This window comes from Glycine soja, chromosome 2 (genome assembly GCF_004193775.1).
Source record: "Glycine soja cultivar W05 chromosome 2, ASM419377v2, whole genome shotgun sequence".
NCBI lineage: Eukaryota > Viridiplantae > Streptophyta > Magnoliopsida > Fabales > Fabaceae > Glycine > Glycine soja.
The window spans coordinates 48,719,983-48,821,080 of NC_041003.1; the positions used below are offsets into that span (position 1 = coordinate 48,719,983).

General features: G+C 33.6%; 13 protein-coding genes, 1 long non-coding RNA gene, 1 other non-coding gene and 3 pseudogenes across 21 annotated transcripts; 11 read left to right on the top strand and 7 right to left on the bottom strand.

Annotated features, from left to right (window-relative positions):
* Window positions 1–4,921: 4,921 nt before the first annotated feature.
* LOC114401663 lies at window positions 4,922–7,092 on the top strand. 2 transcript variants are annotated; one of them, XR_003664321.1, is made up of 3 exons: window positions 4,922–5,068; window positions 5,769–5,840; window positions 6,612–7,092. It is a non-coding gene; the product is annotated as an uncharacterized LOC114401663 (long non-coding RNA). The 2 variants fall into 2 exon arrangements; XR_003664320.1 differs by having other exon boundaries at window positions 6,586–7,091.
* Window positions 7,093–8,631: 1,539 nt separating this feature from the next.
* Window positions 8,632–11,978, top strand: LOC114401673 (transcription factor JUNGBRUNNEN 1-like). Of its 2 annotated transcripts, none has more exons than XM_028364258.1 (3): window positions 8,632–8,902; window positions 9,492–9,787; window positions 11,337–11,978. In XM_028364258.1, exons 1-3 carry the CDS (start codon window positions 8,701–8,703, stop codon window positions 11,796–11,798), a joined length of 960 nt encoding a protein of 319 aa, XP_028220059.1. In that variant the 5' UTR covers window positions 8,632–8,700; the 3' UTR covers window positions 11,799–11,978. The 2 variants fall into 2 exon arrangements, with proteins under 2 accessions (XP_028220059.1, XP_028220052.1); XM_028364251.1 differs by having other exon boundaries at window positions 8,633–8,902; window positions 9,489–9,787.
* Window positions 11,979–13,809: 1,831 nt separating this feature from the next.
* Window positions 13,810–18,333, bottom strand: LOC114401690 (switch-associated protein 70-like). Its single transcript, XM_028364268.1, has 10 exons — window positions 18,200–18,333; window positions 17,996–18,103; window positions 17,672–17,733; window positions 17,490–17,573; window positions 17,337–17,368; window positions 17,145–17,226; window positions 16,323–16,551; window positions 15,198–15,425; window positions 14,735–15,027; window positions 13,810–14,476 (listed from the first exon to the last, which is right to left on the bottom strand). The coding sequence occupies exons 1-10, from the start codon at window positions 18,209–18,211 to the stop codon at window positions 14,134–14,136; spliced, it is 1,473 nt and encodes a 490-aa protein (XP_028220069.1). The 5' UTR covers window positions 18,212–18,333; the 3' UTR covers window positions 13,810–14,133.
* A 1,911-nt stretch (window positions 18,334–20,244) lies between these two features.
* LOC114377000 (anaphase-promoting complex subunit 5-like) lies at window positions 20,245–24,316 on the top strand. Its single transcript, XM_028335361.1, has 9 exons — window positions 20,245–20,399; window positions 20,983–21,042; window positions 21,177–21,244; window positions 21,573–21,678; window positions 21,772–21,913; window positions 22,274–22,372; window positions 22,669–22,933; window positions 23,188–23,255; window positions 23,920–24,316. Exons 1-9 carry the CDS (start codon window positions 20,245–20,247, stop codon window positions 24,079–24,081), a joined length of 1,125 nt encoding a protein of 374 aa, XP_028191162.1. The 3' UTR covers window positions 24,082–24,316.
* Window positions 24,317–26,108: 1,792 nt separating this feature from the next.
* LOC114401698 lies at window positions 26,109–27,610 on the top strand (annotated as a pseudogene).
* Window positions 27,362–27,433, bottom strand: TRNAE-UUC. Its single transcript has one exon. It is a non-coding gene; the product is annotated as a tRNA-Glu (tRNA).
* A 5,686-nt stretch (window positions 27,611–33,296) lies between the features above and the next one.
* Window positions 33,297–35,870, bottom strand: LOC114377007 (annotated as a pseudogene).
* Window positions 35,871–41,052: 5,182 nt separating this feature from the next.
* On the top strand, window positions 41,053–47,963 carry LOC114377014 (aspartyl protease family protein 2-like). Its single transcript, XM_028335382.1, has 6 exons — window positions 41,053–43,171; window positions 44,715–44,748; window positions 46,252–46,285; window positions 46,376–46,491; window positions 46,646–46,709; window positions 47,406–47,963. The coding sequence occupies exons 1-6, from the start codon at window positions 41,488–41,490 to the stop codon at window positions 47,745–47,747; spliced, it is 2,274 nt and encodes a 757-aa protein (XP_028191183.1). The 5' UTR covers window positions 41,053–41,487; the 3' UTR covers window positions 47,748–47,963.
* Window positions 47,964–51,711: 3,748 nt separating this feature from the next.
* LOC114401709 (cytochrome b561 domain-containing protein At4g18260-like) lies at window positions 51,712–53,751 on the top strand. Its single transcript, XM_028364287.1, has 4 exons — window positions 51,712–52,230; window positions 52,365–52,526; window positions 53,009–53,157; window positions 53,388–53,751. The coding sequence occupies exons 1-4, from the start codon at window positions 52,093–52,095 to the stop codon at window positions 53,623–53,625; spliced, it is 687 nt and encodes a 228-aa protein (XP_028220088.1). The 5' UTR covers window positions 51,712–52,092; the 3' UTR covers window positions 53,626–53,751.
* Window positions 53,752–53,917: 166 nt separating this feature from the next.
* On the bottom strand, window positions 53,918–56,211 carry LOC114401718. The gene is made up of 3 exons (XM_028364299.1): window positions 55,976–56,211; window positions 55,465–55,536; window positions 53,918–54,432 (listed from the first exon to the last, which is right to left on the bottom strand). Exons 1-3 carry the CDS (start codon window positions 56,181–56,183, stop codon window positions 54,137–54,139), a joined length of 576 nt encoding a protein of 191 aa, XP_028220100.1. The 5' UTR covers window positions 56,184–56,211; the 3' UTR covers window positions 53,918–54,136.
* A 1,267-nt stretch (window positions 56,212–57,478) lies between these two features.
* LOC114401726 (GDSL esterase/lipase At4g10955-like) lies at window positions 57,479–60,057 on the top strand. The gene is made up of 2 exons (XM_028364310.1): window positions 57,479–57,767; window positions 58,910–60,057. Exons 1-2 carry the CDS (start codon window positions 57,661–57,663, stop codon window positions 59,916–59,918), a joined length of 1,116 nt encoding a protein of 371 aa, XP_028220111.1. The 5' UTR covers window positions 57,479–57,660; the 3' UTR covers window positions 59,919–60,057.
* Window positions 60,058–66,974: 6,917 nt separating this feature from the next.
* Window positions 66,975–70,783, bottom strand: LOC114401735 (PLASMODESMATA CALLOSE-BINDING PROTEIN 5-like). The gene is made up of 4 exons (XM_028364320.1): window positions 70,254–70,783; window positions 68,724–69,230; window positions 67,525–67,555; window positions 66,975–67,390 (listed from the first exon to the last, which is right to left on the bottom strand). Exons 1-4 carry the CDS (start codon window positions 70,312–70,314, stop codon window positions 67,213–67,215), a joined length of 777 nt encoding a protein of 258 aa, XP_028220121.1. The 5' UTR covers window positions 70,315–70,783; the 3' UTR covers window positions 66,975–67,212.
* A 1,046-nt stretch (window positions 70,784–71,829) lies between these two features.
* Window positions 71,830–73,611, top strand: LOC114401746 (annotated as a pseudogene).
* A 363-nt stretch (window positions 73,612–73,974) lies between these two features.
* Window positions 73,975–76,162, bottom strand: LOC114401754 (AT-hook motif nuclear-localized protein 16-like). The gene has a single exon (XM_028364332.1). The coding sequence runs from the start codon at window positions 74,892–74,894 to the stop codon at window positions 74,136–74,138; it is 759 nt and encodes a 252-aa protein (XP_028220133.1). The 5' UTR covers window positions 74,895–76,162; the 3' UTR covers window positions 73,975–74,135.
* A 2,424-nt stretch (window positions 76,163–78,586) lies between these two features.
* Window positions 78,587–83,766, top strand: LOC114401760. Of its 4 annotated transcripts, none has more exons than XM_028364344.1 (8): window positions 78,587–78,692; window positions 79,017–79,646; window positions 79,843–80,031; window positions 80,296–80,387; window positions 81,913–81,972; window positions 82,128–82,197; window positions 82,454–82,657; window positions 83,215–83,766. In XM_028364344.1, the coding sequence occupies exons 2-8, from the start codon at window positions 79,035–79,037 to the stop codon at window positions 83,611–83,613; spliced, it is 1,626 nt and encodes a 541-aa protein (XP_028220145.1). In that variant the 5' UTR covers window positions 78,587–78,692; window positions 79,017–79,034; the 3' UTR covers window positions 83,614–83,766. The 4 variants fall into 4 exon arrangements, with proteins under 4 accessions (XP_028220145.1, XP_028220167.1, XP_028220159.1 ...); XM_028364366.1 differs by having other exon boundaries at window positions 83,378–83,530; XM_028364358.1 differs by lacking the exon at window positions 81,913–81,972.
* Window positions 83,767–84,267: 501 nt separating this feature from the next.
* Window positions 84,268–90,188, bottom strand: LOC114401790. Of its 2 annotated transcripts, XM_028364385.1 has the most exons (5): window positions 89,955–90,188; window positions 89,491–89,690; window positions 87,795–88,267; window positions 87,541–87,614; window positions 84,268–85,662 (listed from the first exon to the last, which is right to left on the bottom strand). In XM_028364385.1, exons 1-4 carry the CDS (start codon window positions 90,124–90,126, stop codon window positions 87,578–87,580), a joined length of 882 nt encoding a protein of 293 aa, XP_028220186.1. In that variant the 5' UTR covers window positions 90,127–90,188; the 3' UTR covers window positions 84,268–85,662; window positions 87,541–87,577. The 2 variants fall into 2 exon arrangements, with proteins under 2 accessions (XP_028220186.1, XP_028220180.1); XM_028364379.1 differs by lacking the exon at window positions 84,268–85,662 and having other exon boundaries at window positions 87,062–87,614.
* LOC114401784 (two-pore potassium channel 3-like) lies at window positions 84,573–86,793 on the top strand. The gene is made up of 2 exons (XM_028364377.1): window positions 84,573–85,609; window positions 86,166–86,793. Exons 1-2 carry the CDS (start codon window positions 84,609–84,611, stop codon window positions 86,308–86,310), a joined length of 1,146 nt encoding a protein of 381 aa, XP_028220178.1. The 5' UTR covers window positions 84,573–84,608; the 3' UTR covers window positions 86,311–86,793.
* Window positions 90,189–97,332: 7,144 nt separating the features above from the next.
* Window positions 97,333–100,111, top strand: LOC114401805 (WRKY transcription factor 71-like). The gene is made up of 3 exons (XM_028364391.1): window positions 97,333–98,123; window positions 98,618–98,758; window positions 99,231–100,111. The coding sequence occupies exons 1-3, from the start codon at window positions 97,639–97,641 to the stop codon at window positions 99,616–99,618; spliced, it is 1,014 nt and encodes a 337-aa protein (XP_028220192.1). The 5' UTR covers window positions 97,333–97,638; the 3' UTR covers window positions 99,619–100,111.
* Window positions 100,112–101,098: the final 987 nt, after the last annotated feature.

Sequence of the window (101,098 nt, forward strand, 5' to 3'; positions counted from 1 at the left end):
CCTTTTACTCAGATCATCTTCTTCCTCCGTGTCTTCCTTCCCAAGCTCTGTGTCCTCTGTACTCGTATCATCCCTCGGCCCTTGCAGGATCACCTTGTCCTCAAGGTGATAATCCTGGCAAAGCTGATGCCAATCTTCCCATGACGTTTCCTCCGGTGGAAGACCCTGCCACTGGACCAAGACTTGCCACGGACTCTGGGGATCAGAGGTTTCCCGACGAAAATCCAGGATAGAGAGGGGAGAGACGAGTGGTTGATTTTCATGGAAAGTGGCTGGTAAAGGCAGAGGGGATGAGGAGTCTGGATCCCCGCGAAAGGGCTTAAGCTTCGAGCAATGAAACACGGGGTGGAGCCGGACCCCCTCTGGTAGCGCTAGACGATATGCCACGGGTCCGAGCTTAGCAACAACTTGAAAGGGACCATAGTAGCGACGGGCTAGTTTCTCATTCGTGTGGTGCGTATCTTTTGCAGAAAATTGTCGGTAAGGACGAAGGCGGACCAAGACCCAATCACCAACGGCGAACTGTACATCCCGACGATGTTGATCCGCATAAAGTTTCATCTTGCTCTGAGCTTTCAGCAACTTTTTGCGAACCAACTGGAAGGTATTGTCTCTATCAGTTAAGATGTCCTCCACTGCCTCAATTTTAGAAGAACCCGCAAGATAATCGGGAAAATTGAAGGGCCTCCGGCCGAAAGTAATCTCATAAGGGGTGGTGCCTGTGCTGGCCATCCAGGAGGTATTGTGCGACCACTCAACCCATGGTAATAATTTTCCCCAGCTTGACGGTTTCCTGTGGACAAACGCACGCAGATACTGCTCTACTACTCTATTTAAGACCTCCGTCTGCCCATCGCTTTGTGGATGATATGCCGAACTCATCCGAAGCTGGGTACCACTGGATTTAAATAATTCTTGCCATAGCTGACTAATGAAGAGAGGGTCACGGTCCGAAACGAGGCTCCGGGGAAAGCCGTGTATCTTCACCACTAAGTCCAAAAAGAGCCGAGCGACAGCAAGAGCGGTGTGGCTTTGAGGAAGCATGCCCAAGTGGATGCCTTTCGAGAAGCGATCCACGACAACGAGGATCGTCGTGTTGCCCCGATACGGTGGTAACCCACATATGAAATCCAAGGATAGGTCCGACCAAGGTTGAGTAGGGACAGGGAGAGGGCAGAGAAGTCCAGCTGTTTTCTTAGTCTCATATTTGGTGACCTGGCAGTCAACGCAGGTTGCAATGAAGCGCATGACGTCATCTCGTAGACCAGTCCAATAGAAATTGGTGGTGAGACGAGCTACCGTTTTCGCGACGCCGGCATGGCCCCCCGTAGGGGTGGCGTGGTACTCTGTGAGCAAGGTCTTAATGATTGGTATGTCCGACGGCAACCAGATGCGACCCTTATATAGCAAAAGCTTGTTGGCAATGGAGAAATCGGGGTGTTTGTCGGGGGTATCCCGTACCTCTTAGAAGAGATGTTGGAAAGAAGAATTCGCAGCAAGCTGGGTATGAAGCTCCTCCAGAAAGGTGAGACATGGAACAGAGAGGATGAGGAGGGCCTGAGAGGGGTTTTCCGGCAAACGGGATAGTGCGTCTGCGGCCTGATTGTGACTGCCGGAGCGGTATTGGATCTGGTAGTCGTAGCCCATTAACCTTGCAAGGTAAGTATGCTGTTCAGGTGTTTGAACAACCTGACTCATCAATTCTTTTAAGCTCCGATGGTCTGTTAAAATAATGAAGCTATGGCCAAGGAGGTATTGCCGCCACTTCTTCACGGCGGCCGTGATGGCAAACAGTTCCCTAACATAAGTTGAGGCTCGAAGCAACTTTGGACTAAAAGGCTTGCTAAAGTAAGCTATGGGATGGCCCCGTTGGGACAATACAGCCCCCATTCCGATTGCAGACGCATCAGTTTCAATTGTAAAAGGCAATTGAAAATCAGGGAGAGAAAGGACCGGAGCGGAGGTCAGAGCTTGTTTCAAAGTGTCAAAAGCTGCCTGAGTGGATGAGTTCCACTGGAGAGGTTCAACCGTGGTGGCCTTTACAAGCGGGGCGACAAGGGTGGCATAACCCCGAATGAACCTGCGGTAGAATCCGGCGAGGCCAAGAAAGCTCCGTAGAGCACGGACTAAACGTGGTATTGGCCACTGAGCAATGGCATCAAGCTTCGAAGTGACAGGTTGAACACCCCTGTGTGAAACCAGATGACCCAAATATTCGACTTCTGACTGTGCAAAGAGGCATTTGGAGAGCTTAAGCACAAAATGATTCTCATAGAGTATCTGAAATGTGGCCTGAAGATGACGTAAGTGATCGCTGAGGGAACCACTATAGATGAGAATGTCATCAAAGAACACGATGATGAATCGCCGGAGATACGGCCGGAAAAGAGTGTTCATGGTTGCCTGGAATGAAGAAGGCGCATTACATAAACCGAAGGGCATCACTTTGAATTCAAAGTGGCCGTGATGCGTCCTGAAGGCAGTTTTCAGAATGTCTTCCGGTTGCATGCGTATCTGGTGATACCCCTGCAACAAATCCAATTTGGAAAAGCAAGACGCACCGCCGAGTTCATCCAGAAGCTCATCGATCGTCGGAATCGGAAAACGATCTTTGACGGTCAGGGCATTCAATGCGCGATAGTCCACGCAGAAGCGCCATGTGTTATCAGACTTCTTTACCAATAATACCGGCGACGAGAAAGGGCTCTTGCTGGGTTGAATTAAGCCCCGTTGAAGCATAGTTTCCACCTGAGCTTCGATTTCGCGTTTCTGGTAATATGGGTACTTGTATGGTCGGACATTCACTGGGGTCGCATGTGGAAGAAGGTGAATTTGATGGTCCGTGTCTCTTGCCGGCGGAAGAGTGGTGGGGTCTTGAAAGAGAATGGCGAATTGATGAAGAAGATGTTGAACCTGAGGGTCAACGGGCTTGGTCAATGTTTGGGCGGAATCCTCCGGAAGCACTGTGATGTGGAAGTAGAGGCTCTGCGGTTGATGGCGGCAGACACGCCGGAATTGTGGGGACGATAAGAGTTCCCTGTGGGCGTCGGGGTCGCCGCGGAGCTCCACGAACCTGTCATCATGAAAGAATTGCATGGTGAGCTTTGTATAATCAGTTAAAACTGGGCCCAAGGACTGTAACCACTGGACACCCAATATAATGTTAGCGCCGGCAATGGGTAGGACATATAAGTCCATGGTGAACGAATGATGTTGAAGGACGAGGGTGGTGGAACTGCAAATCGTATGGCATTGCAGATGTTGCCCATTTCCTACCATGACCTTTAATGGGCTGGTTGATTGACAAGGAAGGCCCAATTGGTGAACGAGTGGCTCCTGGATGAAGTTGTGGGTGCTCCCACCGTCAATGAGCACCAGGACGGGAACGTCGGAGATGGTTCCGAGGAGTCTCAAGGTCTCGGGTGCAAGATGACCCGCCAAGGAGTTGATGCTGAGGTGGGCCGGTGAGTCGGGTCTATCCAATGGGCCGGGTAGCGGGTCGGGAGGGTCTGGGGGATTTAAATTAGAACCCGCGGGGTCAAGGGGGTCTTCATCATCGGCTATCAGGAGATGAACCCTAGGGGCGCATCTATGGCCCTTGTGAAATTTCTCATCACATGAGAAACACAGGCCGCGCTCACGGCGCGACGCCAGTTCCTCCGAGGTCAGGCGACGAAACATCGGTGGCGGTGGCGGGTTAGGACGTGACGGCAGAGGAAGCAAAGGGGGAAGGGTGGATGCGCGCGGAGGTGTGTAGGTTGGGAGCGGCGAAGTCGGCGGTGGGGTTACAGGGGGTAGCTGAAGAGGGCGAGGTCTGTTGGGCTGGCGGAAATCGAAGCGGAGGTCGCGCAACTTCTCCTCGTGGAGACGCGCAAGACCCGCCGCTTGGGCCACCGTAAGCGGTTGGTTGATCATCACCTCGCGACGAATCTCCGGCGCAAGGCCAGAAACGAAGCAGCTTAAAAGGAACGGAGCAGGGAGGCCGACGACCCTGTTCGCGAGCTCCTCGAACTCAGATAAGTATTCTGCAACTGTGGTCTTCTGAATGAGCTTGAATAGGGATCCTGAAGGATCCTCGTAATTGGACGGAGCAAACCTGGTCTGTAAGGCCTGTAGAAATACGGGCCAAGAGGTGAATTGGCCGTTGCTTGACATCCATTGGAACCAAGCAAGGGCCCTTCCCTCCATATAAAACGCAGCAATGGTAATACGATCAGAATCGGGTGTGCCGTGATACTCAAAGAATTGTGTAATTTTAAAAATCCAGCCCATAGGATCAGTTCCATCGAATCTCGGAACGTCTAATTTCATTCGATGTGTGTGTGCAGGAATCAGACTGCGAGGAGGAAAAGGGGGAGAAGCGGATGGAGTCACATGCTGCAAGAGGTCCTCAATGCGGGAAGTGAGGCGGTCTAAGGCGGCCTCAACTCGATCAGTACCGGAATCAGCCATGAAAGCGGAAGGTCAATGAAAGCACCAGTGATAGCTCTGGATTTCGAGGTCCAGACCCTCCACAGAAGAGATGAGAAAGAAGAAGGTAATTAAGGGAAAATATCTTCTCATTCCTTATGCTTTATTTACATGATATTATATAGATGGTCTAGTAACAGAATTATGCTGAGCTGTCTTTCTGGAATAATTCTAGAATATGCATATAACAGAATTGCTTGTCATTATCCTTTGAATGAGTATATATATTCGTAATTTTCCTATTTGTTAGGCATAAGGCTGAGTATGATGAAGTATATTGTTCTGTTTCCCTCTTAAACATAATCTTTTAGATAATTGGGCTTGGTAACCTTCCTTTTGGGCTTTCCTTCTCTTTGCACCCCTCTATCCTCTTCTACCCTCTTACTCAGATCATCTTCTTCCTCCGTGTCTTCCTTCCCAAGCTCTGTGTCCTCTGTACTCGTATCAGTCGTGGAGAGTCCTGTTGATTCTGCATTGAACCCTGATGGGTCACCATTAACGGCATATCAGTATTTTGAAAATATGAGGAATTTCCTGGTGCGCCTGTCCAAGAATTTGGACTTCCTTCCTTCCTTTGAGGCATCTGATCCGGAGCAAAGTAAATATAAATAAAGCATTAGATACTTGTTACTGTTTTTATTTAAGTTACCAATTTGTATCATGGTGAATTCAATTGTTAATAACACCCGGTAGTCAGCACTTAATTGTAAACTCTAAAGTTTAATAATATGTTGTTTGGTTTTCTACTAAATTATTGGTTATATTTTAGGGAGGAATATAGGATTGTCAATTGCATCTTGGCATTGAAATACTATAGTAAATGGAAAATGACCGGTGCAAATGGTGCGTAGAAATTTGGCAGAAATCTCAAATCCACTGTCTCTGCAATGAGTAAAAACTCAGAACCATTCTAGGACAAATTTTCAACGTGCTTGGAGAGTCCATTGATAATTTAGGTCCCGTAGATACTGGCCCAACATCTCCCATTCATAGATATGTGCCTGCCTTTATACAATTAGATACAAAATTAGCCATTTTTGAAACAGGAATAAAAGTAGTAGATGTTTTAGCTCCTTATAGTCGTGGAGGAAAAATAGGACATTTTACTAATTCCTTGTGATGGAATTCATCGATCAATGATAAATGTCTCACTTTTGCTCTTAATTCTGACGTTGAGTCTAATAAAATGGTAGGAAAACTTGGTTTATTTTGACTTTGATACTTGCTTTGGACTTGTCTAGTTGAACAGAAAGAATAAGTGATGATTTTTTTTTTATTTTATATTTCTATAATTTCAGTCTGGTTCCCATTCTTTGAGTACGCTTGTTTGTGCAATTCTATCAGATAAGAAGCCAGAAGAAGTTTCAACGGTATGGGAATATGTACCTCTATGTGTTTCACAGCTGAATTTCATCAAAACTTTAGTAATCAAGTTACACCTTATAGATTATAAGTCTGTTACATTACTTAAGAGTTGAGACTCTCTGCCTCTATTATGATAAAAAGCTTTTCAAAATTGTAGCGTTATCATGAAAGTTGGTATGGGCTCTTTTCAACGCTGCTTAAATTAATGGGTGTAAGGTTTGCTTATTGATGTCATGTGCCCCTTGCTTATGATTTGATTTGCATCACAAAATGTCAAAGATCAGTTCTATCACTCTTTCAAATCTTGGCTCTAGTTTTTCTTTCTTTATTTATGATGTCAAGTCATTGTCTAATTATGAAAAACGAGACAACAGATAATAGCTTATAGGATGTTGATTACTAACTAAATTAAGATATGTTAATATCCTATAGTTTAGCAGATTTAAAAGTGATAAAGCTTAACAGAGAGATCGGATTCGACCACAGAGAGAGGTCATCATCCAGACTTAGTTAGATGATTCTTTATTCCTGTTCAAAGCAGGCCAATTTATCCAAAAGTTGGAAACTCAGGACTAGGAGGACCAAACTTTCGGCAGTTGGACCACTTAAGAATTTTATCAATTTGCTTTAAATATTAGGATGCAATTATAATTTAGATATTCTAGTTCAGTTTAGCTCTATTGGTAGAGCACAGCAATAAAAAAACTTTAGTGATATTTGTGTAACATTTTTCTTTGTTCTCATATTAAGCTTTTTGCTCTTGGAAAAAACAATAGCTCCAAGCATTCATCATGATGAAGCAAGAAAGACTGGAATTTAAAACCAAGAGTAAACTCTTCTGGAAGTTTAAGGATGAACACAAAGCTATGTGCAACAAATTTGTACAAGAAGAAAATGAAAATGTTGCTCGGATAAAGATAGTGACACAACCAGCTCTTGGAAAAATTAATGTGATGAAATTGATTAAGAAATTCAACATTCAATCTGATGAGTTTATTTCAAAGAAAGCATCACGACCTTGATTGTACTAATGACTTAAACTCTGTTTCAAGTAGCACAAAGATATCTGCCTGCATATGATATGATACATTATTAAATTCTATACATACAATAGACAACAATTCTTGCCAGGATAAATTTCTTGATTACTAGGTAACACCCCAATCTTCGTTACTACATAACATAAAAAGGAAGAGCCTAAGCCACTAAATTGGACCCTAGTGATAAAGGAGTTTAGCGAATAGGTTATTATATTGTTATTAAACCAAAGAAGATAAAAAGGAGAACAAAAAGATTTAATATGTGTACTGAATTCGCTTTAATTAATTCAAATGTTGAAGAATTAGATAAGAGTGGTTTTAAGTCTCGTCTCAATGAATTGCAGAAACTAGAAGATAGATTGTTAATCTGAAGGCGCGTGATTCTATGATAAAGTCATGAGTTAGAGTTAAGCCAAAATTCCAAAAAAATTAAAGTGAATATTTGATTTGCAGTTAAAATTGTTGCGGTATACATTTTTATATAAATCCAATGGATAAAAATAAAAACAAGAATTCTGATCCACTTTTGTCTCGAAAATAATTTTTCACCTAATTTTCAATAAAACATTTTCAAAATTGGCCACTCCTTCTAGGGGTAATAGCAGAGAATATAAAAAAAAAATTACAAACCAACCATGCATATGCACAGGTTACTTTTTAGTTTCCGACTTTAATTATTATTACTATTCCTGTCTTGTGCTTATAGTTTGTTCCAGAACTTGAACAATCGTTTGTATTGACCTGGAAGATATTTTTTTCTTCATTACCAGTCTTCTACGCTGAACTAGAAAGATGGATATATATTATTGTAGGTTTTCGACTTTTCAGAAACAACTGTCTTCGGTTCTTCAGATCAATTACATATGTATAAAGACCTAATTAAAATTAAAAGTGACATCACCCAGGAGTCACTCCAGATAAAAGTTTTGAGGGACCTCATGTATTGTCACCTACGAATTATTGAGGATCAAAGCAAACATTTAAAACGAGAAGGGACGAAGAAAATTCATGCTTGCATATTTCTAATTTCTTGTTATCGTATGTATAAAAAGAATAATACTTCAAATTAGAATTAATTGGTTCAGGAAAAATATGAAAGTAATGCCATCATCCTTTGCAAATTGCTGGGCCGTGGATTGAATTTTATGACATTTATGAGAAATTGTCTTTTAGAAAGGCATAAATCATGCATATTTAGAGAGGGTCATTACTTTTTGAAGATATTGAGTACTAGACAGTGATTTTGGTGGATCTTAATTCCAGGCGCGAATCATCTTTTTTGTTAAAATTAGCTTTCGAAAATTCTCTTAAAAAATTATGTCTTTGAAATCTCTTTTGACCTTTTCCCTTCTTATATAATTGCAAATATCTGTCCCATTCCAATCCATATATGTATATAATAGTCAAAGTTGTGCCCACTCTGGTAGACTTTTACTCCGTTAATTGTTGCCCAAAAAGCTAACATCGATTCAAAATTCTTGTCATTGGCATTTCACCTTCCTCGATTAATTAATCTTTGTCCTTTGGAGGCCCCTAAATAAATTGATATGTATCATCAGGTCAAAAACTTGTAAGCTTTAATTTTATTTTTAATTAAGACATATTACATATATATATATATATATATATATATATATATATATATACACACACTTCATAATGGAAATATTAATTTGACTTGACTCTGGCAGCGAATGTTCAATTTACACAATGAGCTAGGTCACAGAAATTAATATAAATATATACATGGAAAGGAGGAAAATAATAATTTACACGCTATAAGAAGGTACCCAAAAGTTTTCGAAGTGTTTTACACAGACTAATAATGGATGTGGCCAAGTTACATAACTCTGATGATGATGATGACAAGAAAGAAGATGAAGATGTGCTTCCTGGGTTTAGATTCCATCCAACAGATGAAGAGCTTGTGGGGTTTTATCTGAGACGAAAGGTGGAGAATAAGCCTCTGAGAATTGAACTCATCAAACAGATTGACATCTACAAATATGATCCATGGGATCTTCCAAGTAAGATCACCTTCCTCTTGTAATCTATATATAATTACTGAAAGTGAAAACTACTTTTTAATTTGTTTTTGCTGCAGCAGATAAATTTCATGAATTTTGTTATGATTCTTTTCTTCATATATATTTCAATAATTAAGGACTAGAGTGTTTGATATATATAAATTGAACCAAACAGCAAGCTAGGATAATTAAGCTTAGTTAAAGAAAGCATATATTGTGTTGGAGAATATATAAACTTAATTAATTAGCAATTTTAATTATTAAATGGATAACAAAAGAGTAATTAAATGGTTTAATTGATACTTAACATTTTGCAAAGTTTTCATGTGAAGATGTGGAAACTCAAGCTTCAATAATGTGTAATTGGATAAAATATAAATTGAAAAGAAGATAGGGATTTGGTGTATATACTCATGATATGTAATGTGATTTTCAATTCTAGCTAGGCTAGCTAGCTAGGTGTGCAAGTAGCCACACGCCCACACCATTTTGATTTTATGATTTTATAGATTTATTGTATGGATTAACTCATGATCAATTTCTAATCTCAAGTCCTTTTTTGTATGCTGGTAATTAATGTATGAAGAAGTGAGTTCAGTGGGGGAGAAGGAATGGTACTTCTTTTGCATAAGAGGGAGAAAATACAGGAACAGCATAAGGCCTAATAGAGTGACAGGTTCTGGATTTTGGAAAGCCACAGGGATTGATAAACCTATATACTGTGTTAAAGAACCCCACGAATGCATTGGTCTAAAGAAATCATTGGTCTACTATCGTGGAAGTGCTGGTAAAGGCACCAAAACTGATTGGATGATGCACGAGTTTCGCCTCCCACCCAATGGAAAAACTAGCAATAATCCACAAGCTAATGATGCTCAAGAAGCTGTAAGTCAATTATATATGTTACTTCTTGTTTTGTTAATATCTATGCTTGTTAGTATAAAAATTTTATTCAGTTAATCAATTAAAAATATGGTGGATGACTTTTACAATATTATAAAAATAATTTATAACTCAACCGTTTACAAGACAGTGTCTTAATTATTATTTTTTTGGAAAGATAATTATATACTGATAGTATAAAAATAATGTTATATAATTATTTAATTATAATTTATTATTTATGATTAATTTGTTAACTTTTATAATAATTATATTAAAAATCGTATAAATAATTATTTATAATGAAATAATAATATAAAACTGTTTTACTGTATATAAGCCATCTAGAACCGTACCACATGGAAAGACAAATCTGAGATATCATAGTCAAACGACCACACCAGTTTCTAAGATTCGGGGTTAAAATCTTGTTCATACTCAAGAGAAGACCGCAAGCAAACAACTGTACTTATAAATTATTCTAAAGTCAGAAGCACTTTTATTAGACCCCAAAAAGGAGAATTACATAGTATAGATTAAGACACACGAACCAATTTATTTACTAAATAATCACATTAACTCATCTAGGCTGAAATAATTTAGCTAAGAATGACAGACACTTTCAAATAAATAATTGTGTTGTATTGTAACTGTATATGTAATGCAACCATGTCGAATATTGTATAAATATTTTTAATTGTAATATTATAATTTTTATAAAAAAAAATTAAAATTAAACTTGTGTACTTACAACAACAATTAGATGATTTTTTGTATTGAAATATTTTTTTTAATAATATATTATAAAGGAGTTTTAATAAAGCTAAAATTGCTAAACTTTCATTTATAGAATTTTTTTTGTTTGATAAATGTTAGTTATTAATTGTTAATTTTTTTTGGAAGAAATCAAATGCATGAACTTTTATTTATAGAATTAAATAAATACAATTAACATATATGTTGGTTGGTTTTAATATGTTCAGTCTAGTCTAATTTGTGTTTGATGACACCTTTCTAAGGACATTGGCTCGTGAGGATCTTTGGAATTGAACGAATGGGATTTAATAGTAATTAAAGAAAGGAGAAAACAGTGAAGTTAGTGTTACACTACCATTTAACCATATAACTTAAATTAATAAAAAAAATGTAATTATCAGAACAACTTTTTGTAGAAAAATTAATAATCGTGTGTAAAAACCTTTATTATGAACTAGTGAACTACATATCAAATTAGTAATTTACATTATTGGTTTCCCACTCAACTATACCAAACATTGTATTAATGGAATTTGCTTCCTTGCCTTGCTTACCAACAGTACTTAAGTTAATTAACGATGGTTTACGAAACAAGAAATCTCGCAACTAATTAATTGTATACACCTCGAGAATTTTGTGGCTCTCATATCAGCGTTACATAAATTGCATTTATTTCAATTTGTGGCACTCACTTAATGCGACCGACCAAGTCAACTCTAGCATTATGTCCCTTTATTTGCAAGTTTTGAGGTGTCTTAATTTTTTTTTTCTGTCTTTTTATTTATGGGATTCGCAGGAAGTGTGGACGCTATGCCGAATATTGAAACGATTCCCCTCTTACAAGAAGTACACACCAAATTTGAAAGACTCAGCAGCAGCACCAATAATGACGAAGCCAAATTACCCCACAAACTCTTCAAGTACTTCCAAAACATGCAGCTTAGAATCTGACAACGGCAAGCCATACTTGACTTTCACAAACTCATTATCACCATTACTCATTCAACAAAATGAAAGGAAACCGGCTATTAATGGACATGTTGACGTTGAACGTAACCACTTATTTCTAGGTCAATTAGGCATTAATGTAGCTCAGGCTCCAACATCCTTGTCTTACTCAAGTTTTTGGAATCGTCATCATCAGAATAATGTGGAATTTGCTAATGAGAATTGGGATGATCTCACGTCTGTGGTTCAGTTTGCTAATATTGATCCATCCAGGGTTTCTGATCATTGTAAAGAATTTAATAGATTTTAAGAGCATTTTGATGCTTAAACTATACTAATAACAGTAACATAGTTTCAATATCTCTCACCCTACTCTTTTCTTGGGTGCATGCGAGACAGTTTGACCAAATATATTATTTTTTCTTTGCTCCATTTGACAAAATATATTGTTGTATGAATAAGTTATAGTTTTGATAATATTTGTCATACACATGGTATACTCTATTTTTTTTTTCATCAATCTCATTAGCGGACCATTCTTGCTCCTTTTTATTTGTGTGTCCAAATATAATTAATAAAGTACTGATTATTTGATTTAATTAACTTTACCCGTTGTGCATAATAACAACTGACAGTAGATATTAATAAAGTGATGTTTTAAATATTTCGATTATCCGTAAAAAAAAATTGATTAAGGGAATAAATCAAAAGATTTTATAATTAATACTAGTTAAAAAAAAACTTGAACTTTTTAAGATAATATACAACATAAAATTGGGTTGAAATAACACAAACTTGTCACAGAATTCATTGGGTATAATTTAACTTTTTTAGATATATAATGACAGAATAAAACAAAATTTCATTTTATTTTATTTCTCTCAAATTAATTAAAAAAAATGTAATTTTTCATTTTCTGTTTCCATTTTCTGAAAACTGTTTTCATTTTCAAAAAATTTGAATTCTGAAAACATGTTTGGTTTGATTTCTTATTTTCTGTTTTCATGAAATAAAAATACTGAAAATTTATGATATATTGATTTATTGTCTTTTTGTATTTTTAGATTTGCTTAAAACTACATTCATTGTCACCACAATTTCATTTTAACCAAAATGAGGTTTCTGTACTCAACTGAAAACACTGAAAACGAAAATTTATTGTTTTCATTTTCTAGTTATTTCCTGTTTTCATTTTCACTGAAAATGTTTTCAGAAATCAAACCAAACACATTTTCATCACCGTTTTCTGTTTTCAGTGAAAATGAAAATAGAAAACAGCCAAACCAAACACCCCCTTAGCTGTCCCATCAATGCATGTTAATACTTCCTTAACACAGAATAGCTGTCGATACAATAGTTATCCCATTAAAGGGCACAACTTGAGGAGGAGGTGAAAAGAGGGAGAGTCCGGTACTTAGATTGCCATGATCCTGAAGAAAGTCACGCACTGAAGTCCTACTTCAAAGTTATTCGCAAAACAGTACTTTTTACAACTAGTCAATTCTCAATATTTATGATACTTCATGAGGATTTGAATTCTGCATTCTCATATGTAATCTTGTATCCTTCAATTTTTGTTTGAAAATATCAAATTATCCTTCTCCAATCTTAATATACTTTTTTTTCTCACGACTTCACTTTCTTTGAGTCATGAGTCACGACATCCTAAAATATCCTTTTATTCCACTCGTCTTTGAAAGTAAGAATGTGGTATAGAACATGTCTTCTCGAACGACAATTTCGGATTATTTTTTTATTTTCAACCATTATTCTGGAAATCCGATTTCAAAAACTATATAATAGCCTTATAGGATGATTATTCTGAAATATAGATAAAGTTTCAAAATAGACTTTCTGAAATACATAAAATGTTTTTTTTTTATTTTCAATCTTTATTATTTACTATTATGAAAAAGACATTTCAGAAGCTATTTTTAATGTTATGGAACACCTAATTCAAAAATTATTTTTTACTGTTATAAAATATTTATTCCAAAAGTTATTTTTTACTATTATGAAATATCTAATTCTAAAGTTATTTTTTACTATTATGAAATACTTATTCTAAAAGGCGAAAGAAATGAAGTCATTGCATTGTGAGGAAGGTGTTGAGAAAAGGAGGTGGAACGGGACAAGGAGAAGCCACCGTGGGAAAGCAGAAGCTGTCACAGGTGGGAGGTGCATCATGAGTTGAATTATTTTTGAAGGAGAGAGGTGTTAGAGTTGAGAAAAAGAGATGCTATCATGCTAACTCATTAAGGGTAGTTTAACATTTTTGAAACTAAAATGGAGATACAAGATACGCAAATGAGAATACAGGATTCAAATCCCTACTACATCCCATGGGGCTCGAGAAGCTCGGTTGAGTTTAATTGTTGTTAAAGGTCCTCAATTCATTGTGGATAAAAAAAAAAGGGCTCTATTGGTTGATCAAATGCTACATATCACATATGATTTACCGGTCAGCTCGTGTTGTATTACATTACATTTACATCAGAAAAAGGTATTCACTATCAGGGCAGGTCATAACACAGCGTGTTAAGGCAATGATAAAATGAAAACAATAAGGTTTACACGCGCATCCAACAAAATGGATGATTACATTGCCTAAAGTTGAAATTTGCTATATGTCGTGTACTTGTGAATCAGGGTTGATGGAAAGAGTTAGCTCCTTGTTCATGGTGATGATTGGTTCCCGGCTGGTTAACCACTGGAATATCCAAGCTGCTTCCATCAGTTTCAGGTGCTACTTCCCTTACATCAGCTATCCGTGCCTCCGTAGCCTGAATATCACTCCATTCGTTGTCTCCAACTGGCTGAATGTTCACCTGATCCGTTGCCATGTGGACTACATTCTCTGCAGGGACGGGGATGGCTCTAGAAACACTCAAGCATGCTTTATCAACATTTTCTTCAGTGGGGTCAACATGCTTTGTATCTGAGCATGACTCTGTCTTCTCAAAAACTTGAGTTGTATCAATGTGTTGCCTGTTGAAAAGAAAAATATCTGCTATGTCAACTTTGGTTTTATGAAGCTCCACATTTCGTAGCTGATATACATATTCAAACTCAATAAACTGGTAAAAAGACAAATAAACCATCAAAAGTCTCCTTCCATTTCCCTGTTTCACTAGGTATTGATATATATTTTTTCCATCTTTATGTTTAGGTGGGAAAACAGAAGTAGCCAACAAATCTAATTTAACAAAATAAAAAGCAAGGGAAAAAGAAAATAAGACGCTAGACCTTTGAAGTTGGGCTTTTAGTACATTCACATATGCAAGAAGCTCTTCCTTCTCTTTTAATGCTGCGGATTCTCTCTGAACAGCCTCCCTTATCCTAGTTTCAGCATTTGCTTCTGCAACCCTAACCTTTTCTTCTGCTCTTACTACAGCTGCTTCTAAGATCACATCATGCTCTCTAGCTTTTGCCAGTTCAGAACGCCACATATTTGCTTCCTGAATAGCAGCATCTCTCTGCCTGATTAATTGCTCTCTTTCTTTGCTTAAGCCCCCAATCTTTTCTTCAGACTCCTTCAGCTACAAAAAAAACAATTTAAGACAATATGAACATTCAAGATAATTTCATTGCAAGTAACACCAATACATAGTAATGGCTAAGGGTCAATTGTCGAAAGAAGTTTAATGACAATCACATGAATTTCCATCAGCCAAAAAATATTTACAAATGAACCAGAACAATGGCATACCTTCTGTGTAAACAGCTCTTGCTGCTTCTCAGAATCTTTATTCAAACGCTCAATTTCTGCACAAGCAATTCTCCGATGCTCATCCATAGTATAAGCAGCAGATGCTGCAGCCTCAGCAGCTTCAGCAGTCTCAGAGAGTTTATCTGCTATATCTTTTATAGTTGAATCACGTGCCCGAAGGTCTCGAGACAAATTCTGTAGCTCCTCATCCTTCACTCTTAGTGTTTCCTGTAGAGTGGAGTAGCATCTTCAGAACCGAAAATCCAAAGCTATAAAGAACCATAAAGGCCCAAGAAAACAATAAATACCTACATAAAAACATTCCTTGTCTAATTAAAAAACAAATCCTTTCTCTATTTATATCCACCATCCTCATTTCCTCTTCAAAATCTTGGCCACTACACCCCTACCCCCTTTAATAGATACTATAAGAGAAAAGTGATATCCCCCAATTTACTTTTTCTTTTTTTTTTTTTGCTTTCGTTCCTTTTCCTTCTTTTTCTAAGCAAGTGAACATAAATCATAAGTCTGCAAATGTCAGTTAGCGAAGTAAACAGTGATGAAATGGGTAGACCTCCCCTAACCCCAAAATTGAAAGATGTATTTCTTTGTTTAATACATGACAATTGCGTACAGAGAAGCCTTATCATAATTCAATTTAAGCCATATTGCGTATCTTGCCACAACCAGTATTGAATGCATTATATACAAAAGTATGACAATTAATTCATAGCATCACACAATCAAAATTCATAAAAAAAAAAATGAAAATGTTCTAGCTAGTAACTATCTAGTTAAGGGTACATTAGGTTAAGCTTTGACCAAAAAAAAAACACTTTTATGATATCACTTTTCTTTTTACCTTCTAAGGATAGTACTAAAAAAAATTTCCTCGGAGTTTTAGCTTATTTTAAAAAAAATTAATTAAACTTTTTATCACTGTACATGACACACATGTTTAATCTAGTCCTTGCACAAAAAGAAAAGATTTCCAAATCAGTCCTTGTATATTAAGGCTACCAAAACAAATTAGTAGCTACAACTCTGCAGTTCTCTGCTGCACCATCACAAATGCTGAACTACAAATTTGAGCACAAGACAGAATGAACCAGAACTAGATTGTACCTTCATTATTGTTAAATCATCCATAGGACCATCAGTAGTCCTATTATTCATCATTCCCAGAGCATTTCGCAAAGAAATCTGCATTGCTGCTTCAATTTCTTTTGAACATTCCAAGGCTGTTGAATTGGCTGCAGCAACAACTGTTGCAACAGTTCCTAATTTTGTAGAGCCATTCCCACTTAAGGAATTCACAGCTTCTTTATGGGCTTTTAGAACCAACTGAGTTGCACTAATGTCAGATGATAAAATAAATCAGACAACAAAATAATTACAGCTATTAGATAGGAAATTAGAAATAGAAATGATCCGGCAATCATTCAAATTGATCCAGCGTAGCAGAAAGCAAGAACACCAGATAAATAATAATATAATAAATAATAAGATAAGGAACATAAATATAAAGGCTGAACTATGACATGGCATTAGTATTCTGCGGGTCTCCCTTTCCAAGCAAAAATGTCTATACCAATGATTATAAAAACACACTGCTCAAAAGAGTTAGAAAATTGTGAAGGACTGCAGTCATGACTCATGACTTATGAATCCTTAATAATTTGAAACATGACAAAGTAAACAAAGTTTTGTAAGGAACTAAAAAATAAATGATAAAACTCAAAGCAAATGCATTAGTACATTTGGGCTCAAGCATGCAGTATCTAATTTGCAAGCTACACCTCTATACATTTTGGAAATACAAAGGGATTATAACATTCATACTAATACATTCAACAACATAAAATAAAAAAAAAGGATAACATTATATTTCATGGAACTTGGATCATAGGGGAAAGGGAGAAAGAGGTGTGGGATTATAAAACTTACTGTAACGTTGACACCCACGCTCTAGCTGCACCAGGAGTCTCGGCACAGAGGAAGTAATCCTTTTTCTGTGGTGTCCCAATATCTAAAGAAGGCGATTAAGGTAACAAGCAGAGTGATTTTCATCAATTTGCTACCAACTGATGACTGATGATTCATAAGTACTAAATGTGATAAAAATGACAAAAAGGATACAGAAGCAGCACCCATCATACTTTGGAAGCCCGCTGTAATACACAGAAGTAAATAAACATCCATGTCATGCATAAAAAATTCATCCAACAAAACTTCATAAAACATATATGGAAACTAGGCAAAATAGGCTTGTGTTAAAAACACCATTCTTACTGGAAATTCACAGGAGATATGGTGATCGTGCTATTGGCGTCAAATATAATCGTTCCTTTAACAGAAGGTTCGTTTCTTCTTATCCTAAAGAAAGGAAAGCATTCAAAACAACACAGAAGATCAGTAATCAAAGTGATTTTCCGTTTCCCCACACAAACAGAAACCAATATGCATACACATACTTGTATTCCATTCTCCCCGTTGTCGGGTCCAAGATCACCCAACGCTCGTTCCATTTTCTCAGCTGTGAACACAAAAGCGACTCTTACATGAACTAGTTTTTTTTTTTTTTTCTAAAAGCATCAATCAATAATTGGCTATTCAAACGATTATAAAACACACAACAAAACAGAACGCATTTGAATTATAAGACGATCAGAACATCGAATATGAAATTAACAATTGGAAATTCGGAAAAAGTAAAGAGAGTAAAGGCGAAAATAAAGTGAAATTGAAGTGAGAAATAGGAAATAGGTATTTGAGATAAAGGGGAGTGCGTGAATTACGGTTTCAGATCTCTTGAGAAGCGGTCCCTGCAACAGGTTTCTACCGGAAGCGGAAGCGAGCTGGCGCTTGATCTTCTCCAAGCTATTCTCTGTGTTTTCTGCAGCTCGCTGTGTCATTGCAAATTCAGCTCAGTGTTACTAACAACGTCTCAAAAAACACATAACGAGAGAAAGAGAGAGAGAAGGTGGCGATTGATGAGTTACCGGAGAAGCCATGAGCGTAGATCAAGACTTGTCGGAAGCTCAAACACAAGAAGGGTTTTTGGTGATATTCCCCCAGATTTGCGTTTTCGAGTGTTTTTTACTTTTTTGAAGAATATTGAAAAGAAGAAAAAAAAAATGTTTAGAAAATTAAATTATTTAATGGGAAAGACCGGTAGGTTATTTGGCATACTGACTTGCAGTTGTGCAGTTAGCTTGACTTTTCTTTTGTGTTGGTTAGGATTAATTTTAATAAAGATTAAAAATAATTTTTAAGAGGATTAAAATTAATTTTGAATTATGAAATACATTTAAGAATTTAATTACAGTGCTACCACAGTGTAAAGATTTCTTATACTTATATCCCATCATATTTTGTTGTATATTAGTTAAATTGGTTGATTTTTATAATAATTAATTTAAATTTTTACTTAAAATGATTTATAATAAGTTTATAATGGAAAACTAAAAAAGGAATAAAGAAGTTTATAATGTAAGAAGCCTTTAACTAACCGTGTATCAAAATTAAACAAAAATTTTATATTAAAACATAACTTTAAGTTTTTAAACATTTTCAATTACCCTGTTAATTAAAGTAAGAGTTTATAGTGACAATATCCATATTTTTACATCACTTGACACTTATTGTTCTCATTTTTGCATTCTACTTTATTTATAAAAAAAAATATAAAGATTTTTATATTATCAATAAACTAGTATTTTAACATGCGTGGAAAAAATGCCATTTCATACAACTAGTTTATAATAAATAATAGCTTTTAAATGTATAAATTATGTTATGTTATATGTTATAATTAAAATTCATAATTAATAAATAGTTTTAAACATATAAAGTATATTTTAAATTTATAATAAATGATTTACTTTTATGATATAGAGATATTTTTAATTATTAATAATCTGAAAAATTATTGAAATTAATTTTAAGACAAAGACCAAAATAATATATTAAAACAAATAAGACGTTAAATATAATTCTTAAAAACACTTTTATTGAAGAAAAACTCCTAGAAACACTTTCAGAGAATTTGAAGAATGGAGCTTCCACCCATCATCCCCTTCACTTCCCACCAACCAAAGCATATTTTGGTTTTGGTAAAATTAAATTTTAGGAGAAGGAAAATGATGCTCCAATACAAGACACGAAATAGTTTTGTGCAGAAATAGAGAAAGAGAAGGAAAAAAATAGGGCATACACCTTTTAATGAATAAACAATCAATTTAGTTAAAAAAACATTATTAACAATTTAACATTAAGGAACTAATTTGAAGAAATTTTCAATACACAAAGGACTATATAGGAACGAGCTCATCTGGAAAAACAAGTGTCCAAAAGCTTCCCAGCAAATTTTCAATGCTAAACAGTATTTGTGTGATTGGACTCAAGCAAAAGGTCACCATAATTCTGCAAATACTAATCAAGAGATTTAAACTCCCCAGGTCTATAGTATGACCCAAGATGTTTCTGATCCTGGTGCCAGTATTCTAGAGTGTAGATACATACTCCTGTAATTAAAACTATTTGATCCATAACATTGTGGTCGCTCATTCCCTTGCAAGGGTGGCAACTGATTAGCCTAGTCTCTCAAGTTTTGAAAGTATAGATCAATTACCTGTTATATTCAACAGTTGATCATTAATGAAAGTTCTTAACTTTGCTTTCGTAAGACTAATTGTATAATTTCATTAGTTTAAACACTATATAAGAGAGAGAGGATGATGTTTCAAAACACAAGTTAATAATTCATTGTGTTTTTATTTTCTTAATTTATCATGTGTACTTTTGAATTTTAAAATACAGAGTAGCATTTTTCAGTTGGCGCTTTTTCATTGTGCAAAACAAAATCCAAACCCTAGGCAAACACCCACTTCCAGTTTCAAATTCATTGACAGCAATACTGATCCAAGTCCTGCATTTTCATCCTTCGCTTCGCTAATCAGGCATCGAATCGAAGTGAACATCAGCGTACTCAAGTTACACAGTCAGCTAAGCATTTTGTCAAACAGAAAGCAGGCGAAGATAACTGATGGGTGGGATATTGAAGCAGCCAGGCGCGTTTGCAATCACGCCGCACAAAGTATCACTCTGCATACTTCTTAAGATCTACGCTCCGCCGGCTCAGATATCGGTCCCCTTCCCTTTCTCTTCCGTTGCACAGCACAATCGCCTTGGCTTGTTCTTGTTAGCCCTCACCAAGGTCTTTCTTTCATTCTGGATAAATGAAATTGCATTTCAATCAATTCTACCATTTTGAATTTGAATTTGAACTTTTCACTCTCTGGAAGGAGAAATTTTTGGCTTAGTTTGTATCGCAAGCAGGTTGTGCTAAACAGTGCTCGTTTTTTTATGCTTAGCTTCCCGCCTTGTCTGTTGTCTCTTACTGGGTTCTCAGTAAATACTTGTTGGAGAAGAAATTAAGAAAGTAAAATGAATTAAACTTTTCCCATGAGTTTAAATTATTATGCATGGGCTAAAGTTATAAAAGCTCTCCCATTTAGCTTCTCCAAAGTCCAAAAGCTAATAATTTTAACTCACGGATAAGCTAATTTTTATGGGAGAAGCTCTATTCATCTTACCTTCTTATTTTCTGGTTATCGAAGAATCTAATTTTAATAGGGCCAAAACTTGGAATAAATATATAATAAAGTATGGATAAGTACAAGTGTTTCATATGCATATAATGCTAATTTTAGTGTTTTTTTAATATCTTGAAAGCTTGCTGTATGTATTTCACAATTTTGATTTTTTTTCCAATTGTTATTAGCTCACCGCTGTCTCGCATAAATGCACTGGTGCATGCAACTTGCTTTGCTGATGCATCAAGGTAGAGCTTCTGAGCTGAACATATTAAAGAGATCACATTCCAAGTTGATATTATCACCTTTGTTTGTTATGAAAAATTACTGTATCACCACCATTTTGTTAAATTTTTGTTGAATTATCTTTTGGTTTCCCCAGCTCATCAGATGCAGCATTAGCATATGTAAAGCTCATTCAACATTTAGCAGTATTTAAAGGATACAAAGGTCAGATTGGTTGCATAAAATTGAATAGAATTCCACCATTTTTGTAAATATTGTATGTTATTGTTTTCACATTTGCATTTGTTTTATCTTGTTTTTGTACTTTTGCTAACAGTTTGTAAGTTAACCTTTTATGAAAAATAATATGATAAATTCAACTTAATGGCAATTATTTGCTGTGCAAATTGCCTTTTGTTAATACAGAGTTGTCTTTTTCTTCATCATGATTGTAGATAGTGGATAGAAATGTCCACTATCACCCATTCAAGTTCCTTCTCTTACCTTTTATCCTTCTTATTGTTCTGACATCTTCCTTTTTCTCTGTTTCTAGAGGCCTTTTTTGCCCTTAAAATAGCAGAAGAGAAGTTTCTATCTGTCTCAAAATCGCAAATCTTACTGCTAAAGTTGCAGCTGCTTCATGAGCATGCTTTACATCGGTAAGTGGCCTAGTTCATTTGTTGTATTAAGAATCTTGAATTGTGTTAGCATTTGAGATGTCAGCTCACTTAACTTAATTGAGCATCATGTAGTGGACAATTAAAGCTAGCCCAGAAACTGTGTGATGAACTCGGTGTTTTGGCATCAAGAGTAACTGGTGTAGATATGGAACTAAAGACAGAAGCAAGCCTTCGCCATGCTCGTACATTGCTTGCTGCAAATCAATTCCGAGAGGTTTTTTTATTCTTCTATGTACTAAATATTAAACTATATACAGAAAATCAACCACGTTATTCACAGTTTGATTCTTGAATTTATAGTTCATATGTTACTATTGTTCTTTTGTTGGAAACATGGGATCGTACTCTTTAAATATATTCTGTTTTACAAGTGTCCTTGTACTGTATCATTTGACAACAGCATAGGATTTGTATTATGTATTAAAGTACAGTATGTGGGGATCTTAGCTTCCTTGCCCCATAAGGAGACAAAAAGGTGAAAAAATTAATGTTAACTAACAGTTGAGCAATTAAAAATTGACTGTTTTAAATCTGTATAGATTGTTTTTAATTTTCATATAAATGATTCTTTTAGGCAGCTGCTGTGGCACACTCCCTCTTCTGTATGTGCTACAAATACAATCTTCAAGTTGAGAATGCTTCGGTTCTTCTTTTACTTGCTGAGATTCACAAGGTAAATTATCATATTGTCTGACACACTTGTTAGTTTCATGTGGTGTGGATCAGCTATCAAACACTTTTTTGTTCTGATAATAAAAAATATGGATGAAGCCATCTTGACTCATTCTTTTTTATTTCATTCTGATTTATCTGCATAATCATTTTTTTTTCTTTTCTTTTTAATGCTTGATCTATGTCTCATCCTAAATAACTGGCAATCTACTACATTGTCCCTACCCTAGCTTTCACATTGTTGTGTTCTCTACTGTTTGTTTACTTTTAAAGCCTTCATTCATTTGCTTTTACCAGAAATCAGGCAATGCCCATCTTGGTCTTCCATATGCTTTAGCAAGCCTCTCATTTTGCCTCTCATTTAACTTGGACCTTCTAAAAGCTTCAGCTACACTTACTCTAGCTGAGTTGTGGCTCTCTCTTGGATCAAGCCATGCAACAAGGGCTCTAAACCTTATCCATGGAGTTTTCCCAATGATTCTTGGTCATGGTGGTTTGGAACTCCGCTCACGTGCCTATATTGTTGAAGCAAAATGCTATCTGTGTGATTCAAACTTCAATGGTATGTCACTGTAAATAGTTGATGTTAGACTTTGCTCTTCAAATTTGTTGTCTATCTAGAAATATTTAAACATATGCTGTTTTTGCAAGTATTTCAATACCAATAGCCGAATTTCTGATTCTGTAAAAGATAATAATCAAATAGGGGGAAACTAGATTTTCCTCAATGGTTTTCTGAGGGTGTTGATCCTTTTTCTCTCCCTGTGTTGGGGCTTTAACTGAATCTTACTTTACTGATTTGAATTTCTTTTTCAGTCTTTGAAAATTATGAGATCGTGGTAGATTCATTGAGTCAAGCATCTGAAGAACTCCAACTTTTGGAGGTAAGCAAACTTTCTGCGTTTTAATCTTTTGTGTAATCCCTTGTGAGAGGGAGAAAAATGAGAGGTCATGTGAATGAATCCGTGTGTCTTGACTACACAGTGGAGACTCTTATTTATAATTAGAACCGCAAATACAGTAGATAATGGTCATATAATTATACAACTCATAATATCCCTAATTTACAATACTTCTTTTACACAATATACTACAGAATTACAAGCTTCCAAGCGGTTTCATTGGTCCTTTTTCATTTGTAAGCCTTTTTGCTGCATCTCTGCTTCCCGTCAAAGTTCACTTGGACACATGATTGCATGCATGTGATAGATACTAGAATATTGTTTATGCGTAAAGCGTAAAATGAAGTAGGGATGACTGTTACAATGAGAAACCAGTACAAGCCAAAAGCAGAGGCATACATTATATTCGTGCATATAGATACTAGACAAATGTTTATCAAATTAATTTTATGGGGTCTTAATACATGCAAGATTCATATTTTGTGATGGTGAAAGCTCACTAGTCAACTAGTAAAAACATTTCATAGTAAAATTGACTTGTTTAACCCATTATTTTCCTGTTCCATCCTATTTTAAACAACTCTTCAACATCCAAATCTCTTTCTATTGCTTTTTATTTAAGATTTGATTTTCTTGTGCCCTGCAGTTTCATGAACTGGCATCTGAAGCTTTCTATCTGATGGCCATGGTATATGACAAACTAGGGCAATTAGAAGAAAGGGAAGAAGCCGCAGCTTCATTTCAGAAACATATTTTGGCTCTCCGCAATCCTCAAGATGAGGATGATCCTCTTGTTAGTGTATTTTGATTGTTTGTTATACCCAATTTTATCTACATAAGCTTATTAAATTAAATTTATGTACAATAGTGACCCCTGATCTTCTGTAGTTATCATTCAATAGTTGTTTATAGCTGTAGTCATCAAGATGTACAGTGGCATAAACCTTGGAGATACTTTGTTCTCTCTTCCCTTTATAGAGGACAACCGTTCATGTAATGGACACACTAATGACAATTAAATTATTTTTCATTTTAAAAGATTAGACATTTTTTCTTAAATGTATTCCCTTGTTTTGAAATCCCCGCTACATGGAATGAAAATATTAATAGTGAAATCATAATATAGTTAATTAAATTTATATTTCTTTGAAATTAAGAGTATCTAATGATTTATTTTAAAGGGAGAAACGATCCTGATCAATAATGTTAAGTTGCAAACACTTCTCAATAATTTTCAGTTGTTTTACTGTACGCTAGAGACATTTCACTGTTAAATTCAGTATTTAAATTGTTTTACTTGTATTTTTAAATTTTAAGTGCCTTGTTATTTTTTTTACTGCAAGTGCCTTGCTGTAACGAATAGTTAGGGACTTGATATGAAATCTCAAAAGTGTTTGCGTTTTATACGAAAGCCAGATTAAAGTAAGCTACAGATCTGCATACTTTACGAGAATTTTATACATTTTAAAGTTTTAAACTATGGTCTTGATAGTTTCAGAAAGTCTTTCGTTTCGTTCCCAGAATTCAGGTTACCATCACGATCAATTGATCATACAGAGATTTACTTAGTAATTTATAAATAAAAAATTACAAGGTTCTATTTATTTGTCATAGAAATCATTTAAATTTTTTCAAACGGAACTTGGAGTTATGGATTGATTAAACAAAAAATATTATTTCGTAAAGCTCTCCAACGAACGTTACCCACAATATACGACCAATTGTCACTTACTTTTAAGGATCTCATCTTGACTGTATTGTCCATTTGTCCTTCAAAGAAAAGTTTAGTAGGCATCTCTAATGGGAGTTTTATATTGATTTGAACAGTATTAGCATTTCAGTTTACAAATTTGTACCTTTAGAGAAAAACTGAGAGTCATTTGTTTATTAGATTATTTATGCCAACTCTTTTAAATGTGGACTATGTTTCATGTAATAATAATAATATAAAATTACTTTGTTTTTTGTTTTTAATCACTGTTTCCTTTTTATTACGTTAGATTGCAATATATGTAAAAAAAAATATATCCCTTAGATTGCAATATCTTTATACACTTCATTATGCATTATCAACTGTAGATTGCATCACTTAAAAAAATAAATTAGATTGCAGTATTGCTTTGGGAATATGGAATTATAATGTTAAAATATATTTAACGATTTTTTTTCTGAATGCAATAATTTTAACTATGTGTAGCTTCAAGTTCAAGACAAAATTTTAACGTTATACGGTGCATTAATGTTTAAAATTTTAGTATAACGTATTTTGATAATATTTTTTACACAACAATCCTTTTAATTTTTCTAATCTTATTTCATTTAATTGTTCTCTTAAATTTTCTAATCTGTATTTCCTTTCTTTTAACACACAAATGAATCCCAATAAACATTGTTGAGATTTATTTTAGTTCTTAATTTTAGAAATAAAGTGACAGCAATATTATGTAAATTTAAAGAATCAATTGACTACTAAATTTGGTACTTACTAATAATAGTAATAAAACTAAACAATACAATTTTAACTAGTAGGAGTGAATCTTTATTTGCTGAAAAGAACATCAACACATTATTATTATTTTTTTCCTTAAAATGGCTCTCTTTCTATAAAGAGAATATATACTAATTCATTACATCTGTATATATTAATATACTTCAAAAAAATATAAATATAATTCATATTTCTTAATTTGTTAATATTAAAAAAATTACAATTTTGCAATGCTAAAGTGTTCTTTTTTTATGCATAATACTAAAGAGTTTAATAGATATGATGATATAGCAATGAAGCATTTGTCCTTATATGATTAAAACAAATGTGAACTCATAGGATTATAAAGTTAAATTTGTTGATACGTGGTAGTAATTTTGGAAAAAGATAATGCAGGAAGAGGAGCGTGAGAGAAGAGAGTCCAGCAATGTCCAAACCGGGTTTAAGCTCGTTGGTTTCACAAACTTCGTCCGAACCAACCCTAAATCGGACCGCTTTCAAGTTAACCGCTTCCACCACATCGACTTCTGGTGCACCGATGCTACCAACTCTTCCCGCCGATTCTCTTGGGGACTTGGAATGCCTATTGTGGCAAAATCCGATCTCTCCACCGGAAACCAAATCCACGCCTCCTACCTCCTCCGCTCCGGTGACCTCTCCTTCCTCTTCTCCGCTGCCACCGGAGGCGCCTCCACCGCCTCCCTTCCAACCTTCGACGCCGCCACCTGCCTCGCCTTCGCCGCCAAGCACGGCTTCGGCGTCCGTGCCATCGCTTTGGAGGTAGCCGACGCGGAAGCCGCCTTCAACGCCAGCGTCGCCAACGGCGCCGAGCCGGCGTCTCCACCGGCTCTCCTCGACGGCCGCACCGGCTTCGCGGAGGTACGCCTCTACGGCGACGTCGTGCTCCGCTACGTAAGCCACAAGGACGCCGCGCCGCGGGCGGATCCGTCGCGGTGGTTCCTGCCGGGATTCGAGGCCGCGTCGTGGTCGTTTCCGGAGCTGGACTACGGGATTCGGCGGCTGGACCACGCCGTCGGGAACGTGCCCGAACTGGCGCCGGCGGTCAGGTACCTGAAAGGCTTCAGCGGATTCCACGAGTTCGCGGAGTTCACCGCGGAGGACGTGGGAACGAGCGAGAGCGGGTTGAACTCGGTGTTTCTGGCGAACAACTCGGAGACGGTGTTGCTGGCGCTGAACGAGCCTGTTTACGGAACGAAACGGAAGAGCCAGATTGAGACTTATTTGGAACACAACGAAGGTGCTGGTGTGCAGCATCTTGCGCTTGTTACTCACGACATTTTCACCACTCTGAGAGAGATGAGGAAGCGAAGTTTCCTTGGTGGATTTGAGTTCACGCCTTCGCCTACTCCCACCTATTACGCCAACCTTCACAAGCGTGCCGGTGATGTGTTGACCACAGAGATGATCAGGGCACTCTGCTTCAGAGGATTGGGTGCATGGTGGAGGATGAGGAAGGGAAGGCGTACCAGAAGGGTGCATGTGGGGGTTTTGGGAAAGGCAATATTTCCCAACTTGAAGAATATGAGAAGACTTTGGAAGCTAAAAGAACTCAGTGATCTCAGCTCTCTGCTTAAAAAAGTTCCGTTGCCGGGAATCGAACCCGGGTCTCCTGGGTGAAAGCCAGATATCCTAACCGCTGGACGACAACGGATTTTTGAGACTTGTAGGTGAACTAAATCATGCATATTTTGTTAAGTCTCATAAGCTAGTAATCTATGACAGTGCAGCAGTATTTTCATAATCTTTTCCTCTTTCACGGTAAATTATTTTATCGTTCATGACTAAATTTTTGTATTTATCTGCATAATTTTACCTCCTAGTCACTTGAATTCGCTTTTAAGATTTTTACTGCTTCTTTTAGAGAATATTAATATTGCAACCCAATAGAAAGGATTAGATTTGAAAATACGCTCATAAATATAAAATTTTAATCAGACATTTTTGTAATTTACCCAAAAATAATATCTTTACTTATAGTACTGATATGTCAATTTAGTTTTCATATTAGCACCTAAATTAACTAATTTAACAATGTTTCAAAAAAAAACAATTAATTTAACAATGAAGACTTAAAATGTTCATGTTGAATTTAATTAATGAAACAGTTAAACATTTTTGTAGAATAATATAAGTGTATATTTAAATTAAGTTTTTTTTTATATCAAAAGTACATCACCGTAATAACAATTTGTTTATGTTATCTATCCAAAAATGTTTTAATTAATCTTGCTAATATATAATAACAAATTATTATTTATAGTCAAGCTAATACTCAATCAAATTTAGTATTATCTTTGGTCTTTTATATAAGAAATAAATATAAGAAAGGGAAAAAGTTATGGATTTGAATTCTTTTTGTTAACAAGAATTAATAATATTAACGATTAAAATTTGTCATAAAAAAAATAAAAATATAAACAAATAAGTACTATGCTTTAAGATATAATAATTGCTAGTTATGCCGTTTATTTTGTCAAATGGATCTACTAAAGAGACACTTACTCATGATGTATTTATTGGTCTATTAATATTATAAGTCATATTTATTGGTGAAAAATATCTCTACAATTAGGTGTAACCATCATGAAATATAACTACTACTTAAAGTCAATTAATTCAAAATGTATTTTTGGAATATATAAAATTTAAATTTATGATATTAATTAAAATTAATTAACTAGTTTAACTATTTTTATTGGTGTTAATAAATTGATTATTTATTTCTTATATAAAGTACAAAAGGAGTATTTTATATGCCGTTCATAAGGTTATCCTTTAAATAAGGTGTGGATTGGCATAGACTGTGGTAAGAAACTCGGTACTAGCTAGACTTGATGTTTACTCCCATATGCACATATTAGTTACTAGTACAAGAATATCCATGTCCTCCTAATCCTAGAGGCACCAAATTCCTTCTACTTAGCCCTAGGAGCCAGTCAACAACAAAAGACTTGTCAAGGTTTTTCCTTCGAATAGTTTTCTTAGCCTTCTCACCAATTGCATGTGTCTTAAGAAGACACAAAATGCCAACATTATATTTTCCTTCAGAACACCTGTCCTTAGACTAAAAAGCTTTATACCTCATGTACCATTACAATTCCAATGAAGGACCTTCATTGAGAAAAAAATGGTTACTAGAGGGTTTTAAACAATAAAGGAAGACTGAATAATATAGTACTGTTAAGGGCTTAAGGTCATGTGCCTACCCTTGTGTCTCTGGAATAGGAGGTTGCATGCCTTACGACAAATGAGTTCTCTTGGGATAAGCTGGAAGTACCCTAATGACCATTCTTGAGTTTCCTTGCTTTAATGAAAGCCCTTGTCTTTGCATGGTAAACACCACGTGAGTGATAAGATTTTGGTCCAATTTCTTGTTCCCACTTTTTTGGCTTTCGCGGATCCATTTTGTTGCATGCAATACACCAATAGCTTGCTCGTTTTCCTTTCTCACACACATGCAAGACATCAATAGTTTTCCACCGCGTTTTGTTTTGATTTCAATGTGGCCCCATTTTAGTCGTTACCTTTGGATCATAATTTTTTTAACACCCAACTGTTACCTAAGTAATCCTTTCCACGTGGCATTTGGGGGATGCTCCTCTATGACTGTTTCAAACTTTACCCACCATATGTGAATTAATTGTTGAATTATTCTGGCTATTATTTGCCATGAATACAAAATTATTATAGCTATCATTTGCAAAAAAAAATGTTACATATTGTTTTCGATTCAATTTTGAATTTGGATCTAGTTCCCCATTTCGATATGTTTTTGTCAGGAACTGTTAGGGTCACGCGATCTGGTTTTCGAGGAACCAGGGCCTCCAGCAAGAAGAATAAGGAAGGGGAAGAAGACAACTAAAGAAGGAAGGTAACTCTGCTATTTTCATTCCTGATCCTTGCTTTTATTTACATCACTATATATAATACTCTAATAACAGAATTGATTCTAAGAGGATATTGCAATAACAGAATTGATCAAGTTATCCCCTGCTAAAGGGAAAGTTTTATCGGACTGCGGTAAGACCGGCGATTTTGTACGGAACAGAATGTTGGGCGGTCAAGAGCCAACATGAGAATAAAGTAGGTGTAGCGGAGATGAGGATGTTGCGGTGGATGTGTGGTAAGACTCGACAGGATAAAATTAGAAACGAAGCTATTAGAGAGAGGGTTGGAGTAGCGCCTATTGTAGAGAAGATGGTGGAAAATAGACTTAGGTGGTTTGGGCATGTAGAGAGAAGATCGGTAGACTCTGTAGTGAGGAGAGTAGACCAGATGGAGAGAAGACAAACAATTCGAGGCAGAGGAAGACCCAAAAAGACTATAAGAGAGGTTATAAAAAAGGATCTCAAAATTAATGGTTTGGATAGAAGTATGGTACTTGATAGAACATTATGGCGGAAGTTGATCCATGTAGCCGACCCCACCTAGTGGGATAAGACGTTGTTGTTGTTGTATCCCCTGCTAGCAGACCACGATCAAGCCAAGGATCTTCTAGAAGCCAATCAGTGCTAACATCACCCATCTTCCTAAAGCGTGTTGTGACTTTGCTATTGGACTTCCCTACTACCCGCACCTCCTGTTTTGCTGTTGTGCCTCCTGCTTCTACACTTGTTTGTTTGCTTGCACGTTCGTATCAGGAACTTTCACATCAATGGCTTTAAAAACTTCAACATTGATTTTTGTATGGCCCTTGGCGTCTTAGACACATTTTTACCCTTTTTAACTATCATCCATGGACTGTATAATCTCAACTTATCTCGAACGAATTGATTAGCCACAATTTACGACTAATTAATTTGTTTAGGGCTAACATCAGCATGACTTTCCTTTTCTCCACCTTTCACAGCTTTCATGTTAACTTTCTGTTGGTGATTATGCGTTGGGGCATTTAATTTGTTTGCTCAATCCCTAACGTTGCTTCACTTCGTTGTGATTGTTTATGAGCGTACTTGCCATAATTAAAACATATTGAGTGAAGCCCTTCGTATTTCAATTTGAGAATCTAACCCAAGACATGGATTCACGATACTAGCTTTCTTCCTAGGTCAATTTCAACACTACAGATTCTGGCAAAACGCCTCCCTCTGGAGTGTATTAAAGTTAATTCAATGGAAAGACTTGGAATGTATATATATAAACATCTATTTTTTGCACCTCATTTGCCAACATTGAGAAGAAATTAAGGTCCCCAACTTTGGACCACACATAACGATCCATTATCATCCATGGTCCTTCAAATAGGGCATGCCACTAATCCTCCTTTACCAAGAACTGAACTTGGCAGTAGTCTTGTGACATATCAATTAATAATGCGTAAAGTTCACATTTTAGCCCGTTCCTTGTGTAGCTTGTGTTCAATCATAATTAAAACTAACTTTCTTCCCAACACATCAACAATATGAGCATTCTTCCAGGGGTCACACCATTCTTCAATTTTTTCCTTCGAGATAGGAATTGTTGGACATAGTTCTAGCTTTGTAGCATCATTATTATTGTCATATAAACCTTGTAACATCTATCCTATGAGTGTTCCATATCCTCTTCTGACTTCTGAGCAGTGGAAGTTTGCCACAGTCTCTTTTTCAGCCTCTAACAAGGTATCAAATAGGACTTTGGAACCCTACATATTGTCTTTGTCTCCCTCAGTAATAACCTCATCCATCATAATCAAACCTTTCTTAGTTTTAACCTTTTCGGTACTACAGTTAAAAGAGTCTTCCTCTTCCTGCTTAGAACTCTTAGCAAGAACCTTAGCAGAGCTCTTCACCTCCCTCAGTCTTATGCCTTATCTTTATGGTCTGTTTGATTTGAGAAAAATAGGGTGGGTGAAAAAAGAAATTAAGTAAAAATTATGTGAGACTCGTACCTTTCATACTTTACTTTAATTCAAAAATCTATATTCTATTTTCATCTTCACCATTTTTATGTTTTCTATCAAACGGGACCTAATATATATAGTTTGTATTGATGTTTTCTTGGCTTTCTTCTCTTTTTTAGATGTTTTATATAACCATATTCATGGCATAATTAAGATAAAAATCATTCTAACCATTTGATCATATATATTCCTTTTTAATGTGATATGGCTATTCCTCTAAAAAATGTGATGTGGCTATTAAAATTTTTTAGCAACAGTGCAACACATATTAATCACTGAGAGGAGGCGACACAAAAGGAAGAAAATTCATTGGTTAAGTTAGGGGAAACTGATGACTAAACAAAAGAAGATTGGTGACCTTGGTTTTAGATATGTTTGAGCCTTATTCTGAATGGTTTGTGAACCGAAAACTGCAGATTCACTATGCTAGTTCAGATGAGCCATTCAGCTTGCAGCAGAATTTTGTTTCACCAATGTGATTTTTGAATTTCATTGCCTTCAGCTTGTGAATAACAGGAATAGTTCAAATACAAATCACAAAAGTTATTTTGCAGGAATTGTTGCTGATTGCAAGTATTTTAGTAATAGTGTCTTCGCACAAACAGGATTAGTCATGGGATTTTTTTTATTTTGGAACTAGAGTTATTCTTAACATTTAGTTTACTATTTACATATTTTCGTATCGTATAATATATTAATATATATAAAAAAAACAAGTTAAGTACAAAATTTAATTGATATAAAAGAACTATATATTACATGATACAAGAAAATATATATTAAAAATTTAAATAATAAAAATCCATATCTAAATATTATATATGAGTATTAATTTATTAATTTTAAAATATTTTAAGAACAAAAATTAAAAAAAAAGCATTAATAAAAGGTTCAAACTGATTTTCTTTATTTTTTTAAAAATAGATAATGTGAGCATTTAAAAATGTACTTCAAAATGTTAGTATAATTTTTTTTAATTGCATCAATCATCTTATGAGGTTACTTAACCCAATTTTACTTGAAATAAGTTATAATTCCCATTAAAATATAATCATGAAAGACAGTGAGATCTTCACTAAATAGGAGAAAGAAAAACATTCACGATAAACTTATCTACCATTATTAATGGTTGTTATTAAACAGAACTTTTATATTAGAATAGGAAGCCACACAAGTCATGAGGTGGGATATATTGCTGGAAAATCACATCCATATATAGACATACGTTGCACCAAACTAAGATGCCCAAAGAAACATGATATTCTAGTAAATGGGGCAATCAAACTCCCACCATGGCATAACAATTAGCAAGAAGACAACGACCACCACTCTCTATATGTATACCTATATTTTAGATATTGTTGGCCATATATTATTATTAGAGGCATCCTTTGCTTACCGTTAACAACGATACATGATCCAATCGAATACCCATTTAGAACCTCACGTAGACAATTTCAAGTCATGTAGGCCGAGACAACAGCTAATTGATAATGATGAATGTCAAGATGCTGTTGCCAATCTGGGACGCTACTAGTTCTTGTACAAGAGATTAACAGTAAAATTTTAAACCAGAAAACGTTACTCATCTCATCACAACATCAGTAAAAAAGAAAAAAAAAATAAGCACCAATTGCTACTCAAGGAATCAGGAGTTTATTAGTCATCAATTGCGTAGCGGCAGAAAAACAAAAAATGACATTTGAAACTACTCTTAAAGATAATGCCGTGAAAGGCAAATGTTTATTTGCAGAGCAGTTAGTTCAGCATCTTATTCGGTATAATCTATCAATTCACAGCTTTGTATTCTTTTCTGAATCAAAACAAGTACTGTGTAACTAATACATTCTTCCAACGATAGCAAATGGCAAGACTGTTAAATAGGAAAACGATGCAGTTCCCTAGTCTCAAGTTCAGGAGAACTCGTGAAGCCAAATGCTAATAATGGAGACATGGGAATGGAGAAGTGACCGTTGCCACATTGCCAGTTTAACTACTAAGTAATTGACATTTGATATATACCATAACTGATTCTGATCGAAAGCCGATGCAGGATAAAAGACTTGTTGATTTTGCCATTTCATTATTTCAAAGGCCTTAGAATTGATTTTCAAAACAGACCCAGAATTTAAAGAATTGATTTTGGCCTGTGGAATTGATCGGGTCTTTCGGATGGTGAGCCAGATCACAAAGAATTGATGACTATACTCACAATGCCTCCCACCTCATTCAGTTTGCATGAGCAACATCCACAAGATTTGGAACGTATCCATGCGATCTTAACAAAATAGTCAATCCCTGCAATGCCCTATATATACTATCTGTCTCAGGATGTCTCTCATCCAAGGAGTAGAACTCCACCACACTATCATTGCACCCAATAACACTACATCCCGGCACTTTCCTGAACCCGGTATCTCTCATCGCGACCTTCAACCGGGCAACATCTTGTGATCTTCCAAGATCCTTGTAAATGTTCGAGAGCATGACAAAGTTTCCGGGGTTATTGGGTTCAAGTTCAATGAGCCGCTGAAGTGCCAGCTCTGCCATTTCCACATTCTTGTACATCTACAGGCCCCAAGCAGTGCTGCCCAAATAACCACATCTGGCTCCATAGGCATCTTCCTCACGATATCCACAGCCTGGTTTATAAGACCAGCTCTTCCCAACAAATCCACCATGCATCCATAATGCTCAATCTGAGGCACAATCAAGTAATCATCAACCATTGATTGGAAATGCAAAAACCCGTTTCTCACCAACCCCATATGTGTGCAGGCCGACAAAATCCCAACAAAAGTAACACCGTCCGGCCTCTCTCCCGCCCTCTTCATCCCTTCAAACAAACTCAAAGCATCAGCCGCGTGGCCATGCATGGCAAGGCTGTTAATTATAGTGTTCCAAGTTATTATATCCTTCACATCCAAGCCATCAAACACATCAAGAGCTTTCTCTATAACCCCACATTTCGCATACATGTCAATCAAAGCATTTCCAACAAACAAGTTCCCCTTATACCCAATACTCTCCGCATAAACATGCACCCACTTACCTATCTCAAGGTCCCCCAATCTCGAACACGCGGACAAAACCGCCACAACGGTGTAATCATTAGGAACAACCACACCATCACTACCTTCTTTACCTTCACCTTCAACCAACACCAACATCCGTTTAAAACACTCCAAAGCCTCCTTAAATAGTCCATTCCGAACGTACCCTCCAATCAACCCATTCCAAGAATAAACATTCCTCCCTCCAATCAACCCATTCCAAGAATAAACATTCCTCGCAGGCATTTCCTCGAACACCTTCACGAACAATTCAACCTCGCCATTATTCGCGTAACCGCTCAACACGGTGTTCCATGACATCACGTCGCAGTCCGGCATTCTATCAAACAGCTCCCTCGCAGCCACCATGTCCCCCAACTCGATATACCCCGAAACGATCACGTTCCACAGCACCACGTCACACTGCGGCGCGAGGTCGAAGAGTCTCTGGGCGGAAACCATGTCGTGGCACGCCACGTGTGCTGCAACAACAGCTGTCCAAGCGAACACATTCTTGTCGCGCATTTCAGCAAACACCTTGTAAGCATCAGCAACGAACACTCCCCCTCTCAATGAATACATGTGAATCAACGTGCACCCACAAACGTGTTCGACTTAAAGCCGCGTTTGGCTACAACGCAATGAGCCTGTCGTCCTTCTTTCGCAGCGTTCGCAGTGGCACAAGACTTCACTACCATGGGGAACGTGAAGCAGTTGAGGGAAGCGCCAGCGCGGTGCACTCGCGCGAACAAAACGACGACGTCGAGGTGGCACTTGGCTTGGGCGTACCCTCGGAACATGGCGTTCCACGTGGCGCCGTTTGGTTGCGCCGTTTTGTCGAATTCCACCAAGGCGCGCGCATGCTGTGATGAAACTCGGGGTGACGTAATCGTTTCCCTCGAATCCGTGGGTCACTATCTGGGCTTGAATCTGGTGAAGCCGCACGCAGGTTCCGCATGTCCGTAACAGGGATATGAACTTGTCTTCCACCACTCAGTGCAGTGGCTTCACCGCTAGCTTCCCTATTTTGGTTTGCATGGTTGCATTTGTGGCCGTGGATACAGATCAACGGCTTGTGTAGCACCTGGGTTCTGGTGCGGTTCGACCCGACCTGACCCATGTATTTGTGATATGTGATTATCGTGTTCTTCCATTTGGATTTTCTTCTGGGCGCACCGCAACGTTTGAACATGGTATGGTATATATATAGAAGGAAACAAACGTTTGAATCTTCAACCGCTGGTTCTTTTCACATTTACCCTTCTCCTAAATGAGCCATTTTGATTACAAACAAAACATCCTTCACATGATTCCTAAAAAGAAGAATCCACTTATTGTTGTTAATAAAAAAAAATGTTAGCATGTTTATTCGAAAATCAAATTTCATCTCCCGGGTGACTATATCCAATTATCCACCTATCGTTTTTCAGGCAATGCAATTTAGGATAGAGTGCCAAGACAAGTCTACCAAAATATCTACAGAATCCAGACACAAACACACAATTGCTACCTGTCTCTGATCCTTGGAGAACAGTGCCACGCGTCATAGCAATCCCCCATCAGCACCCAGCTTCTCCACAGCAACTGTATCTCCTTTCTCTACATGAGCACTCAAAGCCATTACACCTAAAGCCAAAACCAACAATAGTAAGTAACCAACCAAATTCGTCACCATAAACAGCATAGAATTTGGCAATTGGAAAAGGTATCAGTACTATTCACTAACCTGAGCACCTCAGCACACTTCCTACTAACAATGACCTCCTTGGGAGGCGCATCGCCGTAATCGAACCCCAAACAAACACCACATAATCAAGTCCAGGAATCTCTAACTTGGAAAATGGAGCAGCATAAACCGCCACGCAGCTTTGAGGAAAATGGCAAGAGGGTGCGTAGCGCGTAGGTTAGCGCGGTGGAGATGCGAGAGAAGTAGTCGGCGCCGTAGGCTTTGAGGAAGTACTGGTGAACTTGAGGGTGTAGGAATGCGACATCGTTTGCTCACTGCTAACCAACAATTTCCTCCCTTTCTTCATTCAAAATACCACCGCCACTTAGAGCTTGTTTGATTCTCAGATGATAAAGAAAAAAAAGAGAAATAAGATGAAAATAAAAGTGATTTGATTGATCAGAAATAAATCACAATAGAATAGTTTTTCTTAATTAAAGTTAATTGTCAAATAATAAAATAAATATATCATTAAGTAAATGACTATTTTAACCCCGCTGATTTTCTTGACCAAACTAAGTACATGGATAAGTTATTGACCTTGATATATACTATATTGGATTTCTGTTTTCTTGAAATAGTTTTGAGTACTGACATTCTAATAACTGAAGTTGATGTCTTGATGTTCAAAGACGTCAATTCTCTGGGTCATGTGCCGTATACGAGAGTTAATTGAAACTATAGTCAAAGTTGGGCAATTCAAATTAATGATTGAAAGAAATGGAATCAAACAAGTATTTATCTCGTATTTATAGGATGAAAATGAATGGAAAGATGATATTTTTTTTAGTTTGTTGACTAAATATAACTGCCCTAACTTTAGGGCATAAAGAGTTGATTGAATAGTAGAGGTAAATTACAATTGTGAAAAATTCGTCAAAAACGGTGAGAAGGGTGATAAATATTGTGTTGTCATGTGTTCTTCTGTTCCAGTTAAGCTGCTAAGCTGATGTATATGTTGATAAATTTTCCATGTATATGTTCAAAACGCCAGTTAATAGCGGATTCATTTAAATACGTGATAAGAATAAGATAGAGTAAAAAAAAAAAAAAGACAGGCATTGATCGTGTTGTCTACACATACCTAAATAGAATGGCGATTTTCATAGTCCAAGCAAGATACAACGTGCTTTGACAAACGAGATCAGGTGATATTCATTATTAAATATTCATGTTGCAGATGTTTGATTCTCGATGAAGTTGGAGAATTAAGAACAAACCTACTCTACTGTTTGTCAAAGTGTGAGAACTTAGCATGTTTGTTAAAATTTATTACTCCTATATCACAATAAATATGTACTAGAAATGCACAATAAGTGAAAAGAGCGAATAGGGTTCGGCATGACAAATATATTTTTATCATAGTCAAAAAATAGATTGATATATATATATATATATATATATATATATATATATATATATATATATATATATATATATATATATATATATGTTAGTAGTATTTTTATAGAAAAAATTGTTAAAAAAATATATAATCTAGCCTGTACTATTAATACAACATTACAAAATTTAACCAAAAAAAATAAAAAATACAACACTACAATTAGTACAAGTAATCTACAACAATAATAATCAACATGAAGTGGAAAGTAATTGGGTTGGGTGTGAACATGGTTTTGGCTAAAGGTTTTGACAAACCACTAATATCAATGCATGTTACAAGTAAAAAATTAGAGAAGACAATGGTCGTACTGTTAGGTTTATTTTGTTTAGTTCTTCACGGAAAGTGTCACTATTCACTAGTGAAATGATTTCGTGCATATTTTTCTTTCATTAAGTTTTTTGACACTCAAACTCACACAAGTCATGTTAGCGCACATCGATCGGATATATATGAAAAAACTTGGAAGTTATACAACATAAATATTTTTTTCTGTATTCGGAGGGAGAAAGTATTATTAGAGATATAGATTACTAATTACTAGTATTACTAGCATTAGTTACTTTAATTAATTACTTTTGTAACTTATATAATAGTTTAGCGTTAATTATATAAAACTAAATATACTTATGTAAAAAATAGATTTTACTCATTTGAACATCATCCCAATATTAATTACTTTTTTTTCATTTTTTCTTTTTCTTCATTTTCTTTCTTCCAGCTTTCCATGAACTATAACAAATATCACGTAGAAGAAAGATTACAACATGCAAGAATGTATAAATGGAAGAGTTTATCACTTTTCAAAGTACCAAGTACTAACCTCTTTCCACCCCCGGAAAAGGAAAACAGACACTAATTTGATGTTGATTCTATGCACGCACGTAAGTTTGCATCAAATTTTGCACAATCACGTATTCACATGCTCCAACGAGACAACTGCCTCGGTGTGCAGCCACACGCATAGAAATATATATTTTTTCCGTATTTTTATCAATTCTAATTTCTAGACAACTAAAATTAGACACTCACCATCTACTACTCCTTGCTTTTACTTTTTTTTCTCCTTTCTTTCGTATCACATTAATTATTGCATGTGCATCTATATTTCCTTTAAAATTCTCTCTCTCTCTCTCTCATGATATGTTAGATAGACAACTTGTATAAAATAAAATTTGTAGAATATTTCTTTAAAAAATTTGTAGAATATTTTTTTCAAGTTGTGATAATAAAGATTTTAATAATTTAATGTTACACGAATTGATAATAATATAAAAAAGTTAATAGTATATTGAAATTAAACTATATTTTTACCTATCTTTCAACGGATCTTTTTGAGAGAAACTTATTGTTACTAGAAATATTTTATTTTTAAATAAATTTTAATCCCTTTAAAAACTGTAATTATTATTATATATCTCTTACTTTAACTTTTCCTACATCTACCCTCAATAAAATATATTCTTTGGTAACAATAAATTTTCATTAATTTTCTATTTATTTTTCCCTTGAACCTTTTAAATATCACATTTTTCATTTCATTATTTTTAAATAATCAAATAAAAAAATCATGATATTTAAAAGCATTGAATGATAAACTTGCAATTTTTAAAAGAATAAAACAAAAACTATAACTTAATACAAAATACTAACAAAAAAACAATAAAGAAGTCATTTAGTAAAAATCAATACTTAATTAAACTATTAACTTTTTAAATTGTTAGAATATTGTTGGCGCCAGGGTGGAGGGAGTGACCTGACAGGGGCGATGGTTACCTGGCCCCAATCTTTAAGTGAAATTAAATTTCCATAAAGAAAATTTTAGTCTTTCTAAAATATATGATAATTTTATCTATCTAATTTATAAACTTAATTTTTATATATTATCAATGTAAAATACTTGTATTGTAAATTAATTAAAAATTACTGTTTTATTATTATTATTTTTATCTATCTTATGTATTTTATTCCAACTGACCATCATAAGGTCAACCTTACTAGGTTATTAGAAATTACTATAAATACAATTTTTAAAGTAATTACTATTATAAAAATAGATAATTTTATCAGTAATTTATAATTGGATATAGTGTAAAAACATTTATATTATTAGTGTATTTAAATCAAATCTCTAGTTTATTGGTTTTCTCATGTATTACCTTTGTACTTCATATAGTTATGTATTTTTTTAATCATAAAAAATTTAGTTTATATCAATTGTTTTATATGTAAAAAAAAAAAAAACAACTTAGCTAAGTAATGGTTTTTTTTCTTCCTTTGGGCCCCTCCCCTAATTCGCTTCTAGTTGGCACATTATTACCTATCCTTTTAAAATACAAATTCAAACACTTTCCAGCTCGTAAGTGGGGCTCCCTTCAACAAATTCTTTAGCAATTGTTTTTCATTATTTAAGTCACAAAGGTGGATGTGTCTTTCTCGGTGTTCCGTTCAATATAGCAAGACGACTGGTTCAAAACTCTGACCAGCCACCAGAGACTCTTACCATTGGGTCCCTAACAAACACACAATGTCTTTGACTTTTTCCTAGTTGCAGCCTTGTGAGGCAAGACTAATAATATCTGTGACACAATCACAAGCCAATGAAGCAGAGAGGAAAATCCCATGTAACATCATCATTTGAGACTGAGGATTAAAACTCTTTTATTTATTTATTTTTAAGAATAGAAAAAAATATCAAAATTTATAACAACTCATTTATCCTATCCAATTAATTAAACACACTTTATTGGATCAATTGAGTTGTATCTCTTGATGTTTTTCTTAATGTATGTTTCACTCTTTTCCTTTTTTTTCAAAAATTACTTTTTAACACAACTTCATACTATTCAATAATAATTAATTTTTCATTCAAAATTTTTTAACTTTTAAAATCGGTTCTGAAAATTAGTATGAAATGAAAAGACACGGAAAAGATTGATGCACTGATGCACATCAGATACCTCTTAGGCCAAATCAAGTACACTGTATGTAGTCCTAACTCAGAAGGTGCAAATAGTTTGAAATTATGCTACAGTGCTACACGGTGATGATACATAGACTTCAAATAAGTATCCGTTTTCTTTAATTTTTAAACTAAGAATCGTTTTCGAAAATAAAAATCATACACAATCTCTTTCATTAGAAACTTTATAATTCATTTTAAGAGGTAACGAAATAGTAACACTTTATTGTGAATATAACCGCGTGGTCGGGCTCAACCTTTGACATTAGGCTTCCAAGTCTTTCTCATTGTTGTTACTAATAAAGTCACACCATTGAAAGCTCAGAGGCACACCACCTTACTTCTCAATCCTTCTTTCTTCCTTCTCTCACCGTCAAAAACAATTCCTCATCTGCCAAATCCAATGTTTTTGCCTCAAAACTCATAAGTTCACATTTTTTAAAATTTTCCATTTACTTTGCCTATCCTCATCTTCATTCATTTTCCTCTTGTTTTAAGGTTTTGCTTCTGATTGATTGATTGATTGCCTTTGAGAGAAACTTGTGAACTCAGTTCTTTCTTTCTTTCACCCTCTTGGGTAAGCTCAGAAACTTCCATAAAGAAACAGATTTTCTCCCTAAAATTCTGTTAGGTGTTTGATCTAGGATTTTCATTGGGTCCAGGAAGGAGGATATCATTGCTATGATTTTGAAGGTTTCTCTCATTGTGGTTCTCCTAGTGATATGCTCCTGTGTTGTGGAAGCCATTTCTAGGAATCACAATCAAAATCCCAACCACAACAATATCAACAAAAATGGATCTTCTCTGGCTGCAATAAAGTTTCCTGATTATCCAAGTTTCAATGATGTCTCTTCTTCAGGGGACGATTGCAGCTTCTCAAATTCTGAGCAACTCGGACATTCTGGACCTACCATGACATCGGGTGAAGAAACTGATGAAGAGAGTGAAGCTTTTCCAGCACAAAAACCACACCAGAATTTGGTGAAATTCCACTTGAAACACAGGTCAGGGAGCAAAGATGCTGAGCCGAAACAATCTGTGGTTGATTTCACACTAAGTGATTTGACCAGAATTCAGAACCTTCACAGAAGGGTCATAGAGAAGAAGAATCAAAACACCATTTCAAGGCTGCAGAAGTCACAGAAGGAGCAACCAAAGCAGTCCTACAAGCCGGTGGTTGCTGCTCCGGCAGCTTCACGGACAACAAGTCCAGTTTCGGGGCAGCTTGTGGCAACCTTGGAATCCGGGGTGAGTCTTGGCTCTGGAGAGTACTTCATGGATGTATTTGTGGGGACACCCCCTAAGCATTTTTCTCTGATACTTGATACTGGTAGTGACCTTAATTGGATTCAATGTGTTCCATGCATTGCATGTTTTGAGCAAAGTGGGCCATATTATGACCCCAAAGATTCTAGCTCTTTTAGGAATATAAGCTGTCATGATCCCCGGTGCCAATTGGTTTCAGCCCCCGATCCACCTAAGCCTTGCAAGGCTGAGAATCAGAGTTGTCCATACTTTTATTGGTATGGTGATGGTTCCAACACAACTGGGGATTTTGCATTGGAAACTTTCACTGTTAATCTCACCACTCCTAATGGGACTTCCGAGTTGAAGCATGTGGAGAATGTGATGTTTGGATGTGGTCATTGGAATAGAGGCCTATTTCATGGTGCTGCTGGTTTGTTAGGATTAGGGAAAGGACCATTGTCATTTGCTTCTCAGATGCAATCTCTCTATGGTCAATCCTTTTCCTATTGTCTTGTGGATAGGAATAGCAATGCAAGTGTTAGCAGCAAATTGATTTTTGGTGAGGACAAGGAGCTGCTCAGCCACCCCAATTTGAATTTCACTTCTTTTGGTGGTGGGAAAGATGGTTCAGTTGACACATTTTACTATGTCCAGATAAAGTCTGTTATGGTTGATGATGAGGTGCTGAAGATACCTGAGGAGACTTGGCATTTGTCTTCAGAAGGTGCTGGTGGTACCATAATTGATTCTGGCACCACATTAACATATTTTGCAGAGCCTGCTTATGAGATTATCAAGGAGGCTTTTGTGAGGAAAATTAAGGGCTATCAGCTTGTTGAAGGCCTTCCTCCTCTAAAGCCATGTTACAATGTGTCTGGAATTGAAAAGATGGAGCTACCTGACTTTGGAATCTTGTTTGCTGATGAAGCAGTGTGGAATTTTCCAGTGGAGAATTATTTTATCTGGATTGATCCTGAGGTTGTTTGTTTGGCTATTTTGGGGAATCCTCGATCTGCCCTTTCAATAATTGGAAACTATCAGCAGCAGAATTTCCACATACTGTATGATATGAAGAAATCCAGACTTGGCTATGCACCAATGAAGTGTGCTGATGTTTAACATTTTTCTTGGGGTTGAAAGGTGTCTACTGTATAGTCTCATAATTGTAAACATGGTGAGTCAGGGGTAGATTTTTTAGGTTTTCCCTTAGGTGGAAATTGGAAAGTGATATACACAAAAAAATAAAACAAGGTTCCAGGTAATTACAGAAAACTGGATCATTACAAACATAAACATTTGTTTTGTACACATTTTAACTGCTTCAATTTTTCATTTAATTTTAATATTTTGTTCTTTCTATTCTATATATGATGTTCTGTCTTACTATCATTCTGGACATGTTATTGTTTTTTATATTCTCAAAGGAAAATTGCTCCGTGTATATATTATACAAGAAATAAAGAAACTTGGCAATGAAGTTCTGTATCCCGAGTCTCTAAGTCAAGGGCAATAACAGTTCGTGGTTTGCTGCAACATTGATACTATTCTACTTTCTTGTAGACTACATCCTTTAAAATCCATACTTATTTTTTTTTTCTTTTAAAATATTTATAAATGAAAAAATAAATCAAATGGCACACGGACATGGTTGTTTCCCAGATGTCGCATCAATGTATTATTCAATGGCTTTTCTGTTAGGTACACTGCCAAATTTTTAAAAGAAAAAATGCATGGACTAAAGAATTGGTCAACTCTATTGTTGGCCTACGTACTTTGGCATTAATCTAAAGAATAATGCTACTTATACGTCAATTTTATATGATAAATTTTACAATTTACAAGAAAAGAGAAAAAGAGAGAAAAGTATTAGGGATCATAAATTCACAATCCTTTCTGTCTCTGCCAAGGATGTTTCTCTGTAACCAGAGTATTAAATAAGACAAGTTATGTGATAAAGAAAAACAAATTATAAAAAGTGTTATAAGCATTTATTGTAAGTGTGTTATTATTCTAATGTAGCTCTCTCTCTTTTTTTTTTAATTTGTTTTCTTCTTTTTCAAAGGGTTGTCTTTTTTATCTTTTTTGTTTTTTAACATTGTGAGACGTTTTTTCTTATTATGCCATTATAGTAAACGGTAATATTTATAAGAATTTTCAGTCTCCAAAGGAGGAAATAGATCCGCCAATATGGATTTAATAAGTTTCTCATAAGAAAAAAACATATATTTTATATTAAGCTTCTATTTAATAAGAATGACTACGAGTATTTGACTGTTGTCCTTTGCTGAATTGATCTGTATACTTGAACGTAAAATTTGCAGTTTGCCTATTTCCATAAAAAGTTTTGGTTACATTTTATTTGTTATTTTCATAATTCTGCATCAGCAACCAGTATGAACTATGAAGCCTATATTTAAGTTTTACAGAATAATCATCGTAGACTATTATTTAAGATTTATTTTCTTCCAAATTCCAAGCAACAGGACTATAGTTATTAGTTTATTCTGTTTTTGGTCCATATTCAAACCTAGGGTTGAGATATGAAGTGGATGTTATTTGTCAAGTTGAGAGCCGCGTTTTACCCTGAGCATATTGGTAGAGCGAGAGATCAATTAGGTGAAAGAATTTTCAATGAAAATTTATGTACATTGTTAATATAGATTTGCTTAAGGACTTTATTAGAGATTTAGAGTGGTCATAATATAACTGTAACAATTGTTGATGACAAAAAAAAGTGAGCGAATATATTAGTGTGTGTTTGAGTGAGCTATTTGCGAAAATATTTTTTTAATGAAGTTGATTTTACAAAATTACTTTGATGTCATGTGATTTTTTTTAGTGTTTTAAGTTTAAAAATAAGTTAGTAGTAAAACTTGGGTTGAATTTCTTGTTGATTCTTAAACTATTTGGGATTTTTAAGTAGATCTTTAAAAAATAAAATATTTTTGGTCTTAATCATGCAATTCTTTTAATTGAATCCTTAAGATGTTTAAAACTGTTATACATTATCAATTTTATGTCTGTACACTTTTTTAGTTCAAAGATTTTTTTTAGTTGTGATATACATACAACTCTTTTCATTGACAGATTCAAAAAAAAAAATTCAGCCAAGATAAAAAATAGTTTAATATTTTCTCAAACAAAAAAATATATAAATTTTATTAAAAATGATAAAAAAAATTAAAAAACAGTAAAATTTAAAACGATAAAAGTAGGTAAAATTGGTAACAATTTATTTTTCTTTTTGTCTTTTACAATTATTTACACTTATCTTATTAAAAAATCATCTTGGACAAGATCTATTTTTTTATGAGAATAAAAAAAAATATTTATTTGATATATTCAAGTAAAAAAATAGTTTGTGGGAACAATTATCCCCATTACCCTCCACATAGATCTGCCATTGACTCTCTCTGTGATATTATTTATTACATTTCACAGTTATTTATTCAATAACATATTTCACAATTCTTTCTCTTTCTCTATTGTATAATTTGTTGTACGAATTTTTGTACAAGTATGATTTCTCAATAAATAATAATGGATGGTGGATGTGACTCATGTGAGGTTGGGTGAGTCCACAAAATAAATTATAGGGGGAGGATTTAAAGTCCAGAGGAGGGAATAGCACCATCAAAAAAGATTTTGTAAGTTTCTCATAAAAAAATTATATTTAGCTTCTATTAAGGTTTAATATGACCTTCATAGTAACTTATTTAGTAACATATGAAGCACATTGTTTGGTTTGGATACTTTTTTAAAAAGAGATAGTTTTTTTTTTAGAAATCCTTTATAGAAATTTTGTAAAAGATATGGTTTTATTTTTAAGATAAGCTGAACTTAAAATGACTTCTAATTGGCATAGTACATAAAATAAACGGTCAATCTCACAATGATATTTGTAAATTTAACTTGTGAAAAATATTGGATTGATTTTAGATTATAATTTTGTCTCCAATTTCTAAGGATATTGATACATATGCTCCTAGAGACTAAAAAAAAATGCTTGAAATGGTTTGATGAAAGAAAGTAAAAAAAGAAAAAGGTTTACTGTTGAGAGTGTTAGTCAATAGTGAAAATGGGCCTGGGGCTTATAGTTGGGCCCAGCCAAGGAAGGCACCGGTCCATTAGGGTTTTAGTTTATCATTATGATCCGTTGTTGGTTACTTCTTGGTCGTGTAACAGGAATTGACGGAGGCATTCGAAATCGGTGAAGATGGTTGCTATGAGGGTGAGTAATGTTAATGGTATTTGTGTTTGATTTTGTTTGGAGAGTGAGTTTGTGGATTTTAACGTGTGATTGTGATTATGGTTGAAGCAGTTTCATCAGTACCAGGTGGTGGGAAGGGCTCTTCCTACCGAATCCGATGAGCATCCTAAGATCTACCGCATGAAACTCTGGGCAACTAACGAGGTCCGTGCCAAATCCAAGTTCTGGTATGCTTTCTTCTTCTTCTTCTTCTTTTTTCAAATGTTTTTTATTCGTATTCGTACTGATTCAATAATATTTTTTTTATGATTTGTTCTATTCTGGAGACAAGACGGTTGTTCACTTTATTGTTATTATTATTGATAATTTTAATTTTTACAGGTATTTTTTGAGAAAATTGAAGAAGGTTAAGAAAAGCAATGGGCAAGTGCTAGCCATAAATGAGGTGTGCACTTCTCAATTTCACGAGTATTTTTTTTTTTGTCTCAGGAATATCAATTATTACACTAAAATGAATTAATTTTGAGCGTTAGTTACTTGTTAAAATGATTACAATTAGGCTAGATTTTTACACTGAAGAATTCTAGAGGTTTTTTTTTTTTATAAATATTATACTGCTGAGCTTAACTTGTGCATTTGGATCATCCTGAGAGGGGGAAAATAAATTTGTTAAAGTTATGTAGACATTTGAAGAAGGGAAGGTAAAATGCTATGCAGTCATGTAGAGACCCTGTTAGGTGTGGATTTGACCACGGGAAGTCATTTATGCTTAACTATCTGTTGGGTAGATCACATTATTTCTCCTTTTCCGTTTTTTTTTATTAACTATGGAAGCAAATAGTTTTCTTGTCAATTTTTGCCACGGGTATGACAGAATCTAGTGATGCACAGTTAGGATAAATGGAGTGTACTCGAGTCATATGGTGCATTATTTTTTATTAACAACCCAACATTAGCAGTGGCACACATAGGAAATGGTGAATGAGGTGAAAGGAATTGAAGCTTGGACTTTTGGTGAATTATGGTCTTGTGAAAGCACCTTTAGGAAAGAAATACTAGAACAAATATTTGTATTCTAGGTTCCAATTGCAGTCTTATTGGACAATGAACATGGAGGTTTGATTTTTTGTGCTGATTGCAGATTTTTGAGAGGAATCCTACCAAGATTAAGAATTATGGAATTTGGCTGCGGTATCAGAGTCGTACTGGGTATCACAATATGTACAAGGAATACCGAGATACTACTCTGAACGGTGCAGTTGAGCATATGTACACCGAAATGGCGTCTCGACATAGGGTGAGGCATCCATGCATCCAGATAATCAAGACTGCCACCATCCCAGCTAAGCTGTGCAAAAGGGAGAGCACCAAGCAGTTCCACAATTCTAAAATCAAGTTCCCATTGGTGTTCAAGAAGGTTAGGCCCCCAACTAGGAAGCTGAAGACAACATACAAGGCATCCAGGCCAAACCTGTTTATGTGATTCAGTTAATGGGATTTCCCTGTTTCTTGATTCATTTAAATAGGAAGAGCTTTAGAGGTGATCATGTAGTGACAAACTTTGTTTCCCTGAAGATTTTGTTTTTGAAAGATGGTGTTTTATTTAATTTTATATTTTTGCAGAGTTGTCTATTTTACTTATTCCGATGTATTTGATCAAGGTTGCTTTTGAATTTAGTGATTACTTTTTTTGTTTCGATTCTGGGTTTATCACTTGTTAGTTGATATTTTCTCTCTGATTTTTGGTAATAAATATTTTCCAACAAGCATGGCCAATGAAGGACAAAGAATGTATACAACCTTGAGTGTTTTTTGTGTTGTTTTTAAATCAATATGATCAAAACTGATTTATAAAAATATAAAGGTCAAATATAATTTTTGTCTTCTTATTCTTCTTTTTTTTTTAATTTGTATTTTTTAGTCTTATTATTTTTTAATTAAAATGTTTTATTTTTATCTTTAAAAAAATTACAATTTTAATTTTTTATTTTTTAAATGTGATATCTCTCACTTTTAAAATATAATTAGGGGACCCTGTGCTTTCGAAATCAGAGTCGAGATTGAAGTACTGATTTTGATCAAAGTAACGGTGGACAAAATGGTTGTCATTCAACTGCGCTTCTTTCTCTCTTTTTTCAGTTTTGTTGATCACGTTTTAATCGTTTGGGACATGTGTCCTTCCCAATTATGCTTTGCTTTGTTAGTAAGCAGATGCAAATTTAAATGGACTTCTGATTTTACTTTTTTTTTTTTTTACTTTTGTATCTTTTTAAATAAATCTTTTTCACTTTGTTATCCTGTATCCAAATTTAAATTTTCAAATTTTTAAGTTTAAATTTATAAAAGTTTAAGAAATAGTATTTGGGACGAGTTAAATATAAAAATAAAAAATAAAATTGGAAAGTTGATAAAAAAGAATATATATTCTTTAAAGATGTTATCATTCAATAGTAGAAACTCAAATTTATAATAGGCTAAACACAACTTTCTGAAAAGGTTTGATTTGATATGGGTTTGATATAGTTAGATCGTAGGTGTTAAGTGATTTGGCCTATTTTTACCTCTAACCAAGAGTTAACTTGAGCAACTAGTAAATTTTAAAATTTATAATTTTATTTTAAAAGCACCGTAAAATTTTGAAAAAAAAATGTTATATTGTAAATTTGTGTGATGAAAAGAGAATTGGATAGCAAACATAAGTTTACCTTTGTTTTGTCTCAGAAGAGCTTTGTTTAAGAAATGGATGCTTGTTACTTGTTAAGTGAGAGCTGACTTTAAGTCAGCATGAAGATATACTAAATTAATTTGCGCGCTCTTGCAAATCCTATTTAAACAGGTTTACCTTCAACACTTTTTCATCGAGTTTCATTCCTATTTATGGAATCGACATTTAAGATCTTGTTAAGATATAAAAAATTATAACTTTTTATAATTTGGTATAAGTTTTTAATATAACAATCATTGTTTACAATTTTGTATAATGAGTTAAACTCCTTGGTAACCAAACTGAACATGCATGATATACGTGATCATTCAATCCAGCATATTCGAATATTTTAGTTTTCACATATGCACATCCTCTGTTTAAATATACCTAGATTCATCACAAAGTGTAGATTCCTGTCAATGTCGTAGAGAGTAAAACAAAGACTTGTCTAGCATGAAAAGAGCCAATCTCATAATAAAAGTTCTGCATAATGTATAGACAATTTCATTAATTGACCTTTCAAATTGATCATCCAAGAGCAAGATGAAGATGCTAGCAAGACTGTTGAGTCTCTTTTGGTCAAGTCAATGCCAGTAACTGGATTAGCAGAAACCACTCTCAGGCACTCATAGGGGTATATTGCCCGGTATTCTCACCATCCACATTTTCTATCCTTCTGAGGGAAACTCGTGATCTCATCAAATGAGCTCAATTCTGTTGCTGGAGAACCAGACTGTGGCATTTTTTTTTTCTGGGATACAGAACCAACAGTGAGAAAAAATAGCAAGAAAAAGGATGAAAAATTGAATGAATATAAGAGAAATGGCATACTACTATATTATGACACTTCAGTAATCCACGTTCCTTTACATTTTTCAGTGGTTCAAATTTCAGCCTAAACTTTATTGAACAGGACCGAAATCTTCCAGAAAAATCAGTATAATAACTCTAATACTACCAAGGCAGTCACGTACCTCTAGAATTTTTGGTTTTCCTTTCAGAATTGCAAGCTTTCTCTCAAATGAGTTACCAACAATCTGTAACAATCCATTCAAAATAGTTTATAAGATGGGTGGCAAATATAATCAAGGCGTGAAATGCCAAATCCCCCTCAAAATCTCTTGTCATGATTTTATATCTATGTAGTACAGCAGCATGTTGAAAGAAAGGAAGGAGGAGGGAGGAAACAATCTTAAATATTCACATTATATACATTTCCAGCAGAAGAGCACAAATATGTGGTGGAATTTGTAAGAAACAGAAAGGGGAAAGGAAAACAAGATCAACGGGAATAGAGCTGAGTATCTAGCAACACTTGAACAACAGAGTAGGGTCATTTAAACTAATGATTTATTTGCCATCGTAGGATATAAAAAATTGAATTATATATGTGACATTTTCATCAAAAGTTTCCATGTCCTGAGTCAAATTTCAAACTTCCTCTTTTACAGTATATCCAATTCTTTGAATAAAGTTGTACATAATAAATGTAAAATTTTATCTACTTGCCAGAATATAAATTATCTAAGTTTAAAAAACAGGCATGCAGAAGAAAGCATTGTGTACATAAAAGAATAAATGAAAATGAAAACAGAAAACTACATTTATAGGTAAATCAACATCGGTATATATACCAAAAAATTCTTGCAGAGTTCGGCAATCAATCTGTATTTGTATACATTTGCTCACTAGTGTAATGGAAAAAAGCTTTTACTACTATCAGTTTATTTTCGTTTTTATTTTAAATGAAAAAAGCTCACTTGGTAACTTGAACTAAAAATGTTTATTACTTGCTGAGCAGGATTATCCTGTCGCTGGTAAGCAAATTTATATTTACTAAAGAAAGATCACAAACTGAAGAATGGTATTAATAGTAATAATTACTAAACTAATATAAGCTCGTAATAAAAAAAAAAGTAAAAATAAACTAATATAATAAGCAACGGTGAAGCGTTAACATGAATGACCACGTGCATCTGCAATGCATTCTTCAACCTACCTTTTACGGTTCAGCATTAGCACTTGCCCATTCTCTACTTAATTATTCTATTCCCAGTGTGCAAGTTCGCATATAATTTTAACTCACAATCACAAATAGGTTGCATCTACTGTGTTTTCCATATCCTATAATCATATTTGTGACCTACCATTGTCACGCAGATGCAAGCATGAAATAAAAATATAGGAAAAAGAATACTGAAAAACTTTTAATATATTGCAGGTCTGGTAATAATTATTAGAGGGACACTACTGAAGTTTTGGCTACAAATTTTAAATAATGGGAAATATTTAGAGTAATCACAAAGAAAGTGATAATGTATAATTTCCTTGAGATGGATTAGTCGTTTAAAAAATCATGGAAAGATATTAACCTTGAAGCTGCATAAAAGAAATGTGATTTGATATGAACAAGTATGCCATGTCTAAAATTGCCAACATTTTTTTTTTCAGAAAGGAAATAAACTTGGTAGAATTTGATTTTATTCACTTACTTTAATTGTTTTGTTCAAGCATGTTATAATAATGTGTGTTGAGCAGTGGGAAACAGAAGATAGTGTTTTACCAGGAAAGTCTACCGTTACCCACTTTGTCTTTTAGAAATCTGACATGCTTTTATCTTTTTTTCTGAAACTCCACATTCTCCACCATAAACTTAAAAAGCTTGTGAAAGTTAACCCCACAACCACAAGTTTGAAATCTCATTTCATTATATATCCCCACACCCCACTTTCATAACCATCATTTTTCATGCAACAATCACTCCTATTAGCCCATTATATTCCAAGAGTTTCACTTTATGCTGAAATATATAATTAAGAAGGTTAAAAATCTATCTATTTTCGGCTCATTGATGAGTTCACTCTTGCTTCAAGTTGATATCATTGTCTCCTGATCTGGACTCAACTGTTTTGTTGTGCTATCTGAGAAGAAAGCTAAGAGTGCTATGAATCCTCAAGCACACATACAAATATAGTCATGTAAGTTACCTTAGCCAGCTTAAGGAGAAACACATAAAAATTTCAAAATCTCAATAGTTTTTCTGCCTTGAAGTCTTCTTCACTATCATTGAGGATAGAGTTTGGCATCAATCATCATCATATTTTCAACAAAAGAAGGAAGAATGGGAGATCAGCAAAAGCTCAGTGCTTTCCTCTTTCACGTAAGTATTGTTTTTGTCATGTTTCTCCTAGTTAGCGCCTCTCAAGAACACAAGAAAGCTAAAGGCGGACATTCAAGCAAAAAAGACCATAACATGAAGGTATTCCATTCTTGTATTGTATTGTTTCTAAATTTTTATCAATTAAGTTGGTATCGTCATTTTGTTTATTCTTCTCCTTGTCTACATTTTGTTTGTGAAGCTACCTTTTTTTTGTGGTTGTTTTATGTATGAAGATGAGTTCTAGACTTCAGTTCGAAATCACATTACATGGGTTTCTCTTGTGGGCTTCAATGGCGTTCTTGATGCCTGTTGGTATACTAGTCATTAGACTGTCCAACAGAGATGAGAATCGAAGAAGACTTAGAATTATATTCTATGTTCATGCAGTTTTGCAGGAAAGTTATCTAAACCTAAAACCTCTGTTACATTATAATTATAATTTTAAATTATAGATCCAAATGAATAGAGAATAGCAAGATTCCAATTTTACAATTAATTTATTTGTCCTAAAGCTTGTTAGTCCCTACATAAGGTCAAGCGAGGGTATTGCTTGCATCTTTGTTTATTGAAAAGGACAATAATGAATGCTTTGAAGACAAGAAATGAGCTTTAAGAAATAATCGTCTTGGTTATTGGAAGTTCCAAACTTTCTTTGTCTCATTTTTTATTAGAGCATGTGAAAAGAACCACGCAATTGTGCTGTTGTCTGTATCATTAACTAAGTTTTAGCTCAAGTTAGAAAAAGGCAAAGTGAATGTAGCTCTACTATTTGCAAAAGCAACTAGTTTTTCTTAATTTTTTTTAAAAGAAGCTTTATTGCATTGATCCGCTTGCCTTTTAATTAATAATATGCACTTTTTGTATTTCTGTTCAACAGAAGCTTGCCGTACTTCTTGCCACTGCAGGAGCAATCATGTCCATAAAAAATTTCAACAACTCCTTCAACAATAATCATCAAAGATTAGGGGTAGCATTATATGGTATTATCTGGCTGCAAGTTCTAGTTGGTATTTTTCGACCACAAAGGTGAACCAATGAATTTCCTTCTGTAGAGAAAATCCATGCAATCCATTATATTAGGCCAATTAGCCATAGCTAAAATACCAAACTTAGACAATACAATCACACTTTTCTTAACTTTTAAATTTATTTTTCATGTTCTATGTTCATATGTTCTAGAAAGCCACCTTTAGTAACTGCTACAATTTTTTGTATGCAAAGCATGATGATTAGAACTATTTTCTTGTTCTTCACAGGGGATCCAAAAGAAGAAGTCTGTGGTTCTTTGCACACTGGATAATGGGAACTGCAGTGTCATTACTGGGTGTGCTGAATGTATTTATTGGCTTACAAGCCTACCAAGAAAAAACATCCAAAAGCATAACAACTTGGAATATACTTTTCACTGTTCAGATATCTTTGATTGTGATCTTCTACCTTCTTCAAGAAAAATGGGTCTACATAAAAAACCAAGGAGTGATTTGGGACAACTAACTACTGATTCCTACTTATCAAGAAAAAAGCTAGTTCAGAGGACAAGAATACAGGCACGAAGGCCGAGTCTTGCTGAGAAAGATTAACCAATGCAATGCCTTGCCATGGATGCAAGTATTTGAAACACTGATGGACCTGAATTTCTTTCCCTGAGATAAAATATGTTTGTGTTGGTTTCTTTTTTCATAGAAGGTACAGTCATTGAAAACTTTGTAATATCTTCCCGCGAGACACATTTTTTGTTGTATTCTTATTTTTTTTTTCATACCTTGAAATGTGGATGCTGGAATACTTCATGGAAATAGATCAACATCTTATCCATGATGTTTTTCTCAATGTTTGAGGACATTGTCTGTCAGTGTTTATAAGCTTTTCAAAAAAAAAAAAAATTGCTAACCAAAGGGGAAAGACAGACACTCTATCCCTAAAACAGGAGAAAACAAATAATAAGGCAAGAAATTCTATTAATATCACATTGATATATCACTTAAGTATGGCTAACTATAGTATTTCAAGGAAAAAGCTGTACATAGCCGGTTAATATAGCTATTCCTAGAATTATAAAAGGTGGAAGAATCACAAATGCTCCAATGGTTGCAAAGAAAACAGAATCATTCCTTTGAGACACTTCATTGAGGTAAGTTTGTCTCCTGATATTTCTCTTTTGTGAAATGGTCAAGAACTTCGCACTCACTTTCTTCAAGTTTTTACCTAGGGGTATGGTGAAATCATCATCCCTTTCTCCAAACAACTGCACGAGCTGCTCTCGGATTGTAAGTTTGCGAGAGCTTCCATCACTTTCATAACCTATAAACCAGAAATGTTCAATCTTTGTAATCCTTTTCCCAATATTAAAGAAAAAAAGAACAAGCAAAAACAAGAAAGAGGTTATAAACAGATATGGCTATAAAATTTCTATTCTTTCACATAACTCATGAGACAAACATCCATATCAAGAGTGATTTATAACACAGAGATAAAAGTCATGGGAGAATTTCAAAAGTTAGACAATGCAAGATGGGGAGAAATAGGCATATGATCATACCAAAAATATGGACTTTACTCTTCTAAAATGAGAAATTATATAAGGGTGCATTCACAATCTATGAAGCACGGACACTCCAGTCCCTTGTCGTGTCCGGTGTCCGACACGCATCCGTGTCAGTGTCCGACACCGACACGACACCCGTATTACGTTCTATATTTTAGACATTACAGGTGTCCACGTGTCCGTGTCCGTGTTGGTGTTTCATAGTTCACAATTGATTTGAGTCAAAATAACTTGTAAACATGAGCCACTCCAAACTAAGGATAAATACATCCTTACTTTCCCACTTCACATTTTTTCTCACCTTAGAGGAGTCGAATTTTTAGTCAATTTTCAAACTTTCATGCTAGCTATTTTCCACCCATACAACTACTACTGCTAAACACATTATCTTGGAGAAACAAATCATATTCCAACGTTATTGTTTCTACTCTAAATTTGTATACTGTGCGGTATAAGAGGGAAGGATAAGGTAACATCAAAGGCAAGCTCTTTCATAGTATCATTGGTATTTTAATGATGTGGCAGCAATATAATCACTTTGTAACTTGTGATTTCGAAGGCACTACTCTTGCTTTCAATTTTTTCCTTCAAGATTCTTTTTTTCATTAATAATATTAGAACAAGTACATTCTCCAGTGTATATCTTCGGCATATTTCATTTAAACTAACAAGTTAACAACAAAAACAGAGGAGGAGTTTTTAACAGTGATAAAATTGCACTACAAGGACAGAAGACAACTAATATGTCTCCCCTACACATATCATTGATTTAAAGAAATGTTACGTACCACTATTAGGTGAGCTTGTAGATGTAAGTTGCTCCAAAAGATCCAGCTGTGCACGAGAAGAAGATAAAGATCCTAACAGCAAAGGTTCCCAGAAGCCAAGTCAGACATGAACGAGAACTTCATATTGTAAAATTTGTAAGTATTTTATAGAAATTTAAACTGGCGAGATAAAAAAGAAAATTACAAGAAAGTTTGAAACAGTGAAGAAATTAAACACATAATTTTCCTGCAAATATTTCAAACTTAATAAAAGTTCTGATTCATTTTTTCCGCTTGTAACCACTTGGATGCAACAAATATTAAAATATAACTGACATAATTTCTAACTTTTCTAAATATTTGTGGACTGCCAATCATCAAAGAAAGAATATTTTTGTTTTTAATATATAAAAACCAACAACTAATATAGAAATTCATGGTTATCCCCATAAGGCCATATTTGAATTTAGTAATAATAAAAAGTATTAAAAAAAGAGTGGGTAGGAAATGTTGTTAGCATATATAACATTACCAGCAGAAGCATCATCTTTCTGTGTAACTCCAGTGTCAGTCCCATGTGTTTGAGCACATGTTGTGAGCAAAGAGGAAAAAGGATGATAGAATTTGATGAGGTTGTTGTGTTTATGAGTCAGAAAGGAAGGCTTAGAGTGAAGAGAAGCAGTGCTACTGAGATTGATGGCCATACAGTGAGGATTTTTAGAGTTAGTTGCTAATGCCATTCATTTTGGTTTTAGCTTTAATTTCCATTCTCAGGTCGGTATTTTAATTGGCCAAAGGCAGCACCTCTCTGCCACAAATATTATTTGTGGAGGATTCTAGTTCTATGTAGGACCACAAAAAAATCCCCACCGTTCAAAAATATTTTTCTTTAACTAAATAAAGACATAATGTTAATTAAGTTACTAGAGTCTTTGTAATGGCTAGCGAATCCTAAAGAGCCCACTACGAGAGTCTTCGTCTTATGGAATTATTATTATTTAGTCACTTATGTTTATTTTATATTTTATAAGATATAACATAGTCATTTTATGTATATTTATATTTTTTTTTACTAATTTATTGCTTAATATGCTGTGCGCGGTTAATATATATATATATATTTTGGATAAACCAAAGATATGTATTAATAGGTTACCAGAAGTACCGAATGTTACAATGAAAAAAAATCATAATTATTACTAATTGAAGTACAATTTAATCATAATTAAGTTAGTAAATTTTGTATATAAAAAAATGTTAGTAAATTTTGAATCATACATTCTCCATTTTTTTTATAACGTCAAATGTATTTTTTTTATTGGATCATTCTTGTAAAATTTAATATATCTTTTTGAAAGTGATTTATTTAAGAAGTAATTAAATTGACTTTATAAAATAATTTAACATTGAAGATTGTGCTTACTGCTTAAAAAGTGATTGATTTACTTTTATATGGTCAATTTAATTATTCTTGCAGTCATTTTTATAAGATCCAAGTTAAAAAAGTTAAGTTTGATTTTTTTTCTTCATAAAAACCAATATAAAATATCTATTTTATTAAATTTTATAAATATATTTACGACGAAAGAGATTAAACGAATTAAAACTCAACAAAAAAAAAAGATCAAAAGAATTAAAAGTAATGAAAATATTTTTAAAAAAATATGTCCCATTAATGTTAGAATAATTTTGAAAAAATATATATTTAAACCAAATTTAATGATAGTATTAATCACATAAATTAATTTTTTTTAATTTTGATGAATTATTTAATTAATTATATCTTAAAAAAATCAAAGGAGTACTTCTTAAATGAATTACTTTTAAAAACTATATTAGTGTAATTTTTAAGAATACACCAATAATACAAAAAAATGATGTGGAAGAATACAATGTCAGTGTTTCTTTTGAAGAGCATAAGTTCCAATTCCAGTGAAATAAAACAGCAGCATGTATTCTCTGTCAATTAGTTCCAATTCCAACCGTAAGTACTAAATACCGTATTTTAATTTAGAAAAGAAACAAAAAAGGTACGCGTAAAGTGCATTGAAATGAAAACTGATCGTTGATTGCCCTAGTTGGCACCTTTCCGTAAGAAGCACAAGTTCTCTCTTTTTCTTTCCACCGTCACCACTCACCATGCAATGCAAATAACCCAATTAAGAAACCAACCAACCAACGAGGCTTGTTCTGTTGTGTTGTTTGCTTAGTACGTTAATGGCAAACCAGGTGGTTCCTCGTGAATCTCACCCTTATGCCTTTCATGTCTCTGGCCCTCGCAAGTTCACTTCCCTTAATTGGAGGGACCTTATCATTTCCAGTTGGTCAGTACCCATTTCAATTCTCACTTCAATTTGGTCTTTCTTTCACTCTTGCAATGTTAGAACAAATGGGTTGGGGGTGTAAAGTTGTAAACTTTACCAAATGGGTTTACAAAGTTTATGAATTTACTGTTTGTGATTGAAGCAGCCATCATGAAATGGAAAAAGATAGCAAAATTTATCAAACTGGGTTTCATGTATCGTAATAAATAAGAGATGGGTTGTTTGGATTTTCGAGATTAAATGATAGAATTAACGGATTCCGAAATCTGCATAGGTCAATGATATGTGTTTGTTTTGGTTGCCTTATATATATGCTTATGATTCTCCTCCTTGCGCTGTCAGTCAGAACAGTTATTTTTTTTTCTTTTTAATTTCCAAGTTACAATTTTGGTAATTCTTGATTCAGTATATTTATCTGTTTATTGTTATCTTCATCATCATACCCAATAAAAAGTTACCTTAATTATTAAGCATTTGTAATAAAATTTTGGGGACTTAATATAGTATTCTCATTATGATTATTTTATACAGGGATTTGGCTTCGATAAAGATTGAACTAGATCACTTGATGACGTTATGAATAAGCTTAATTTGCTGTACCTCGGTTTATTCTAGGCTTATTTTAGAGAAATAAGAGCTTATTTTATCAGTTTTCTGAAAGAGACTTTAAAAAATAATAATAATAACTACTTCTCATAGATATAATATTTCATTCCCAAACCAAACATGTACACAACAGGACAAAGAAAGGAAAGCATTTACAGATTTGCATAGTGGATATTTTTTAAAATTAAAATAACTTCTACTGCTTGGATTGCCTTACTGGGTGTTTTGGACCGCAGGAAAAAATGTGTATCAATCCATACTGTAGCTCTGCATTAACGTGATTCCTGATGCAGTTCAAAACACACCTTAGAAGCCTTTTCTTTTTCACTTTTGAATCTGTTCCATGTCATCTTAAATTTGGATCTATACCATGGATCTTTCATTGTATGGATTTTGTTCTTGGCATTAACTTTAGCAAGAGCCATTTATCCTTCATCTGTCAAATCTGATGGAAAGGAAACCCATAGTTTTATTTTCGTTCGCATTTTTTTATTACATTACATGTATGAATGACGATGTTGTTTTTGTTAATACAGGAAGGATGCAAATTATAAGAGAACTGTCATTGCCTGCTTTATACAGGCAGTATACTTGCTTGAACTTGATAGACAGGAGAAGAGAACACAAGGAAATGCTCTTGCCCCAAATTGGTGGATTCCCTTCAAATACAAGCTTAAACAAACACTAATTGATGAAAGAGATGGATCCATTTTTGGCACAATTCTTGAATGGGATAGATCTGCTGCATTGGCTGACTTAATACCAATTAGACCAAGTGGTGCCCCCAGAGCTGTCTTAGCACTCAGAGGAACATTACTCAAAAGCCCTACAATGCGAAGAGATATCGAAGATGACCTACGTTTTGTTGCTTGGGAAAGCTTGAAGGGCTCTGTGAGGTTTAAAGCAGCTTTGGAGGTACTAAAATCGATTTGTGGTAAATACGGAAGCAACAACGTATGCATTGCAGGGCATTCCTTGGGGGCTGGTTTTGCTCTTCAAGTGGGAAAAGAACTAGCAAAAGAAGGGACTTATGTGGAGGCACATTTGTTTAATCCACCTTCTGTTTCACTAGCCATGAGTCTCAAAACTATTGGAGAAAAGGCTGAGTTTGTGTGGAATAGGCTTAAATCCATGCTTCCTTATAGTGGTGAGGCTCAAATCAGCAATGATGTAGACAAAACTTCTTCAAGTGTAGGATTGAAGAGTAGGATGCCTCAACTATCTGGTTCTGGTTTGAAAGATGCAAGTTTGGGGGTAGCAAAATGGGTTCCTTATTTGTATGTTAACAATGGTGACTATATCTGCTGCTATTACAATGATGGTGCTGGCACAAGCACAAAGGTGAATGTAGGAACTACAAATGGACAAGTTTCAGCAAAGTTGTTTGTTGTCTCTAAGGAGAAACAGAAGTTTCTTGAGGCTCATGGCCTGGAACAATGGTGGTCAAGTGATGCAGAACTTCAGCAGGTTATCCATAGTAGCAATCTCATAAGCAGGCAGCTTCGATCTTTGTACACTGCTGCTCCTTCCCAAGTAAACTTATAAGCAGGTGGTGAAATGTAATTTAAAATAAAATAAAAAAAACAAGATTTGTATTCCTACATGTTTTCACTGAAATTTGATATTTGTAGTGTGTTGTAATTCATACTATTTTATTTTACCACCGAAGCATCTTATTTATCAACTACTAGTAATGAGTAGGTTATAAAAGTTGTCAAAATTGATGAATTGAAAATAATGCGCTATTTTGACCGATGTGTAAATCCGATCCTACACACTAGAGTTAAAGATGGAAATGGACCAGGTCGTCTATTATGGACTTTTAGCCTATACTATTTAAGGTCTGACTTGTTTATTATAAAGATCATACTCGAATTTTTTGAAAAGTCTATTTAAATAAAAAGATCAGGCTTAAGTTAAAAAAAAAGTCTGTCACATTGATCTGTTTGATAAATCAATCTTTTAAAAAAAGAAATAAAATAAAATAAGACAAAATCTAAATAGCTTAGTCTAATTAAAGTGTTTTGGTTATAATTCTTACTTAAATCAATGTGATTAATGAATTTTAATCTTATAATAGAGTATTCTAATTAACTTTAACTTTTCTTTTTGTGCATAAATTAAAAGGGAAATATGTGTTTTTTTTATATTAAATTTAAAAAATACTATACAAATTTTCAAAGTTTAATCATTAAATTTTCTTCATATATAATATTTATTATAAAATAGATTTTTTAATAGGCTTACAAGGCAAGTCAAACTTTTAAATAAGTCAAGTCAATTCTATAACAAAAGCCTATGCGGCATTGCTACGTGCACTCAGAAAAATTACTGATACACCCAATAATTGCATGATTTTTCCATTTTATCCTTCCGTAAAAGGGATACAGATGGATTAATTCGTATGAGAATTAATTTATTAATAAATTAAAAAAAACATATGAATTAATTAATCATATGAGTTATATTAAAATTAATTATCACAAAATTTATTATTTAAATTTACATCCTCATCTTGTGTTAGGTATATGAGCAATTTCACTGGTGCGCAACACAATTACCTTATCATTATTATCATCGCAAAACACACAAACAAAATAAATATGTATACGATGTTGATAGATAGGTAGACACATTTATTTTATTGATTCAAGGATTTAATGAGCCATGGGCAGGATTTATGTAATTAGCCTTGTCTGCTGCAATTTGAGATAGTATTTGGATAGGGGTTTAATGTTGAGATATTAATTCTCTCTGCATAGTTTTTGTATTTTGTTATGTGAGAATAATTTTTGTAGACACTAGACAGTCTTTTAATTTTTTGTTGATACGGATTTAATTAATTTAACACTTATTATGTGGTGAATATTGCAAGACTTTTTTTTAATATTGAAAAATAGTCAAAATTAATTACTGAATATCTCTTTATGAAAAAATTGATTAATTATTTTTGGTACATAAACAAATTTGATTAATTTAACTCACCATAAATTTTTTCATGGTGTAAATTAAATTTTAAAAAGTTAAAAACGGTTTTTTATCAATATATGATGAAGGAATATTTATAAAATAGAAGAATTAAGAATTTAGTTTTTGTAAGACAGTTTTGTTATCGTTATTAGTTTGTTTTATCATCTGTAGTTTGTTTTATCATCTTTAGGCATATTCAAGCATTGCGCTAGGTTTTGGGAAACTACCAACTAACCTAACAAGACTACCTAACTGAATCAATGTGAAGACAACGTTGCTTCCATGGGCCAAACTGAATCAATGTTCTAGTCAAAGTCAAGACTGTACTTGGGCTAAAAGATCTTACAAAAACCATGAAACAACCACACATTTTATGATGCAGTTATAAACTTTGTTAGTGAAGCATTTTTCTACTATGAAATAGAAAATAATTATGTATTTTTTTCTATAAAATTATTGTAAATAGGAAATCATAAATGGCGTTTTGATAATATTGGAGTACACGCACACACAATTGTCTTTTTCTCATTTATGAGATTAGTTTTATGCTATTAGCTAGTTAGTAGATCAAACAATTAGTTGTATGTTTAACTATCAAGTAGTCTATTATGTTGAGTGTGGTTGAGGGACCGGGTGAAATGAGATCTTTTAGTTTTCTTCCTTTCTCTTTTTAGCTTTAGTATATATATCATCCATTGATCCAATACTGTTTTCGTTATAAATTTTTTGTCACTTCATTTTTCAGATGTATGCAAAATGATTATTCAACTGATACTGGATGTTAATTTTAACAATGAAATTATATTTTTAAAATTTTTAGGATAAAATATGTTTGAGTCTCTCTAAAATTTAAAAAATATTAATTTTATTCTCATAAAATTTTTCTTATTAATTTTGTCCTTGTAAAAAAAATATTTTTTTTTTACTTTCATTGATAACTCAGTTAGATGATTTCGTCATGTGACTAACAAACTTGTTTTTTTTTTCCTACCTTTCCAAGCATACTCATAAGACACCATAACCTATTTTTTTTTTATCTTTCCCCCTTAATCTCATAAAAAAGTGCAAGAAAATCATCTAGAAAGTGACAGAAAATTTCAATTAATGGGAGTGTTTAATTTATTTGTAATCTAATTACATGTGTAAATATAGTAGTCACGCTAGATTACCGTCCAATGAAATTATCACCGAGGACTAGAAAAAAATATATTTCATTTTTATAAGGATCAAATTAATACAAATTTTTTATGAGGATGAAATTAATAATTTTTAAATTTTACGGTGATCCCAAACATATTTTATTCTAAATTTTATTATCAACATTTTAATTGTTATCAATTTTTAGAATTTTCTTATTCGTCTAATATTCAAATTATATTTTTTTTCTCTTGCCTTTTCTTCTTTTCCCTTCTTATTTTATGTTAATTACTAATAAGTCAAAATTGCTATTCTCCTAAATTTATTTAGCCATGACCACTTGGATATTGATAGTTATGATATATTTCATGTTTGAATGTATTGAAAGAAGTGCTAAAAAATAATTTTCCATTACAAGTATTGAAATTTATTTAAAAAATTAAGTTTTTTTTTAAAATAATGCATTAGTTATAGAATATGGTTAACAATACTTAAAACTAATACATGCACTTAAAGATTTATTTTTCAAAATTAGAAATGTTGAAATCCTATTTGAGATTAATAATATTACAAGATGGATTCAATGAATTATCATACTAGCTTTTGAGAGTCAAATATCAAAATTAATTTACTGTAAAAGTTTAATTAATAATTTTGCAATTCAAAAAATAAAAAGTTGATGTTATATTAAGGCTCATACATAAACTTTGCACTAAGGTCTTGAATTATCTAAACACAATCTTACAAATGCCAAACTATATACAAACATTAAGAATTGAAAACAAATAAAATTGTTAAACCCTTAAATTCCAATTCATGTAGTTAATTTTTAACTGCTCTGTACTTTTTTTTAAAGGCTCTATACATCACTTTAGTTATTTTGGAAAATTTAGATCAATTTATTTTGTCCATTAAATTAATATAATTTGTAGAAGATCAAAATAATAATTTGATATTACTCGTGTCTCAAGGAGATTAAAATAAGTATTTTATTTTCTTAGTTTGAAAACTATTTTTGAAATTGAACAATCCTTTGATTTGGTTATCAAAGATGGAAAATAATATCAGCAGCATAGAAAAAAATGATACAATCACAATTTTTTGGTCATGAAATGGCGCTATTGTAACATCCCAATTTTTCGTAAATAAATTTAAAAAGTTTTTTAGTAAAAATAAATAAATAAATAAATATAGAGCAAATAATAGGCTGAGTACCCTAGGTATAAATAGTTATGTTAAGTCAGCTGACTACTTTTGGCCTCATTTTCGTTTTTCTGTCTTAGTTAAACGACGATCTCGAACTCGTTCACCGTTGGATCATCGTGAAATTTGAGTATCATGTTTGCAACCCAATTCCGAACATTCTCACAGTTGGGAATTTTAAAATCATATCTGAGCTTAGAGAAAAGCCCTTCGCATTGTAGCATTTTAATTTCCCGCAGAAACCCAAAACTGTCTCGGTAAAACTACGATCCCGGTTTCGTTAGCCGTTGGATTTTCATGAAATTTGGATATGTTGTTCGAAATTCAATTCCGCACGCTTCCACCGTTGGGATTTGCGAGAAAATATTCGTGGAGGAAGAAAAAGGAATCGCATGAAGACAGTACAAGTGGAGGTTTCAATCTCTTCTCCGTCTCTCTGACGTTTGAGAATTCTATCGGAGCAAATTGAAAGAATTTCAGGGAACCGCTAGAGATGTTGCTATCGCTGGCTGAAGACACGTGAGTCCGCTCAGAGGTAAGTGATGAGTTATTCACAATTGGGGATTAGTGAGAACATGTGTAGGGATTCTTAGAGGATTAAATTGGGGTTTTATTTTGAGATGTTTATTAAATTACAATTTTTCCTTTATGATTATAAATAAAATATTGATGTCCTAATGAAGATTGCTTGATAAATTGTGCTCTTGATATTTGTATGTTTCGACCTATGATTTTGATATAATTGTGTAATATTATTTGAGGGGTTTTAGTCCTCGTGTTGTGATGATCTTTTATATAAATTGTTATATTGAGGATACGAAATGATGATTCAAATTGTGAGTATGTGATGAATTGTAGAATAACATGTTGCTTTGAGATTATAATATTGTTATTGAGGTTGAGTATAAGTGTAAAGTTGAACATGTGTTAATTTGTGAGATACGTGTAAACATGTGATGGTGGATTGTCACACTATGAGATGTGAAATTGTGAATGAGTTCTAGTTGTGGATAAGTGTGTAGTTAACACTTGATGTAAAATTACTTGTGTTGTAAGCTATGAACTGTACAATAACCCGATCAGTGTTATCTTGAGAAAAGTGTAAATGCGCAGTGTTAAAGAGAAAATGTAGGTTTCCTATTTAGGAACCCGTGTTAAAGAGAAAGTGTAGGTTCCTATTTAGGAACCAGTGTTAAATTGTAGCGCAATATGTTGTACGTGCTTAAGACACGAGTGTGAGGTCGTGAGTATTGTATAATTCACTAGCAGTGTTTGTGTGCTAAAATGATTTTAGGGGTTGGACCTGAATCAGGAGGGAGAGGCCCTGACGGACTCTTCGGAGTGTAGGCCTTGGGGGTCACCGGGTTTGAGTGATCCTTTAAGCCTATGCTGATCCCATATGGTTGGAGCATTCTCGCAAAACATCGTGACCCTGACTGATCTCCCTATGATCTTATTTAGTGAGAGTGACCTGACAAACCCATGGTGTGGTGTGTCTTGTTATGTACTCCTAAGCGCCTCAGGGTGGTTTTTCACTGACATGGTACCACATTGCATATAGGATTGAGTCTTAGCATAACTATTGCATATGCTTGCTAATTGATGTGTTATTATATCTTAATCGAAGTGTGGGATTCTTGTGTAATGTGATTGATAATTGAAAAGTGAATTTTGAATGACGAAGTGGTGAAGTTACGTGAGCTATGTTTAAGCAAGTGGTATCTCATTTATATAATATGTATATTTAATTGTCTTGTTTCTCTATTAGCTAGGAATGTGATAACTCACTCCCTGTGTGTTGTTGTGTTTGGATCCTGTGATGATCTTGAACTTGTGTTCGGGGGAGCAGATGAATAGGTGGATGACTATGAAGAACCTCATGCTAGAGGACACGGGAACACAACGCTCTGATAGGATGTGACATTAGGATATAGGTTCTATATTAATTGTATGAAGCTTAGACGACCTTGTTGAGTCGAGAATACTTTATTATTTATTTGGACAAGTTTGAATATGATGTAGAAGAAAATGAATGTGAGCCTTTTTCCCCTTTGAAAGACTTGTTTAAAAAAAAATGTTTTAAAAATACTTTTAATTAATATTTGAATTTTTTTTTATTCCTTATTAGTATATATGTGAGGGGTAGAGGGTGTCACAGCTATCATGAATCCACATTTGGTCACCCAAAAAGAGAAGCCCAAATGAGAATTTCTGAGTCCACTCCTTCGTTTACCGTTTGATAGTGCAACCACAGAGAACCAACAAACCAGAGAGAGATACCAACTAAAGGGCTCATTATTTTCTTCAAAATTAACTAGGGGAAAACAGGCAGTGTCTAACTGTTTTTCCATGTTTTTTTAAATAAAAAAAATTAGTGGGTGATAGTAGAAAGTAGTTATATAAATAAAATAATAACTTATGAATATACTAATAGGAATAAAATACATATAAAAATATGTATACCAAAATATTTTGTTTTCTTTATATATAATCATCCCATATAAATTAAAGTTGTTGGTTTTTATAATAATTATTTAAAAAATTACTTTTAAAATAATTTTTAATTAATTGACAATATAAAGTTATATATATATATATATATATATATATATATATATATATATATATATATATATATATATATATATATATATATATATATATATATATATATATCAGAGGGTTAGATTTTTTAAAATAAGTTAAAATGTATTTACTCTCCATTTGATTTAAAGTGTACAATTATCTTTACTAGAAGGTGGTGAGTGACATGTTTCTAGGAGGTAGTGCAGTGCAGGTTATTGCGTGTGAAGGTAAAGTTGTTGGTTGTGTAGTGTAGTGACTGAAAAAGGTAACCCTAACCCCAGTGGTTGGAGGATGGCATGGGACATTGGTACTGTTTATCCTCTTCCTGCTCTCTGCATATGCATGCAGTTGAAGTTGAAGTTGAAGAAGATGTGGGAATTTACCAAACTCCAGCAAATCAATTTCAATTATTACTATGGCTACAAACACAATGAGTAGGGGACCTGTGCCCTGTGGCATATCAGTACATGCCATGTGAAAAAATTCCAATGGTTAAACGTACGGAAAAAATGTTTGTCTATGAGTTGGTCATTATATATCTATAAGAAATTTACATTTTTTAGTGTAATCCATTCTGTTAAAGATTAGATTAGATGTTAGAGCCTTAGCTTAGACAACAAAATTGATCCTAGTTTATATAACTAAACAGATAAAGGGCATAAGGCAACTTTAAAGATATATTTATTTTTCCAAGTTCTAACAATTCAACAGAAAAAAAAATGTGAGCAACACAAAGAAAATTAAATAAAAAAGGTATGTACAGTATATATATATATATCTTTGCAAAATGTCCATCATCTTAAATTGCCTTTTCTTTCTACCATGTGTTTCTACCATTTATGTACTGTTGATGGTCATGTAGCTGTTGGCTTTTGTGTCTCTCAAAAAGTTTAAAGGGGCAAAAAAATTTGCTCAGAGCAGCAACTTCCAACTCTCAACCATTTTAGAGATAATTTCTTTGCAAAGTTGAAATTATCCACAAAATGACACAAATATCTGCAAAGCTATTTAGTGTGTCAGGTGCAGCAGCAGAGGAGGGAGAGGGGTTTGTGGGCACTGGCACTGAACCAAAAACGTTGGCACCGTTTGAGTTTGTTGTGTTCAAAACTGATGTACTAGTGCTGCAATTTTAGATACCAAGTAAGTTAATATGATATTTTCTGTTCCAATTGTTGCAACATGTAACAAATAAAAGCATAGTATATGTATATTAAAAAAAATGAAAGCATATATATGGTCAAGAAAGGGTTATTACCTAGTGGATGGATATTGGCATGCCCCAGTGCCTGCAAAACACGTAAATGCATTCATCAAATGTTCTCAACCAAAAAATTATTAATAATGGAAGAGCATAGCGTGCTGTGCCCTGGAAATAAAACAAAATGTACCTCTAATCTTAATGTCCATGTTTGTACAACATAAAGGTGTTGTTGTGTTAAGCGATAAAAATTGTTATAAAAATGGACACGTGAGAGGTGATAGTGAATATTACAAATATATAATTGGTTAAATAAGCACGTCATTCAACTATGAGAAAAATAAACTAAAATAAGCATATATATATATCATTATTTTTTTATATAGTTTTTTAAGATATTTTTTAAAATAATTATTTTTCTGTGAATAATCCTAATCGACGAGTTCATAAATTTTGTACAAAAGAATTATGCATTTTGAATTCAAGTGGCTAATATTATTTTCCTCCATATATTCTTATGCTAGGTATATAAGCACAAGTAATGAAATTTTTTTGATGAATACCGATACTTATAGATACATTTGTTATAATAGATAAAGGAGGCTTTGGAGATGCTACTTCCAAAAAAGTTAAAAAAAGTTTGACTTTTGCATCACTTGGATGGCAGTTTTGTGGCTCCTGCATCCCCAACCCCAAGTCACAGTCTATAATCAATTCAAATATGCAATAAAAGTTTCTTCCTTTTCTAGTCTTTTTAAAATGGAAGGAACCCAACAATCATGCACAGGGATGTGTCTGATTACCAACCCAAGGGACCCTACCTTTGTGTATCAACTTGGCACACACTTCTACTACTAGTTTTGCAGACTCCTTTCCTTTTAGAATATCATCATCTACTAAACTTCAACTTCTATGTTTTGAGTTTAATTATATTTTTGTCCTATTTTTTAGTTTTACAAATTTTTTATTTTATTTTTTGTTTATTAGTGAATTTGACCTCTATTATTTTAATTATGCATTAGTTTATTTGTTAACTTAACAACTAATATTTAATAAAAATACTATGTGACAGTATAATAATAGAATGTTATGTCAATATGATAATATTAATGTGAGAATGTATTAGAGTGACATGTTAATATTTCTATTAAATATTAGATGTTAAGTAAACAGATAAATTAAAATGCCACAACTAAAATAATGGACTCAAATTCAAATAAAGAAAAAAAATTGAAGGATGACAGCAAAGGCCTTACTTGGGTTAGTGCTAATGATGACAGCAGTTCCACCAAAATTGCAGCTATTTGGAACAGGATTCTTTTGATAATACTTATTAAAGGCATAAGAAGCATGGTTCCTGATGGAATTTGGGTTGTAACAGCTTCCACCAGGTTGAATTGCTGAGCAATCAGCACCACCAAAGCCACAAGCATAGTCCAATGCAACTTGTAGAGTAGTCTGTGAGGCAGTTGGACTTGCAATACACCAACTTGCACCTGAGAACATTGGGGAATTCACAGTGGTTGGAGTGCTAAATGGGATTGTGGAGGCTGGAGAGACCGTGTCAGGGTTGGAATTAGGATTCAGGAATGGAGATGTTGAAATGGTGGGAGTGGTGGGAACTAAGTTTGGAATGGTGGTGATGGGAGTGGTAATATCCCTTTGGACTGTAGAAATTGAGGCAGTTAATTCTTGTTTCCTTTGATCATGTCCTAGTAGTACATTCACATGTCCAGGTACTTCCTTTTGTGTCCTAATTGAACCTGTGTTTGAAATGACAACTGAATTACTTTGTTCTGTACTATATGTCCAAAGTGAAGAGAGAAATAAAAAATATACATTTGAAATCAATTCAATGCATGACTTTTTCTTTTTCGAAGGGGGGCAAAAAAAGTGTAACTGGGTTCAAATTTTGCCTATAAGGCTATAACATTCAACCTGGTATGTAAAACAAAATCTGTTTTGCTATTCATTAAAAAAGTTGTAGAAATTTTGATTCAAACTAATTACTATAATTAAGCCCTTAGACCTCTCCATTATTTTAAAAGGCAACAACTTGGAATAGTGCATCTAGAAGGGCAGTTACGGACAGGTAGGGTATCCTATGCAGAGAGAGGCATATATGAGTCAAAGAAGTTGGGCCCTTTGTATCTTTTCAAGAAACGGTGGAATTGGAGAAAGGTTGGATGCAACCGTCCTATGTGAAACCCCATAAAAATTTGCAAGAAAAGGACTTGTTTAAATTTTTATATGGTGTGGCTCTATGATTGCTGGAACAAGTATTTAATGGAATAATATAAGAGACAATTTTTTTATCTAGGAAAATTATTATCCATAAACAAAAAAAGTGAAAAGCTTCTCAATTAGTAACCTATGTTCCAACAGAAAGAAGCCAGGATGGACTATCAAACTTTAAAAAAAAAAAGTGATTTTCTCCCTATGAGTCCAACATGTATATCCATACTGATACTAGTTGAACTAAAAAACTAGAAGAGAATAAAGCAATTGAGATGCCAAACTTGAGAGAAGGAAAGATCTTTTTGTGATTTCAGAATTCAAAACATATTCAAGGGGGTCCAAAAGAATATTAGTTAAAGAGAAAAGCACATAATATGTGCAAAAGATAAAGAATAAGCACTTAAAAATTTGAAAACAGAAGGAAAATGAGAACCAAAGACAGTGAGAATTAAGAAACAATATCAGAATAGAACCATCAGAGCTAAACCAAAGATAAAAAAAAGGGGAAGATAGAAGAACTATAGAATAAACTAGAGAAAAGGAATTACCTGAACAGAGGAAATGACACATTAGGAGAAATATTACATAGTAAAATACACTCCTTTCCATCTTTAATCTCACTATTCAGCTTCTTCTTCTATGGCACTTGCTTCTCCTCTCTCACTTCTTTTTCAATGTGGTTCCCCAGTAATAGTAGTTCTTCCTTTGATTCAATGAAAGAGAAAGGAAGATATGATGAACTAGAGAGGAAAAAAGGGAAGATGGTTGTTTTGTGGGCTAATCATGCAACTAAAAGTATATATAGTGGTAGTGGAAGACTATGTGCGGTTGTGAGAGACAAAGGAGAGGGTTTTAAGAAAGAAAAAAATGGGGTGTGGTGTGGGATAGTGCTGGAGGCAAGCAAGAGAAGGATCAAAAAGGAGGAAAAAGGTGGGGAAGAAGAAGGTTGAAAACGAAGTAAAGGAAGAATTGTTTGGAATATAGACTCGGTTTGTGGGCTTGTAAGTGATGATTGTAGTGATGGTGCTTATGTGTACATTTTGCCTTGCTCTTTTCTTTTTCTATTCTTCTTTTACTGTTGTTGACTTATTCTAATTCTTCTTCTTCTCTTCTTTTTCTCCTTTATTCTTAGCAGGATATAAAATGTATTGCAAATTTGCAATATGACAGTACTTTGTTGTGGAAGTCTTAATTTGATTATGTTCAAATGCCTAGTGGTTTATTTGCATTTTGCCAATGGGAGAAAAGAAACATTGTATTCAATCTTCTTCCTAATATATCCTCTATATGAAAATTGTGTTTCTCATTTTCTCTGCTGTCTTTACACATGCTGTTATTATGTTCCTAAATCAATGGAAAATTAAAAGTATTCTTTTTAGTTAATGATATTTTTTTGTTTTCAATCAAGGTGTGACACGGTTGGGTTGTTATTTGACTGTGACTTCTACGTGCAGGAGCAAAAGTGTCATTACCTATTGCTGCCATTTGATTGTACTACCAGCTTTTTTCATAATTTTAACTTTAACAGATTCCATGTTTTTGATGTAAAAGAACGGTGGTCATGATATTGCAGCCCAACCCATGTCCCATGTTTGTTCATCTACATAAAGGTTAAACTTTATTGAAGTGAACTAACTAATTGTATCAAAGTCATTAATTCCCACTGTAAATTACTTAGATCATGTAATACAAGACCTTGCCAAGATTATTCACAATTTCATATTGCTTTTAAGTAAAATAATGTGATTTGTTATCTGTTGAGTAACTTGTGCTTCTTGATTGGCATAATAATAAATGTTTTTTTATATATGTATAATGATGACAGTAAAATTCTAACCTTTACCAGCATTCGAACCGGTGCAATATGAAATTGCATGCAACAATTGCCATGCACAACAGGAATGCCAGTCTATAAAATTATAACTTAAAATCTTTTATTACTTAAAATAATATACGTTGGCCAAAAAAATTTCTCCCGAAAACTAAAGTTATTGTTATAATTATACAATTAATTCGGAAAATAATTTATTGTCAAGAATTAATAACTCAATTATTTAAAATGCAAACAATCATAATTGATTTTTTTTAATTTGATTAACACCTATCTTAGATTTGAACGGTCATCATCATCATCACCCTCCGTATCAAAGTTCATCTCCGACCAACCATGTCTCATCATGCTCCAAACCCAATGCACCAACATGAAAGATCTCCAAAAGATTCACGCCCACATCATCAAAACTGGCCTTGCTCACCACACCGTCGCTGCTAGCCGCGTCCTCACTTTCTGCGCCTCTCCATCCGGTGACATCAACTATGCCTACTTGCTCTTCACCACCATTCCAACCCCAAATCTTTATTGCTGGAACACCATCATAAGAGGCTTCTCTCGTAGCTCAACTCCACACTTTGCAATATCTCTTTTTGTTGATGTGTTGTGCTCTGAAGTTCAGTCACAACGCTTGACTTACCCTTCTGTTTTCAAGGCTTATGCTCAATTGGGTTCTGGCTATCATGGAGCTCAGCTTCATGGGAGGGTTGTTAAGTTGGGTCTTGAAAAAGATCAGTTTATTCAAAATACTATCATTTACATCTATGCTAATAGTGGGTTATTGAGTGAGGCTAGGAGACTGTTTGATGAACTTGTGGAACTTGATGTGGTGGCTTGCAATTCTATGATCATGGGGCTTGCTAAGTGTGGGGAGGTTGATAAATCTAGGAGGTTATTTGATAACATGCTTACAAGAACTAAAGTTATTGGAATTCTATGATTAGTGGATATGTTAGGAATAAGAGGCTCATGGAGCATTGGAGCTTTTCCGCAAGATGCAGAGAGAAAGGGTTCAGCCTAGTGAATTTACAATGGTGAGTCTGTTAAGTGCTTGTGCTCACTTAGGAGCACTTCAACATTTTGAGTTGAATGTCATTGTTCTCACAGCAATTATTGACATGTACTGCAAGTGTGGAGCTATTTTAAAGGCTATTGAAGTGTTTGAGGCATCACCCACAACAAGAGGATTATCATGTTGGAACTCCATTATAATAGGACTTGCCATGAATGGCTATGAGAGAAAAGCGATCGAGTACTTCTCAAAGCTTGAAGCCTCAGACTTAAAGCCAGACCATGTAAGTTTCATTGGTGTTTTAACTTCTTGTAAATATATAGGAGCAGTAGAAAAAGCAAGGGATTATTTTGCACTGATGATGGATAAGTATGAGATCGAGCCATTGATAAAACACTATACTTGCATGGTTGAAGTGCTAGGTCAAGCTGGGCTCCTAGAAGAGGCAGAAGAACTAATAAATGGTATGCCTATAAGAGCAGATTTTATTATATGGGGATCTTTGCTCTCATCTTGTAGGAAGCATGGGAATGTAGAAATTGCGAAACGAGCTGCACAAAGAGTTTGTGAGTTAAATCCGAGTGATGTGCCAGTGGTTATTTACTTATGTCTAATGTTCAGGCTGCTTCCAACCAATTTGAAGAGGCAATGGAGCATAGAATCTTGATGAGACAAAGATTGGCAGAGAAGGAACCAGGATGCAGTTCAATAGAACTATAGGAAGAGGTTCATGAGTTCTTGGCAGGGGGGAGGATACATCTTAAAGCTCGAGAGATTTACTCTTTACTGAATGACTCCAGTTTTGCACTTCAAGATTGATTATCTCCGAAGTGATGAACTTGTGAAATTTAAAAATCAATCTGTATGTAAGGAAGTAGCTTTAATACATAGAAGAGTTACAATATATGAGGATCTCACAATTGAACGAATATCCAATTTGCTTGTACATTGGAATTTATAGTCTGATTAGGGGAAAAAAGTACCTAAAGTAGAAAGAGAAAGATAGGGGCATAGGGCAACGACATGAAATTCAAATATGCAAAAATCCATTTCATTATTGTTATATTATTTCTTTCCAAATTATTCCAGTCATATTGGTAATTTAATTAGAAAATGTGGTATCTGTTAAATCTTGTATTAATTTGAATCTAGGTCTGTCTGCAGGGCTAACCCAAGTATAAGGTGACTCAAACCCTTGCTTTAGGCCTCCAGAAAAAAGCTATTTAGTATTAATATTTATACAACCTTTACTATTAGCTGGTTTAGTGTAGTGATAACTAAAGTATGCTTTTTTGTTAGTGAAAGTAGTTCAAACATTGCTAGACTTACTAATCTTAACTTCTGTGCGTCATGCATGTTTTGCTTTGAAGTTCTAATACCAAATGCTGCAATACGCAATATTAACTCTGAAAAGTAGATCTTATTGTATTGAAAATCAGTACACCTATTAGTTTGCTAAAATAATTCTTAATACATCAGAATAAGCATATCATCTTGTTTTGCAATGTCAACCTTGGAAGACCCCTGATAGCTACACTGCAGTGCATTTTGTGGATGTGAGACAACTAACAAATAGTATGCTAAGTTTCAGGTTTTTGACAAGTTCTGCCCTGGTGCCCAAGAGTATATCTCTGGGGGCATTGTACCATTCATGAGCAGGTTCTGTGGCATTGCATACAAGTCAGAAATATCAAGATGGTGGGTGCGTCCATTTTGGTAATGCTGATTCTGCATTGCAGCAGCAAGTTCATCATCTTCCAATGGAAGGCGATCAAAAGTAGCATGCATGAATGATGCAGCCATGATTACAAGAGGGCCTGAAGCAATCAAAGCACCAACCACAGCACCCCCCACAACTTGCCCTTGAGCACCTGCCAAGTAAATTGTGAGGCCTGTGATCCCTGGAGGGGCTGGTGGGGGAAGGATTGACCCCAGCAGTGAAAGAATCTCGAATCGACCGTGAAGTGTCACAATGGCACCAGATGAGCCTGGCTGGCACAACGTTACATTCGTTACACAGCCTGTTCCATTGAATATGTAAAGGCCACGTTGCTTTCTCCTTGCAAAGTTAGACAAACTTTCATTCACATCACAGCCAGAGCTCACTTCCATGGCATGAGCCTTCAGTGCATTAGCACTATCTCTGGTGACAATTATTGGTGGCTTAGGTTTGTTTTTGGAGCCGGCCGGCCGGCCACGTGGTCGCCTTAAGGTGTCCCCTTCTGCTGCAGAAGAAAGTGGTGAAACTGCTTTTGGGACTTTGGGAGATATTAGAGCTACATCCGTGCCAGACATGTTTGAGTTTCCCTTGTCTTGTTCTTGTTTTCTATCCATTTCACCAAACATAAGACACTTTGAGGAAAATGTGCAGTAACAAAGAGCCAATCGCTCTCTTCGTCTTCATAGAAAAGCTTAAGTAGTTGAATTATGACAAAAAATTTTATAGGACCCAAAAGAATGATTGTTTTGTAGGATGGAGTTAAGTAATACCAACCAACCACAAATTATTGTTTTTTGCATTACTCTGCCTAACTCTGACTAACTTGGCTCATGTCAATTGCCTTCTCCAACAGATATCTCATGGCATATAATTATTACGCTTTACTTCACAATCTTAGCCACCTACACTTCCTTTCTCACATTATAATAATATAGAATTGCATGTCCCTATGTTCCTAACATGATATGCCTGTTCAGTTCTGCCTGATGCATTAACAATTGAACGCTCGCCCTCATATGAATGATAAAAAAGAAATCAAGTTAGTGCAGAGAAAGAAGAGCCAGGGAGAGGGAAAGAGAGGGAATTTTAAGGGAACATTGAGTGTGTAATTCTGTTCTGCCCAGTAACACTGCAATTATTCTGTTAGCTCTGCAACTAACACTACAAACAGCTTTTGCCACACAAGCAACTGGCATCTAATTATAAAAAATGACAGAAGAGTGATATGTAGAAAATAGAAGTAAACTGCTAGTGATTTCTTGACCGGTTTTGATGCTCAAGTTCTTGCACTCTACCAGTCTTCCACTAGGGAACTTTGGATTAATGGACTTATTTGTGCTTTTGTATTCATGAGGGGACAAAGAGGAAGGGTGACCGAGAAGAATGTCTTCCAAGGCAATCAAGTTCTTCCTGGCCTCTGTTGGATGACAAATCTTGAAACTCTCCTTGCTGCTCGAGGTCTTGTTCCGTGTCTGCTGAGTCCTGAGATTTAAAGAACGTGGATGGAGAATGCAGGTTGAGGAACCATGCAAACTACCGGCTTTCATCAAGACCAGGGTAGGTTTTGAGACTCAAAAAACGCCTACAGAGATACTAACAGATTATCTCTCACCAAAGTTCTCACATCGACAATAGAATGAACTTATATATCCTAATGGAATATGAACTCAGTCCTTACCAACTGTACTAACCTTTGTTGGCATTCCCGACATGGTCTGAAGCCTTTTGTTTTACACTATTTCTAACAAACTCTCTGCACCTTTTTTATGTTATGCATAACTGTAGAAGACTGGGAGAATTGAAAGGCTCTGGTGCTTTTGGAATCTTGATATGATCCAAGTCTGGTCTTGTATTCCACAGTCTTACCTTTTTATTGTTTGTTAACTGTTTTTCAGCAACTGAAACAATGGTCTATGATCAATGGTCATATTGTTTACCGAAATGCTCCGGTGGTCTTATTTTGTTCATCTACCCTGTAGCTACTAGTCTAAGAAAACTAAACAAGTTATTGGTGCATTGCACAAATATTTTCAAAGTATAAGTAATTTTTTTTAAGAAAAATTAAAACATATAAGGTAAATATCATGTTAGTAAATGTGATAAATTTACACGTATGAAGAAGAAAAATATTAAAAGTGCCTTTAGTATTAAAATAGGTACTTCATTAATATATAGTAAATAAATTAAAGATATAAGATTATTAAATTTGAAGAAGGAATTATGGAAATAAATAATTTGTAACAATATCTCTGTGTATATTAATTTAATATGATATACACAAATTACATGTAAATTCAATTTTAATAAGGTGATAATAATCTTAGAAAAAAAAAATAAATCTAATCAATTCGATATATCTAGATTGTAGTTTTAAAATGCAAGTCAAATTTTTAATTAAAATTAAGTAAAAGTATTTCAAAGAATCCACGTTGGCTGATTTCCATTTGGAAGGTCTCCCTTAGAGATGCTAGAAAGGAATCCACGTTGAATGCTAGGTCACACGCTTTTTACTGTGTATTCAACATTTGAGATGCTATACTAGCATCTAATTTTGAGGTCTTCCCATATACTTTTAGTCTACTGTCTAAGACACCTGATTAGTGTTGGGTCCTAACATTTACATCAAGATTGCTTTTTCTAGTGTCAACAAAATTGGACTTTTTATGGTTGCAACCTGAAAAAAAAAAATTGAGAATTAAAACTAATGAAAATTGCATAAAAAATAATTTTTATGAACAATACAAAAAGAATATAATTATTAGATTTTAATTTTCTTATGACTAATAGCGAGACTTAATTTTCATGTAATTTTTATATTTTTTTATTCAAACTTAGTCGTTTCTAATAATTTTGTACATGAATCTAATAAGACATATTTTATGTATTGAATCAATAAAAAAAGATTCAAAATCATATAAGAAGATTCAAAATCGTATAAGAAAATAGTTTAAACTAATAAATATTAATTACTATTTATTAATTTTTATTAGTGAAAATAATCAAAATTGTTGAAACTATTTTAAGGGTTTACTTGAGAATAAATTAAATTGTTGAAGAAGGATCACATGTATATGACATGGCATGATCAAAATTAAATAAAAAACATGATTCTTTTGCCAAAACATTCTTAAATTTTATATAAAGCAAACAACAAACAAACTATATAGAATAAACTGGTATCACGTGACACCAGATTGCTTGAAAAACTCACCTATTTGTATGTTCCCCCATAACAGTGGCTTCTCCAGGTTCTGACATAAACTTTAAGTATTTGACAATATTGAAAGATAAAGCTACAGTGAAACCTACGTCAATATACATGTAACATTAAATAGAAAGGGGTGATATTAACTATTAAGGAATAAAATAAGATTACCATTAGAAGTTGCACGTAATGTGATCCTTTCTGCACAACACCAGCTTGTTCACTCTCAGTCTTGCCTTCTCCACTTGACCAAAGATCGTATTCCTTACCACTTGAAGTTAAACTTAAAACATTATTCTCATCGAATCATAGAAAGGCTTTTTCCATCAAATTGTTTTACGTAGTTTGCTTTTAGAACCACTATTTTAAATTAATTATGCGAGTTATTATTTGAATTATTTAAGTTATTTAATTATTTGAGTTACTATATTTACATTATTTCAGTTTCCAACCTAACTCACCATAGCTAACAAAAAATAGTAGAACAAGTACGAAAGAAAACATCAAATTAAAGATAAAAGAATTCTTATCTCTATCCACCGTAATCATTTTTAGCAAAATAAAATCAATCACAATCACTATTGTAAATCTTGACAATCTCTACTAATTAATTACTAGAATTTATTTTCAGCTTATTAACTAAATAGTTCGTTTGATTGTCAGTATAATAAGATAAAATATAATATGAGAGTAGAATAAGAATAAAATATGATAACGTAAAAAAGAAATATATGATAAGAGTACGATAAATTTTAATCTAATCAAATATTTGGTTTGCGACAGGTAGCAAATCAATAATAAAGTAATATAGAAAAGATAAAATTATTGTTTCATTAAAATTACATATATTATGGAATATGAAATTATTAAAAAAATTATAACTAAATTATAGAAAATATATTTTGTTGGAGTAATATTCTTCAAAATATAAACAAATTATATAAGTTTTTAAAATTATAATTATTATTCAAATAATTTTCTTTAAAAATATTTGAATAAGTAATGATTTAATTTTTAATATTTTAATTAAGAATATAATTTAATTATTTTTCAAAATTATTCTCTCCCTATATATAAATTATTTTTCGTATATCAATGGCAATGGCACGTTGGCGTTACATGCAAAGAGGTTGAGTTGGTGACCATGACCATCATAGCGGTTCTTCTCGTCTTCTTCTCCTATAAACAAAATGCCTAGCTTCTCTTCTCTTTGCTTCCAGTATGCCTCTTTTTTCTCAATTCCCTCTCCATTTCAACTTTATTCAACAGTTAATTTGTGTTAATTGTTGCATGTGGTTTTTATTTTTGTGCTTTGCATGATTGCATCCAAATTGAAATCATCATCATCATAATAATACTAATACTTCTATTTGCATACATTGCATTAATGCTTGTGGCAAGGTAATAGTAAGTTAGGAACCTTGTGATTGATATATTGATTCAATTTGTCTAGTTTCTGGGGTTTTATGTTGTGAATCATCATCGTGATCAAGCTGACATTAATTGTTCATTTCTTGTGTGACGATGCTTTGATTTTAATTAGCATTTGACTCTCTCGTCAATGGTTGTGGAGGCTCTAGTTCCTCTTCTTGAGAGCAACATGCAAGCTATGAATGAAGACTATTCAGCTTCATTTACCAGTAAAATGAAGGAGGGGAATCACAAAACCTATTCTTCCACCAGAGATAGTAACAATAACATGCAGCAGGGTGGGGAACTTTGGACTAATGGACTTATTTGTGCTTTTGAATTCATGAGGGGAAATGGACCTACCAAGAAGAAGGATTATTGCTTAGGGAGAATTGGAAACAGTTTGAATGAATCAGATTCACATGGAGATGATTTTCATTTGTATTGCAAAGAGGATCTTCCAAGGAGATACTGGAGACCAATTGGTTGGGATAGAATTTCTGAACTTGTTCAGGCAGTGCATAGTGGTGATGCACAGCCGTTTGATTTCACGGATGATGAGAGTGATGTTCCTGTTGCAGATGTAGCGACTCCTTACTGGGAACGGCCGGTGGGGCCCACGTGGTGGTGTCATTTGGATGCTGCTGATCCTTTTGTTACTGCCTGGTTTGGTAGTTCTCGCTGGTTGCATCCTGCCATCAGCATCGCTTTGCAAGAAGAAAGTAGATTAATAAGTGATAGAATGAAACACCTTCTGTACGAGGTAATTGAGACTGAAAGTCGAATTTGCTAATTTTTTTATTTTTAAAAAATTCAATTTGCTGCAAATCGGGTGTCTTTAGAAAATGTCTTATTGGTTGTTGTGCTTCTTTCAGTAAAATCAATGACTCAATGAATAGGTGAAAAGGCTTTTTGATTTTATAAAATAAGCTTTTAATTATTAGTGTTTATTTTGATAGGTTCCAGTTCGAGTTGCAGGAGGATTATTATTTGAACTTCTAGGGCAGTCTGCTGGTGATCCATTTGCTGAGGAAGATGACATTCCCGTTGTCTTACGGGCATGGCAGGCACAAAACTTTTTGGTGACTGCTTTGCATGTTAAGGGCTCTGCTTCAAATATCAATGTGTTAGGTATTTTAGAAGTTCAGGTCAGTTAGTCTTTTTGCCCCCTCATTCATCACAGACAGATATGGATCCTCTGCTGTTGTGGATCTAATCTAACCATTGAAGTTTATTAAATTTAATTGGAAGATGTTAATTTATTATATAATGAAATAAATTGAATGAATGGGATTTATGCAGTTCTGAGAGTAATTCTAGAGGATTGAAATACTTAATCAAAGAATTATTCTGCCAGAAGCATAATTCTTTTATTATTTTTGTCCTTGGTTGCCTTCAACTATGTTATACAGGAACTGCTGGCTGCAGGAGGTGCTAAAAATCCATGCAGCATTCATGAGGTTGTAGCACACCTAGCTAGCCGACTTGCACGATGGGATGATAGGTCAATACTATTTACATCTTGTTACCATTTAGATTTGTATTGGTTTTGCTGTTGATGATTACTGTTTTCCCTTTAATTTATATTTTTTTTTCTTCCACTGGTAATTCTATATATAACCTCCAAATATAAGATAAACATAATCTTGATTGAATCTGTTGGAGATGGTGTAATTAAATTCACACCTGAACTATGAATATCCAAATTGCTAAGAGGGTGTGTTTATTAGACAATGCTTTTTTTTTTTTTTATCAAGGTAAAGTGTAAACAAATTGCGATTCTTCAAATTAAATCTGCTATGTGGATACAATCTCATAAATACAAGCATATATGCATAGGTATACTATTTCTAGATTCTATTGCTAGTTAGATATGATTAAATTACACACAGAATGGAGAAAAAAAAATTGTAATGAATATTCGAGTAAAAGAGTATGTACAAAATTTGGGAGAATATATGAAATTGCTTTATCTCCTTGTCGTCAGAATTTTAAGGAACATGATAAACGAATCTGGCGGATAACACATTAAGACCAAATGTATGAAGTTCAAAATATGATTTAGGTCTATTTGGGTTGTCTGATTGTTGCAACTGGGGCTTCAACAACTACTGTTTGCAGTTGGCTATTCCTTTTCATAGTCAGCAATCATATGCATATATGCTAAAGAGAAACATACCGCATGATGCAAGCCGCCATGTTCCATGTGAAGTGGAAATTCATGGTGTATGATAGTCATATATGGTTTTTTTCATCCTCTTCATGAAAGTGAAGATTATGAATACTGGAAGTCTTCATCATATTTTATATGACTTAAAAAAAATTAATCTCGTAGTAGATTTATTTATTCTTGGTTTTTGTTATCCAAGAAAAAATAATAAAGAGAAAACGAGTTACTTTTGATTGGAAGGAACACATTGCCCTCTTGAAAAACATGAATAGAGAGTGAAACTAGGTTTAAGAAATCCATGACTTTCAATAGAAAGAATAAAAAGAAAGGCATTGAACAGAGAAAGATAGAAACCCCCTTTTTGTTTTTTCTTATTACTGTCAAAAAGGTTCTGTTCAGTCACAAGGTTCAGTCACATGGCTATAGTTTAGTTCTTGTAACTCAATTAGAATTTCCCTCATAGATCCTGCTTTTACGGGAATCAAATTGGGTAGTGAGCGTAATGGCTTTAGCTCCAGTATTAATTAATGGACGTGTTTTGTTTTGTTTTTTATTTTTTATTTTGATATATCTAGACTGAATTTGGTTGTAATATCACCCTGTTTCCTTCTTTCTCTTGAATTTGTTGTTAACAATATTCTCTGAAACTGATAAATTTTCTATTCTTAAAATCTGATGCTGTTATTAGCATAGGCTATATTAATCAGTTTTCTTGGTGATAATTATAGAAGTTTTGGATCTTTGTGAATGGTTTACTTTTTAACATTCTATCGCAGTCTAAAATCATACTTAGTTGGGATCACAATCTAATATGCAGTGTCATCATAATTATTTCTTACTAATGAACATGATATCATAGGTTGTTTCGTAAACACATCTTTGGGGCTGCAGATGAAGTTGAATTGATGTTTATGAACAGGTGATTGCATGTGCTTTGGACCACTACATATAAGAACTTTTGTTTTTTTGAAAGAATATACAAGAACTTAAGAAGTGTAGCATTACTAGCATAGGTGCGCATTTTATCTTTTTTGTTTGTAACTTGGTTACACAATGTTCTTTCCTTCCTGGTAGGAGGAGCCATGAGGATCTGCATCTGTTCACTATAATACTGAACCAAGAAATTAGAAGATTATCAACCCAGGTAATTATGCAGATTACAACATGACTAATACTTTACTGGTAGAGTCTGCTATAAACTTGTAACTTTGTTAAATAAAAATAAGAAATGTTGTAGAGAGTGAAACTTTTACATATCGCACAATTTCATTGATTGCACTGCTCTAATCATTTATTTAAATAAGTAATTATGTAAAAATAAAATAAAATTTGGTACATAGGTAATTATGTAAATTGTGTACCCAAAATTTTATATCCTTATCTCTTGTATGACCTTACAGGTTATAAGAGTGAAATGGTCACTCCATGCAAGAGAGGAAATTGTTTTTGAACTTCTTAAACAGTTGAGAGGAAATGCAGCAAGAGCATTGCTGGAAGGAGTAATGAAGAGTACAAGGCAAATGATTGGGGAGCAAGAAGCAGTTCGAGGTCGCTTATTCATAATCCAGGATGTGACGCAAAGCACAGTCCGGGCATGGTTGCAGGTTTTTAATTTTTTACCAACTACTGTACCATAATCTATAAATTAGTAAGCTACAAATGTTTCATTGAATTCATTTATGTACCTGAGTTCATACAGTAGCTCTATAACTATAAGTATGCAAAGAATTTATTTGGCATTATTACTGGTGCACGATATTTTGTATCCAATAAGATGAAAATGATAATGCACTTGAATTGGCCATTTATCTTTGGAGGACTATAGTAAGACTTTAATTTTTTAATCGAGTTAAAAAGTAATTCTTTTAATATATTCATTTAATTGGCTTTTATATCTCTGTAGCATTCATAATGCAAACTAAAATTTGTAGTACACTAGAAGAGTGTGTGTGCGCATACGTGTATCAGTTAGTTAGTGTATACAGGATACTTGATGAAATTGTATAATTATATATAGTACTATAGTCTTGATATATATATGTATTCCTCTGCATGTTGGTGTCAATCCAGTTTTTCATTTTATTTTTATTCAAATAAAGAAAATAGAGAGAATAGGGGACTTCATTATGTTAGTTAATTTCACTCTTCCTACTTATTTTAGGACAGAAGCCTCACAGTTACCCATAACTTGGGAATATTCGGGGGTTGTGGCCTTGTTCTTTCCATCATAACTGGACTATTTGGCATAAATGTGGATGGAATACCTGGATCTTCAGGAACTCCTTATGCCTTTCTTCTATTCACCATGATCCTCTTTGTGCTAGGGGTCGTGCTAATTGGAATTGGATTGCTTTACCTTGGCCTGAAAAAACCCATCATTGAAGAAAATGTTGCACTGAGAAAGCAAGAGCTTCAAGAGCTAGTCAGGATGTTTCAACATGAAGCAGAAACTCATGCACAAGTACGGAAAACGGTGCCTCACAAGGCTCAAACTGCAGCAGTTCGGCCACCAAATGGTGCAAATCATCGTTTCATAATGTCAAAGTTGTGCAGTCACTAGATTTTTGTAGGGCTATGGATATATGGCTCAAAAAATTATCATGCTGTCTTTGTTGTTAGCCTATTAGGTGATACCAATAAAAGATATGTTGAAATGTAAAACATATTTGTTTCCAAGGTTGATTTGGCTTAAGGAATTATTTATCTCTTGACATCTTTGGGTAATAACTTTTAGGTGGTTGGATGAAAATGATTACAAATGAATCTATAATGACCCTTTCTGTGTTTAATAATAATAATGATTTAATCACTGAAGTAACTAGTTTAAAAAAGAAACGGTAACATGGGTATTTCATGAGTTGTTTGTTGTCCTTTGATGAAGTCTATTATCAGCCACCTTACTGGAACTGATCCCAACTGTATCTGTTAACTTGGTTAAATATAAGGCAGCTATCCTCTGCAATCGGACGTACTCATTCCATGTACACCTTTATTGTACTACTTTACAGAGATATGAAATCAGTTTTTTCTCCTCATTCATAATCTATATAATCAATCAATCATTTACAGCATTACAATATCAGTACCACCAAGGAAAAGTAGATGTAACTAACTTTTTTCTCCGTTAGTGTCCACTGTAGCTTGTCATGGCTCAGTCCTGGACACAAAATGTTGGGGCATACAATCAAGGGGTTCGTGTTCCACGTAGTTGGGATCAATTGGAATATTTAATGGCAGCTATATGGAATTTAGTGATTCGGTTCTAGTTGGGGCATATAATACAACAAGACACTTCAATATTAGTAGTCCGTTAATTTAAATTAAAATTAAAAATGTTCACTTGCTCTCCTTATTAGAATAAAATTTGTGCAAGGAAACATATATTATTAAATAAACCTATGCATGAGCTCTCAGTTGAGAGAAGCTATATGAGTTATGACTCTCAGCTACAACATACATGTATCCCCCATTCCTCTCTGTGGTTTGACTAGTAGTTGAAAGAAGCTGTGATACTAGCTTGTAATCACCAGTCCTCAACTGCAATTTGAATGCACCATGCAGGAGTCCCTCCTGAGATCTTGCTCTAGGAAAGCAGACTCACCAAACAGATCATCACCTGGGGAACTATCTATCCATGATCTTGCTCTTGCCCTTGCCCCATCCCTGTTCCAATCTAGTTCTCATCATGTCACCAATGAAGCCAAGACTTCTATGCACCTCATAGCCAACTTGGCCTTCAAGAAAGGAAAGTTTATCCATCGCTCTCGCTCTGCACCATCTTTATTATTCACTGACATGGGATTAGATTTTCAAGAACCATCTGAACCACACAAGTCATCAACTTCAATAGTGAGGCTATCTTTTCTTGGTGTTTTCTTGTATGTGGCAATTGGGGTGACAGTGTACATGACTAGTGGGAGTTTCAGGGGCACTACCACTTTCAGGCCTGTAGATGCTGTGTACTTTACAATGGTAACTCTCTGCACTATTGGATATGGAGATATTGTTCCTGACTCCACGTTTACCAAGATCTTTACATGTGGTTTCATTTTGGTGGGTTTTGGATTTCTTGGTTTTCTGCTCAATGGATTGGTTGCATACATTTGTGATACACAAGAGGCATTCTTGTTGAGCATGATGGATGAGAATAGATATAAGAAAATTCTCAGGACTTATATGGTTGATGAAGAGAAAGGAAGAATGAGAATAAGAACCAAAGTTTGTCTGGCTTTGGCTGTTGTGATTGGCTGCATTGCTATAGGAACAGTCACAGTGCACTTAGTTGAGGACCTGAATTGGGATGACAGTATTTATCTCTCCATTACTTCGGTTACAACGGTTGGTTATGGGGATTTTTCTCTCAGAACAGTAACCGGAAGATGCTTTGCAATTATATGGCTTTTGGTAAGCACACTGGCAGTTGCCAGGGCCTTTATATACCTTACTGAATATAGTATTCACAAGAGAAATCGTAAGATGGCACAATGGGTTCTTCAGAAGAAGATAACCTTATCAGATTTAGCAGCTGCAGACCTTGATAATGATGGATCAATCAGGTATGCCTGAATGTTTGTAGTCTCATATAATATCTTTCCTTGTTGTTTTGTCGCTTGTATAATAAATGGATTAAAGCAGAATCAGTGCATTGGTTACAAAGAGAGTTATAAGAAGTCAAGGCCTAATTAAAAGCAAGAGTAAACAGAATATTACTAGAAGTTCGTGGCTAAAGCCTGTTTTAGTCACTTTGAAAATAAGAAATTGTAGGATAAATTAGCAAAGGGGAATCCCTGAGTATATCAGGTTCCTAGAACATTTCCTAGTTGTTTTAGCTTCACAAATCACAGTTAAAGAAGCAAGATGGGGACAGAAATCAAAAGACCATCATCATCTCAGACCAACCTTAAATCAAGAAATTATCATGTTTTGAAGAGGATAAATAATATATTTCACTCTTGTCCCAATGCTCTACTGTAAATTTGTAACTTCTTAATTAAAAGTCCTTGCACATCTCTCTTATGGCCATATGATTTCAGTTCAGTATAGAATACTGACTACTGAGTTATATTACTTTCATTCATTTTTTGTAACCATTTTTTAGTTTTGTTGGTGCAGCAAGTCTGACTTTGTCATATACAAGCTTAAGCAAATGGGGAAGATTACTGAGATAGACATTCTGCAAATAAGCAAACAATTTGATTCCTTGGAACATGGCATGTATGGCAAGATTACTCTTGCTGACCTCATGGATACTGTCTAATAAATCCAAACATATCTTCTAAAAGGGCAGAGCAGTAGTACACGAGACTGCCACTATTGTAGAGTGTCTCATGTTTGCAATCTTATCCCATGAATAGAGTGACTATTTCTTCTACTAAAACTAGAGACTATCATTCAGGCCACAAAGATAACCTTAGTGTTATCTCATCCTTTATTCTTTTTTTTGGGTCAAACGTTATAAGTGTATTGCACATCATTACCAAGCATTTGCCCATACGCATGAAATACGGATATTCAGTGAACAGAACTATAGAAGCATTGGCCTTTACTTGCACCAATACTTGTGAAAATTGAAAAGCATAAGGTCACGGGTGCCCATTATTATTTGTACTTCTTAGTGCTAGTTCTATTTGTTTCTTGATGTGATGTCATACTAATGTAAAAATAATACACAATATGGATTTTTGTGGTACTCTATTTTGAAAATCAGCAGCTAAAATAATAGCTATAATACTGAAACAAATTGTTTAGTCAGTCACTGATTAATAAATGAGTTAAACTGTAAACACTTATCATGGCTACTGTTAACAAAATTTACACGAGTCCAGAAACAGAAAATTTTCATCCGCAGTGGCAGAAGCTCCTGATATCATATAACGTGTGCATCATGGATTGTGTAAACTCAAACACATGATGGGGATTTATGGTATTGCATGAAACAAATATATTAAATACGTGAATCATGGAAGCCATATTTAAAACTAAAAAAAAAAAAAAAAAAAACCCACACCTTTTAGCCTGCCTGATACAAAGTAGATGCATGATTTAATATCTAATTTCTTATGAGTCATGACAACAATAAGAACTTTAGGCGGTAACCTGCAGGGTAATTGACGCAACAGTACCTTACACACAAAGGACATCTCATGCAATCCTCCAAAAAAACTTCACTACTACGTACATTTATGAGACAGAATAAGGTAAAAAAAAAAAACTTTGGAATGCAAGTTGAAGACAGGGACAAAGACAAGCAACTTCACTTGGCTATCCTTATTCCTTGGTCAAATTTCTCAATCTGTTGCTCCTCCATCACCAAACAGATGATTGTGGGTTGGAAAGAATAGTGGTACATCAACACCTCTTTTCATTTTAATAAACTAATAATAAGCATCTCAAATGTGTCTTTCCTGTTTCCACATTAAGTGATTAAGGGATACAAGAAAATTGTGGCATAGTTTTTTTTTTTTTTACAAATGATGTTAGTTCTCACCTGGAAGCAGAAGATGAGTTGAGCAAAACAAAATTGATTAGATCCTCAATTTTGCCTCCTTGGTACTTCTAATTCTGTAAATTTGGAAATTTGAAAGTGTTGCATTATTTTTCTTTATTATTTTCTCTTAATATGAATATATTCATAACAATAATTCAAAATCACTAGAGAGCACCTACTCTAAATTGATTTTTATAGCTAAATCTTCAAAGGAGGCAATAAGAATTATGCTTTAATAGATCGAAGGGCTATACCTCTGTCTAATGCCATGGATGCTCTCAAGGAGTTCAATTGTTTGTTGCAACCTAGAATTCTTTGGTCTCTCTTCATTATCCAGTACCAAGGTTGAGACATTCAAAACAGTAACTAGTTCGGCTTCAATTTCACTGAGTTTTTTATCTATATGTTCCATGAAATCCTCATAAGAGGATATTTCTGACAAGTTTCTGGCTATATTGTCTTCATTTGAAGTGCTGATACTAAGGGATTCCAGAAGATTCTGAGTCTCCTTATCATCCAGTGGACTTCCTTCACTTTCGATAGAAAGTTGCACATCCTGAATATCACTAAATTCCATCGTATCAGGATCTGAGTCATCCTTAGTGACATCATTTTGAACTTCCTCCTTTGGAGAAATAATTCGAACTGGACTTGAAGCATCTTCTGTTGAGTCTTCAATGTTCACAGTAACATTTCCAATTAGCTGACTTTCTTTCAAAGATATTGCCTGAACCCACCATACGTTTCTTTCATTATACAGTTACTAAAATATGAACATTTTGAGTAAAAGCAACAGTAGCATACAGAGTGTGGGATACACATAGATGCAAAACAAACAAATCTTTTAAAATACATGAGACATTCAACACTAACAGTCTAGGTTGACAGGCATAGTTATGCCATCAGTCAGTGGAATATACCGAAATACAGATTTAAGGGAGAAATTGAGACAATCATTGCAGGTAGTCATTATTTATTTTTGAATCTCTAACATAAAGGTTATATACGGTTAAGTGGCCTACGTATTAACAGTATACTTTTAGAACTACAAGTTACATTGGTCTAAGAAGCTTGATTACCAAATGAGGATATATGAAATCCTAGTACATAATTTAACTTCTTATATGAGTTTTGCAGCAAATCCCAATTGTCTAATGTAAGCAGTGTATGCTTTTATGTATTTTGAACTAGTTAATAAATGCCATTGTACAAACTATTTAAGTCCATACAAACATTATATTGGAGTTTGACTATGAGACTCTCCATTTTCAGACTAAGCAGAACCAAGGAAAATTGATGCCTTTCAAATAATTTGTGACAGGTAAATTCAAAAGCAGTTTGGTTTTTTGCAATGTTGAAGTTAATGCCACCACATCCATCAATTGATTTCCCAGAGACTGATATTTAAACAATTTCGCGTGGTGCATACTATATATAACAGGATAGCAACAAATAAGGCTGAGGACATACACTGAATTGAAGGAAGGAACCCACTTTTCATCATCACTTTCTACAAAAGATGTTGATTGCAATTCTTTGACAGCAAATCTTTCTATTGAGATACAACCAATTCCAAAACAATTTTATACAAGAAAGGAAGAGTTTATATAGAAATAACTTATACAAACCAAATGAGAATCAGGAATCCTCCTCAAATGAGCATAGAGAACAAATTGATATATGCAGAGAGAAGAAAGCAATAGCTTGAGAGGGATACACAGTTCCTTCTGAAGGTGAGCATGCCTCTACTAGCAAATAAATCACGACTTATTCACAAACACTTAAAATAAATCCCTTCCTCAAACATATTTGCCATACATTACATTAAGAATCTAACAGAGCTGTTCTCCCTAAATGTATTAATATTGCCATAATTACAATAGAAATTAAAACTGAACAACAAGATACTATTATAGTACTGATGAATTCAATAATGAATATACACTTTACCTCACTTAGCTTGGTGGAAAGCTCATCGAGCAATTCAATGCGTCTTTTAGACTTGTCTAAAGCCTGCAACACTTTCTTCCTCTGAAAAAGCATTTCCCTTGCATAATTTTCCTGCCCCTTTTGAATGCTTATAGCTGCTTGTTTTTTAAGCTTCTCTGCAGCCTCTGACAGTCGCAGAAGCCTCAATCTAGCATTAGTTGCTGTTAACCATCACATACAATTATTTCACTATAAGCCTCAATCCTCAATCTTTACCTAACAAACCCTTTAGACAGCAGTCCAATTTCAATTCTTTTGGTGAGAATTGTAGTGGAAAAGTAAAAAAATTAAAACTTTAATCATATTCATGAGACTGGCTGTAATGGGTGTTGTCTAGGAAACATTGGTTGATTCAGATAGAGAAAGTAACTCAGAATGAAATAAGCATGAGCAAGAAGAATAAGAGAGATGGGTAAGAAGGGTACCCTTGGTTCTGGTGGCATCAGCTTCTGCATGAAGTTGATCAAGTTGAGAACGAAGTTGGTCTGTGTTGATGGTTGAAACTGAAGACGAAGAAGAAGCGCAGCAGCAGGTGGATCTCCACCTAGGAACAGCCATCATAGGCATAGCTGTCACTCTGACACAGTTCAATATCATCTCTTTCTCTTCTATGCTCCACAACGTTAGACTTAGACTGTTAGACACAACGCACAGACAACGCGCACAATTTCTGTTTCTCTTACATTGGCTAAGAATTTAGATACGAGGTTAATCTTTTTTTTTTTTTAGAGGAGGTTAATAAACCTTAACATTTCTCTTATTAACTTATTATTGTTAGGGTCGAGACTGACTATTAATGAATTAATAAATAAATAAGTTTTTATTAAAAAAGTAATTGAATGTAATAAAAATCATAATAAGAATATGGTAAAATAAGTTTTTTTTCTGATTTATTATATAGATTTAATTTATTCTTTTAATTTTTTAAATTTATTTAGTCATTTAATTTTTAAAATTAATTTATTTTGATTTTTTAATTATTTTTTTTCAATTTGTTCTTTTAATTTTTTAAACTAATTCATTCCAATGAAAAATATATATTTTGTAACGATTTAAAATAATTTTATAGTAATTTTAAACTATCACAAAATATGATTTTTTATAATTTAGACTGAAAAATCAAATTAAATTAATTTAAAAATTAGATAATTAAATTAAATTTAAAAAAATTATATGACAAAATTAAATGTAAAAAATAAATTAAAAAACTAAAAAATTAATTCAACCAAAAAAATATGTCAATACTATTTTAAACAAAATACTTCCTTTTTTTTTCTTATCACAGATCTTATTAATCATTGTCCGTAAAAAAAATTAAAAATATAACATTAAGTGTTATAAATGCACTTTTAATGAGAGTTTTAATTAAAAATTCTGTTTACATATTTCTCAATCACTTCCCTTGGGTAACGATTGTATGGAGAATCTTTTGTTATGAACTAAATAACTTTTTTAAGATTTAAATTGTTAAAAATAGGATTCATGGAAATTTTATATAATATTTGTTGCTATTATCTAAATTTTTTGTGAATAATATGTTTATAATCAACTATCAGAAGAAAGTTAATAACTATATAATAAATTATTACAAAGTTTTTATTTTCATTTATTCATATTTTGAACTCATAGTCTATGTTTATAGTGACACGTTAAGCGCATTTACTAAAAGAGCTTAATCACACATTACATGTAGGGTAACAACACTACACCAATACTTACATAACTAACTACACATGATATCTTTCGGAGAATCTTTGAATCAGTGTCATTATCAATATTTAACTAATTTTATCGCTAATGATAAGTTCAAAAATACTATAAATACCTTGGGTCACCCTATGCAAAGTAAGTTATCACCTGATCTCTCCTCTCTTGATTCTAACCCACGTTAACTTGAGTGTTAGAATAATTATAGGTGACATTCAAAACACCACAAACTCACAGAAAACCAACATATTCCTACGAGGTTGTAAGGCTTGTGATTACTTTCCCTTAAGCAAAGCAATTTCATCATTTCCTCGGGACATATCGCACCACCCCTTAATCCGCAACAAATGAAAGTCCTTTTACAATCATATATAGGATAGAATTATATATCCCTGTGGATATATGAGTGCCTAACTTCATGACAAGCTATGTACATCCTTTATTCATAATGACTAGCTCTAGAAGAGAGAAAAAAATGAACTTGTTAGAAGAAAGGAGAAGGGTGGTTGCCATCAAGGAAGACACGATGACATAAATTAAAGGTCAAGCTTTAAATACAATTCACATATGATTTTATGAAAATTTCACACGAGAGACTTTGTATTTAGAAGTAGAGGTGACCACAAATTCAAACCAATCTAATAATTTAGTAAACTCAATCAATTCAAACCAAAAAAATTTGATTGGTTTAGACCATTGGTTTAAATTGGATTGAAGATGCAAATTTGATTATTTTGGGTAGGATCTCAAATTTTGATTTTGATAATCCAATCTATTTCGTATTTAATCCACCCAATTACTTATCATATTTTATTATTATTATTATATATATATATATATATATATATATATATATATATATTAAAACTTTTAGAGTTCGGGCCTTTTGGCCTAGCTAGTCCAATTTTTTTTACCCTAAATTCAAGATAAAATAACATTAAAATAATCAAATAAAATATAATAATCAAACCACAATCTTAAAGAAGAAGAAAAAAAAAACTAGGTAACTTAATTATGTAATTTTTTAATTACAAACGTAAGAGTGGTATTACCCTTTGCGAAGCTCAAATTTTTTCAAAGTTAACCATTTTATATTCAAAAAAAAAAAACTTCCCTTTTTAAAGAAATAAAAATCATACAAGATTCTAAACTAGAATTATACATCCTTTTTCTTAAATAAATAGATAAACTTTCTTCTTTATTCTTTTCACATGCAAAAACAAAATCATAATTATTTTACACATTTGGTTAAGAGTAACTATTCTTTTAAAACGTCCATCATAGGATATTATCACTTTACTTGTGTATTTAGCTCATAAATCCAAACTTCAATTCTGAAGACATTTTTTTTTTCTTTTAAAAGGGGCTTCATCAATGTTATTTCTAAATTAAATAAATTTTGGTGATAAGTCTCATTTGTTATTATCCCATTTTAAAGTTTTATTCGCCTCCATCATGCTCCTGATTACGATAAATAACATTTTAAAAAAAACACCTAATACCTTCTTGTTGACATGAATTTTTTACATTTTTCATTGAAAACTTAGATTATAAATCTAGATACAGAGAAGAGAATCACATCCTCGATCTGAATTTTTTTGCTTTTAGCATTGAAATTAACATATATTGTACGGGGGGATGAATGTCACAAGTCGGGTTGAAGTTACCAAGTCTAATCCAACATAAAAGCACTCAAATATGTTAACAATTTCATGCTCCTCGTAAAGAGTTTTCCATTCTCAAAGAAAGAAGGATAATGATGAACCCAGGAAATCTTGCTTGCCATCCATTTCTTTTGATTTTTTTGGTCAACACAACATATATATTAAAGAAAATTAACTTTGATATAATGTAAGATTATTTAATAAATAATCATAACAAAACAAAAAACTCACTTTAATTAAAATTTTAATTTTTTTAACATAAGTGAATAGAATATAATTTATTGATAATTTAAAATTATATGTTTTAAACAATTTAATCTAGTATTCTTATTTGAGCTTAATTAACTCATGTAGTTAAACTAAAAATTTCAGCTTGTAATAAAATCATGTGGTTCGTGGTCAGGCGAAGTCAAGGGACAGGCAATGCAATGATGCTACGACCTCTAAATCCTCTAAATTTTAGTTTTTTTTTTCTTTATCTCTAATATATATGAATACTTTATATTGACTTTGTACCAAAAATACTTAATAAATACTTGACTAATAAAAATATATTTATTGATTATTCATAAAATTCCGACTCTTCTTATTAATGATATAATTATAAATTACTATATATTATGATATCATCATACTCTAGAGACTATGCTATCACGTAAATAAAATTCTCGCTAACTATTTTATGCTTTAAAATACTTCATCATTTATGTTTTTGTTCAATTAATATAAAAATCTATAAAACTCGATCAACGAGAAATGAAATCAACCGCTAAATATAAATATTTGAAACTCCCGCGTCAAATATTCTTAAAAGAATTATATTGGACACCACGAAAATATGCAACATCATGAACTATGTTTTTTCATTTTTGTCATAATAAACCTTATGTAATATGACTCTCATACGTTGATTAGCCAAAATATAAAAATTATATCAGGCGTGACACGTTCTAATATACTAGTAACATATAAAATAAATAAATAAATAAATACATGAATCCTAATTCTCTGAAACAATGAAAACAATAATTAAAAGACGTTGATCCTCGTTTTATCAACGTTCCTTTCAGCTTGGTTTGGTGGGGTCATTTAGGATGTGTTGAATGGGCGGTGCTGTGATTGTTGGGTTTGCATCCACCAAACAGAAGAAAAGTCTTTTTCTTCTCAGAATTAACTGTGATGGAAATTGGGAATTGAGAAGGAGCAGACATATTATTCAACAGTTTGTCTACAAAAGGGAACCTTTTCAATTAAAAATAGCTCTCAACTCTCATGTTTGTAACAAACAGCTTTAGCTTTAGGTTGAGGGTCTGTTCATCAGTGAACATCCCAGGATTCAATCGAGGTTTTTGTTTTCAGCGTTACTATACATGTGAAAGAATGGATGTCAGAAAGTTGAATTATATTCAACGATTGAATTTGACTTATTTACCTGTAAAAAGCTAAAACTTTGTTATGTTAATTATTTTTTTTTTCGATTATATTTTGCTACTGTCACTTGTTAACAATTTAAGAAGTAAGTATTTTGGTTTGTTTTGTAAAAATATTCGCTTTTAAAATGAGTCTATTATATTTTAATCAGATTAATTAACTTATATTCAAATATATATATATATATACATATTACAATCAAAATCTAATCAAATAATCTATTTTTTTAGTTTAAGTTATATGTTATTGTAAAATATTTTTACACAAATATACAATAGGAATTTACCCAATCACCACATATATTAATTAAAAGAATGGTGTGGTAAAATTAACGCTAACAATAAATATATATATATATATATATATATATATATATATATATATATATATATAAATTAAATTATTTATTTTCTTAAAAAACTTAAGCAAATAAAGAAATAGTGAGTCCTTTTGACATCATAGTAGTTACACTGCCTCCTTTACAAAGACAAGACAGAATAAGAATTGCACCAATATAGGCTTGATGATTATTTTTTTTAGAAGAATATAGGCTTGATAATAAACTTTACAGTCTATATCTTATATATATGGTGGCAGATTAATTGTCAATATATATATTATTATCTCAAAAATTGCTATTTTAGAGTCTCCTAGTCCTAGTCTACACCGACGACATGGGGAAAAAACAGTCTTTAATTTCTAATGTGAATTGAAAAAGAAAATAAAAGAAGGATAAGTAGCCATGCATCTACAAAAGATATCAGACCAAAATTAAATTAAAGGCGTTTTCTACTTTTTATCATATAACCTAGAAATTATTCGATGCTAGATTTCTTTTCCATCGTAAATTCCGGTTAGGAGACACTTGAAGGGGGGCAATATATATCATGGAAGAGTGTGAATGAATAACAAAATATAAAGACCTAAATAACATATTAAGGATCTAATTAATTCGACAAATGGTAGGCTTTGATTCGTCTTATGAGACGCCTGAAGTTAATTAATAATTCATTAATTAGCAGATTGATCTCCTCTTTACCTCTATTCTTTAGATTGAATTTTTTGACTTGTACATCTAATTAATTTAAATAGGATCGAAACTTTATGGAGCTAAAGTCTTAAAGTTCATACATAAACAACTAATGCTTACACACAGATTGATATGCTTCATATATACATATATATATATAGTTATCTTGCACATACGTAAACATAAATTTGTTTGGATCTGCAGACTTATTCTCTTGCTAATAGTTAATTAAAAACAGTGTATGCAACTATACGAGACAAGTGAGAAGTTTATCATTAATACAGAAGAGTGGGGGAATGGGGTTGGAGTACGTTGAATACATCACATTTTGACCATCAAATTTTCCTCTTTTGATTTGACGTGAATGTGATAGTGTGATGAGCATATGATAAGGCATAAGGGAGGGAAAGGGAACCAGATGCGTGCCACAAACTTCGGGCAGCAAGAAAGGGAAAAAGGGAATGTGACGTGAAAACCCACTCAGCAACACATATTTAGCCATATATAGTCATAGACATAGGCGTGATGAGGAACAGCATAGAAGTTTTTTATTTTTCCTTCTATCTTGTTATAGAAAGAATACAAATCCGCACTATTAAATCTATGCTATTTATACATTATTTTTAACTATAATTTTAATATTATTATATCTAAATGAATTACTGTATTTAATTAATATATATTTTTATTATTATTATAATATTGACGTACAATATTCATTAATTTTGCTGATGATTAATTTTGGTAAAGGAACATGAGTGATAAATATTACTCCACTCGTTTTAGTTAATGTATATACAACTATATATTGATTTTTCTTACTTTTTAAATACCGAAGAATATTTGCGTTGGAGCTGAACAATCAACAATAGCAGCGAACGAATCTCTCGTACGTGCCACTCTCCGGTCAAATGCCGATGCCCAGTCGCATGACACGTGTGAGAATTAACCTCCAAAATGCGTATAGTCGGAATTCTTGACTAACTCCACTCCCTTGTTAACAACGTGACTACGACCCCCCATGTCACTTCCCATCTCTCTCAAAATATATCTTATTTAACAATGATACTAATCATAATAATGTATATGAATACATATTTATATTCATTTGTTTATGTAATAGTACATATTAATTATTTGTATTTAGAAATGTAATAATACTAAAAGGTATTGTGCCTTGTCAACATACTAATGCAACGACCCGGATAATCAATCATACTATCATATAAGATCCTACCAAACCAAACCACATACGTGGAGCTCAAATGAACACAAAATGTAAATCTGAGGTTGAGGTTTTAAATTAATTTTTCTTCTCAAAGCATTACAAAGCAAGCTAAAACCTTCAATAAATATATACATAGCATTGTTGCCTTAACATCCATTATCTTTTATTATATAAAAAGATAAACATCTCAGCATGCAAGCATTATTCAACTTGTTATTTTTCTTTCTCTTTTGATTAGATTCAAAACGATCAAAAAAATTAATAGAGTGCTTTAATTAATTAAGAAGTCGCTATCAACTATATAGGTAATAAATCTTTCAACCAACCTGACTAATAATTCTCGAATCGATTGCCTTTTGAGGATTGAAATATTTGCCTCATGTCAATTATTTTATATACTTTTTTTTACACCCTTTAAAATATGTCAAATTGCATAATATATGGACAGACAAAATAAAAATAAATAGAGCGACTTACTATTTTTAAGATTTGAACTCCAAACCTTAAAGTCATGAGACGACAACTTTAATGTTCTCATAAGACAAAATATATATATATATATATATATATATATATAAAGAATTCTTTTTCAACACTAATTACAGTGTGTGTTAAACAAGTGGTGTAAAATATGATTAGATGTTGTTTGAGAATATACGGTGTATTACTATTAAATCAAGAAATCACGCCACAAGCACAAGCAGGTATATATAAACAATTGTTCCTTTATTTATTTTTTTTAAAAAAAAAATTGATTTGCTTTAGAAAAAAAATGAACCACACACTGACTTTAGAAAGATTAAGATAGAGAAACACTCCCCAATTAGCTCCAAACACTAAAGTGAGAGGGTGCAAAAGTAGAAAGGAATAAAAGCAAGAAGAAAAACAAAGTCCTAAACCAAAAAGCTCACTTTCCCATAACAAGCAACCACATCGAATTTAAGTCTTAGCTGAAATATCATTCTCAAAGCTACCTTTTGTTTTTTGATCTGGCCCTTCCTCCTCCAATAACCTTCTGCTTCTCCAATTCTCTTCAATTTCTCTCTTCCATGGCGAATGAGAAGGACCGTTTTTATGATCCCTTTCATTACAACAACCACCATGATCAGCAACTCAACCACTCATCATCAAGCTTTCCATTATTCTTTAGGGACAACAACAACAATTCTGCACCAATTAGCTCACAAAACTTTCAAGGGTTTGATGATCATAATAATAACTCTTCTTCTGATCATCATCACACCACTTTCACTGACTGCTTACATGGTTCCATGGATTACAACACCCTCTCTAGAGTCTTTGACATGTCTTGTTCATCTTCTGAAGTGATCTCCTCCATTGATGAAAACCCCAAGAAGCCTAGTGCAGGAGGAGACTCTGTGGGGGTCAGGGGGAACCAATCAACACCTAATTCATCTGTCTCTTCGTCATCCAATGAAGCTGAAGCAATTATAGAAGAAGACTCAACCAAGAGCCAGAAAGATAAGCAGCCAAAAGCGTGTGAAGCTGATGGAGATGAAAAGCCTAAGAAAGAGTATGTTTAATTAAAATTCTTCTTCTTTTGCCCCCTCTTTCTTTGTGATTTCTGATAGATCAATGGAGGGTAAGAAGATTTTTCCTCTCACAGACTTTCTCTTTTTCTTCCTTTAACAATTCATGAATAGGATCTGATTATCTTATCAATTAACAACTGTTCTTTTCTAGAGGGTATGTAGAATTTTGAATTTTCTTCTTTGAATTACTATTTAGTAGTATTTACTAATGCAATTATAGTATGCCCATATATCATTTCGTGTCTTTCCAGTTGTTTATGACTTTCAGTGCCTTTTATGAAATGAATCTGGTCAATCTGTCTCTATTCGATCACTTATACTATATACAGTGTGTGTAGGTTTTGTGTGTATGACTAAAATGGTGTAGTGTGGAACAATGAAAGGCACTTAACCCTAAAATAATTGTTATTGGTTTGGTGAGTTTTATCTGCCATATTCTTGCGGTGAATTTGACTGATGTTTTGGAGCGTTTCAGGAACAAACCCAAAAAGAAAGAGAAAAAGCCAAGGGAGCCTCGTTTTGCCTTCTTGACTAAAAGTGAGATCGATCATCTTGAAGATGGATACAGATGGAGAAAATATGGACAGAAAGCGGTCAAAAATAGTCCATACCCAAGGTTAATTATTTTTTCCAATTTTGGTATTTCTTAGCTAGTTACGTGAACATTATTAACCTTTCAAGGCAAAAATGATGAAGGTTTGTATTTGTATTAGCCGAAAAAAATGATTAAGGGTTGTGGAATGTTGGGGTGTGCCAAAATCATCATATATTGACACACAAAGTCTTCTATTTATTTATTTATTTGTTTGTCATATCGATGTAATGATTCATATTCTTTCTTGTCATACTAAGGTTGTGTAACGGCTTATTTCTAAGTACTTATTAATAAAGCTTGTTTTTGTTATCAACTCTCTAATGATGAAATTTGAGACATATCACATAATAAAAAACTAACAATGATCATAATATTGCACGCATAGATACTCAACAATAGCAAGAAATTATTAGTTCATGAAATGATATAATTTATCATCAATTCACATTTCACGTATGAATGTAATTAACATGACTCTTTATTTATAATGCAGGAGCTATTATAGATGCACGAGTCAGAAGTGCGGTGTAAAGAAAAGGGTGGAGAGGTCATTCCAGGACCCAACAATTGTGATCACAACATACGAAGGGCAACACAACCATCACTGTCCAGCAACTCTGAGGGGCAGTGCTGCAAGCATGTTGTCATCACCTTCCTTTTTTGGTTCCTCTTATATGGCGTCAAGCTTACCCCAAGATTTTCTTGCTCAGTTGGTTCCAAGTTATAGCCAAATTAATGATCACCAAAGTCCAATGTTTCACCAAAACCTTTCCCATAATCTCCATCCACAGCCTCAACAGCAGCACCAGTTCCAACTCTCTCATGACCATGGTTTGTTGCAAGACCTACTACCATCATTCCCTGGCAAACACGAGCCATGAACTCACTAAAAACCTAGTGCATGTTTTGATTTATTTATTTTAGGAAAAATAATGGTTTTATATTTCATCACTACTAGAAAAATTAAAATTAGTAACGGAATAATCTATGTAGGTTTTTTAAAAAATCCGTTACTAAAATTTGGTGATCTGATCTCAAATTAATTAGTGAAGGAAAATTAATTTTCTATCACTAATTTTGATCACCAATTTATTGATTTTTAGAAGTATTTCTAGGAGTTTTTAAAAGAAAAAACAATTGCTTTTTCAAGATAAACCAGAATCAAACATGCACTTAACCCATTTCTATTAGCGTATGGTGGAGCTTGCAGTGTATTGCACACTGTCTATATATAAGTATGTGTAGTAATTAAGTAGTAGTAGATTCCCTCTTGGTTAATTACCTCCTCTCTTTAAGTCACATGTATGTACCTAGATTTGTATGGAAATGAAAAACATTGATTATTCTTAAATGAGTATTTAGAATTACTTCAGATGGCATTGATTATTCTTATATATATATATATATATATATATATATATATATATATATAGTTTGGTAAGTTTTGTCAAAAATGTCAGAGATGGGCGGTGTGTTTTTCATTTGAGTACTTTGCAAGTTGCGAATATGTATTGGAGAAGGATGGTTTTGACAAGACGATTAACGTACCGTATTTATATGATTGATATTTCTCAGTGAAAGGTATTGATAGGACTACTTGGTGATGGCTTCTTGGATCACTAGCTTGCTAACACAGTTAAAAGAGTGATCAAGGAGTATGCTACTAGAAATAGAAGTTTTCATCAATAACTATGACAGCGTAGCTATTGATTAATTCCTATTTATGGTCCTTTTTTTTTGCACTGTTAAATTGATATATATGTCAATCATTTTACAGTTTTTATATTAGAAATTATGGAGGGATTAATCAAGAACCTATACAGGTACATGGAATTAAGACCGTATATATATATTTCGACTTATCAGTTATAGTGTATGTGCTTTCGTGTGTAACTATACTTTTGGTTGTGGACAAATACCTAACTTTTAAGATTGATATGATATGATCTTAAGCTACTGTTCTATTATTTATCTTTTTTTTTTGTCTGTTTTGTCGTGAAACCAAATGGAGGAAACAATATAGCTATGATTCAAATGCAAGCCGAAATTAGCAATAAACCTTTCCCACCTAAACCATTTGTGTACCAGGGTCTACTAATTCGAAATGAAGTTATTTAGAATGACCTATTTTGCTTTAAGAAGAATAAACAATAAAAAAAACAGTGGTATCACTGCACTCTCATTAATTATTAGATCCATATGATTTAAAAACTAGACAGGAAGGAAATAGGAATTGAAGGTTTTATTTCTCCCGTTCTTTCTCTCAATTCTCAAAGAACCTATTTTTGCTCTCTAAATTAGGGTGAAAGTGGGAATTACATATATATATATATATATATATATATATATATATATATATAT

Coding starts and splice junctions, on each gene's coding strand:
- LOC114401735 (XM_028364320.1), bottom strand. CDS start 70,314: ATGGAAAGGAGTGTATTTTACTATGTAATATTTCTCCTAATGTGTCAT. Junction 67,556..68,723: donor CATCATTAGCACTAACCCAA/GTAAGGCCTTTG, acceptor CGTGTTTTGCAG/GCACTGGGGCATGCCAATAT. Junction 67,391..67,524: donor TGCCAATATCCATCCACTAG/GTAATAACCCTT, acceptor CTAAAATTGCAG/CACTAGTACATCAGTTTTGA.
- LOC114401673 (XM_028364251.1), top strand. CDS start 8,701: ATGGATGTGGCCAAGTTACATAACTCTGATGATGATGATGACAAGAAA. Junction 8,903..9,488: donor TGATCCATGGGATCTTCCAA/GTAAGATCACCT, acceptor TAATGTATGAAG/AAGTGAGTTCAGTGGGGGAG. Junction 9,788..11,336: donor CTAATGATGCTCAAGAAGCT/GTAAGTCAATTA, acceptor TGGGATTCGCAG/GAAGTGTGGACGCTATGCCG.
- LOC114401709 (XM_028364287.1), top strand. CDS start 52,093: ATGGGAGATCAGCAAAAGCTCAGTGCTTTCCTCTTTCACGTAAGTATT. Junction 52,527..53,008: donor ATGTTCATGCAGTTTTGCAG/GAAAGTTATCTA, acceptor TCTGTTCAACAG/AAGCTTGCCGTACTTCTTGC. Junction 53,158..53,387: donor GGTATTTTTCGACCACAAAG/GTGAACCAATGA, acceptor TGTTCTTCACAG/GGGATCCAAAAGAAGAAGTC.
- LOC114401805 (XM_028364391.1), top strand. CDS start 97,639: ATGGCGAATGAGAAGGACCGTTTTTATGATCCCTTTCATTACAACAAC. Junction 98,124..98,617: donor GATGAAAAGCCTAAGAAAGA/GTATGTTTAATT, acceptor GGAGCGTTTCAG/GAACAAACCCAAAAAGAAAG. Junction 98,759..99,230: donor AAAAATAGTCCATACCCAAG/GTTAATTATTTT, acceptor TTTATAATGCAG/GAGCTATTATAGATGCACGA.
- LOC114377000 (XM_028335361.1), top strand. CDS start 20,245: ATGGGTGGGATATTGAAGCAGCCAGGCGCGTTTGCAATCACGCCGCAC. Junction 21,245..21,572: donor AGTATTTAAAGGATACAAAG/GTCAGATTGGTT, acceptor CTCTGTTTCTAG/AGGCCTTTTTTGCCCTTAAA. Junction 23,256..23,919: donor AAGAACTCCAACTTTTGGAG/GTAAGCAAACTT, acceptor TGTGCCCTGCAG/TTTCATGAACTGGCATCTGA.
- LOC114377014 (XM_028335382.1), top strand. CDS start 41,488: ATGATTTTGAAGGTTTCTCTCATTGTGGTTCTCCTAGTGATATGCTCC. Junction 46,286..46,375: donor TGAAGATGGTTGCTATGAGG/GTGAGTAATGTT, acceptor TGGTTGAAGCAG/TTTCATCAGTACCAGGTGGT. Junction 46,492..46,645: donor CGTGCCAAATCCAAGTTCTG/GTATGCTTTCTT, acceptor TAATTTTTACAG/GTATTTTTTGAGAAAATTGA.
- LOC114401760 (XM_028364344.1), top strand. CDS start 79,035: ATGGTTGTGGAGGCTCTAGTTCCTCTTCTTGAGAGCAACATGCAAGCT. Junction 80,032..80,295: donor TAGGTATTTTAGAAGTTCAG/GTCAGTTAGTCT, acceptor TATGTTATACAG/GAACTGCTGGCTGCAGGAGG. Junction 81,973..82,127: donor GAATTGATGTTTATGAACAG/GTGATTGCATGT, acceptor CCTTCCTGGTAG/GAGGAGCCATGAGGATCTGC.
- LOC114401754 (XM_028364332.1), bottom strand. CDS start 74,894: ATGTTTGGTGAAATGGATAGAAAACAAGAACAAGACAAGGGAAACTCA.
- LOC114401784 (XM_028364377.1), top strand. CDS start 84,609: ATGCAGGAGTCCCTCCTGAGATCTTGCTCTAGGAAAGCAGACTCACCA. Junction 85,610..86,165: donor GATAATGATGGATCAATCAG/GTATGCCTGAAT, acceptor TTGTTGGTGCAG/CAAGTCTGACTTTGTCATAT.
- LOC114401718 (XM_028364299.1), bottom strand. CDS start 56,183: ATGGCATTAGCAACTAACTCTAAAAATCCTCACTGTATGGCCATCAAT. Junction 55,537..55,975: donor GAAAGATGATGCTTCTGCTG/GTAATGTTATAT, acceptor CTTTGCTGTTAG/GATCTTTATCTTCTTCTCGT. Junction 54,433..55,464: donor TACAAGCTCACCTAATAGTG/GTACGTAACATT, acceptor TCTGGTTTATAG/GTTATGAAAGTGATGGAAGC.
- LOC114401690 (XM_028364268.1), bottom strand. Junction 17,734..17,995: donor TTCTCAAGAGATCTGAAACC/GTAATTCACGCA, acceptor TTGTGTTCACAG/CTGAGAAAATGGAACGAGCG. Junction 15,028..15,197: donor AAGAGCTGTTTACACAGAAG/GTATGCCATTGT, acceptor TTTTTTTTGTAG/CTGAAGGAGTCTGAAGAAAA.
- LOC114401790 (XM_028364385.1), bottom strand. CDS start 90,126: ATGATATTGAACTGTGTCAGAGTGACAGCTATGCCTATGATGGCTGTT. Junction 88,268..89,490: donor TTTCCACCAAGCTAAGTGAG/GTAAAGTGTATA, acceptor TGGTGGGTTCAG/GCAATATCTTTGAAAGAAAG. Junction 87,615..87,794: donor ATCCATGGCATTAGACAGAG/GTATAGCCCTTC, acceptor CCAAATTTACAG/AATTAGAAGTACCAAGGAGG.
- LOC114401726 (XM_028364310.1), top strand. CDS start 57,661: ATGGCAAACCAGGTGGTTCCTCGTGAATCTCACCCTTATGCCTTTCAT. Junction 57,768..58,909: donor GACCTTATCATTTCCAGTTG/GTCAGTACCCAT, acceptor TTGTTAATACAG/GAAGGATGCAAATTATAAGA.